Below are 121896 nucleotides of genomic sequence, written 5' to 3'. Positions count from 1 at the left end.
TTAGTATTAGATAAGGTTGAGAAATAATTTGGAAAGTGTGTCGTCTCCTACCCCAGCTGGCGCCATCACAAATCGCCAATCACCCACTGACCCATAGCCCCGACAGCTGAATGTCCTGCTATTTTTCACAAATTAAACTACCAGCGGCGGTATTGATTTAGGCACAAGTGACACACTTACGAGGCCTTCTCCTATTACATTGTAGCTCCAGTGTCTGCTTCAACCAACTCATTAACCGTGTTGTTGATGATGAGGAAGAAACCTAGACTGATTGTATGTATGTGAAGAAAACCTTGAGCCAATATTCATTTTTGAAAGTTCAGAATAATCAATTATCCTTAAAAAGAATGCCGTGCTTGTTGACTTTATAATGTTTCGACAGGCATTTTGCCAGTTATCTTGTTTATTTAAGAATCAAATTATGTTTTAAATGATACCAGTTCATTTAGAATACCATATTCTAATTAGTTGAAAGCAAAATATTAGTGATTTGCTCCAAAAGTGGTATCATATTCCATACTGTTAGCAAGGAAGCGATATTTTCATGTTTTGGCGGCCATCTTGAATATTTCAAAATGCCCAAAGATGACAGTGTCATCAGTCAGTTTCATAATCTAGAGTACATCATTAAACAAATCCAGCAATAAAAAAAACTTTAAAATATTCATTTCTCTGCCGGACTATTTGGCCTGTACCGGCTCTTATATTGAGATATCAGGGACGGGACCCAGCTCTGGCGGCAAGGCAGCTAAACTGGTTCCACTATTGATATGCGCCGTAAGCTTAGCGCTTTTACTACTTTACCTAGACAGGAGCCCAGTCAGAAACGAAGCCGAGCGATTGAAAAGCAGTTCTACTTGATAAACTACTTTGACTGAAAGGTAGTTCAACTCGATAAACCTTCCTAAATACTATTGTTATGTCACCTGTTGGTGTAGCCGGACACAGGAGGATTAACTGTTGATCCATATGTGCTTCTTAAACCAAGAAAAAAATACTTTCTGTGTGGTAAGTACGATAAATGGCAATGGACTGACAAGGAAAATATTTAAGCATTTTGTATCCTGAGTTCATTGTCCATATTTCGTCCACAAGTTGTAAGTTCCACACAAAATAGTGATACCGCGATAACATAACAAGTTGCCCGCCCTTGAGTAGCTAATGTACGTACTTTGTTTACCGAACCCGGCAAAGACAATCAGCACCGATCAATCCTAATTAATGTGTCATAAGTTGGACACAGAACAAGAAACATTCTGCGTATTTTGCGTAATAGGTTAGTAAGCGTTCGCTATTACGTTCCATTATTAATTAACTATCGCGATAATATAACGTACCATGCAACTGTGACAGTCATTGCATGGGCATCAGCTGGGCTCCATGGAGTAGGTCTATATTGCGGCTGTCGATCTACAAATGTTACAAGCTGATTGACCCTACCCCTTCAAACACATCACAATACCCTATGACATAATTTGTGAAGATGTGTTGCCAGATACACCGGCGAAACAATTCCCTGTAACGTCAGGGGTCATTGAGTGGGCATAAGCTCCTCTCAGTGATCTATCATAAGCCCAGTGATTTTGGAAGTTTTCAAGATTTGTTTACTAAATATTTTATAGTAAGAACCAGTTTATGGAAGCATTTTTATTTTCAATTTTTTTTTATTTTGTTTCAACTTAACTTAGCTAACCCAAACCCTACCTAACAACTACCCCTAAGGATGGGAAAGGGGTACCTAACCCTAATGATGATTGTAAAAGGGCGCTTGATGGGAAAGGGGATCCAAGGGCTAAGGATAGAGTTGGGGGTAACCCTGAGGATGGAAGAGGCACAAGATCTGTGACCCCAAAGCCATCGTCGGCTGTCGGTGGCAATTTGCGCTATAGTAAGCTGCACCCAGTAAACTGCATTGTTACCAGGAACCTAAGTTCAACTTCTTAATGCAAAATCTAAACAAAACAACCTCCATAGCAAAACCCATCAGTTCAGCTCTTGCCTGATGTTTTACGAGTTATGCTCTGGAAACAGTCCGTACCCTTGTACCCTGTCAATTTTCTTTTCGAGTTTTTATCGAATGTTTTCAATCGAACTGAGAATCGGCAGTCAGGTGACTGCGAGTAACTATTTTAGGATCTTATGCTGATCTTTTTGCTGAAATTACGGACAAATCGTGTTCAGGGAACACCTAAAGTGGACTGTACACTTTGTACCCATCTAGTGAATGAAACAAGTGCTTTCTGTATGATGAGCCAACACTTCAACCACTACGCTACCCCCCTCTCCCCTCCCCCTTCCCCCTCCAGCTACAGATGACATTATAGTCTTGAAGGTAATTTAAGGTACCGACGTTTACTACAATATCTGAAAAACTATTGGACCTACTCCAGTCAAAGTTGGTGGAACAAGCATTCATTGTAACAGCCATCACGCACACACGAATATGGTGTTAGCGTTGGGCGTCCGAGTTGAGTTGATTGGTTCAACTGTGTCATGTGGCCCTGTGAAGCAGGGGTAGCATTATGCAGATGGCTGTTACAATGAATGCTTGTTCCACCTATGATGAACAGGTCTGGTTGTTGATGAAAGATAGTGATAGCTAAATAGACAGATATTTTATTCATGCACCGATTGTCTTTAAATGTAATATCCAGTTATGTATGACTGTTTAATAATCTCATGCCAACTTTGACTGGAGTAGGTCCGATAGTTTTTCAGATATTGTAGTAAACGTCGGTACCTTAAATTACCTTCCAGACTATATGTATGGCGAGCTATTGTTTGACTCAGGAAGGTCATGTATTTGTTAGACCCTACCAAAGCCAACAGGGTACGATTTCATTGATTTACCACCTGCACCAGGTGCAACCAAGAGAAATAATCTGGTTCACCACCAAACTATTGGCTGTAGCAGGTTATCATCAATTGAAACACTGTATTTTCAGTTATTTTGAATATGAAATAAATTCAAAGAGAAAAAGAACTTGAGAATGTACTCCAGTATATTATTTTGAGGAAATCTGTATTAGGCTTTTAACATCAGGATATCCAGTGAACAACCTTAAACAGAAGTTTCAAAGTGCCCTCATTGTAACCTCATGAGTGACTGTTCTAGTGGTAATTGTAAAGAATTAGTTCTGCAAGTTCGCTGCATTCCACCTTGTGTTTTTCACTATTTTCCTGAATTCTGTTTCCTGGATTCTTACAAGATTTGCAGCCATTCACTTGTGGTGGGAAATGTTACCTGCACTGGGTGCAATCTGGCAATAATAGTTACCTGCACTAGCAATGTTTTACCTGCACTGGTGCAGCTTGGATATAGCGAAACTGATCCCTAGCCACCTACTATACCCCACGTTCCACACACACACACACACCACAACCCACAATGTCCTATTCTCTCCCCTCCCCTCTTGAACAAGTTATTGTCTGAGTGTCAGTAGGTTGTATCAGAGCTCCAGATAAGCTGTGTATCTGCGTAAAATACGCATGAAAAATGCAGAAATACACAGTAAAATAAAATCCAAGCGTATCAATTACGCAACGAACATTACAGATTCGCTACAAAAATAAAACTTGTGCGTATCATCAAAATATTGTGAAGTAACCCTGCGTATTCAGTTAGAAAATCAGCAACTTATTTTGAAATTATAAACGGACATTCCGTCAACCTTGCCCAACTCCACGATGACAGTTACATCATGATCATTTGCCATCACACTTTCTTGTGGAAGTATCGTGGTATTTTTGAGTCCTATAAAGCTCTCGAACCCACACGACACCAGTTTGCAGGGACTAGATGAATAGTGTTTTTAAATATTTAACTTAAATACCCACATGTGTAAAAACTAGTGGGTAACAGAAATTTGAATACCCAGATAGAATTACTGATACCCAATGATTTTAAAATGCATGGGTAAAATACCCACAACACCTTATCTGGAGCTCTGTCTGAGTGTCAGTAGGTTGTATGTAGTTTTTATATCTGCAAAACTGTTCAAGGCACAGATGTGATTCACATCATGAGTGTTTGGTTGGACAGATGGTTTGGTATATTCATCAAGGGACTGATCATTTATTATGGGGGTGATGGGTTTGGGGGGACTCAGACCTAGGGCTCCTCTCCAGTGTGTGATCTGGACTGATTACATATGTCTGTTGTTTAATGCCCCACTCAGCAATATATCACGACTATATGACGTTGGTCTGAAAAAAATCAAATCTGTAACACACATTATTTGATTGACATGAGCATCGATCCATGCAATTGGGATATGATGACATTCATCAACCAAGTCGGCAAGTCCATTTAGTCACCTCAAACGACAAGCATCAGTTGCTGGGGGCCTGTATTCTTTCCCAGAATCATCAGTTTGTGGCACAGACTGTTATTATGGCTGACTTCAAGGAGGATGCAGTTGATAAATGCTCTGCTTTGTCTGTCACTGTTGGCTACAAGAATAAACTATTACTTTCAGACAATGTTGTGTACCTTCCACAACTCCCAGAAGTGAGCCGACATGACCTCTTGCGGACAGTTCCCATGAGCCTCCTCCACAACGATGGTTACCTGCCACTAGGTGTCGCTGTCAACCAGCAGGATGAGGTCAAGGTTGACAGTCTGCTACTGAAGGTAGGGCAGAATATCAGCTTGAACATCAACTAGGGCTGGGACGATACACCAACTGTGCAATCCGATACATATCACGATACATTGTTCACAATCCAATAAGTATCACGATACTTGTATGTGCTTTTATCTGTGGTGCATAAGCCATCTTTTTCAAAGGCAGGATTGCCAAATACCTGACACTGATGTATGGCGCAATGTATTAAAATATTTACTTTTTCACTGCTAAATTGGGGGCACAGGTGGCCCAGTCGTCAAAGGCGCCGCGATTCGCTGTGCAGAGTTGCGTCCCTGGGGCACGCCAGAAACCTATGATTGTGGGTTCGAATCCCGGTTCGCCCCAATTATGTTTCTAGGTTTGTCAGCACCATACCCGTGCTCGTGGGTTTCACCGAAGTGGTAAACGTCGTAGACCTGCATCACTTCGGGCTTTCCTCCCAAATTAAGCTGACATGCTGCAATATAACTGGAATAATGTTAAAAGAGGCGTTAAACCCAACTATTCATAAAGCCCACATACAACTTGAGATTTCTGGTATTTCTTTCCAGGATGAGGACAGTGTGAATGCCATTGACTTCTATGATAGAACACCTATCCAGTACGCAGCCCAGATTGGCAACTGTAACATTGGAAGGAAGCTGATCAATGCAGGTAAACTGTACCCAATGCAGGTAAACTGTACTCAATGCAGGTAAACTCTACACAATGCAGGTAAACTGTACTCAATGCAGGTAAACTGTACACAATGCAGGTAAACTGTACTCAATGCAGGTAGACTGTACTCAATGCAGGTAAACTGTACCCAATGCAGGTAAACTGTACACAATGCAGGTAAACTGTACACAATGCAGGTAAACTGTACTCAATGCAGGTAAACTGTACTCAATGCAGGTAAACTGTACTCAATGTAGGTAAAGCATGCTCAATGCAGGTAAACTGTACACAATGCAGGTAAACTGTACTCAATGCAGGTAAACTGTACTCAATGCAGGTAAACTGTACTCAATGCAGGTAAACTGTACCCAATGCAGGTAAACTGTACTCAAAGCAGGTAAACTGTACACAATGCAGGTAAACTGTACTCAATGCAGGTAAACTGTACTCAATGCAGGTAAACTGTACTCAATGCAGGTAAACCGTTCTCAATGCAGGTAAACTGTACTCAATGCAGGTAAACTGTACACAATGCAGGTAAACCATGCTCAATGCAGGGAGACTGTACTCAATGCAGGTAAACTGTACTCAATGTAGGTAAAGCATGCTCAATGCAGGTAAACTGTACACAATGCAGGTAAACTGTACTCAATGCAAGTAAACTGTACACAATGCAGGTAAACTGTACTCAATGCAGGTAAACTGTACACAATGCAGGTAAACTGTACTCAATGCAGGTAAACTGTACTCAATGCAGGTAAACTGTACACAATGCAGGTAAACTGTACTCAATGCAGGTAAACTGTACTCAATGCAGGTAAACTGTACACAATGCAGGTAAACTGTACTCAATGCAGGTAAACTGTACTCAATGCAGGTAAACTGTACTCAATGTAGGTAAAGCATGCTCAATGCAGGTAAACTGTACACAATGCAGGTAAACTGTACTCAATGCAGGTAAACTGTACACAATGCAGGTAAACTGTACACAATGCAGGTAAACTGTACACAATGCAGGTAAACTGTACTGAATGCAGGTAAACTGTACACAATGCAGGTAAACTGTACCCAATGCAGGTAAACTGTACCCAATGCAGGTAAACTGTACACAATGCAGGTAAACTGTACTCAATGCAGGTAAACTGTACTCAATGCAGGTAAACCATGCTCAATGCAGGTAAACTGTACTCAAAGCAGGTAAACTGTACTCAATGCAGGTAAACCGTACTCAATGCAGGTAAACCATGCTCAATGCAGGTAAACTGTACTCAATGCAGGTAAACTGTACTGAATGCAGGTAAACTGTACTCAATGCAGGTAAACTGTACTCAATGCAGGTAAACCGTACTCAATGCAGGTAAACTGTACTCAATGCAGGTAAACTGTACTCAATGCAGGTAAATCATGCTTAAAGTGTACAGAAAGACCATACTCAAAGCCACACACAAAGCCACACACAAAGTCACTCACATACCCACCCACCCACTCACTCACTCACCCACCCACCCACCCACCCACTCACTCACTCACCCACTCACTCACTCACTCACTCACCCACCCACCCACTCACTCACTCACTCACTCACCCACTCACTCACTCGCTGGCCCACATTGTTGTACATTGCAGGTAGTAACATTGACCGTGTGGATGGCTATGGCGTGTCGGCACTGCACATAGCTGCCTGTAAAGGCCATGATTGGTTCGTGAAGCTGCTCATCAACATGGGGTGTTACAGAGATCCCACATCAAGGTAGGCATCAGCTCCACTGGCATGTAATCAGTTCATAGAGTATATCAGAAGAATTCAAAACTAAATGGACAACTATTTTAATTTATTTAAAAACGGCTGACTGCTTGAGGACTGCTGCATGAAGGCTTGGTGATTGGTGGGTGTCCCAGCTGATGAAGTTAATAATAAATAAGTTTTAACATGACACCAGGAACTAGACAAGAATGACGTGAAGGGTTTACGGGTTGTTACATCACAGTAGGGAGCAGACAACACACCGGGATTCGAACCCACAATCATAGGGTTCTGGCATGCCCAAGGGACGCAACTCTGCACAGCGAATCGCAGCACCTTAAACAACAGGGCCAGCCTTGCCCCCACTACCTTGATGAACAAAAGAGATTCAAGAGACAGCTATTGCTAAGGGCATCTTTACCAGTGTATGCAGAGATGACGCAGTTTTCATTTTAATTACTGGGCAATTATTTTCCCTTTCTACGCTTAGTAGTGGTCGCTTATAAAGATTATAGATTCTTTTGTAAGACCTTGTTCAACACTGTATGAACCTGTATGACTTGGTATGAGTCTGTATGACTTGGTATGAGTCTGTATGACTTGGTATGAAGCTGTATGACTTGGTATGAGTCTGTATGACTTGGTATGAGTCTGTATGACTTGGTATGAAGCTGTATGACTTGGTATGAAGCTGTATGACTTGGTATGAGTCTGTATGACTTGGTATGAAGCTGTATGACTTGGTATGAAGCTGTATGACTTGGTATGAGTCTGTATGACTTGGTATGAGTCTGTATGACATGGTATGAAGCTGTATGACTTGGTATGAGTCTGTATGACTTGGTATGAAGCTGTATGACTTGGTATAAGTCTGTATAACTTGGTATGAAGCTGTATGACTTGGTATGAGTCTCTATGACTTGGTATGAAGCTGTATGACTTGGTATGGGTCTGTATGACTTGGTATGAGTCTGTATGACTTGGTATGAAGCTGTATGACTTGGTATGAGTCTGTACGACTTGGTATGAGTCTGTATGACTTGGTATGAAGCTGTATGACTTGGTATAAGTCTGTATAACTTGGTATGAAGCTGTATGACTTGGTATGAGTCTCTATGACTTGGTATGAAGCTGTATGACTTGGTATGGGTCTGTATGACTTGGTATGAGTCTGTATGACTTGGTATGAAGCTGTATGACTTGGTATGAGTCTGTATGACTTGGTATGAGTCTGTTTGACTTGGTATGAAGCTGTATGACTTGGTATGAGTCTGTATGACTTGGTATGAAGCTGTATGACTTGGTATGAGTCTGTACGACTTGGTATGAGTCTGTATGACTTGGTATGAAGCTGTATGACTTGGTATGAGTCTGTATGACTTTAAAGGGTTTTAGGGATTATTGAATCCTGGAAAAGTCATGGAAGAATAATGTTTTTAGAATAGTAGTTTGTTTTTTCAGGTGATATGTCAGTGACAGGAAAATATATAAAACTGAACCATGTTATTCTGAGATAACCATGCTAACACCTCTCAAAGTTTGGTTTGCTGTGATAGTAGTGTGTGAAGCATGCTTGGTGACTCTGTAAGATCTGTGTTCTGTGTATCAGCGATGGGATCAGCCCTATCCACTGTGCGGCAGGCAATGGACGTACAGACACAGTGAGGACATTGCTAGAAGCTGGAGTGGACGTAGATGTCCGCGGTCCAGGGAACCGGACGCCCCTCTACATGGCTGCAGAGTGTGGCCACCTGGACATAGTGAAGGCACTAGTGGAAGCCAAGGCCAGACTCAATATTGCAAGTGATTATGGTAAGAATGTTATCCACAAATTAACACATGGAGGTTATCACGCGGGTGTTTTTGTGGGATGGTCAATATCCTGTACTAGGAAAAAACATTGTATTTAGCAAGCCTTGGTGAGCTTAATACGATATTTGCCATCCACGAACACACAAGCATGATAACCTCTCTATCATATAATGTCATTCTTCAATTTTGTGCTCAAAAATCTATTCCCATCTCTCACAAACATTACCTAAGCATTGCAGGTTTTCCTTGTGTGCATTAATATTTATTACGTCAGAGGGTAAGTGATGTGTCAATCGGACAGTGACAGAAGCCAATATAGTTCCAACTGAAACCTGGTCCTTAGACTGACATAACTACATATATGCAAAACAACAATTGCCTACACAAATTGTTTTTACTTGCCTTTTGTGGGAATCCATTTGTCTGTCTGATAGAGTAACTGCCCTTTATCAAAGGGAAACTACTCTAACCCTAGTCTATGAGACGTCACGGCCCCAGTCAGACATTGTTGACAGTCTGCCTGTCCTGTTATAATGTAATGAAGTGCAGTCAGATGTACACACAGTAACAAAATGAAACAAGGTAACACTTCGAACATATTTTGGCCAAATCCAACTCTTTTAATTTGTGGAAAAGGTTCCAAGTCGCAAAGGTCTACAAGCACAGATGTGGAAACTGATTCTGTTTGACTAGTGCCCTCGCAGAATTGTTTCCCAATTTAAATCTCCAAAGTGAACAAAACTTGTAAAATGCACTAGCTACATCACAGTTAGACACTGATTTTCAGTATATTAGGCAATTCTTTTGATAATGATAGCAATTATCCCAGTAGTTTCTCCAGATTCCCGATGGTTAATTCTGACTCGATCGCCGTTTGACAAGGGCGATGCCATGTTTGTTTATAAAGACTGAAAGGAGTCCCTACTTGACCTTTCATATTTGCATCTCTATCCGCATTTAACCCCAACGGATATCGTTTTTATCCGTTGGCTTTATCCTGCCGAGGAACCTACCCATTGTATGATAAAGTGGGATATCTGTGACCCAAAGTTTTTTAATAATTTTAAAACCTAACAAGACAGTTGGGCAGGTGACACACAGATTTGGTTTGTCACATGATATATTTTTTAATGACAAAAATTATCTAGAACTCCATGGCGTCACTACGAGTTGCTAATGTTCGCATTTCTTTCTGACTATGCACCCATTCCTTCAAACATTTACAGGTTTGAATAAAGATAAAACTTCAGTCATCTTCAGCGTATGCATGACCAGATCATTTTATACGTGTGTCTAAGTACATTTTGCCCAGGTTACGATCAAACTATTCCCAATCAGACATTTAGTGCCCAACTCTTCAGACCTACAATGGGTACCCGGGTAGGGTCTGGTAATAGCGGGTGGGTACCTGGGTAGTACATTTGGACTCTTCCCAGCCCTACTTCAAGTTATAACATAAGTTAATACGTACGTAGTCTTAAAATCATCTCTCACACAGTCGGGCAGGTGGAGGAAAGTTTCATGCAGCCAGACAGAAAAGTTACCAGCCATTTATTTTGGACACTGGTGACCTTTGACAAATAAGTTCAGATTGGTAACCATGGTAACCATATTCCTACACATAAACAAAAATCAGTTTGTGAAGAATGAGTGAGTTCGGTTTAACACTGCTTTTAACAGTATTCTAGTTATATCACGTGTCAGTTTAATGTGGGAGGAAAGCCCGAAGTGATGCAGGTCTTAGACCTTTACCACTTCGGTGAAACCCACGAGCACGGGTATGGTGCTGACAAACCTAGAAACATAATCGGAGCGAACCGGGATTCGAACGCACAATCATAGGTCATACAGCCTATGTTTGTGAAGAAAATGAATGTTCCGACATACATGTCTATACGGCATGCGACTGTTCTACTGTGTTGAATAACACACACGTCTATATGCAGGCCTGACACCGCTGTGTACTGCGGTGTTGAATAACAAGACTGATGTGGCTATCTGTCTCATCAAGAGCGGGGCGCGGGTCAACAAGAGTGACTCCAAGAATAACCTCCCCTTGCACCATGCTGTCAGGAACGGGAACATCAGCATCGTCCTGGAGCTGCTTAAGTCAGGTGAGCTTCAATTTTACACGCTGAAACACTCGTAAAAACTCAAAAGAAGTAATATAGTAATATGAAAAAATTGGAGAGTCCTAAACTTCTTTTGACCAGTACATGTCAAGTTCTTATAAATAAATTGCAAATGATTCTGGGGCATTTGATTGGCTAACTGAAGCAATTTTGTTTGCGTTTACTTTTCCTGATTGCTGATAATAGACTGGGTGGGGCTTGTGGTGCATATTTATCACTGATTTCATACTGTGGCTACAGATTTTTGCATGAATGATTAAATCTCTGCAGTAGTTCTTGAAGTAGGTATTGTTTTTACGTTTATACCCCCATAAACACCTAAAGTCAGTTTGTAAATACACTCACTAAAGAACTCACTGAAACTGCAATGATAATATTTCAAATGTTAGTGAACATCACTCACTCACTCACTCACTCACTCACTCAATCACTCATGGCTAACACCAGAGTTGTGCATGTAAAGGGGAACTTTATCTCTGGCTTCTTCTCGGCTGTATAACTCTGTATAGCTGTCTTGAGTCAGGTTGCTCGCTAACACAAGTGAGTGTGACAAGAGACAAGTCAAGAGACTGGGCTACCGTCTCTAAGGACAGCATAAAAAACCTCACTCTATTTTGTTCTCTGGCATATATAGAGAATCTCACCAGAGTGTCTTTTGATATCATATATATCAACACGAGTTGATAAAAGTGGAAAAATTCCGAGGCTTGCCGAGGATTTTTGCCACTTTTATCAATGAGTGTTGATATACTTGATATCAAAAGACACGAGGGTGAGATTTTATTTATCATCCAACATCATTCTTCCAACTTTTTCAATTTGTAGACAGTAATTAGCAGTGTCTTCAGTGTAAAAAGTATTGCAAACAGCTTCAGTAGCAGAGCCATTAGTGATGTCATTTGATTGTTACGTCATGGTAACCAGTGACGTCACAATGGTCTGCAAAGCATTGTGATGTAATTTCATTGCAGCGATATCTACAGTGTAGATATCGCTTGATCTCATCCAAGCGATATCTCCTATGGGAACCAGTTTTGGATGATAAATTGTCTTTCAGCATCTACAATCTGTTTTCATGTATTGTCCTTCAGCTTGTATCTTGTCCTTTAGCATCTATAGATGTTGTCTGGCATTACCCGGTAATTGACCTTTTGAACATATCATCATTAGGAACAAGCAGCCAGCGGTGCACCAAGACACATAACTCTATAAGTGAGGTAATCTTGAATGTGACATTAAACCCCACCTCATCTCATTTGAAACTGTCAATTAAGATGTCCATAGCTTCCATCTGTTGCCATCAAAGGATATGACATGTTCTCAAGCTGATGAGGCTAGCTCTCAAATTGCTCTTGTCTACTTTCAGATTGCGATCGAAATATTCTAACAAAGAACTTTGAAAGTCCCATCCACATCGCAGTTCGAATGGGTCATGTAGGTGTGCTCCAAGCCCTCATACAGCAAGGCTGTGACGTGAACCTCTGCGAACCCGTTGGCAACGTCACCCCACTCCATGTGGCCGTCAACGTTCACCAGGACTTTGTCGTCTTCAGTAAAATATTCTGCCAGCTTTTAGAAGGAGGCTGTATATTAAACTGGCGTGCATTTAGCACCCTAGAAACTCCTTTATACAGAGCATTAGAACTGGATAAGAACGATATCGCCATTTTGTTGCTTGCACATGGTGCTGATCCCAATCTTGCCTCCCCCTTTGACATCACAGCGCTGCAGAAAAGTTGCCAGCGACAGAAAATGAACATAGCAGAAATGCTGCTTAATTGCGGAATTCAGTGGAAACGTGAACGATGGTTGAAGCATTTCAATCAACTTCAAGGGGAGATAACTAACGATTCAAAGGTTAATGATTTGTTGCGAGAGTGGAGGTTCACAACGACCACCTTGCAGAAGACCTGTCGGATAGCCCTGCGGCATATTCTTGGAGAGAACTTACAGTGCAAAGTCAGCCAGCTGCCGATTCCAGAAAAAATTCAGGATTTCTTGATGCTGAGTGATTTAATGTGATGCTTCCATGGTGCTGTTGTTGATGCAGTTTTAGACGTTGTTTTGATATGTTGTTGCTTAGTGGAGAGCATATAGTGAACTTCTTCCATTGTTTGTACCTGAAGCAAGCTTAGTGCCATTAGCCATCAGGCAGCAGCCAAAACAATGGTACAATCTATACCTTGTCCGGTTTCAGGTGCTCTTGCGTAACTTCCTTATTAGCGATGCCAAATCTGAAAAGTGAACTTCTCTGCCGATGTTAATTTCTTCAAGATATCATTTACTTCACATAGTCCACTATTTGTTTTCAGAATAGGTAAGTGGGTTGGTGAATTCCAGGATTAGATCTTGTCGTTCATGCCTTGCGGGTGGATGGTTTTGAGATCCAATATCCATTTGAGTTCAATGGACCGGCGCCTGGCCGTGCTGTGAGCTGACTCAGGGTCTGTTTTGAGCTGTTGTATGATTTAATAGTGTAGGCCTCTGGTTGAGTGTCCTACGGAATTGAAGTGTTTGGCGACGGGTTTGTCCCTTTGGTGGTTTATATCTGCAAAGTGTTCTTTAAGTCTGATACAGAAGTGTCGTTTGGTCTCACCTACGTATTGTTTGCCACATTTGGTGCAGTTAAGCAGGTAGATTATGTTTCTGCTTTTGCAAGTGAAATGCGGGTGGCATTTATATTTTTTCCTGTTGTGTGGCTATTGAAAGTGTTGACCGATTTCATATTTGTGCAGATTTTGCTAGCCTGTTTGTGACAGCTATCATCTAAATTGGGCATCGTTCGGCCACTGATTTGTGGTTTGAGTGGAGGATAGGTGATTGCCGCTCTCATGAGGATGTCTCTGAGGGTGCGTTTTTTTCTGTATGCAGTGATGTGTGGGACTTGGAAGGTGGTTTTGCACGTGTCTGATCCTAGGAGTAAGTGCCAGGATTTTTTTTATCATGGAGCTAACCTTGAGTGCAGTGGGGTTGTAATCTGTGATAAAGATCACTGGTTTAGTGTCTTTGGAAGGTGTCTGTTTTTGTGTTAAGAGGGATGTTCTCTCTTTGGCGTTGGCTTTTGTTTCATTGTCCAAGAGAATTTTCTTGGGATAACCTCTGTTGAGGTAATACTTTACTAGATTGTTGGTGTGGAACTCATGTTGTGATTGTGAGCTGCAGATCTTTTTGAGTCGGAGGAATTGACTGTATGGTCCCTTGACTTTGATGTGTCGCGGGTGGCAGGAGGTGTATAGCAGATACGAGTGTGTATCTGTGGGCTTGCAATATAGGTCAAAATCCAATTGATTTGTTTCTTGATTGAATATGACCCATGTGTCTAGGACAGCCACTTTTTCTCTAGAGAATTCGGCAGTGAATTTAATGGTGGGATGTGATTCGTTCATTTCTTTGATGAAAGATTCTAACCTAGTGTAGCCCAGAGTCCAAATAAGGAAGATGTCGTCTATGAATCTGACGTAGAGGTTGGGGCTAGCAGTGGTTTTATTGAGGAGTTTTTCTTCTAATTCTCCCATAAAAATGTTTGCGTATGATGGGGCTAGTTTGGTACCCATAGCTGTGCCTCCGGTTTGTACAAAATGTTCATTGTTGAAAACAAAATTGTTTTTGTATAGAACAAGTCTAAGTAAAGAGAGTAAGCTAGTGGGGCTGATGGACCAATCAGCTACTGCACGGAGGCCCTCCGTGTTGGGTATGTTGGTGTATGTTGGTGTAGAGGGATGTGACGTCCATGGTGACCAGAATGATGTCACTATTGGGTGGTAGGAGGGTGGAACCTACGGTTTGGATAAAGTGGATGCTGTCCCTGATGTAACTGGGATAGTGTTTGACGAACTCTTTTATGTGTTCGTCAACGAAGCTGCTGATCAGTTCAGTTGTAGTGCCGTTTCCGCTTATGATTGGGCGGCCCGGTACTTTGCCAGGTGTTAGGTTTTTGTGAATTTTTGGCAGGAGGTAGAACCGGCCTGGTTTGGGGTCTTTGGGTAACAGTCCATTGAATATTTTGTAAGTAATCTCTTCTTTGGTGAAGATTTTGGTGAGAAGTTGTGTTATCTCATTGGCGAATTCCATGGTTGGGTCATGGTCTGTTTTAAGATAAAAGTTTGTGTCAGAAAGTTGACGTGTGGCCTCTTGTTTGTAATCAGTAGTGTTGAGAATAACGACTGCTGATCCCTTGTCGGCTTTTTTAATGACAATTTCTGGGTTATTTTTTAGACTATTAATGGCCGTTCTCTGTGCACATGTGAGATTGTTGCGTGTGAACGGGATGGTGTTCATTTTGAGAAATTGGTGTTTAACTGATTTGATAAAGGCATCGAGCGTCGGGTCTATACCCGGATTAGGGGTCCAGGTGCTTCGTGGGCCAAACTTACACTCTAGATCGTTGAAGTTGTCAACTGTATCTGTTTTGTTTGTCTCATGGAAGAAGTGAGAGATTCTCATTCTCCGAAAAAAGGCTTTGAGATCTGTGTATATTTTGCTAAGATCCGTATCTAAAGGTGTAGGGCTAAAAGTGAGACCCTTACTAAGGAAACTAAGTTCTGTCTCATTACATTGATAATCAGACAGATTGACTACAAAGGCACTTTTGTAAAGTTCAGGATTTTTATTTGAACTATTATTGTTAAGATTCAAATATGAAAATTCATTGCTAATGTCTGTGTTGTTATTGCCGCTCACATTGAGGGCATTGGCAAGCTGCCATAGGACCTTTTCCAATTGGAAATTGGTTTCGGGTCTTCCTTTTGAAGGTCTGTCTAGATTTGTTTTTGAACCGATTCAGAGGCCTGACGTGTCTGGGCTCCTGGCGACGTGGACCCCCTGTTGAGTTGCGTGGAGTAGTGGTGGGTGCCATGAGGAGTTTGGGATCGTATGGGTTCCTCTCGTTAGACTCAGTTTTGAGTTCATTATCCAGTTTCGTGTGCCAGTTGCTGGACTCCCGGGTGGAGATTGTTTGGCAAGCGGCAAGTATGGTGTCCGACTAGATTGTCGGGTAAGTCCACCGCTTTTGCGATGTTATCAGTTGATTTGGATGTCGTTCCAAATTCAACTCTCTTCCTCTTACTAGATGGTTCGACTTGAACCACCGTAGTAATGGAGCGGCTGTCTAAGCTGCTGAGGGAGGAAGATGGTGTTATTTCAGCCATTACTCTTGGGTATTAGAGAGATGTGTGAAATGATAAAAGGTTTTGGGCTAAAACCCAAGAGCAATCTATGTGACTAGTTTCGAGCGGGTATGCTCTCATCAGACTGTTGTGTATGGGGTGGGGGGGCTCCTTATATACATTTTGTGTTCCAGATGCGGTACCCGGGGTAGTCTACCGGCAGGGGTGTGCCGGTGGACCAGTGGACTGGTGGACCGGTGGAGCTAATTGCCATCGGTGGGTCGTGAGTGGTATAGAATTTATATAAGAATTTATTGAAGCGATCGTAAAATCATGACAATCGATAACCCATCTGTACTCATGCCGCCACCACCGGTCCACCGGTCCACCGGTCTTGACTATACCACTCACGACCCACCGATGGCAATTGGCTCCACCGGTCCACTGGTCCACCGGCACACCCCTGCCGGTAGACTACCCCGGTACTGCATCTGGAACACAAAATGTATATAAGGAGCCCCCCCACCCCATACACAACAGTCTGATGAGAGCATAGCCGCTCGAAACTAGTCACATAGATTGCTCTTGGGTGTTAGCCCCAAACCTTTTATTATTTGTTTTCATTCAGTCCCGAGGACCAATGAATGCTGTATTTAATGACGTCCAATCACAGCCTCCGTCTGTCTACTAAAGTACTCACGGAAATGAAAAAAACCTGTTTTTTCGACCTCAGATCTTAAATAAATGCAGTTAATATACAAAATATGTAAATATTCAAACAACTTAATTAGTACTAATTGGGTCGTGGCACCAGTGCAGCGTATCAAATGTTTTTATGCCTTTTTACACGTAAAAGTGTGTAAAAATGTGAATAAAACCGACTATTGTGAAACAGGGCATAATCAGGAGTAAGTAGATCAAGGTGACCTATGACACCTTGACGACAGGTGAGAACAGGTGCATAATGCCTATAGTCTGTTTCTGCTTTGTCAATTTGGACTTAGTTTTATTTTTGAATGTTGAAAGTGCCGACAAATTACCTCCTGTACAGTACATTTTGTATTGTTCACTGAGATCAAACTAGCAAATCCAGAGTAGTACTTTTCCAGTTGTTTTGTTATTTCATATTTACAGCTACGTAACACTTTGTGTCGATTTTTAAATTGAGAAAAACAGTTTTTGTTCATTTCCGTGAGTACTTTAGTTTAAGTAGACAGGAACCCAGTCTAAACATTTAGCTACTTACAAACTTCTGTTGTATCATACTATTGTATCCTATTGTTTGTTTCAAAAGTAGTCTGAGTACATGTGACTGCCTTTGTTATAAAGTGTCATGCATTCGGAGAGTACTTTGGTAGCAATGACCAAAATTAAGGGGTCCTCGAGGTGTTCTGTAGTATTTAAATCTAGGGACCTCCTAGACTTTTGACGTTTGACATATTGTTTATAACAAGGACCCCTTGACTTTCATGCTTTATTCGGGGCGGTCAGGAAGCCTAGTGGTTAAAGCGTTCGCTCGTCACGCCGAAGACCCAGGTTCGATTCCCGACATGGGTACATGTGTGAAGCCCATTTCTGGTGTCCCCCGCCGTGATATTGCTGGAATATTGCTAAAAGCGGCGTCAAACCATTCTCAGTCAGTCAGTCAGTCAGTCATGCTTTATTCTGAACACCGGCTTGTGTTACTGGGAGGTTATTCGTATGTGTGGCCTTACTACCCATCAGGTAGGCATGGATGGTTTAAGGTGCTGTAGCTTGCTGTGCGGAGTTGTGTACCTTAGCTGTCAGGATCCTCTGTTTGTGGATTGAGATCCCAGATTGGTCAACTGCATAGTATTTTGATATTTTGTTACAAAAGTGATATGCCGGTGATGTTTTAAAGGAGAAACATTTTTTAGATGATTTTTTAGGCTCATCTTGAAAAGGCTTGAATTTTTAGGTTGGTCTTCAAAAGGCTTGAATGTTTAGATATGTTTTGAAAAGACTTGAATTGTTCAGGTTCATATATAACAGCCTTGAATTTTTAAGTTGGTCTTGAAAAGGCTTGAATTGTTATGTTCATTTTGAAAAGGCTTGCATTTTACCGGTTCACATTTAAAGGCCATGAATTTTGAATTTTGTCTTGAAAAGGCTTTGAATTCTGAAGATTCTGAAGAAAGCCTTGAACATTTGGCAACTGGCCATAAGTCTGTATTTTCAGAAAGTGCTTTAGATCAGAACTGTGTTGGGAGTAGGTTTGAGATGTTCTTGCCAATGTGTGAACAGAAGCAGTGGTCACAAGGTCTGAAAGTGACATTGTATTGACCTTATGACATCACATGTTTATGACAGCCAGCCAACCTGATAGCAAGATTGTATTACAATGTAAACTGAAATGGATAAATTTTTGTATAAGTTTCAGGTGTTCTCAACAAACCTAGTCGAGAGAACCTAGTCAACTGACCTTTACAATGTATATGATAATTACAGCTTTAAGAATATATGAAGTTGGGATGCGTTTAGGTTGGCATCCAACGTTATATTTGTGCAGTGCAGGTGCTGTTCAAAAGTTGTACATCAGATAAAAATGTTAATTCCTCAACTGTTTGTATCAGATAAAAATGTTAATTCCTTAACTGTTTGTATCAGATAAAAATGTTAATTCCTTAACTGTTTGTATCAGATAAAAATGTTAATTCCTTAATTGGTTGTATCAGATAAAAATGTTAATTCCCTAACTGTTTGTATCGGATAAAAATGTTAACTCCTTACTTGTTTGTATCAGATAAAAATGTTAATTCCTTACTTGTATGTATCAGATAAAAATGTTAATTCCTTACTTGTTTGTATCAGATAAAAATGTTAATTCCTTACAATTTATTTTGGGGGGGGGGGGCGGGGGGGGGGGGCTGTTAGTAGGCCAGCAATTTGTTTTATCTAACGATTCAGTGATTTTAATGTTAAAGTCAATAAGTAACAGTTGTAATCATCATGTTTTCTCTTTGAAAAGAACAAATTCTCTATGGTAGATAAAACAGGATGACATCCATGAAAGATTGTGCAAGGTCAAATGTCTGGTGTGCTCTGTTTTGATCAACTTTATGTAGTACTACCATGAATTGAGTGTTTTTTCCTGAAAATCTCTTTCTAAATATGGCAACGTTTTCACACTTACTGGTAAGGTACCCAAAACTTTTAGGGTGTGTTTGGATGCTTAGTTCAGCAAGGGTGGAAACTGGACTTTTATGGTCAGTTAACTCCCTTGCCTTGGGAACACTGTCCAACTCTATATAGAGGAAAAGGACTATATGTCTCTATTGCTATGAGTATTGTTATGTGGTCAGGTAACAATGTATTCTGTGAGCACATTCAAATTGTTTGGGTCACAATATGGTTGAATTATTGTTAAAGTGACTTGTCTTGAAAAGGCTTTGAATTCTGAAGATTCTGAAGAAAGCCTTGAACATTTGGCAACTGGCCATAAGTCTGTATTTTCAGAAAGTGCTTTAGATCAGAACTGTTTTGGGAGCAGGTTTGAGATGTTCTTGCCAATGTGTGAACAGAAGCAGTGGTCACAAGGTCTGAAAGTGACATTGTATTGACCTTATGACATCACATCTTTATGACAGCCAGCCAACCTGGTAACAAGATTGTATTACAATGTAAACTGAAATGGATAAATTTTTGTATAAGTTTCAGGTGTTCTCAACAAACCTAGTCGAGAGAACCTAGTCAACTGACCTTTACAATGTATATGATAATTACAGCTTTAAGAATATATGAAGTTGGGATGCGTTTAGGTTGGCATCCAACGTTATATTTGTGCAGTGCAGGTGCTGTTCAAAAGTTGTACATCAGATAAAAATGTTAATTCCTCAACTGTTTGTATCAGATAAAAATGTTAATTCCTTAACTGTTTGTATCAGATAAAAATGTTAATTCCTTAACTGTTTGTATCAGATAAAAATGTTAATTCCTTAATTGGTTGTATCAGATAAAAATGTTAATTCCCTAACTGTTTGTATCGGATAAAAATGTTAATTCCTTAACTGTTTGTATCAGATAAAAATGTTAATTCCTTAACTGTTTGTATCAGATAAAAATGTTAATTCCTTAATTGGTTGTATCAGATAAAAATGTTAATTCCCTAACTGTTTGTATCGGATAAAAATGTTAATTCCTTAACTGTGTGTATCGGATAAAAATGTTAACTCCTTACTTGTTTGTATCAGATAAAAATGTTAATTCCTTACTTGTTTGTATCAGATAAAAATGTTAATTCCTTACATTTTATTTGGTGGGGCGGGGGGGCTGTTAGTAGGCCAGCAATTTGTTTTATCTAACGATTCAGTGATTTTAATGTTAAAGTAAATAAGTAACAGTTGTAATCATCATGTTTTCTCTTTGAAAAGAACAAATTCTCTATGGTAGATAAAACAGGATGACATCCATGAAAGATTGTGCATGGTCAAATGTCTGGTGTGCTGTGTTTTGATCAACTTTATGTAGTACTACCATGAATTGAGTGTTTTTTCCAGAAAATCTCTTTCTAAATATGGCAACATTTTCACACTTACTGGTAAGGTACCCGAAACTTTTAGGGTGTGTTTGGATGCTTAGCTGAGCAAGGTTGGAAGCTGGACTTTTAGGGTCAGTTAACTCCCTTGCCTTGGGAACACTGTCCAACTCTATATAGAGGAAAAGGACTATATGTCTCTATTGCTATGAGTATTGTTATGTGGTCAGGTAATAATGTATTCTGTGTGCGCATTCAAATTGTTTGGGTCACAATATGGTTGAATTATTGCTAAAGTGACTTAGAATTTTAACTCAACCACAAACAATTTGCAAGTTGGCTGCCGTTGAAGAAAGGAGTCCAATGCATGGACAAGCAAGAAGTAGTAGAATGAAATGACTGCGTAAGGATCAGGGTATAAAGTTAGTTCTGGGGTTATCTAATTGCAACCATGTTTCATTCTCAACTCCCTGGGGAGTATACAGAGGCACATTCAAACAAAGACACTTTGTGGGGCGGTCCGGTATCCTAGTGGTTAAAGCGTTCGCTCGTCACGCCAAAGAACCAGGGTTCGATTCTCGACATCTGTACAATGTTGGAAGCCCATTTCTGGTGTCCCCCGCCGTGATATGGCTGGAATATTGCTAAAAGCAGGGTAAAACCATGCTCACTCACTCACTCTTTTACTGTGGAAACTCAACGTAAGAGGAGCCTGTCAATTTCACCCGATTACTGTGCTATTCACAAGACCACATGCCTACTTATAAGTAGTTGTTCACTCATAAGGATATCAAATGATTATAATAACTAATAAAGTCTTAAGTAATATGAGACTGCCTCCATGGTCTTGTGGTAGAGCGTCCTCCCGGAGAGCAAAGGTCCAGGGTTCGATCCCTGGCCGCGTCATACCAAAAGACGTTAAAATATGGTACTTGTTGTTACCCTGTCTGGCGCTCGGCATTAAGGGGCTAAAACAAGGACTGGTCGGCTCGGAGTCAATATACGGTGTCTGAGTGGGGTATTCATGTTAAACTGCGGCATGGTATCTCAGTGAGCTAGCACTATAAATCGGCATCAGTCCGGACTAGTACAAGCAGCCACACAAACACACACACACACATGCATGCACGTCGCTATATAAGTGCAGTAATCTTGGGCGCGACGTTAAACCCAATTTCACCTCACCTCACCTCACCTTAAGTACATATAGTAATATGAGTAATATGAAACAAAAACTGTATTATTAGTAATGGGTGGTAATTAAATACATGCTGTTATATACAAATGTCTGCAATGTCTAATCTGTCTTCAATTCCTTCCTCTGTGGCCTAGTGGTAGAGCCTCCACCCGGAGAGCGGAATTTTGGGGGTTCGATCCCCAGCCACATCATACCAAGAGACGTTAAAAGATGGTACTTGTTGCATTAAGCGGATAAAACAAGGACTGGTCGGCTAGGAGTCAGTATGCTGTGTCTGAATGGGGTATTCAATGCTATTCATGTTAAACTGTGGCATGGTATCTCAGTGTGCTAGCACTTTAAATCGTCATCAGTCCGAGCTAGTACAAGCAGCCACACGCACGTGCATACATGTCGCTATATATCTTGGACGCCTCACCTTAATACCTTGTCAGACATTTCTGTCTTGTTTGTAGCGTATTGGCCTAGGAACTAGGGAGATTGTCTTTTCTCTAGGTAGGGCAAGTCCATGACTGTTAAGCAGACTAGTTCCTCGACTCGGAGGCGGAACAGTTCCTTTAGTTGTGGGAGGAAGAATGTTACTTCATCGGTGGCGTTATTGTTGGATGGTACTTAGATATGGACCACAGCACATTCATTTGACCTGAAATAGTTTATCGCAAAGAGAACACTTCAGCAGATAGAGTCTGTGTTCTTGGTATTGAGTGCCATTTCTGACATGTGGCACACTGACGCTGATGGCGTCGAAACGCTTCTCGTCCCCTCAATATCCAAAATTGTGTCTCAACTCTGCGTGTATACACTCCTGTCCATGGTGTAAGAGCTTCTCATCTTGATCCCGGATGACCAGCTTTGTTATAAAAGGTTGTGGGTCAAGAAGTATTGGATGTTTGATGCCTGTATTTAGAGATTGTGCTCTCTGTAAGTGTCCTCCTACTCTGATCAGGTCTGATTCTGCATCATAGATAGGTTCAAGCTGGAGGAGTCGGCTGTCTGGAGGCAATCGTTTACCTGCATATAGTGCTGTGAATTCCTGGAGGAATGACTGCATTTGCACTAGATAATAGAGAGGTGTTCTCTATTTGTTCAAAACCGTTCAGCAGTCAAGAGTTGAGCGTCTTCCGGGAAGCGTCCCCAACAAGGGACTATTTATCATCAGCCACATACACTTCCCACGAAATGTACAGTTCTGCATCTGGCTGCTGTGGTATATTCACAACAATCGCCACACATAACAGAATTCTTTATCTCTGTATTGTCAGAGTCTATTGTCACTGGGGTAACTGGCCAATGATCATGTGTCTGGTGTAAGAAATCTGGCCCATCTCACCAATGCGATTTCTTGCTGAGATCTCTGAGCAGTTTGCCTGGAGTTATGTCATCGGCAGGATTTCTCTGAGTCAACAAATCGCCGGCTTTGTACATCTGTAAGATTCTAGATTTCTGATACTCGTGTTCCAACGAATACCTTATATCTACATGATTCTGACTTCATCCAACCAAGTACAGTAGTAGAGTCACTCCACAATATCACTCTCTGGATTGGTAAAGTTAATTCCTTGCACAACACATCAGCTAGCTGAGCACCAGTGAGAGCTGCACATAATTCTAGGCGTGGCATAGACAGCTGTTTCTTCAGGGAAACCTTTGATCGTGCCATAAGGAAACTTATGCCCTCATATTGCTTGACATCAGGCCATTATGACGCCCGTTGTTAGGTGACGTCATAGGATAGAGATAGGTGACTTCACGTTGACTAGTGACGTCATCTGGTTTGTTCTATGTAGTTTCAATATTTGCAAAAGTGGGTCAGTGACATTCGTGTCGATTGCAGTAAATGTTTAAAAACTGATATTGTTGTTTCTTTTTATTTGATAATAAATTCCATCCATTTTAGCTATAATAACGGTAAGCCAATTTTCAGGGCATTTTCATTTCCACAAGCCCTCGGTCTTTGCAACTGCCCTCCTTCATCGGGCCGTTAATGGAAGACCTCGGGCTTCTGCAAATGATAATGCCCCGAAGAATAGCGTTACCCTTGTAATATAATTGAAGGAGACATAGGCAATGGGAGTCACACATTGTACCAATGTTGTGAATCGAACCTGGGTCTTCTGCAAGACAAGCAAACTGTTTAACCACTAGGATACCCCACCACCCTCAAAGTGTCACCTTGAACCACTAATCAGTGTCATTAAGTTATATGAAGCAGTGGTGTAGCCCAATCATCTAAGGCGCTGCAATTCACTGTGCAGAGTTGTGTCCCTTTTGGCAAACAAGGAACCTATGATCATTAGTTTGAAACCTGGGTTGCCTGATTTTGTTTCTAGGTTTGTCGTAAACAGTTCAGACATGCATCACTTCGGTGTTTCCCTTCCACGTTAAGCTGACATGCCGTGATAAGACTGGAATAGTGTTGAAAGTGGCATTAAACCATTTCACTAACTCACTTTTATCAAAAACGGCATGTTTTACCTTTGAAGATATTTTTTTTTTATGACATGCTTGTAATCTTAAAATTCTCCTGTCACCGAAATATTGCTAATGCCACATTGCATTTTACCTCTCTTGATATTAAGGGGCACAATAGGCCTAGTAGCCTTATGTCACAGTAACCCACTCTGTAGAGTTGCATCCCCTGGCTGTGCAAGGATCTGCTAATCATGATCCTTCATTTGTCAGGAACATACCCATGCTTGTTGTTTTAACCAAAGTGTTAAATGTCTCTATAATCTAAAACTGGGTAACATATTTTTATGGAAGATGGTTATTTATCTTGGTGTAGCTGTTAGTGTGAATGTGTATTTATTCATGTTAATATTCATGTTCATGCCTGCATGTATACAAGTGTGACAGTGTGTAATAATCTCTATGTTCTGTTGTCCATCCTAATGTAATGCTAGATGCATCGTTTGTTTCATGGAGTTTCTTGGCAATTATTAAAGAGACAGAAGAAAAAGCATAGTTTAATCAAACTACAGAGATGATATTCTAAATTCAAGTTTTTGTACTTCTACAAACTTCTCTGTACACAATTCCATGAAACAAGAAATACATTTTGTCTTACCTATTATAATGGGATTGATATATTTAGGACATAACACATGTTTTCAATGTAGAGCTAGGTTACCTTCAGATTTAACCCCTCTAAATTGAATTTGAAACCTAAGGTGCAGTGTGAGGTTTCAAATGTTAAATTTAGTGAGGTCAGTTTTAATCTTGACTGAAGTGATGGTAAGTGAAAAGGGTAGATGAATTGACCATTCTAACTGCAGTTGAAACAACAGAAACCATGGCCACAAGACCGAACATGGGTGTAAAAGATAGCATTACTGAAAAATTGGTTATTCTTAACCCTGATGGGTTAGTGGGATGTGGCATTCATAGCATTTAGACATTTAAAAACTAGGTCTTATCAGGGTAACATAAATATGCAATGATATTTAATAGATAATGCAATTCTCATGGGATTATGTTGTTTTGGTGGTATTTATGCCATGTCGGGTGGTGTGCGATACAGACAGATCATTCAGTAATTAAACAATGGAGATGCAGTGGTTGTTTTGTTGTTTTTGAAAAACAAGGAAGGCCCAAAGTGATGCAGATCTTGGATGTTTACCACTAGCGTTACAACACAAGGACCAGCGGTCTCACACATGTGGATGACCGATCTCACACAACACGCGTACTGAGTCGCTATATGGCTGAAATAATGCTGATGCGACATTATGTCTTAACTCACTCACTGTGCATATTTCCATTGTGGTACGATCAATACCTGGACCCATTCGCCAGTAATGCTTCGTCTCAGAAGTGATGCCACCATTTCTGTCCCTAACTAACCTAGCACAGAATATCTCTCTCTTGATTGTAATCTGACAACTAACTGTAGTCTAGTGGTAGAGCCTCCGCCTGGAGAGAGGAAGGTCCGGGGTCCGATCACCAGGCGCGTCATACCAACAGACGTTAAAAGATGGCACTGGGTGTTACCCCCGGCTTTCAGCATTAAGGGGGAAACCAAAGAGTGAGTGAGTGAGTTTGGTTTAACGCCTCTTTTAACAGTATTCCAGTCATATCGCGGCGTGTCAGCTTAATGTAGGAGGAAAGCCCGAAGTGATGCAGGTCTCAGACATTTACCACTTCGGTGAAACCCATGAGCACAGGTATTGTGCTGACAAACCTAGAAACATAATCGGGGCGAACCGGAATTCAAACCCACAATCATAGGTTTCTGGCGTGCCCAAGGGACGCAACTCTGCACAGCGAATCGCGGAGCCTTGGACAACTTGGCCATCCTTGCCCCAGGCAAACCAAAGACTGGAGTAAGTACACTGTGTCCAAGTGCGGTATTCATATTAAACTGCAGCGTGGTATCTCAGTGGGCTAGCACTGTCAAATTCACTTCAGTCTGGACTAGAACAAGCAGCCACACACACACACACACACACACACACACACACACACACACACACACATCCATGCATGCACATCGTAATATAAGTGCAATAACGGTGCCACGATGTTAATCCCCATTTCAACTCACCACCTCATCTGATCGTAATCTGATTTGACAGCTATTTTAGCAGTTATTTTTGTCTTTCGATTACAGTTCAAATTGATGCTATGGTAGCAAAGGGTTCAGGGTATTTTTTGTAACATTAGACCATTGAAGATCTGGGGTAGAATAGGTCTTCAGCAACCCATGCTTGCCATAAAAGGCGACTATGCTTGTTGTAAGAGGCGACTAACGGGACTGGTTGGCCAGGCTTTCTGACTTGGTTGATGCATGTCATCGTATCCCATATGTGTGGATCAATGCTCATGATGTCAATCACTGGATTGTCTGGTCCAGACTGGATAATTTACAGACCGCAAAACAAAACGTAACAATGGATTGATGATTACCATGAAATTGTTGTGAGAAGACTTAATCTTTGTCACACAAAACTGAAACATCCTCAGTTGTGGGTCAGGTGAGCTACAAGACTTCTAACACAACTAAATACACAACTTCTTTATTCATCCTGGTGAAGCTAAAACAGAGACTGACCCAAGCAGGGATGAAGCCGTGAGATCAACATCTGACTTCGAGGAAGTCATGGCAACAAGTGACCTAATGTTCAGCTGCTGACTGAGGACCAGTGTGAAGCATCTCTCAACTCTAGGAGCAAGAATTGTCACATCTTGCGGTTGCCTGTGAGTTTGATTTGTGAAATCCTGAGCAGCACACTGATTCTATCCCAGCATTCCTCTCACAGCATCGCCGCATGGCATTGATCACGGACACACACGCTGACTCGACATACTTGTTAGCTGAAGAAAAGACATAGAGTCAACTTGATCATTTGACTTGCACTTCAAGATTTATTAAAAACTAAAACTACACACACAACTCGACTGCCTCTGTAGTTAATGGGACTGCCTCCATGATCTAGTGGTAGATTGTCCGTCCAGAGAACTGATCGGGAGTTCGATCCCCGGCTGCGTCAACCCAAGAGATGTTAAAAGGTGTCACTTGTTGTTACCCTGCCTGGCACTCGACACAAAGGAGCGAAAACAAGGACTGGTCTGTAACAAGTCAGTATGCTGTGTCTGAGTGCGGTATTCATGTTAAACTGTGGCATAGTATCTCAGTGGGCTAGCACTATAATATGAGCATCAGTCCCGACTAGTACACAAGCAGCCCCCCCACACACACACACATGTGCATGCACATCGCTATATATGTGCAATAATCTTGAACGCAACTTTCGCCACACCACACCTGTAGTTAACAGAGTGTCTGTAAGGTGAGTGGAAAGTCAGGGGTTTGATCCCCTGCCTCATTTTACCAAAAGATGTTAAAGATGGTAATTATTGTTTCCCTGCCTGGGGTTAAAACGAGGACTGGACGGCTCGGAGTCCAAAAAGCATATCTTGTAAGAGTTCTTATTGGGAGGCCTTGTTTTAAACTAACCTCATTTTACCAAAAGATGTTAAAGATGGTAATTATTGTTTCCCTGCCTGGGGGTAAAACGAGGACTGGACGGCTTGGAGTCCAAAAAGCAGAGTTCTTATTGGGAGGCCTTGCTACAGACATTCCTTCAAGGAATAAGGGTGTTTTATTAATATCTTCTCTTTTTGTAAGTAATCATAAATATTACTTTCACATATGCAAATTATAAGCAGGCCTAAAAGTTATACGTGTAAGTATTGTAGGACAATAATATTAATACCTTGCAAACATTTTTGTATTTCACAGGCTTCTTTCTGACAAGGGTCCCTCTTCCCGCCGGGCTTAGGCATCAATGTCACCAGCTAACTGGAATGTGAAATTGAGATTATTTGAATATAAGAAACAAAACAAACATAATTACCAACTGAAAATTATAACAACAGAAGAAGTTCATGCATTATTCAATATTCACAGTAATACAAATTCTTATGATTTTAATAACTTACAAAACTGCATATAAAAATCTGTTGACATATATCACTTTTACAAGATCTCGGTTTTACCTGGCGTCGTAAAAATGGGTGTCATCTTAAATTGCCACATATTTTGGGGGTCATTTTCTGAATTTGGGAGTCATTCCGAGTTCCTATTTCAAACAACTAGCCGAGTAGCAGTCAGTATTTTAAAAAAGTTCTGTTTCAAAAATTGTAGGACCTCAATCTAGAAATCTATGTCATTTTATGTAATAGGATGAATAGTGCATAAGAGTGACTGAGCGAATATAGTTTTACGCCGCTTTGAGCAATATTCCAGTAATATCACGGAGGGGGACACCAGAAAAGGACTTCAGACATTGGGAACAAGACGATATGCCTACATGTAAAAACGAAAAGAATATTTAATATCGGCAAAGTTACAATCAAATAAATAAAAATGGTTTAAGCGTAATACTCCCATATTCTCATCATTTTTATAACTGGCACATAAAAGCTGTCGTGATGAATCATTTAAATTTTATGTCATATTTATCCCCAACTGTTTTTTGTAAATTAATTTTGTTCGATAGCGTGATTTTATTGCGCTTTGATAAGTTTTTATCACCTTCACCGCTAGTGAAAACGATGACTTAAGGTCAGTGATAATGCCGTTCATTGGATGGATAGTAAGTATTCTACTTGTTTTCCTAGTTTCGAACAGAATATCATCATACAACTGTAAATCGAAGTACCTTTTCTGAGCACAGCACATATGACGTACAGAGTACACTCCCTTGTTGTGTAATATTGTCCTAACCACGTATCATTGCTCAGTAACTTTTATGCAGACCTCAGTCGGCAGAGTCAAAAACAGAATAGGGAAATGGAAAGAGATAGTTTTGAACAACATATTCCTGCAAAGTGCAGCTTTAGCTAGGACAAGGTTAAGTTTTCCCCGTTTACTTTAGTAAAAACTATTTAAAAAATTAAATAAGCCGTCATGTTGTACGAATTACATTTTGAGGTGTCGGTCGGTCATACGACTCTTGATCAAAATTTGTTTGATCAAGGTTACAAAATTCAAGACTTCAGTAAAACTTTCAAAAAGTTTTATGGTAGACACGCGGAGGACATTTCCCAATTAGACGCATCATCGACAAGAATGATGTCCGATGCAATTCCCTAATTTAACTAGAAGCACTTGTTGTGTGTTTTTTTCAGGCGAACAATTGACTTGCCCTTGCGGACACCTGGTATCATTACTATTTGGTAGTGATTTATAAACAAATGTTCATGATATAGTCGGAATCGTACAATCGGCTCTGCTTTATGTAGATATTTTGTGAATCATCCAACATCTCTTTCTTATTGCTTCCCGAGGTTTAATGCAGGAACCGGAATAAGCCGAGTTGGCCCGAACGTTGGGAAAGATCACGTAGAAACACATTCGTGACCGACTCGTGTTATTCCGGGACAAGCCGAATAGCGACTCGTGCCCCTCTCGTGGAAATTTTTGTGACCGGGCTCCGTCTTAGCGCAAACGGGCATACCTAAAACAATTGTCAACTCTTTGCGTAATGGTTCACATATATTTCTACATATATTATATATATTTCAGATGCAATTTAAAGCACATCGGAACATGCGGAATTACGGAAAGGAGCGAGTGGTGACGAATGGTAGAAACAGAGTGCTGCGGGTCACAGTTGCGCCCCTTTGTCCTGCCAGGCACCGATGCATGCTTTCATATATTTGTTTCTTAGAATTGTCATAGTCTTCCTCAATGTAACAAACTAATACGGCAGCCTCACTGCTCCTTCCATAATAGTCTAAAACGCCGACACACACATGAAATAGTGTCAAAAGCGGCGTAAAACGTAACTCAATCACTAACAATATAGAAAACACTTGGCAACTCGTCGACTTAAAATATTAGAGTTGGAATCATCATTAAGCACATTTTCCCATTTTCCACCATCCTTGATAAAGTACTAAGTAGTAGAATGCATGAAGATACAATATACTGGAATGATTTGAAAGCACCCCCCACTACATCTTGGTGGATTGTCTTTTTTCCGCAAATTCTCCCCACCTTGTGTTTCGGATGTCGATGGTATATTTTTCCCCGCATCACTTGTTTGTTGACGTCACAACGTGATAACACGAGTTTCTTTTATTATTCTCTGGCTACGTATGAATGTAAAGAATGTATTGACGCATGAAAGAGCCCCCCAAAAAATAAATTTTAAAAATAAAATAAAATAAAAATGAATGCTGCATTTCCTTTCTTAGGTTCAATATCATTTAAAGGGTCCCTTCATCCTGGAAGATATCTACTTTTAGGTAGATGTTTCCTTCAGCTTCAATCTTGCACTTTTCATTCTTTTTAATAGCCGTTGTCCATTTTTCCAGTTTCATAAATGCATCCACCAGTCAAGAAGATCTGATCGATGATCAAGATATATATTGTAATAAAACGGGTCTTACCTCGCGGGGTGCATCAAATCACGTGAGCACCTTAAAAATATGAAAAAATAGAAAATATCTTTCGCCGCCTAGCAGTCGGTACACATCTTTGGCAGATCATGCAGTCGACGGAAATCTGCACGTTGAAATCCATGTTTTCGAACTTGATGTCTAGTTCGTTACGTGATTTTGATTGGACTATGTATAGTGAGTGTGAGAGAGTGAGATACAATTTAACGTCACGTCGGCAATATTTCAAAGTAACTTTGAGATTGAGTCCAAGGCCTTTAGAAATTTATTCTTTAAATATTTAATGTGAAGCAGAAAGGTCAAATGGTGGTCGAAAATAATACCCAGGAACTTGGTCTCTTTCATTATTTAAATATGAGTATCCGGGTCTTTGTGCGGTTTATATTTTCACCAAAATGAATTCAGTTTGTCTTAGATTTTGAGAATTTGAATCCGTTTTCTAAAAACCATTTCTGGATCTTGCCTTTCAATAGCAATAATGTACTTGCCACGACAGGGAATATTAAAATCATCCACAAAAAGCGATCCATCAATTGAATCATTTAAAACTTTTGATAAAGTGTTGATTTTTATGCTAAATAATGTGACAGACTTATACTGGACACCCTGATCCTGATTATAATTATCAGACAGGGTAGAACCCACTTGGATATGAATTGAGGTAAATGGCCTCTCAATCCAAAATAAATGTAAATCTTTTGAAAGACCTTGTTTCCAGGTAGTGTCATATGCTTTCTCTAGATCGAAAAAGATAGACACTGCATGCTTGGTTTTATTTTTCACAAATGGCTCTGACCGAACTTTTTTTTTGGCTAACGTTCACCCAGTTTATGTGCAATATCCGATTTTTTAGTTAATAGTCCATCTCCATTCTTAATATGGTGGATACTAGATTTAAATCCCTTACCTTTAATTTTCTGAATCATGTTCCATACGTTGGACATGTGTGTTCGTGAATTTAAGTTTGAAAAATTATTTTGCCAAGATTGGCGTTTAGTTTTTTAAAATGTACGTCTGGTATTTAAATTTTGAAAATGTTCAAATTATGGACCATAGGATGGTGACAGAAATAGTGTTCAGCCTTTTTCCTTACCTTCCTAGCTTGTTTCCAGCCATTGTTAAACCATGGTTTACGGATGTGTGGATTTGAAAAGGACTTAGGAATACATCCGTCAGCTATTTTATTTAATTCTTCAGAAAATAACTGTACAGGACCAGTAACGTCAATAAACAGACCAGGCTTTAATTTATTGGATTTAACTATTTCCAGTTGGCTTTATCAAAATTCCATCTTATTGAAGGAGGAACATCAGAAGGTGTCACAGGTTTTTAAATGGTAGGTTGTTGGTTGGTTTGTTGTTTTACGCCGAACTCAGAAATAATTCAGCTGTATGACGGCGGTCTGTAAATAATCGAGTCTGGACCCGACAGTCCAGTGATTGATATCACGAGCATCGATCCACGCAATTGGGATACGACGACATACTTCAACCAAGTAAGCGAGCCTGACCACCCGAACCCGTTAGTCGCCTCTTCCGACAAGCATAGTCACCTTTTATGGTAAGCATGGGTTGCTGAAGGCCTATTCTACCCCGGATCTTCACCGATCTTATTATGGCATCACTGTATATTCACATATGTCCACATGTATGTATGAGGTATATATTCCATGTTGCATGTTTAGACGTTTACCAATTACTATAACACTTTCTATAATTACTGCGCAGGTCAAATAATATATAATACGTAACTCCTTTTTCGAGCAAATGTTATGATTCAAATTCAGCATTTCCATACTGAGTAATACTTACTCTTTTCTCATTAAAACGGCCTTAAGGCCATCGGCCTAATTTATACCATGTTTTTTCATGAGCAATGTAGTTGTGTACAGAAACACAATGAATACACTTCAACATATTTTAGAAATGAGATCAATGATCATGAATTCACCAATGTAAATTGGTCAAAGTAGTTTGTTATATATGAACAAAACTCCCGTTCTTCTCATTATATAACACAAACATACATGATAACATTTGTTTCAGTCAGCACAAAAAAAACCAAGAAACATGTTTTGGTCGTATTTTGTTACTTTACCAACATCATTCATGCATTGTTCGACCTTTTTGTTCTTTTTTTTAATACTTTAAGCTAATCCTTGAATCACCTCGTAACAGTAGGTCTTAACTGTTTGAGTAAAGGTTTCTCTTAAATAGTAATTATCATTTCATACAAACCCGATTCATATAGATTATGTTATTAAATAGCTTCAGTTCTATTGACTTTCTGTTATAAATATATCACTTGCTTAATGGCCGTATACACAAGCTGTGAACCGATAACACTAATCTTTCCAGACCTATACATGATCCAAGATCACGGTTACTACACATGTCCCGCGTGTAACAGATGGTGCCATCACTGCTTACCAGTCATCCATTTATATATTTTTGTCTGCTATTATGCCTTTTACGCCCAATGGAATCTGTTTCGGCGGATAATCGAGACTGGTTACTCTCTGGCGTTGACGTTTTATAGTTATAGAATATAGTTAAAACTAATGAGTTCGTTGGTTAGGGACGTTTTGAACAGTAATTCAGTTATACCATGACGTGTCAACATAATGTCGGATGACAGCCCTAAATGACACAGCCCGTATAGGGTTTTCCAGTTTGTTGAGGTGAGGTGAGGTGAGGTGAGGTGAGGTGAGGTGAGGTGAAATAGGATTTAACTTCGCGTTCAAGATTATTGCACTTATATAGCGACGTGCATGTATACGTGTGTGTGTTTGTGTGGCTGCTTGTACTAGTAGGGACTGATGCCAATTTATAGTGCTAGCTCACTTGAGAAACCATGCCGCAGTTTAACATGAATACTTAACTCAGACACAGTATACAGACTCCGAGCCGACCAGTCCTTGGTTTAGCCCCTTAATGCCGAGCGCCAGACAGGGTAACAACAAGTACCAGCTTTTAATGTGTTTTGGTATGACGCGGCCAGGAATCGAACCCCGGACCTCCCGCTCTCCTGGCGGACGCTCTACCACTAGACCACGGAGGCGGTCATCAGTTTGTTGAAGTTCACGAGTAAGGACATTGTTACAACCAGGGAATTATAATCAGGAATTCCTACCCACGACCATTTGAATCTCTGCATAGAAATTTACGGCGCCTGAGGCGAGTGAGCCGCTCATGCAACCTCCATCCTTGGAACAAAGAATGTATCAAATAAAGACAAACACGAGATGTACATAGCAAGTCGTTCTGTATTTTCAACCACAGAAAACTAAAATACTACATTCCATATTCTCTAAATACTGCAATAAAGCGACAAAACCCTTTCCATATCAAACAGAAATCTCTGCATAAAGCAGAGTAGATTAACGATTCCGACTATATCATGAGCATGTGTTTAGGAATCACTGTCGCATAGTAATGATACCAGGTGTTCGCGAAAAGGTCAGCGTATCCTGCTCCACCGGTGTCACCCGACACAAACACATGCAAAGGCAAGTTGATTGTTCACCTGAAAAAAACACGGGAACATATGGTACAACACAAAATACCGAAATCCGAAATCATCCATCATTGTTAAACGGCGTGGTACAGAGGTTGCCATCAGTTTGAATTCCCATGTACAGATCCAGATAGCATTCTGAATATGTTTCCTCGGTTGTTCCTTTGATTTCCAAATTTGGTGGATAGAGGATGTGAAATAGGTCATCTATATATCTGTAACGTAGTTTGAACTTCTTGTCAACGTGTTCTTTCTCTGATTTGATAAAATAGTAAATGATCCCTATCGTATTCAAAGACAAACAGGTCTACTACTTGTCTAAATGTTCATACCGCCAGATTTCACAATCAGGAAGTCCAGCAACTCACATGGTATGGTTTGTGAACATTTCTGATCACCTTACCACTCCTCTGCCCCCCACCCAAAAAAACCCAACAACAAAAAACAAACAAACAACAACAACAAAAAACAAACAAACAAACCCAAAACAACAACAAACAAAAACACAAAACAAACCTCAACAACAACAAAACAAAAACCAAACCAAACAAAAACAACAACAAAACAACAACAAACAAACCAAACAAAAACACAACAAAACCAAACAAACAAAAACAAAACAAAAACAACTACAAACAAACATTGAACAGCAACAAAAAACACACAAAACCAAACAGGAGAAACAAAACCAAAAAAACCCACCAAAACAGGTATCATTTATGCAGGGAGTGATAAACTTCGTATAAATTATATCATCTTTGAGCATGAGGCATTTAGAAGCTGGAGTACTAAGTAAGGATACGATTTAAGGATGAACAACTTCTTTATTGCGATTTTAAAGCGAGACGTCCATCAACTCATCAAAGACCCCATTCAGCCATAAACCTTTTGTTTATATCACTGGCTTCACCCCTTGTTTATGTTACTGACTTCACCGATACACCGATACTACCCTTGTGTGTACATAACAGGCTTCTCCACTCCAGTATTACTACATCTGATACCTACTCTACCGTATAAACACTGCCTCCTACCTGTATACTTGTCAACCATACTCTGTACATCACTTGCTTGATAACTGTTAGAGCCTACACCGAAACGTCGCGTTTAATTCTAATAAAGAAGTTGTTTCATCCATAAATTCTTATCCTTACTTACGTAAGTCATTTCTTCAGTCTTTCCCACACGTATGTGCGGTTTAAACTTTTAATTTCGCCATCTATACAATACATCTAGTGTCTGGTTACTCCAAAGCCGCTTTAGGTGTTATGCAAACACCGCTGGGCACCTGTTGCGCGTAAGTGTAACCAGCTGTAAGGGTAATAGCATTTTTGTGAACGAGAACTGGGCGAGATTGTGATATAGCTGTTCAAAAATTTTGGCGGAAGGAAAACATTATGTGAATGTTTACGGAAATAATCGCAGAACGGGCCCTCTGATCATGCGGGATCATGTCAAGTCCCCGAAAAACTCGACGAAAAGTAGAATTAGATGATGCTGTTGAACTTATTTCAAAGTGTAAGTTGAATGCGCACTCATTACACCGGTTGTCATTTGTCAACAAATATGCAAAATGTCTGCTTATGAAATTGATTAATCTTATCCAGATCTGTCTGGCCATATTTACCAGGCCTCAAGACAGGCATTTTAGATGAGAATGATTCTCCTGGTAGTCTTAACACTAAACTTTCATCAGATCTACACGAGATGATATTTCGGTAGACAATGCATGCCATGTCTTGATTGATGTTATGAGATGATATGACTCATAATCACTGCATGATTACCGAATTCATAGTCAGACTCTTCGTGACTAAATATGAGACTGTGAATTGTTTTTGGTTTATTTGATGACATCATGGTAACACCATTTGTGATATTTACACCCATATTTCATGTAAATGCAGCTAATATTGTGGGAATGATCCGCTGATCATGTTGGATCATCAGAGACCAAATATACACTATGATGGTGTCCTGACGTTGTCTTCAGACATGTGAGACTGCACTATGGACAAAACATATCAATAAACAGTAGTCATGTTTGATGACCAAAAGCATTTTTTACTATGAATCGTATTTTTCAAATTACAGATGTTTATTGCTATAGTATGTAGGCTCGTCTGGTAGAAACGTAGAAAAGTCAACCATGCTTGTCGTAAGAGTCGACTAATGGGATTGGGTGGTCTGGGGTAGAATAGGTCTTCAACAACCCATGCTTGCCGTAAAAGGCGACTATGCTTGTCGTAAAAGGCGACTAATGGGACCGGGTGGTCAGGTTCGCAGACTTGGTTTGAAGCATGTCATCGATCCCAATTGCGTGGATCGATGCTCATGATATCAATCGCTGGATTGTCTGGTCCAGACTCGATTATTTACAGACTGCCGTCATATAGCTGGAATATTGCTTAGTGCAGCGTTAAACAACAAACCAACCAAATAATAATATCCAACCCAAAATTGGCGACAGCAAGAGAAACATGTCAACAAACATGGTCAACTGGATTCAATCAGTAAGGAATGCTACGATCTCATATTATTGATCAGTATATGTATCAAAATCTATGACCCCCTGTTTATACATACACCATTAATCATGATCATAATACACTAAGATACAGTGCCTCCAAATGCCTCGGATATAAATCACAGATTCCATGTTAGTGCTCTTTGCTCATCTTGCAAGCAAGATGGGAAAAAATCATTATTTTGTTAAAAATGGGGATTATTTCAAAGTTTTTGTTTTCAAAGGTAATTTGATGTTGCATCGAATGCAATAATGTAAAACTAAGCAAGAAAGCTCCTCCTTTTTTCATGCTGATGTTAGTGAAAAGGAAATACAAGTCACCTCATCAACATGGACGAACTGCTCAGAAACCAATATTTGGCCCCAAGTCAACAGCAAAATCATATTTTTTTTGGCAAAATGATTTTTCCCCAAATTGTCTGCCAAGAGCACTTTGATATTCTTGACAAATTCCTGCATTGTATTGAAAAGATATGAACTAATACAGTCGACAGTTGTTACTCATGACCATATTCTTCAACCCTTGATTTATCCAATAAATTTGTAATGGCAGTGTTCATGAAAGTGTTCAGAGTGCTATATTTTAAGATGATTACTGCAGGGATTTAGCTAGGATTCCAAATTAGGAGAAAATCGTTATTTTGTTGAAATTGGGATTTTTATGTCTGTTTCTTAAGATATTTTATTCTAATTTGGGAAGTTGTATTGACATTTACTGCAAAAGGTATATCAGGTATGTTGGCAAAATAATTATTGCGATATATTGGGAGCTTAAGTGTTTGACAGTGATTGACAGCTGCAAGTTAGTCCTGTTATCAGTAGAGGACGTAACATGTACGCGAGACAGCTCTCCCGTCTCGCGTACAAGTGACCACCTGAGAGGGGGTCAATCGTATGCGTGACGGCCTGTCAGTGGACCATGGATTTCTGCATGTTGCACAAAAATGTCTCTACAAGTGTTATTTGTGAAAATAATAAAACAAAATTAAGTACAGTTATTGATCATTATACTAGTTATCGAATGACATGAAAAAAATGTCATAAGAAAAATATTAAACGGTCAAAATTGGAGAAAAATGTGCAAAAATCGAGCAAAATGTTCTGTTTTTGACAGCGATTTTGTCCTATGTACATATTTTTCAGAAACTAACGTAGTATTTTCTAAAAGCTTCTAAAAGTTACAAAATATATGAATTATTTCACGCACACCAACGCACACCTGTTTTCCATCGCGTTGAAACATGTGTACTTTCTTCAAAACTGCGCGAACAGTTTCGCGTACAAGTGACTGGTTGACAAGCCGATAAAGGGAGGTAACCGATGCCTGACTAAAATGTTCAATCGGAACATCCGTCTTGTTACACTACACTGGTTATTACAATATCTAGCATCTTCCAGCTACAAAAGTGTTCATTGTGTATCTTAACTTTTGTTTGTAATCCATTATGTTACTTTTATCCAAGATTTTATTCAATTTTGTTTTCATTAATTTTGACGAAATCGTGTGTGAACTGATCAGAAAATCACATCAGCATGATCAGCTCACCATGAACTCGCCTTGAAACGAACATTAGTTGTTAGAGAAACAAAATCTTCAGTCTTCCCATCAGTTTACTGAAATTTCGTTTTAGGTATGATATTGGCCATGACATTAAGTATTTTTGAAACTATATCCCCCATCGATAAGGGAGAAAATGTGTGAACAGCTATATCCGTCTTATTTTACGAGACAAATACACATGTAATCTTAATCTTTGAACTTGAAACATTGTCTGCCCTACAGTACACAAAAATCAATGAATTTATAAATTATCGTGTCTAGTGATGTTTTATCATAAATTTTATTTTTTATTCACCAAATTTGCAAACGGCAAAACAAAGACACAAACTCCTATTACTGCCATGACCATAACACGAGATGTGCAGTAAGCAGTTTGCATGTAAGGGGAAGTAACTGCACGCTATATTGGATAACATTTTTTTTAAAGTACTGTAGCATTTCACTGCCAGGGTTGTTTTCAAGACGCGGAATATTGAAGGATTTAATTGAGGGGAAAATGGAAATATAAACGAAACATGCAGCTGACGTTATCATGATGTGAACCAAGACTATTATTTTTTAAGCCCGAATGACAAAACTTGGAATTTCTTTCTTACACAATATATCGGACCCCAGAAACAATATTGCAATATGGTTTGTTTGAAAACCATATAGCAGTATACTTGTAATACCATGCTGTCCTCGTCAGCTGATAGTAAAAATGCATCTCCTAGGTTAATGTTAAGGTACCGTATCAGGGTTAGAAACTAACAGTTTCCATCAACTAGTCCTTATAATGATAACATATAGCAAAACCCTTAAAAATGGCAAATTTCTACTAGTCCTTATGATACCTTTACCATTGGGCACTTGGCAAGGACTATAGGACTAGTGCCAATTTCTAACGCTGGCCATATTCATGTTGATTCATTGTTCCTTGGTCTCAGTTTGTGATGGTTTGTCTGCAGGCGACTCCAGCACCAAGGTCCGAGGTAACCTTCAGCTTCAGCTGGCTCTGGATACCATCCAAGATGTGGCAGAAACAGAAGGCCTGCAGCCTGCACAGATCACCACACTGCTGGACAAGGCAGCCAGTAGTGTCTTAGGTGAGTCTGTAGGGTCCTTGGTATGTCACAGGGTCCCAGGTGAGTCTGTAGGGTCCTTGGTATGTCACAGGGTCCTAGGTGAGTCTGAAGGGTCCTTGGTATGTCACAGGGTCCTAGGTGAGTCTGTAGGGTCCTTGGTATGTCACAGGGTTCTAGGTGAGTCTGTAGGGTCCTTGGTATGTCACAGGGTCCTAGGTGAGTCTGAAGGGTCCTTGGTATGTCACAGGGTCCTAGGTGAGTCTGTAGGGTCCTTGGTATGTCACAGGGTCCTAGGTGAGTCTGAAGGGTCCTTGGTATGTCACAGGGTCCTAGGTGAGTCAGTAGGGTCCCTGGTGAATCAATAGGGTGCTAGATGAGTCAGCAGGGTCCTTGGTGAGTCAGTAGGGTCCTTGGTGAGTCAGTAGGGTCCCTGGTGAATCAATAGGGTGCTAGATGAGTCAGCAGGGTCCTTGGTGAGTCAGTAGGGTCCTAGGTGAGTCAGTAGGGTCCTAGGTGAGTCAGTAGGGTCCTTGGTGAGTCAGTAGGGTCCCTGGTGAATCAATAGGGTGCTAGATGAGTCAGCAGGGTCCTTGGTGAGTCAGTAGGGTCCTCAGTGAGTCAGTAGTGTCCTAGGTGAGTCAGTAGGGTCCTTGGTGAGTCAGTAGGGTCCTAGGTGAGTCAGTAGTGTGCTAGGTGAGTCAGTAGGGTCCTTGGTGAGTCAGTAGGGTCCTCAGTGAGTCAGTAGGGTCCTTGGTGAGTCAGTAGGGTCCTTGGTGAGTCAGTAGTGTGCTAGGTGAGTCAGTAGGGTCCTTGGTGAGTCAGTAGGGTCCTTGGTGAGTCAGTAGGGTCCTAGGTGAGTCAGTAGGGTCCTAGGTGAGTCAGTAGGGTCCTTGGTGAGTCAGTAGGGTCCTAGGTGAGTCAGTAGGGTCCCTGGTGAATCAATAGGGTGCTAGATGAGTCAGCAGGGTCCTTGGTGAGTCAGTAGGGTCCTAGGTGAGTCAGTAGGGTCCTCAGTGAGTCAGTAGGGTCCCTGGTGAATCAATAGGGTGCTAGGTGAGTCAGTAGGGTCCTCAGTGAGTCAGTAGGGTCCTTGGTGAGTCAGTAGGGTCCTAGGTGAGTCAGTAGGGTCCTAGGTGAGTCAGTAGGGTCCTAGGTGAGTCAGTAGGGTCCTTGGTGAGTCAGTAGGGTCCTCAGTGAGTCAGTAGGGTCCCTCGTGAATCAATCGGGTGCTAGATGAGTCAGCGAGGTCCTAGGTGAGTCAGTAGGGTCCTCAGTGAGTCAGTAGTGTCCTAGGTGAGTCAGTAGGGTCCTTGGTGAGTCAGTAGGGTCCTAGGTGAGTCAGTAGGGTCCTAGGTGAGTCAGTAGGGTCCCTCGTGAATCAATAGGGTGCTAGATGAGTCAGCAGGGTCCTTGGTGAGTCAGTAGGGTCCTAGGTGAGTCAGTAGGGCCCTCAGTGAGTCAGTAGGGTCCCTCGTGAATCAATAGGGTGCTAGATGAGTCAGCAGGGTCCTAGGTGAGTCAGTAGGGTCCTCAGTGAGTCAGTAGTGTCCTAGGTGAGTCAGTAGGGTCCTTGGTGAGTCATTAGTGCCCTGGGTATGTCTGTAGGGTCCATGGTGAGTCAGTAGGGTCCTCAGTGAGTCAGTGAGGTCCTAGGTGAGTCAGTAGGGTCCTCAGTGAGTCAGTAGTGTCCTAGGTGAGTCAGTAGGGTCCTTGGTGAGTCAGTAGGGTCCTAGGTGAGTCAGTAGAGTCTTCAATGAGTCAGTAGTGTCCTCAGTGAGTCAGTAGTGTCCTCAGTGAGTCAGTAGGGTCCTCAGTGAGTCAGTAGGGTCCTCAGTGAGTCAGTAGGGTCCTCGGTGAGTCAGTAGGGTCCCTCGTGAATCAATAGGGTGCTAGATGAGTCAGCAGGGTCCTAGGTGAGTCAGTAGGGTCCTCAGTGAGTCAGTAGTGTCCTAGGTGAGTCAGTAGGGTCCTTGGTGAGTCATTAGTGCCCTGGGTATGTCTGTAGGGTCCATGGTGAGTCAGTAGGGTCCTCAGTGAGTCAGTGAGGTCCTAGGTGAGTCATTAGGGTGCTAGACGAGTCAGGTTGGGTCCTTGGTGAGTCAGTAGAGTCTTCAATGAGTCAGTAGTGTCCTCAGTGAGTCAGTAGTGTCCTCAGTGAGTCAGTAGGGTCCTCAGTGAGTCAGTAGGGTCCTCAGTGAGTCAGTAGGGTCCTCGGTGAGTCAGTAGGTGTCTTAGGTATGTCAATAGGGTCCTATGCAAGTATATAGGGCCCTATGTGGGTCTTTGAGTCAGTCATGGTCTTTGTGACTTAATCAATAGAGACCTAGGTGAGTCAATAGTGCCCTTATCGCACATGCTTAAAATTTTATACCCCATTTCAGTTAATTTCCCTTGCAGGATGTGTTTGTTTGTTGTGCAAATTAATTACGTCCACTCTCAGTTTCTTGCCATAAGGACAATATTTTTTAACTGGTAAAACCCTGAACATTAAACACTTGCAAGAACCAGTATCAGCAATTATCAGAGAGGCATGTACAGTTGCTGATCCACACCTGAATGATTCCTGTTACAGTACAAACGGTGAGCTCTCGGCTGATTCGATGTCTGATCCCGAGAGTGTTTATCCCGGAGAAGGCGGTGGTGAAGGCAGTGTCATGGATGTGCACCAACAAACCCTCCACTACAATACAGGTTTGTTTGTTCACAACACAATGCAATTTGTTTCTACTATACTGGTACATCATTTGGATACAAGGGTCACAGTGGTGACATCCAGGTTGAAAACTCCTCCAAATATATTGCTGGGCCAAGACTAACCTTGGGGGGATGATGATGATGATGATGATGATGATGATGATGATGAAATTAATCAGGGAACAGGATATATAGAATATACATCGATTCCAGTTACAACAAGCTGACAGTAGGTTTGTTTGTTTGTTTGTTTGTTCTTTAATGCTGCACTCAACAATATTCCAGCTATATGATGGTGGTCTGTAAATAATCAAGTCTGGACTAGACAATCCAGTGATTGACGTTATGAGCACTGATCCACACAATTGTGATACGATGACATGCATCAACCAAGACGTGTTTAAATAGATGCTGAGGTAAATTCACAGATTTCTGTGTTCTAACACTTGTGATTTGCCACAGAGTCTGCTGGTGAGATGGGTGCTGCTGATCTACGACCACATGGACACCCACAACAAGCTGCACAACCTGTACGGCATCCTCTTCTACTTCCTGGAGAACCAGACCCTGGTAGGCACAGTTACCTCCCTTCAACAGATCAAGCACAATAAATAGACCAAGACAAATTCGTTTTTTGTTTTCATGCTGAGATAGAATCCATTTTTTAATTAATATTTTTGCTAACCATCTATTCATTGCTATTCAAACATGAATGTTTGAATGAGTTCATTTGGTGAACTTCAACAAAGAAGTACATACATAGTGATTTTATTTTTTTTTTCTTTTCATCTGTAAAATAAAATGTCCTTATTGTCCCCAGCCATGAAGTATGGCCGGGGATATAGGAACAGAGTTTGTCCGTCTGCTTCTCAATGGAGACAAATTTGCTCAATAACTATTGAAGTTAGGTAAGGTTGGTGAAATGGGTTTTAACGTGTGTGTGTTTGTGTGACTGCTTGAACTAGTCCAGCCTGATGCCGATTTATGGTGCTAGCACACTGAGATACAATGCCGCAGTTTAACATGAATACCCCACTCAGACACAGTATACTGACTCCAAGCCGACCAGTCCTTGTTTTAGCTCCTTAATGCCAAGCACCAGACAGGGTAACAACAAGTACCATCTTTAAACGTCTTTTGGTATGACGCGGCTGGGGATCGAACCCCGGACCTTTGCTCTCCGGGCGGACGTTCTACCACTAGACCACAGACGCGGTCAATTGAAGTTAGAGAAATGAACTTTTACACACTGATACTACTGATCACTGTCTCAAATGAGTTCCAAAAGTGGTGTCTTAACTTCATGTTTTGCAGAGTTAAGGCCCTTGCTCCTTGCTTTTGAGCTTTGTTCACATACTGTGTGAAATGGGAACAATGTTTCTCAAAAACTGCATGAAAGTCTCCATGCTCATAAGAGATACTCATGTTTTAGTTAACAGTAAATTCCATATTATTCACTCCTTTATCAACAAACAAAATTTTAGGTGCCTTCGGGCGGGGCATTATGTTAACTGTTTTCTTGTTCTGGACTGTGTAGCCATGGTAACTGTCATCCGAGCTGACCAATGATCTCTTTGAAGCCAGGGATCTCTGATCATGCTGATCAGCAGTTTCTGGTCTTAATTGATATGTTTACATTGTTTACATTTAGTTACTCACAGAATACTTTGGTTTGAGTAACTGTTCAGGGATGTATGAAGACCTGCTGTTTGTCCCCAAGTCTGCAGCAAGCCTAGAAACAGTTCCCAATTTGAATTTATATTTTCCCTTTTCCTTAGAATTTATGAAAATAAGAAAATTAAAAACATCCAATGTCGAACAATATCACAACCTTTTCCCAAGCTGCCTGCCAAGAGCACTTAGTCAGGAGTCCTAAAAAATCCCTGCTGTTAAAGCATTTCACCGTCTCTAAAATGAATGTCTTGATTCAAGACACCAGAATTAATTTGAAGGCATCCAGAACAGTGGTGGAAAGTGAGGGGTTCCCGGGGTCCTTGTTGGCTGCTGTGAATGTTCAGTTTGTAACATCAGTATATGCTGGTTATGGCAATGACTAGCCTAGTCTGCTAGTCTACTACCGCATAATTGTTTCTTGGCATCATTTTCAACGGATGTTTGTGTTTATGTATGGACTATTGCTATAAGTTTGTTTGTTGTTTAACGCCGCACTCAGCAATATTCTAGCTATATGACGGCGGTATGTAAATAATCGAGGCTGGACAAGACAATCCAGTGATTGACATCATGAGCATCGATCCACGCAATTAGGATACGATGACATGCATCAACCAAGTCAGCAAGCCTGACCACCCTATCCCATTAGTCGCCTCTTACGACAAGCATAGTTGCCTTTTATGGCAAGCATGGGTTGCTGAAGACCTATTCTACCCTGGATCTTTAGGGTTGACTATTACTAAGTGAGCGTACCAGAATTTGCTAGACTCGGGTTTCGTTGCTGATGGTTTAGACTAATGTCACCATACATTGTTTGACTGTATGATTGTTACAGTTCCCCTACATCTGCCATCTGCTGTACCAGCTGACGAGGAAAGAGGATGTAAAGATGTTCCGTGTGCGGAGACTCCTCTTTCTGCAGAATAAATATGTAAGATATATAGTTTACATAGCCTTGAAAAGCGCTTGAATTTCAGAATGGTCTTGAAAAGTTCAAGTTGTACTATCATGTGTCAATGTTCCTTGTATTCCAGGGATCTCAACCGTACATCGTAGGTCTACTGTTGCTGTACAAGTTGTACTATCATGTGTCAATGTTTCTTGTATTCCAGGGATCTCAGCCGTACAACATAGGTCTACTGTCGCTGTACAAGTTGTACTATCATGTGTCAATGTTCCTTGTATTCCAGGGATCTCAGCCGTACATCGTGGGTCTACTTTCGCTGTACAAGTTGTACTATCATGTGTCAATGTTCCTTGTATTCCAGGGATCGCAGCCGTACATTGTGGGTCTACTGTCGCTGTACAAGTTGTACTATCCGAACCTGGTGTCGGTCCCTGTTTCAGCAACCAGAAAAGTAAGATTAGCATCTTTATAATTACCAGACGTCACGTCAAGGGTACTTAGTAGGTGCAGGGTTTTGACTTGACCAACAAACCTGGAGGACACCCAATAATTAATTTCAAAGGTCCTGTAAAGTAGTGAAGAGGATTAATATACTTTACTGTAGGATTTGATACTTTATTTACAGGACCTTTATACTTTTGATGAAGAGTGTGGTACAATGAATATATTTTTGCTTCACTGGGGATGCATCCATTCTATACATTTGTGTATTCTGGACACACATTTCTGCATTGTGTAAAACCCTGTGGGTGTATTGTTTCATTCCACTGATTGTAGAAGTGAGATAGTCTTGTGGTTTACAAAATCCTTTGCTTGTCATACCAAAGACGCATATTTGATTTGAATTCTTATTCACTTGTAATCACCATTTCTTGCGAGGACTTTACCATTTGTATTTTTCCTGAAGTATACCTAACTTGAAGAGACAAGTGGGTAACCATGGTAACCATTAAGAACAGATAATATCAATGATACCTGTAATCATGGTAATCAGATGCACCTCCTACAACTCGCCAGCAAGGCGATAGTGTTTTAATTATTGCAACACTACTTAACCCTCAGCAGTAATAGGTGACTGTAGCGCATGTTTAGTAAAGTAATATTTAGGATAAAAAAAGGGTTTACTAGGTTAACACTGCAAATCCTTGGTTTCAGTTTTATAATTTGAATATGGTTGATGATGAGTTTCACGTGAACTTAAAATGTCCATTGTATGCTTATCTAAGAAAGCTATATATATCCCCCAAATCTAGAGAAAAATGTAATTTTGAACAATTCTGTTTTTTTATGATGGATACTAATAATATAATTGTTACAAATTTGTCCAAATTCTGTAAAAGAGCTATTTTGATCCTAATAAATTCTAGTTAGCGTCATATACACTGAACATCCATTACTCACCTTAACATTATGTAACCTATATATGTGGGCCATGGTCTTGTATCCAATAAACTGGATTGAATTTGTCTGAACAGAATGACTTGTAAAACAAGGTACCTAAATCATTGTATACACTTGTACAAAACGGTGAAAAACTGATCTATTTCACCACATGTTGTCTATTGTTGTTTAACGCCACACTCAGCAATATTCCAGCTACATGACGGCGGTCTGTGAATAATTGAGACTGGACCAGACATTCCAGTGATTAATATTATGAGCATCGATCCACGCAATTGGGATATGACAATCATCAACAAAGTCAGCGAGCCTGACCACCTGATCCCATTAGTCGCCTCTTACGACAAGCATAGTAGCCTTTTTCGGCAAGCGTGGGTTGCTGAAGACCTATTCTACCCTGGATCTTCACAGGTCTCATACAATAAAGGATGGTGTTTTGGATGATGTTTTTGTGTTGATTAAGGTGTCCTGAGGTGTAAAAGTTAAACATTGTTGATATTCTCTACGTTACAGATTTTCTTCAAGAGCCATGACCGGAAGTGGGCGGAGGTGATCAAGAGAGTGCAGGAGAAGGCGCTGTCAGAGCAGGGGCTGAGTATCACGGTTCAGGAATCCCAGCTCAGCAAGGCAGGAGCTGGCCCTGGAGGAGGAGCTGCTAAAAGGATCAATACCAGCGCAGTGATGTCGGTAAGATAACATGGCATCTCATTCTGACCTACAGGCAATGACCCAGTCTCCTGTATCTGGTTGTCTAAGGCACAGCTTTCACTTCCACACGTGCATCCCTTAGGTGTGCCAGAAGCCTTTGATCATGGGTTTGAATGGCAGATTTGTCCAGTGGTATTGCCATACTGAGCAGGGTTAAACCAAACTCACTCACTCACTCACTCACTCACTCACTCACTCACTCACTCACTCACTCACACACACACACACTCACTCACTCACTCACTCACTCACTCACTCACTCACTCACTCACTCACTCACTCACTCACTCACTCACTCACGTGACCCGTGAAAATCCGGGGAAGAATAGGTCTTTAGCAACCCATGCTAGTCGTAAGAGGCAACTAACAGGATCGGGTGGTCAGGCACGCTGACTTGGTTGATGCATGTCAACTCCCTCACTCTCTATTTACTAAGGCTGTTACGAATCACTCACGTATTCGGTGAATCAAACCCTATCCCGTCGTGAACTGAACTTTTAATCGTGGTCACTAGAATCGAATATTTACAACAACAAAATTCCAAAGAGTGTTTTGAACTTGAAGTTGGCTGTTATTCATCAAAGCAAACATGCAAAATGGAATATATACAAGCCATACAGCAGTCTGTCGTGTGGGTCATCTTTAACTCCGACTCCGGCTGATTGTTCATAACGCTCATCAGTTATTTGAACCCCAAAGGTAGCGTTGTAGAAGCGATCACTGTATTTGTTTGCAGCCATGGTTATGCAGTTATGCAGTGTGTGCACATACATACCCTGTACCTAAAAATATCCATAAGAACTGTTTGTAGGCATACGTAGATTTCTTCAAACATGTCAAAGACTGCGTTCTTATGTATTAAATTTGACAGTAATGTGGTCACTGGCCATTTAGATTTCTTCAAACATGTCAAAGACTGCGTTCTTATGTATTAAATTTGACAGTAATGTGGTCACTGGCCATTTTCGCATTTGAGCAGATACTAGTACCTGGATAAATACAGTTTATAAATGTATAATATAATAATCAACTGCTGACTTGTTCTATATATTCATATTCGCTACCCTATATTCGTGATCCGTATTGTATCGCTTTATAGTGTATTCGTTGCAGCCTACTATTTACTCATCTATCTTTGACAGAGGTCCAAGCGGAGACGTATAATCACTCCAGCTGTGCATTCGTCATCTCTGGATGACAACAAGCAGAGTGACAACGTCCAGCTCATGATTGACCACATCACTGTGCCCTTCGTCAGGGTGAACTCCTTCAAGGAAATGCTCAACCAAATTGACAGAATTGAGGTAAAAAGCATGAATATTGTGTTCCAATTCCAATGTCAGTGACTGTAAGACAATTTTTAATTTGCATGGCCTTGACTTTTGGTCAAAGAGCTTTGAATAGGCCTTGAATATTTTACTGAAACTCTGAAACATCTTCCTGAGGCAAGGGAGTTAACTGACAATAAAAGTCCAGTTTCCACCCTTGGGTGGAATTTCTGGGCTTGATCGTAGCACCACCAGTGGTAATTATGAATTATGTCCCTTCTAAGCCTCTCCTATGGACCAATCAGATTCCATCTCTTGTATCACTTGCATTTGCTTCAAACAAAATCGCGGCACCCAGTCAAGACGGTCTGATGAATAATCAAGATCTATATTGTGACAAAACAGGTCTTACATCGCAAAGAGCATGAAATCATGTGAGCACCTTGATTACAAACATAAAACATTTGGAAAATATCTGCTGAGGCCAAGTTGGGGGTGCACATCCTTCGCAAATCTTGCAATCGACCGAAATCTGCACAACAGTTTACAAACCAGATTGCGAATTTGTTACGCGATTTTGATTGGACTATGCATAGACTCGTTAGTCCAGCCAAAATGTAACTCCATAATACCAGCCTAGTTCGGCAAGGGTGGAAACAGGACTTTTATAGCCAGTTAATTCACTTGCCTCGGGAAGATGGTCAGCTAGTTGTAGACCTAAAACCAGTGTTAAAATCACCACACATTGAATAGTCAGCACCGGTAACATCCACAAGTCTGAGGACACATAATGTTTAATTGACATTGTACAATACAAAGGTAATTAGTAATTTTCCATAGCATTCTCTCTTCCCCTGAACTCTCTCAGTTGTGAGACAGACCTCTTGTCACTCTACAGTTATATCAACATTCAGTGTTTGCAGGTTTGTGTGTTAGTAACTGTTATTGAGTATTCAGTGCCCAGAACTTTCTCTTGGACGTTTCAAATATTAAAGACCTGTGAAGGTCCAGGGTAGAATAGGTCTTCAACAACCCATGCATGCCGTAAAAGGCGACTATGCTTGTCGTTAGAGGCGACTAACGGGATCGGGTGGTCAGACTCGCTGACTTGGTTGATGCATGTCATCGATCCCAATGACGTGGATCGATGCTCATGATATTAATCACTGGATTGTCTGGTCCAGACTCGATTATTTACAGACCGCCGTCATATAGCTGGAATATTGCTGAGTGCGGCGTTAAACAACAAACCACCCACCCACCTCAAATATTAAAATTTCCAAATGGTGTGGTATTTTTTTTTTTTAAATTTTGGGACGAGAGAAAAAGATTGTTATCAAGAAAAGAATAAGTACTTATTAAAAAAAGTCCAGCAGATTTCTGGGATCCAATCCCTTTCAGAAACGTTTTTTATCCCTTCAGATAGTTGCCATGGTAACACATTCATATTCATGCCTTATTTTACAGTTCCCGAGCCAGATAGCGGCGGCCCTCCAGGACCCGATACTGCAACACGTGGTGGCATACTCAGCCGACCAGATAGTTGCCCTGCGGTTCAGCTACTGGCTGCAGCATACCCTCATTGAAGGTCAGACACACATATTTCTTGTGCAACCTCCAGGACAGAAATATAAGTTTTTGAACTCACAACGATGTTTAGGCATGGCCTTTGGAATTTAAGTATGTCAACATTAAGAAACAAACAAATATATGGCTGTAACAAGTTTTATTTGATGTTTCATCCTTCATTTGTCCATGGGGTTTCTGGATAAATAGAAAGGCAGTAAGAATAAGTGATAATGTGAAATTTAGATAAATATTGGCAAATTATGATGTATTTTTAAAGAAATGTGAATAAGTTTTCTCATTTTTTTTTGTGGTCAAGTCGTTGTGTATTTGTGGTTATTGAAATCATTTAGGTGTTGGGTAACATTACACAGACCTATTCAGGCTTCATCCTGTTCATCGAGGGAAATGTTGGCATCAGCTGTCTGTCACTCATTGTTTATTTTTGAAGGATTTTAGTCCTGTTAATTGTGTATGTTGTGTTATTTTCAGAATTTTTTGATCTGCCGAGAGAGAATCGTGATGAAAAACAGAAGTTTCTTGACCTGCTCATTAATTTCACCGACTTCCTTCAGGTGAGTGGATCCGAGAAGCTAGCTAGTTGCCATTTGCAGAATTGTAAACATTATACAACCAGGTGTCAGATAACTTTTGTAGCCATTGAGTATGTACTCACATAGTCACAAGTATTCATTCACATTGGGTATTGACATGTTTTTGGGGGTATTCCATATATTTTTACTCCCATGTGTCCAGTCAATGGGTATATTTTACCAGTGAGTAGACTTTTAAAAAAAGATCTGCTTGAAATACTGTTTGAGGTGACTTCGAACATGTTGCAGAAATCTCATCAACGATATACATGTCAACAAAAAGCGAGACGTAGCATGTATGTGGTGTGTCTGTATTCAGTCAGTTTATAAAGATCAGAAAAGAAATTCAGGTACTCAAGTTGAAAAGGATACTTTGAGTGTTTAGATACCTTTGGCTTTTTGGATGTTTTCATGTCTAGTTGTACACAAGCAACTCAAAATTAATTGGGTTTGGTGATTTATTGTGTATGTTTTACACCAATGCGCAGGTTATCTGGACCTCTGACAACGCTGTCACTAACAAATTTGTTGAGAACACTACCAACCGCAAGTTGCTATTCAGATTCTATGTCATTCCCTAGTGCTTGTATGTTACCTTGTGATCACTAAAGGCATTATCACAACATACCGTGCTTGCTGACACACTGTCATGTAGCTGAAGTACTGCTCTAAGTAATGTAAAACACAACGCACTCACAAAAAGCAGCCCTCCTTTTCAAAGAACCTCTATCTCCATCAATCACTTGGATAATAGTATTTAGTGCATTCCTCCTTGTCCAACAGCTGGCCAACAGTTAATCCCTAGCGTGTTTGTTTAAGTGGGCATCTCAAAAAGTGTTTGGGATTAATGGGGTTGGCTGTAACAGAAATTAGAGACACAGGTTTTTATCAATTGATATAGAGAATATCACCCGAGTGTCTTTTGATATCCAATATATCAACACGAGTTGATAAAAGTGGAAAAATTCCGAGACTTGCCTAGGACTTTTGCCCTTTTTATCAACGAGTGTTGATATATTGGATATCAAAAGACATGAGGATGAGATTTTATATATCATCCAACATCATTCACAGCTTCAGTAGCAGAGCCATTAGTGATGTGATTTGATTGTGACGTCATGGTAACCAGTGATGTCACAATGGTCTGCAAAGCATTGTGATGTAATTTCATTGCAGCGATATCTACAGTGTAGATATCGCTTGATCTCATCCAAGCGATATCTCCTGTGGGAGCCAGTTTTGGATGATAAATCTGATTCTACCATGAATTTGGAAATTACTTGATTCTGATTGGTCTATCAGAGGATATTAAATCACAATAAACCCACTCAGATTGAAACAGCTGGCTTGACGGCCGCATCACCGCAGAAGCTATTATTCATAGAATAGCATGTTTTTCAGTCATTGAAGGCATATTTAAAAAATTATATCTACAATTACAGGTTACAAAATTCAAATTTACCGTTTCAAAGGATGAGTGGCAATACATTTCATGCCAAAAATCAATGTAGAAATCTTCAAAGAGAATGTATTTTAAGTTTTGGGCGACAACAGAGTGCTTGGAATTTGGCATTTCTCGTTATACAACTGTGACATCATATCTTTTGCGTCCCAATGAACGATATGACGTTTTAATGGTCACGTGCGGTGTAGAACGAAAACTTAGTTTTCTTTAGGCGTGCCCACCTCATGTTAGCTGACCAAGTAGCTGTGCTTGCCCGTTAAATGCTTTCGGTTCTTAACACAGATAGCCCCAGTAACTCGTGTGTGTTATGTTTACAGGAGGGTATCCCGGTGGTGGACATGTTTCTGCAGAGATTCCTGCTGACGTGGAACGGCTCAGACTACAGGCAGCATATACTCAGACTCATCTCCAGATGTCGGATATACCCCTATGGTGGTATGTGTCAGAAAGTCCTATGTTGTGGGTGGGGATATAACTGACAGCATAATATCTATCCACTGCGGATTCTTGATCTTTTACCATTTATTATGCATATATATAGAGAATCTCCCCCGAGTGTCTTTTGATATCAAATATAGCAACACGAGTTGATAAAAGTTGAAAAACTCCGAGGTTTGCCAAGGGTGAGATTTTATTTATCATCCAACATCATTCTTCCAACTTTTTCAGTTTGTAGACAGTAATAAACAGTGTCTTAAGTGTTTCTGTATGCAAGTTAATTGAAAGTATTTGGGTTTCGAATGTTTTTTTGGGGTATTTTATGCAAATATGCTGCTTATCTGTAGCTCGGAGACATGCATGCTTTCTACTCGCTCCCAGATCAGAATTGTTATCTGCTTTATCATGGTGATTGTGACAGCTTTAAGATGATTCAAGCTTCATTTCCTGTTTCAGTGTTAAATGACTATATCTTAGAACCTCTGAGAAAACTCTACTTCAGCTCAACAGTCTACTTCAAGGTGGGTATCATTGTGTTACCATGGTGACACCTGTCCATATTTCGACCATATTTTCTAGTGGTCCTCAAGTTATCTCCCTTGCATTCCACACACTAAAGTACTCATGGAAATGAAAATAAACCTGTTTTTTCGACCGTAGATCTTAAATAAATGCAGTTAATATACAAAATATGTAAATATTCAAACAACTAAATTAGTACTTATTGGGCCGTGGCACAAATACAGCGTATCAAATGTTTTTATGCCTTTTTACACGTAAAAGTGTGTAAAAATGTGAATAAAACCGACTATTGTGAAACAGGGCATAACCAGGTGTAAGTAGATCAAGGTGACCTATGACACCTTGACAACAGGTGAGAACAGGTGCATAATGCCTATAGTCTGTTTCTGCTATGTCAATTGGACTTAGTTTTATTTTTGAATGTTGAAAGTGCCGACAAATTACCTCCTGTAAAGTACATTTTGTATTGTTCACTGAGATCAAACTAGCAAATCCAGACTAGTACTTTTCGAGTTGTTTTGTTATTTCGTATTTACAGCTACGTAACAATTTGTGTCGATTTTTAAATTGAGAAAAACAGGTTTTTTTCATTTCCGTGAGTACTTTATTACTTCTAGTTTCCTTACACACTTGAGGTTGGATACCATGTTGTGTCTGTGTGTAGATTCCATGAGATTGTGATGTAATTGTGTCATGTAGTGGGGCAGTGTTGGGATACGTTTGCGAGACAGATGGCGTGTTACAGAGGGCTGATCCAGTTGTCTCTGTCTGTATGGTGTTGGAAGATGGATCTGTTGATTGCAATGTAGGCCTATATATAAATTTAATAAATGTACAGATTATTCTTACAAAGTGGAAGGGGATATTGAAATGGGTGCTGTCTGTTCGTTCGTCATGTTTCGTTTCCGGAGCAGAACTAAAAAACCATGAGAGATTATTAACCAAACTTGGTACATAGATAGGACTTTTTGTGAACTAGTGCCTTTTGATAGTGCACAGACTTGAAAAATCAATGAATTTGACAGTCCGACCTTGAAATGGTCCCTAATTTGAATTTGCCTTCAACAGGTCTTAACATTCGATGAATTGCCATGGTTACCCTGCTGTTATATGAATATGTTGCAATACCTTTTTCGCTAACAAAAACTTGATTGATAAATATTGAAATTCTGGTGTGTCAATGTGAATATTTAAATGCAATATTTAGAAATATGGCTATTCTGAAGTAAAAAATTTAACTAACTTAAAATTAAATTAAACTTACAAATCTGTTTGAAAGCATGCCCAGGCCTTAGCCTTAAAACTGGTGTCCTTGCCTTGTAAAGGCCTTGACTGTGATAGCGTGTATTTCGTTGGGAGACCCATGATGGTGTAGTGTGTCCGTGTTGTCTGTTCTCTAGTGCCAAGTGATACTCACCCTGGTGGAGATGATCAAGAATTATACAGCATTTGAGTGGCCGCGCTACAAGGATCTGATGGAGAATGAGTCATCTGTCAAGGGCCCTACATCTTCGTGGTATGTTGTACATCAGTGGGCACGCCCAGGGAACCCTGTCCCACTATCTCATGCTTGTTGTTGGATACATTGATAGGCGTTGAGGTCACCAGCTTGTGACTTGGCAGATCATACGTGGTTCATTGCTCAGGCTTTCAGTCACTGGTTGGCCTGGTCCAGACTTGCTGATTGACAAGCCGCATTGGTAGAACTTAAGTACCGTATTCGACATAATAAGCGCCCCGCTCTAATAAGCGCCCATGGCGATATTTGCTAATATATTGGCTAATGAACAATCCCAATCAGCACCACTTCCGATTTATCAATGTACACAAGACTTATTTATTCGTGTATAATACGCACTCGTGTGTTATACCACCCTTAATTATGGGCAATTAAATTCTTGAAAAATATATCTGTCGTATGTAAACATTTCAGGCTGTTAGCATAAATCGTGAAATTTACGATCTTTCAACTCAAAATAATATTCTAATAAGCGCCCCTTATTTCTAATTTTGAGAGCGCCCTGGGCGCTTATTACGTTGAATACAGTATTGATGCCCGCAGTGTAAAACAACAATCACTCACAGGGATTGGTTTCTCTATATCCAAGCTGCACCAGTGCAGGTTAAACATTGCTAGTGCAGGTAACTTTTATTGCCAGGTTGCACCCAGTGCAGGTAACATTTCCCACCACAAGTGAATGGCAGCAGTTATATTTGATAACAGTGGCTAAAATGAATTCCTTTAAAACTGCCTGTAATCTTTTTGAGTCCAGGAAATAAAAGTTCATGAAAATCGTGAAATACACAGGTGGTCAGAATGCAATTAACTAACAGAACTCATTCTTCACAAATACCACTTGAACAGTCACTATGAGGTTACAATCACAACAAACAGATGCTTTGAAACTTCTGTTTAAGTTTGTTGACTGGATATCAACATGGGAAAAGCCATATACAGATTTCCCAATGATAAAATACTGGAGCACATTCTATGTTTTTGTTTTGAATTTTTTTAATATTCAAAATTACTGAAAATACAGTGTTTTAATTTATGATAACATGGTGCAGCCAGTATTTTGGTGGGGCAACATGCCTAATTCTCTTGGTTGCACCTGGTGCAGGTGGTAAAACAGAATGAAATCGAACTGACTCACTCGATCAGACTTGTTGTATTTCATTGTCTAGGTGGGGGCTGTCGGGTAGCCTAGTGGTTAAAGAGTTCGCTCGTCAGGCCGAAGACCCGGGTTCGATTCCCGACATGGGTACAATGTGTGAAGCCCATTTCTGGTGTCCCCCGCTGTGATATTGCTTGAATATTGCTAAAAGCGGCGTAAAACCATACTCACTCACTCACTCATTGGCTAGGTTAGCAGGTCCACTGTGCTTTTATGTGCTTGTTCATTTCCACTCACTGCATCTGGCATCCTGCTTCTTCCCACACTCTTCTTCCCTGTACATGTGGGGACCAGGGTTGGAATACGTCCACAGCTTGTCGTAAGAGGCGGCTAACTTGACCTGTGTGGTGAGGTTAGTGATCTGGTTGACAGCTGGAACACTTCTACAGTCTGGACTTTAGCCACAAGTTTGAAGCTCGAGTTATCTTTGGTCCAGTAAAATTAGCTAAATGATAGTTCACACATCAACACGAAAATCTCCTGAAAGTGGTGCTGAGAGCAATTTCCAGGGTTGGTAGATTCAACACTCTTCTTCAGGACCCAAGAAGATCCTGGGTAGAATAGATCTTCGGCAACCCATGCTTGCCGTAACAGGCGACTATGCTTGTCGTAAGAGGCGACTAACAGGATCAGGTGGTCAGGCTCACTGACTTGGTTGATGCATGTCATCATATCCCAATTGTGTGGAACGATGCTCATGATATTAATCACTGGATTGTCTGGCCCAGACTCGATTATTTACAGACCGCTGGCGTATAGCTGGAACATTAGCTGAGTATGGCGTTAAACAATAAACCAACCAACCAACCAACTTCTTCTTCAGCATGTCAATCTTCCAAGAGCATGGAGGGAAGTTCCGTCCTCTCCAAACCCTCCAGGACCTGATCTACTTCACGGACAGCCTAGCCACGCTGGGGCTGCAGCTGGAGGAGGACAACACCCTGCTGGCCAACTGCGTCCTCGACTATGTGCAGCTGGTGAGTGGCCATGGAGGACAAGTCAGGCGTGTACTTGCCTCTGTGTGGTCAAGTCCTGGGGACTCTGTAATAGGTTTGGGGGTGCCAGGTATGAACATGGGAGTGTCAGGCTGGTGATGCGCTCCACTTGTTTCCAAGAATTTTACTGATGTCATATGATTGCACATAGCCAAAAGCTTTAAATCTACCAGAAATGGGGATTTTAATGTTAGATTGAAGAAAATCAACCTTTCCCATACTGAAATTTGAGTGTTTTTCTTACCAGAAAAGAAATATTGGTGATAACTAACCCTGAATCTGCAATTTTCATTAATTTCATTATTCAATTGGAAAATCTATTTTGCATCCCACACGACTTTCAATGTTATTTATTTGTACGCATTCTTAATTTGAAAACAATATGGGATGCATTTCTTGCATTGGTAAATACCTCGAGTGAACTGTCAATGTACCGCAGCTGTCAATGCCAGAAATTTGGTGGCAAGTTAAAATATCAATAACATTGGTACCATGCTACACTATGCATAGTCTTGATCAATGATTTAATTAATTAAACACTACTATTAATCATTTACTTTTCCATTAGCCAAATCTAAGTTTGCAACATTTTCCCAATGGGTCTGTTGACTGATGTTTTACATTAAAAACTTTAAAATGGGTAGGGAAACTTGTACTTAGCTTGGCCTTACGCTTGATAATTTCCTAATGTAAACCTGTAGAAAGTGTGTTCTGTGTTGTGATTGGCTAATTTGGGTCACTTGACCAAATTTTAAAGGGTGAAAATATGATTTGCATTCCCTGAAGCAAGCAATAGGTTTACAATATCGATAAATACTATGTGTGTTTCTTTCCGGGATTTTATCGAGTATTTTCATCTTGGAAATTTTCATTCGAGCCCCACAAGCTAATGCTTTCGGGTCTTGAGATGAATTTCCAAGATGCAAATACTCGATAAAATCCTGGAAATAGACACACACATAATATTTATCTTCTAAATGTAATATGTTATTTATATATGAAATATATATTCTTCAGAACTGTTTATTTTGGGCACTGATACAGTGTGTTAGGAAACATGATCTGTGTAAAAAGAAATAAAAAGTTATAGTCACAGGCAGCAGTTCTATCCTGGAAAGCACATCATTGTGTTCTAATGAACCGTTGCTCATGCCATCAACCACAGGTTTGGCTGTCCAGACTGAATTATCAACATGTTGCTGATACGGCAGTTAATGCTCATCCCTCCCACCCCAGCTATATCATTGTATGTCTGTGTAACATAGGGGCGGTTGGGTAGCCTAGTGGTTAAAGCGTTCGCTCGTCAGGCCGACGACCCGGGTTCGATTCCCAACATGGGTACAATGTGTGAAGCCCATTTCCTGTGTCCCCCGCCGTGATATTGTTTGAATATTGCTAAAAGCGGTGTAAAACCATACTCACTCACTCACTCACTGTGTAACATACCGCCTTCTGTTGCAGTTGTCTTCCCTGTGTCAGACGTACGGTGTCCCGTTCGTTGCGCTGTCTCCGCCGTCACTGCTGGGGAGGTTCCTGGTGGACGACTCAGTTCTGAGTGTAACCCGCCTCTGCTCCATCATGTGCAAGTAAGCATGACTGCCTGCCTCTTTGTCTATCTCTTAAACCGTAAGAATGATAGGATCTTTTAAAAAGTAGAAATGTTTGTTACGTTTATTAATATTTTCATATTTTCTTGAGTATAGTGCACGCTTAAAAACACAGCTCTGTAGAGGAGTGTGGGTATTAATTAAACACGCCATAATGAGTTTTGATAGTTTTTTTTTCTGAACTCAAAGACCACAATCAAGTTATTACACTGTCTGGTTATAACAAGTGTTCATTGTGAGTCTGTACTTATGTTTGTATTCTATTTTATTAATTTTATTCAAAATTTCTTCACTGTTTACAAATTGTTACATACGTGAAAAATATCAGGCAATAGCAATCAGCTGTACCTAAGTGCTGCGCTTATAGTAACAATAATTTCATATGTATATTGAAAGCTGCTACTAAAATAACATTTTAATGGAATAAATTAATCCTGAGAAAGTAATAGTTTCAGATACAGTTCTTCTGATCACTGCATCTTAACTCTTTAAAGTCATGTTATTGGTATTTTTTCACCGAAATCACCAGTAGATTTGCAGACAACATGTGTACAGCTGATTGCTATTTCCTGCTTAGTTTACGCAAATATATACATGGTAATCTTAATCTCTGCATATAAGACAATGCCCAGCAGAACAGGAAATACAATTTAATTTACCTGAATTTGCTGAAGGGATATGATGTCGTTTTTTTTCTAAGCATTTCCTTACCCCCCCCCCCCCCCGCCCCTCCAAATGCTGAATCCCCTAGAGCAGTATGCATGGGTGTGCACTATACTCATGAAAATATGGTAGTTGATTTAAATATTTAGATTATTTTTTTCAAATAAAATCTTACATATACTTCAGACATTTCTTTCAAATTAAAAAAATATATAATATTTTTCAATTTGCATCTTTATGTTTAAAACAAATAAGGAAAAAGAAGTGAACTGTTTTGGGGATACATTTCCTTCTGTATCAGCGGGGCCCAGGGTTTTTCACTTGTCCAAGTTGCTGCAGTTTGCTGTGAAAGATTTTTTTTCTTAATCATGCCACATTTAAAAACTTTAAATGCTATCTGGCCTTCCATAGTGGTTGGTTTGTCCGGACCATATCTCTAAAACTAATAGATATTCTTTCATAAAACTTTTCACACACAACAGAGACCAGGTTGTCAACTGGTTCCCTTTGCTATTTAGGGATTTGTAGATTTTTAAATTTTTCTGTTCCCATGGCAACATGCTTGACATTGACTCTGATCTGACCTTAAGATTGTCTTGATAGCTATTCACGGTGAAGGTGACCAAATTAACATAAGGGACATGTTGAGTGTAGTAAGCTGCAATGTATAAGGTTTCATAAGTTTAATGTGAAAGGTGTGCCTCGGTAACTATTGATAGCTACAGTTGGTAATGCAACAGATTACACTATAAGCCATGTACCAACTGCGTGACATCCACTTACTCATATCTTTTCGAAAAAGGACCTGCCTTATGTATACAAATTCCTGAATTCCAATTCCATGGTATTGTTTTGATATACTGTTGTATACGGACGGACAGAGTAGATAGGAATACTGTCATCAAGTTAGACAGATCCCTCTCATAGGACTTGGTGTAACAATCACATGATTTGTCCTTTTGAGTTTGTGGGGGTCGGGGGGATTTGTCATCTTCTGATGACTCTTGCTATACCATGTTGGTATAACCATAAGTAAGGGTAAGGCAATTGCCATCATTGAATCACCATTCTATTATACTGATGATAAGTACCCTGGACCCATTTATTTGGGAAGTGATGTCACCAACCACATCACTAATATCAGCCTTCCACAGTAAATTGGGGTAGCCCCGTGATTAAAGCGTTCACCTGTCACACCACAGGCCCATGTTCGATTCCCTACTTGGGTGTCCCCTGCCGTGATATTGCTGGAAAATATGCCAAAACAAAATTGGCGTAAAACCATATTCACTCACTCACTCCACAGTATATTATCTCAAAAGATCTGATCTCGGAATTGTTAAAAATAAAACCTTTTCAGTATGGTTGTGTCAGAAATTATAAATTTGTTTTAGGTCACTCTGACCTATGTCGATATATTTATAAATATCCAGTATTGTAGGGGGCACTGGTGGCCTAGTCTCTGTGAAGAGTTGCCTCCCTTGGGCACGCCAGAAACCTATGATTGTGGGTTCGAATCCCGGTTCGCCCCAATTATGTTTCTAGGTTTGACAGCACCATACCCGTGCTTGTGGGTTTCACCGAAGTGGTAAACGTCTGAGACCTGCATCACTTAGGGCTTTCCTCCCACATTAAGCTGACACGCCGTGATATAACTGGAATATTGTTAAGAGCGGCGTTAAACCCAACTCACTCACTCAAGTATTGTATCATAGACAAAACCTTCACTGTTCTTATATGTCAAAACATATTACTACAGAATATATGTCCATCATCAGTGATCATTATAAGGACTAGTGATCGTGAGGTAGATAAGTCTACTGATTGCTGTACAGCAATAAATCAACCCACGTTTTCTGCATTCTTGTATTTTCTACCCAGTTACAAAGGTGCCTTTGAAGCTCTCAAGTCTAGACAGACCCCAGCGGACCTTGACCAGATCGACCGTGATGGCACAGAGGACATCCAGAGCTTTAACAGACTGCTCCTCGACATCTGTAATGGGTTGTGGCGGAACAGAGCATTCGAGGCCACCGGCAGCCTGGTCTTCGACTTCAACCCCTCAGAGTTTGTGTCGTCCGTTCCACGACCAAATGAAAACTTCTCCATCTACCTTCACCATGCCTTCCTGGGGTGCAGTCTGGCCTTCCTTAGCGAGGTACTTCTATACACTGACAAAGTCTAACCTTCCTGAGCGAGGTACTTCTATACATTGACAAAGTCTAACCTTCCTGAGCGAGGTACTTCTATACATTGACAAAGTCTAACCTTCATGAGCGAGGTACTTCTATACATTGACAAAGTCTAACCTTCCTGAGCGAGGTACTTCTATACATTGACAAAGTCTAACCTTCCTGAGTGAGGTACTTCTATACACTGACAAAGTCTAACCTTCCTTAGCGAGGTACTTCTATACATTGACAAAGTCTAACCTTCCTGAGCGAGGTACTTCTATACATTGACAAAGTCTAACCTTCCTGAGCGAGGTACTTCTGTACATTGACAAAGTCTAACCTTCCTTAGCGAGGTACTTCTATACATTGACAAAGTCTAACCTTCCTGAGTGAGGTACTTCTATACACTGACAAAGTCTAACCTTCCTGAGCGAGGTACTTCTATACATTGACAAAGTCTAACCTTCCTTAGCGAGGTACTTCTATATATTGACAAAGTCTAACCTTCCTGAGCGAGGTTCTTTTATGCAATAACTACAGTCTAGCCTTCCTTAGCGATAACTAGATAATGTAGATATGGTCAAAAGGTGAATATTTCGACTTCAAATACAACCCGCAAAGTTATTTAAACTCACAATAAATAGTTTGGCTTAATGGTGTGTAAACAATGAATTAATCTTTACAAGATTTCAGTAGCATTTGTATTAAGTCTGTTCAGGTACCATAAATTGCACTGGGAGTTACCAGTTGGTCATGGATATTTTAAATTGAAATCACAACAGAACGGCCTGACTCAAATTTATATCGGTAAGGAGACCAGATAACAGTAGAATAGTTTGTCAATAAGAATAATGTTGAATACTTACGATAAATGTACCGGGATGGTTAAATTGTCACAGTTTGTCCCGATTGCGTGCCTTGTTGACATCTCCATGTGTTTCATGTGCTATCCAGCCTTCACCTTCTGCTCTCCAAGCCTCGCTTTCAAACCGGAAGTAGCGAAGTGTGAAAAAGGTCAATACACTGACAAAGTCTAACCTTCCTGAGCGAGGTTCTTTTATGCAATAACTACAGTCTAGCCTTCCTTAGCGATAACTAGATAATGTAGATATGGTCAAAAGGTGAAAATTTCGACTTCAAATACAACCCGCAAAGTTATTTAAACTCACAATAAATAGTTTGGCTTAATGGTGTGTAAACAATGAATTAATCTTTACAAGATTTCAGTAGCATTTGTATTAAGTCTGTTCAGGTACCATAAATTGCACTGGGAGTTACCAGTTGGTCATGGATATTTTAAATTGAAATCACAACAGAACGGCCTGACTCAAATTTATATCGGTAAGGAGACCAGATAACAGTAGAATAGTTTGTCAATAAGAATAATGTTGAATACTTACGATAAATGTACCGGGATGGTTAAATTGTCACAGTTTGTCCCGATTGCGTGCCTTGTTGACATCTCCATGTGTTTCATGTGCTATCCAGCCTTCACCTTCTGCTCTCCAAGCCTCGCTTTCAAACCGGAAGTAGCGAAGTGTGAAAAAGGTCAATACACTGACAAAGTCTAACCTTCCTGAGCGAGGTTCTTTTATGCAATAACTACAGTCTAGCCTTCCTGAGCGAGGTACTTCTATACAGACAAAGTCTAACCTTCCTGAGCAAGGTACTTCTATACACTGACAAAGTCTAACCTTCCTGAGCGAGGTACTTCTATACACTGACAAAGTCTAACCTTCCTGAGCGAGGTACTTCTATACACTGACAAAGTCTAACCTTCCTGAGCCAGGTACTTCTATACACTGACAAAGTCTAACCTTCCTGAGCGAGATACTTCTATACATTGACAAAGTCTAACCTTCCTGAGCCAGGTACTTCTATACATTGACAAAGTCTAACCTTCCTGAGTGAGGTACTTCTATACACTGACAAAGTCTAACCTTCCTGAGCGAGGTACTTCTATACATTGACAAAGTCTAACCTTCCTGAGCGAGGTACTTCTATACACTGACAAAGTCTAACCTTCCTGAGCGAGGTACTTCTATACACTGACAAAGTCTAACCTTCCTGAGCGAGGTACTTCTATACACTGACAAAGTCTAACCTTCCTGAGCCAGGTACTTCTATACACTGACAAAGTCTAACCTTCCTGAGCCAGGTACTTCTATACACTGACAAAGTCTAACCTTCCTGAGCGAGATACTTCTATACATTGACAAAGTCTAACCTTCCTGAGCCAGGTACTTCTATACATTGACAAAGTCTAACCTTCCTGAGTGAGGTACTTCTATACACTGACAAAGTCTAACCTTCCTGAGCGAGGTACTTCTATACATTGACAAAGTCTAACCTTCCTTAGCGAGGTACTTCTATACACTGACAAAGTCTACCCTTCCTGAGCGAGGTACTTCTATACACTGACAAAGTCTAACCTTCCTGAGCCAGGTACTTCTATACACTGACAAAGTCTACCCTTCCTGAGCGAGGTACTTCTATACACTGACAAAGTCTAACCTTCCTGAGCGAGGTACTTCTATACACTGACAAAGTCTAACCTTCCTGAGCGAGGTACTTCTATACATTGACAAAGTCTAACCTTCCTGAGCAAGGTACTTCTATACACTGACAAAGTCTAACCTTCCTGAGCGAGGTACTTCTATACATTGACAAAGTCTAACCTTCCTGAGCGAGGTACTTCTATACACTGACAAAGTCTAACCTTCCTGAGCCAGGTACTTCTATACACTGACAAAGTCTAACCTTCCTGAGCGAGATACTTCTATACATTGACAAAGTCTAACCTTCCTGAGCCAGGTACTTCTATACATTGACAAAGTCTAACCTTCCTGAGTGAGGTACTTCTATACACTGACAAAGTCTAACCTTCCTGAGCGAGGTACTTCTATACATTGACAAAGTCTAACCTTCCTTAGCGAGGTACTTCTATACACTGACAAAGTCTACCCTTCCTGAGCGAGGTACTTCTATACACTGACAAAGTCTAACCTTCCTGAGCGAGGTACTTCTATACACTGACAAAGTCTACCCTTCCTGAGCGAGGTACTTCTATACACTGACAAAGTCTAACCTTCCTGAGCGAGGTACTTCTATACACTGACAAAGTCTAACCTTCCTGAGCGAGGTACTTCTATACATTGACAAAGTCTAACCTTCCTGAGCGAGGTACTTCTATACACTGACAAAGTCTAACCTTCCTGAGCGAGGTACTTCTATACACTGACAAAGTCTAACCTTCCTGAGCGAGGTACTTCTATACACTGACAAAGTCTAACCTTCCTTAGCGAGGTACTTCTATACATTGACAAAGTCTAACCTTCCTGAGCGAGGTACTTCTATACACTGACAAAGTCTAACCTTCCTGAGCCAGGTACTTCTATACACTGACAAAGTCTAACCTTCCTGAGCGAGGTACTTCTATACACTGACAAAGTCTAACCTTCCTGAGCAAGGTACTTCTATACATTGACAAAGTCTAACCTTCCTGAGCGAGGTACTTCTATACATTGACAAAGTCTAACCTTCCTGAGCAAGGTACTTCTATACACTGACAAAGTCTAACCTTCCTGAGCAAGGTACTTCTATACACTGACAAAGTCTAACCTTCCTGAGCCAGGTACTTCTATACACTGACAAAGTCTAACCTTCCTGAGCCAGGTACTTCTATACACTGACAAAGTCTAACCTTCCTGAGCAAGGTACTTCTATACATTGACAAAGTCTAACCTTCCTGAGCGAGGTACTTCTATACATTGACAAAGTCTAACCTTCCTGAGCGAGGTACTTCTATACACTGACAAAGTCTAACCTTCCTGAGCGAGGTTCTTTTATGCAATAACTACAGTCTGGCCTTCCTGAGCGAGGTACTTCTATACACTGACAAAGTCTAACCTTCCTGAGCGAGGTTCTTTTATGCAATAACTACAGTCTGGCCTTCCTGAGCGAGGTACTTCTATACACTGACAAAGTCTAACCTTCCTGAGCAAGGTACTTCTATACACTGACAAAGTCTAACCTTCCTGAGCCAGGTACTTCTATACACTGACAAAGTCTAACCTTCCTGAGCGAGGTACTTCTATACACTGACAAAGTCTAACCTTCCTGAGCCAGGTACTTCTATACATTGACAAAGTCTAACCTTCCTGAGCCAGGTACTTCTATACATTGACAAAGTCTAACCTTCCTGAGCCAGGTACTTCTATACACTGACAAAGTCTAACCTTCCTGAGCGAGGTACTTCTATACACTGACAAAGTCTAACCTTCCTGAGCCAGGTACTTCTATACACTGACAAAGTCTAACCTTCCTGAGCGAGGTTCTTTTATGCAATAACTGCAGCCTGGCCTTCCTGAGCGAGGTACTTCTATACATTGACAAAGTCTAACCTTCCTGAGCCAGGTACTTCTATACACTGACAAAGTCTAACCTTCCTGAGCGAGGTTCTTTTATGCAATAACTGCAGCCTGGCCTTCCTGAGCGAGGTACTTCTAAACACTGACAAAGTCTAACCTTCCTGAGCGAGGTACTTCTATACAATAACTAGAGTCTGGCCTTCCTTAGCAAGGTACTTCTATACACTGACAAAGTCTAACCTTCCTGAGCGAGGTTCTTTTATGCAATAACTACAGTCTGGCCTTCCTGAGCAAGGTACTTCTATACACTGACAAAGTCTAACCTTCCTGAGCGAGGTACTTCTGTACAATAACTACTGTCTGGCATTCCTGAGCGAGGTACTTCTTGAATGAGGTACTTCTATACACTAAAAGTCTAGCTGTCCTGAGCAAGGTAATTTTGTACAAAGATACAGTCTAGCTTTCCTGAGTGAGGCACTTCTATAAAAAACAAACCATCTACCTTTCCCGAGTGAGGTACTTTTATACAATGATTCAGTCTAGAACAAGGAACCAGACATGAAACCATGGATCCCAGATCTTTCCTTGGCATTTAACTCTGTCATAAGAGATCTGACTTCCATAATAACGTAATTTCAACATTTCACTGAACTTTTTATGTGTGTTCACTTGTTCCTTTCTTGTTTCAGACACAACCTGCTGGGAAGAAGGTTCACCCGGGCCAGATCAAGGTATGTAGGTCATCACAAGGATGTATTCATGATTCTAGACTAAGTGCACGCACATTGGGGGAAAAAGTCATTATTTTGTTCAAAACTGGGATTTTAGGCTTAAAAGGATAAAATAATTGGTTCTCAGGCAATAGCTTTTGAAAATGTAGTGCGGGCAGGCAGTTTCTTTTCATTTTTTTGGGAGTTTGTTCAAAATCAATCTCATTAAAATAAGATCTTAGCTCTCGCTATGCTAAACAAAAATCTGAGGACATCCCATTAAGGGTCACGTCAGAACGACCTTTCATCCAACCAATCAGAGCGTCGCTTACCAGATCATGAAAGTGACAGTCGGAATGTGTTTTCTAATCATGCAATCACGAAATGTTTAACGGGGGGTATTCCGAATGACAGTTACAGGTTTTATTATCCCCCGCCCCAACGAAGTTAGCAGGGGATATAGAAATGGGTTCCGTCCGTGTGTGTGTGTGTCCCGAATCCGTTTCCGGAGCATAACTCAGAAACCGTTAAATATTTCTCTACGAAACTTTGCATGTCTATCAGACTCATGCTGAACTGGTGCCTTTTGCTATTTAAGAATTTTAGAAAATAATTTTTTACGTTTCCATGGCAACAAGTTGGACTTAGGTTCTATAAGGTTGGTATTAGTTTCCGGAGCGTAACTCAAAAACCATTAAATACTTTCTTACAAAACTTTGCATGTCTACAAGGCACATACTGTACTGGTGCCTTTTGATATATAGCACTTTTAGAAATTTTATTGTTTATGTTTCCATGACAAGTTGGATTTAAGTTTTAATATAGGATTGGTTTACTAAAGGAGTATAACAAATAAACGGTTAAATATTTCCTTGCCAAACATTGCATGTCTGTATATAAAGCGCATACTGAACTAGTGCCATTTGATATTAAGGAGTTTTAGAAATGTTTATTTTAGAATTTCCATTGCAGCTATTTTGACAAGGGCTAAGAGAAATGTTGGGTCAGTTACCTGGTTTGGGACCATAACGTGTTAAAATGCTTTAACTATACGCTTGTTATTATATCCATACAATCTAGGCCATCTATAAGCCATTCCAGAATGTTCTTCTAAACAGTTTTCATTTTTGTAATGGAGAATATGTCAAAATATGTTTCCAAGCGCAGTCGCCAGTTTGAAACTTTTGTCATAAAGCTAGAGAAAGCTGCTTTCTGATTGGCTAATGTCGATTTCTTGTCAGTCATTTCATTGGTCAGTCAAAATTTGCGAAAGGTCATTCTGACGTGACCCGTAATGGGATGTCCTCAGATCTTTGTTTAGCATAGTGAGAACTAAGATCTGATTTTAATGAGATTTTATGTCTTGAACAACTGAATCACTCAGATGATAAACGACACGTGAAGATCCGGGGTAGAAAAGGTCTACTGCAACCCAGGCTTGCTGTAAAAAGCGACTCTGCTTTCGTAAGAGGCGACTAACAGGATCGGGTGGTCAGGCTCGCTGACATGGTTGATGCATATCATCATATACCAAATGCGTGGATCAATGCTCATGATATTAATCACTGGCTTGTCTGGTCCAGACTCGATTATTTTCAGACCGCCGTCATATAGCTGGAATATTGCTGAGTGCGGCATTAAACAACAAACAAACAAAACAAACAAAATCAGATGATAAACAATGTGGTCTGCTATGATGATTTCCTCTAGTGTGGGGGTGGCCTAGTGGTTAAAGTGAAGGCCCGGGTTCGACTCCTCACATGGGTACACTACAGTACATGAGGCCCATTTCTTGCGTCCCACACTGTGATATTGCTGGAATATTACTAAAGCAGTGTAAAACCATACTCACTCACTCACTCACTCCACAATTGTGACATTGCACATAGTTAATTTGTGACATTTGTGTCTGTGGTTGATTAAAAATCAGTTTGCTGTATCTGTTAGTTCACTGAGTGACACAGAGTGAGGTTTCTTTAGCTATACACGTAACTAATTCGTGACATTTGTGTCTTTGGTGGATTAACATTCAGTTTGCTGTATCTGTTAGTTCACTGAGTGACACTGAGTGAGGTTTCTTTAGCTATACACGTAACTAATTCGTGACATTTGTGTCTTTGGTGGATTAACATTCAGTTCGCTGTATCTGTTAGTTCACTGAGTGACACTGAGTGACACTGAGTGACACTGAGTGAGGTTTCTTTAGCTATACACGTAACTAATTCATGACATTTGTGTCTTTGGTGGATTAACATTCAGTTCGCTGTATCTGTTAGTTCACTGAGTGACACTGAGTGATTTTTTCTGACTCATACACGTAATTAATTTGTGACATTTTTGTCAGTGTTTGTGATAAAAATTCTGTTCGCTGTATCTGTTAGTTCCCTATACCATGTATAGAGTTTGTGACATACATGATTTTTACATGATAATATATTGCGCTGCAGGGGGGATGTTTTAAATAGTTTCTTATCTCTGTTCGTTTGCCATACTACGCAAAAATCTGTTATTGTGTTCTACAGTCAAGTTGCAAATAATCCATGGAAAATGGCTGTACTCTCTGGTAAATATATATATCTACAATTAAATCAGGCTGACATCTACATATAGGACGTTACACTGTGCAGGTAGTGTTTGATAAAATATTCCTGCCATAATTATGTCCGTAAGTACTCTTTGGCACGAATGTCTGACCACAGAGGCGGTCAAGTTGAAAAGGAACCAGTGGGTAGTGACACAGAGTGCTGTAACACCATTGGGGTTTTGACATCATGCATGTCTATTTGTATGCAAGCAACAGAAAAATTCATTAGCTGATGGTGATTTATTGTGCATTTTCTGCACAAATAAGGGGCTTATTTGTGCTCTGGTTTGGTCACGTATACCAACACTCAATTTTATAACTGATGTCATAGCTACCTGTATAATGTTATGTGTTACGTATGCGTATGTATATCTTTCAAGATTTCAGAGCTCCAGATAAGCTGCGTATCTGCGTAAAATACACATCAGAAATGCAGAAATATGCAGTAAAATAAAATCCAAGTGTATCAAATACGCAACGAACATTACAGATATGCTACAAAAATAAAACTTGTGCGTATCATCAAAATATTGTGAAGTAACCCTGCATATTCGATTAGCAAATCAGCAACTTTTTTTGAAATTATAAACGGGCATTCCGTCAATCTTGCCAAACTCCACGATGACAGTAACATCATGATCATTTGCCATCACACTTTCTTGTGGAAGTCTCATGGTATTTTTGAGTCCTATAAAGCTCTCGAACACACATGACACCAGTTTGCAGGGACTAGATGAATAGTGTTTTTAAATAGTTAACTTAAATACCCACATGTGTAAAAACTACTGGGTAACGGAAATATGAATACCCAGATAGAATTACTTCTACCCAATGATTTTAAAATGCATGCGTAAAATACCCACAACGCCAAAAGCTTATCTGGAGCTGTGAGACTTTCCTTATTTTGCTGTCTGCGGTATCATGAAGTGGGTTTAAATGACAGATTACCCAGGGATACAATTTATCATGTAGAAGTGTTTCATTATGAACAATTCTGAACAGGGTTAAACTAAATCTAAATTGATTTGGAACAGAGCCAAACAGGAAAAGTACACTGTGTTTTGTCAATACCAGGGTCACGTGGTGGTATGAACTGTGCTTTAGATGTGAAGTCTGCCTGTCAGGGCTTGATTTGGCTCAGTGCATTCTATAATTGATTGATATTCAGCAGGCGATTAACAATCTCTATAATCTATATCGATAGCCAGCCCTTAATTTGTGTCTGACTATACCTTACTTTTCCGCACAACAGCAATCTTTCAACACACTCAATACCTCTAAGCTTTATGTAATTTACCACACAATTAATTCCTGGGTTATGTGTAATTTGTAATTTGACGTCATCGAACTGACATTAACTGGGATTACTTCAAAACTATGTGCACATCTTTTATGTTTTACAACAATATTTATGTAAAATCATGACACAGTCTTCCTATTCAGTTTGTAAATACATCTGTGTTTTATCTTTGATAAATTTATGAGACAAGAGCATGGACGATTTCACTGTATCCAAGCTGCACCAGTGCATGTAAACAATTGCTTGTGCAGTAATTGTACTGCCAGGTTGCACCCAGTGCAGGTAACAATTTCCCACCACAAGTGAATGGCAGTAGTTTTGTTTCATAAAAGTGGAAAACTGAATTCTTTAAGAACTGGCTGCCAATCTTTTCGAATGCAGGAAACAAAAGTTCATGCAAATAGTGAAATACACAGGTCTGCATACAGTGAACCAGCAGAACTCATTCTTCACAATTACCACTAGAACAGTCACTCATGAGGTTACAATCACAACAAACAGACACTTTGAAACTTCCGTTTAAGTTGTTTATAGGATATCAAGATGTGAGAAGTCATATACAGATTTCCCCATGATAAAATACTGGAGCACATTCTAAGAATTTATTTCATATTTAAAATACCGGTAGCTGAAAAAACAGTGTTCAATTTATGATAAAATGGTGCAGCCAATATTTTGGTAGTGCAACCTGATTAATTCACTAGGTTGCACCTGGTGCAGGTGATAAAACAGAATGAAATCGTACCCTAAAGCGTGCAACCTTTTTTGTCTGGTGCAACTAGGTTTTCATGTCAACATGCACCTAGTGCAAGTGAAATGATCTTCCTTAAATCAAACCCTGTCTGTGCACAGCATACTGATATCGAAGCTGGTGGGTTAAATCGATCATATCACATGACATTCTTGACATACTTTCTACAGAGCTGTACAAACAGGGACAGATAAGTGTTAATCATTGTTTATCTCTAGATAATAAACAGCACATCCAAGTAATGCTGTCGGGAACGTGGGGGGTGGTAGACTGGCCTATCAATACAATATCTTTGTCAGGCTAAGATTTGGTTTAATACCCCATATGAGTACAATGTTAACCTGCAATCTTGTCCATGTATCCTGTTGACATATAGCTGGGATATAAATGTGGAATATTTCTATATCCACTCCTTGACTCCTGAACAGCACACTGCATGACATTTAACAATGAACAATGCTCCCTCTGACTTTTTAAACTTACCAGTTCCCACTAATTTTTGTCAGTCCAAACTTCAGCAAATATAAAAACGTTTGAAAATGAGTAAATTACCTGGTTTTAATTCTTTCAGCATCAGGTTCAGTGTAATGACATCATCTCTGAAGTAACTTAGTTAGATCTACATGTCATTCACACGCATGCACGCACGCACGCACGCACGCACGCACGTAACATTAAACCCCATTTCACCCCATTTCACCCCACCTCACTATTCATTTATAACCGAGGCTAAAAAAACCCATTTCACCACACCTGACTATTCAAACCAAGGCAAAAAACGAGAGGGGGGATGCTCCAATCCCCATCAAAAAGGGTTCAAATGATACTCCACCAATAAATATAAATTTGAGTGAATATTGGGACACGAATCCAATATGTTATTTTATTGCTCATTTAGTTGGAAATCGGGAACATAGAAATAAACACTACTCGGTCATGAGATTTTTATCATTTCCATATGCCCAATCCACCTATATGGCCTGTTGCTTTTAGAACATTACAGTTAGTTATTCATTCAAATAACCTATAGATGTACCGTACAATGCCCCCTTCACATACACAGATTTTTCTTAGGAGTCCTTACGGATCGCACAAATTCACGGATGCTTACGATTTGGCCACGTTTATGACCGATTTAAGAGTTGTTACGAGTTATTACGAGCTATTTACGGATTATTACGATGTATTTACCTCATAATTCCACGATTTGTTACGAGTTGTCCAGATAACTACGGGCAACTTACGGGCATTTTACGAACTTTTTACAGATTGTGACGAATATAATACGGAAAGTTACTATTCATCGAAGCTTTTACATGTTAGTTACGACCTGTTTATGTGTTGTTACGAATAGTTACGAGTTAGTAACGAGTATTTACTAGTCCTTACGATTTTTTGTCAAAAAATATATAAATCCTGCAAATTTCAATGTATCATCATTCGACAACTGACATCCAGAGAGCCAATTTCAGTGTCTTCAGGGTCTACAGTGTCTACAGTGTCTACAGTGTCTTCTACATCAACATGGTCTAGCTGCGATGGTGGTTCAGGGAAAGGCGAGCGTGTCCTCTTTTCTTCCACGGATATTTTTTAAAGCAGGAGACTTCTTGTTGACTGCCTTCTTCTTTGGAGCCATGCTTGTAGATATTGTAGAGTAGATATGCAGAAATGTGACTTCTATGACTTCTTAATAACAACTGAAAATGAAGTGTTCAATTTTGTAGCTTTTATACCTTTTCCCAAATCGTAAACAATACGTAAGACTACAGAAAGTATACGTTTCTATTCGTAAAGAACTCGCAACTACACGTAAAGTGCTCGTAATAACTCGTAACAATCCGTAAAGCCATCGTAACACCCGAATGAAATCGTAAACAACAAGTAAGCACTCGTAATAATCCGTAAACAAATCCTAAAGTCATTTATTACATCTGTTTACAATCGTAAGATGACTTTTGACATGTCAAAAAATTTGCCTCTCCTACGGATCCTTAAGAGTGTCTGCGAGTTGTTGTGAGTTATCACGTTATCACACTGTCTGGTTACAAAAAGAGTTCATTATATATCTGAACTTATGTTTGTAATCTATTTTATTAATTTTATTCAAAATATCATTCAACAATGTTTATATTCATTTCGGCGAAAATCGTTTGGGATGGTGATCGCACAACTCACTGTTGTTTACAGCAGCCACGGTCATATTACTGCTATTGATGCCTTGAAACGAACTTTAGTGGATAGAGAATAAATATACATATGCCATACTTTGACTCACTGTAAGTGATATTTGTTGTGACTATTATACGTCAACATAAAGTTTTCGCTATCGTGAGCGCGGGAGCATGGATCTGATGATGGTGAGGTCCTGAATTGGGAAATGGCTGGCTATACCAAAACATGCCGTTTGAAATACGTCACTGACAACTCTAGCAAAATGATTATGCATAAATTTAGGTATGGAAGGTAATGGTAGACACAAATTGAGTTTTTTGTAGGGGAATAATTGTACTCAACAGATCGCCAGTGCATAGTTGGTGTTTATGAATAAATTTGTTTGACTGATAATGGTTTTCATCTGATGCAAATGCTTCCCGTAATCCCATGCATGAAAATCAGAATTAGAACGGGTCTTCAGCAACCCATGCTTGTCGTTAACGGGATCGTGTTGTCAGCCTCGCTGACTTTGTGGATGCATATCATTGTATCCCAGTTGCTTAGATTGATGCTCATGATATTAATCACGGGATTGTCGGGTCCAGACCTTGGTATCTGGAATAGTGCTGTTACCAAGGTTATTTATTTGGGGGATCCATGGAACTCGCAGCCTTTAGTTGTAGAACTCCCAGGTTAAAAAATGGCGTCCCCAGGCTGTGCAAGTAGTCATGATGCCTAACTTGTTTTTGTTCAGTTTTTTACGCATTAAATTGTATATGATACATCCCATCATAAACAATGGGACTTTATAGACAAGTATGAGCATGTGACACCAGTAATTTCATTAAAGTGTGTTGTGTGCTGTAGTGAGGTCAATAGTGCTCAAAAACTGTTTATGTTAAATTTGATGTTCACCTGCTAACAAAGAACATATTAAGAGATGACAATAATTACTAACTTGTACTTTTGAATGTGGACATTAAAGTTTATAGATGGGGGTTCGAAGCTACAAATTGGAATGGAGAAATGTCAAACACTGAACTGCAAGAAGGTTGATTTTGGGCCCTGCACTGTGACATAATGACACAAAGTGACATACTAGTATACAGGTAATGCAGTAATTTCTCTGTTTCAGGCTGTGAAGGACTATTTCCTCAAGTTCCTGGAGCGAGAACACATCAAATCCATCCCTCAGTTCATCCGAACTTTCATACGCAAGTCACAGAAAAATGCAAACTCCATTACAGAGTCCACTCAAGGCTAATCACAAGGACACAATCTATGCACGTGTGTTGTGTTATTGTGGTTATCATCATCATCATCATCATCATCCTCATCATCATCGTTATGCACTGCCAGTGTGTTCTTAACATGTGTCTGTAGCGATACACTTCATCGAGATGTGATACATATCTCGATAGTCAGGTTATGATGGCATAAAGGTTACGATACTTGTTACATTGTAACAGAACACTTTTGACTCAAGTAAAGCATATTTATGAAACCAGGTTAGTTATACTAACAATGGCCGGGGTACTTACATACCATTGCAAAAAGACTTATAGTATTTTATTATTTATTTTCATTCCAAATAAAACTAGTAATTTTGTTCTAAATAATGATAACATAATCATACTTTGTACATGGGTAAGGATGTTTCAGGTGAGTAGCTAATGTGTTCCCTGAAATAATCTGGGGTCCTTTATTCCCTGAAATAATCTGGGGTCCTTTATTCCCTGAAATAATCTAGTATCCTTTATTTCCTGAAATAATCTAGTAACCTTTATTTCCTGAAATAATCTAGTATCCTTTGTTCCCAGAAATCATCTGGTATCCTTTTTTCCTGAAATAATATGGTATCCTTTTATTCCTTGAAATAATATGGTATCCTGTATTTCCGGAAATAACATGGTATCCTTTTATTTCCAGAAAATAATATGGAATCCTTTTATTCATTTAACTACTTTGGTGTCCTTTTATTCCATGAAATAATATATACAGTCGTGCCTCGTTTATACGGACACTTGTGTCATTTCACAATTCATCCGTATAAACAAATTTCCGTACAACTGAAACCAGCTTCTTACTGGAAGAGTTACTTCCCTTCAATTATGCAACTCATGACAGATGACAGAGCAAACAGATACATCCACTCAATCTTTATTCATACACGTTTCAAAAAGTCTGTCATGGAACTTTACCACATTTTGAGGTTTGAATTTTAAACAATAATTCCAAATTGTCCAGATCGCCTGTGTTCTTGTAATAGGTAATCAAGGTCTCTATACAAGCACGAGCCTCCTTGTGAGTTGACAGGCCATACTTACACAACTTTGACCTCTGACCTCCACAGACGCCATATTTATCGAATGGGATTACATGTACAATAAACAAGCTCGTCTCAAACGTAACTCAGTGTCACTTGGTTTATTGACTTCTCGCGAATCAAAGGATTACCACCAGCGGAAGTGTATTGTCCGGGTAAGTGAGACAATTTTGTGTGCATTTCAGTGTTTTGTGTATGAAAATGACCGTCCGGTTCCGGAAACTGAATTTCCGGATATACGGGTAAATTTATATAGTAATTATTTCGTTTTGAATGAAAATCGTCCGGGAACCGAGGTTTCCGGATATCTGAAGTCCGTATAAGCGGGGCATGACTGTATTTCACAACATTTTACGTGTGAATTATAACAGCCCTTTTAGAATAAAGCAATGTGTGTTAATCATCATATTTGACTAGGTGTATGATATATATTGGCCTTGTTTTAATTCTTTCAAACATTGAAGTATGGCACCTTTGTACACGTGGAAACATAGAAGTGTGTCATGTGAAAATATTGAAGTATTGCACCATTGCACATGTGGAAACAGTGATGTATGGCACCATTGCACATGTGGAAACAGTGAAGTATGGCACAGTTGCACATGTGGAAACATTGAAGTATTGCACTATTGCACATGTGGAAACAGTGAAGTATGGCACCATTGCACATGTGGAAACATTGAAGTATGGCACCATTGCACATGTGGAAACAGTGATGTATGGCACCATTGTCATGTGGAAATACAGAGAAGTCATGTGGAAACAGTGTTATATGAAAATGTTAAGATATTTCATGTGGACATTTTCCAATATGTCATGTTGAAAATTGCATTGTGTAATGAAAACTTTTACATGTGGAATCATTGCACATGTTGTGGAAACTAGATTATGTGGACATGTGGCATCATTGATGTGTGTCATACAGGATGGCTGGTCAGTGTGTCATATACTTTGCTTTATATACAGAACAAACAAGTTAGGATCATGAACATTTTGGGGGATGTTTTTTTTTTTTTTTAGTGAAAACTGAGCACACAATTTCATAAAAATATCCCCCAAGATCATGAAGATATTCATGATCTCTAACTTTTTTGTTCAGTATATTACGCATTTAATTGTATATAATATATCCTATGTTAAACATTGGGACTTTATAGATGAGTATGAGCATGTTATGCCTGTAATTTCATTAAAGTGTGTTGTGTGCTGTAGTGTGGTCAATAGTGCTCAAAAACTGTTAATGTTCAATTTGATGTTCACCTGCTAACAAAATACATATTAAGAGACAATAAGTAATAACTTTTGCATGTGGTTTTACATGACTTCCGAATGTATGAACGTATATGGACATTAGAGTATACGAACATGGAAGTATATGGTCATTAAGGTATATCGACATGGAAGTATATAGGCATTAAGGTATATGGACATGGAAGTATATGGACATGGAAGTATATGAACATGGAAGTATATGGAAGAGACGTGTATGGACATTAAGGTATATGGACATGGAAGTATATAGACATGGAAATATATGAACATGAAAGTATATGGAAGAGACGTGTATGGACATGGAAGTATATAGACATGCAAGTATATAGACATGCAAGTATATAGACATGGAAGTATATGGACATGGAAGTGTATGGACATTAAGGTATATGGACAAGAAGTGTATGGACATGGAAGTATATAGACATGGAAGTATATGGACATGGAAGTATATGGACAAGAAGTGTTTGGACATGGAAGTATATAGACATGGAAATATATGAACATGAAAGTATATGGAAGAGACGTGTATGGACATAGAAGTATATGGACATTAAGGTATATGGACATGGAAGTATATAGACATGGAAATATATGAACATGAAAGTATATGGAAGAGACGTGTATGGACATGGAAGTATATAGACATGCAAGTATATAGACATGCAAGTATATGGACATGGAAGTGTATGGACATTAGGGTATATGGACATGCAAGTGTATGGACATGGAAGTGTATGGACATGGAAGTGTATGGACACGGAGGAATATGGACATGGAAGTGTATGGACATTAGGGTATATGGACATGGAAGTGTATGGACATTAAGGTATATGGACATGGAAGTGTATGGACATTAGGGTATATGGACATGGAAGTGTATGGACATTAAGGTATATGGACAAGAAGTGTATGGACATGGAAGTATATAGACATGGAAGTATATGGACATGGAAGTATATGGACAAGAAGTGTTTGGACATGGAAGTATATAGACATGGAAATATATGAACATGAAAGTATATGGAAGAGATATGTATGGACATAGAAGTATATGGACATTAAGGTATATGGACATGGAAGTATATAGACATTAAGGTATATGGCCATGGAAGTATATGGAAGTATATGGAAGAGACGTGTATGGATATGGAAGTATATAGACATGGAAGAGACGTGTATGGACATGGAAGTATATGAACATGGAAGTGTATGGACATGGAAGTATATAGACATGGAAGTATATGGACATGGAAGTATATGGACAAGGAAGTATATGGACATGGAAGTGTATGGACATGGAAGTATATAGACATGGAAGTGTATGGACATGGAAGTATATAGACATGGAAGTATATGGACATGGAAGTATATGGACAAGGAAGTATATGAACATGGAAGTGTATGGACATGGAAGTATATAGACATGGAAGTGTATGGACATGGAAGTATATAGACATGGAAGTATATGGACATGGAAGTATATGGACAAGGAAGTATATGGACATGGACATATGGAAATTAAAGTATATGGACAAGGAAGTATACGGACATGAGACATTTTGAAGAATATATGAATATCTGAATTTTCTTTATTTTACGAATTGACCCCCCAGCATGACTGGCATGAGATTTCATAAACAAATCTGTAGACTGAGATGTAACAAAGGTCTTGCCTTGGTTGGGTCTGTCACATAATCAGCTCCAGGAGGAACACTGGGAGATCATATGCCTCTCAAAGGAAATGTTGAAGTAACCACTTATAAAACTCAAATATGTTGACAGAAATATTCGCTCTCTGACTTGTGTTTTTACTCTTTCTGTGGGGGCAGTTTTGTGTGTGCTTTTAATCAGTGAAATAGTTGCGTAAATGTATGTCAAAATTAAATCAAGAAATTATGATTTTATTTTGACATTCCATCAAAAACATATTTTTAAGATTATGAAATTATTTTCAAAGATTTTTGTGGATGTTTGTTCCCCATTGTGTCAGTAATTGATTATTCATGTGCCATTTAAATGCATCAATAATCACCATATTTTTATCTGTTCGGAATGTGTTGATTTTAGAATAGGGTTTAAGTACAAAAAGTGTAAAAATCTCTCATTGTATCACGGTCAACTGAGGGTTGCTGTAGCAGATATAGGTTCCACATGCATCTTCATAAATCATTGTATCGGTACACACCAACCTTATTTTAATATGGGGGGCACGGGTGGCCCAGTTAGTGGTTTATAGATGTGGGTAGAGAATAGGTCTTCAGCACCCCATGCAATCCGTAAGAGGCAACTAATGGGATCGGGTGGTCAGGCTTGCTGACTTGTTTGATGCATGTCATCATTTCCCAATTGCATTGATCGATACTCATGATGTCAATCACTGGATTGTCTGGTCCAAACTCGATTATTTACAGACCACAGTCATAGAGCTGGAATATTGCTGAGTGCTGTGTTAAACAACAAACAAACAAACAAAAATAGTTAGTATTAATAATATACTGTATTTGACGTAATAAGCGCCCAGGGCGCTCTCAAAATTAGAAATAGTGGGCTCTTATTACAATATATAATTTTGGTGAGAAAAAAAACAGTTGAAAGATTGTAAATTTCGTGGTTTATGCCGACAGCCTGAAATGATATATGTGTATTATAAACGAAAGAGATATTATTCAAGAATTTAATTGCCCATAATTAAGGGTGCATATAACACACGAGTGTGTATTAAACATGAATAAATAGGTCTTGTGTAACAGTTGGTACCTATGATGCCTAATATTTTGTAGTATAGTGGGAGAAGTTTTAAGGCATGGACATTTATGAGAGACACTAGTACTTGATAGTTGTTGTGAATGCAAATGCATTTCATTTTGTATATTTTGAAGCATTTAATTCATTTGACATTGATTCAATGACATCACAGTTTTACTATAAAGTTGATTTTATCATCATTTCCAGCTTTATTAAGAATCATTTTTGTCCATTTATGTGTGTCACCATTACCAATTTGTTGTTTGTGCTATGATTTTGCAATATAATGGAATATTTTGTTCACTTCAGTAATGCTGATTGTTGGTGGAAACAACCACTGTGTCCCTGCTTGTGTAATGATCCCTGGTTTGATGTGTTGTGGCAATGTGTGAAGTCTCAAGGTGAATAACATGGATTGTAATAATCAAAATAATACTAACAGTGCAGGTGGTGTACTTGAGATTTATGTTAATCAAAGATAATTCTGTAACCAAGACTTGTAATGAGCATAATCTGTATTAATCAAATTTATTATGTATTTACTTTTAACTGACAGAAAGTAAGGAAGGTCAGTTGTACATAAATATTAATAGGACGTTTCTTTAAATAAATCATTAAAAAATATTTAGTACTGCTTTGATACTTTTAAGTTGAGATAGTGTCTCCTCACTCCTGTCCAAGTCAGAGCAAGATGTGGAAGGAGATTTTACTATCAAACTTTATTGCTTTAGAGGTTGACCATTGTATCTTTCAGGGAGGGTTGCTTGATCGCAGTATCTTCCAGGGGCTGGAATCAATATTCAAACCAGAACAAAAATGGAAATAAGTGAAAAAATACGTTATCAGAAGTACATATTAAAAAAAATAATTTGTGTGAAATAAAGTGAACTAACAACAAATCCTTTTGTGCAATGTAATAATGATTAGTTCTGTTCTATTGCATGTTAACAAGGGATCTTTTTAGATCCAGTGGGTAGTCATCTTCATCAATACCAGGACCTGCTGGAAATGGGTTTGAATCCCAGATTCTCCCCAAGGATAATTCTGGGTCCTGGAATTCATTGTACAGAGTTGTGCCCCTTTGCTATGCTAGCATCTGCTGATCATGGTTTGAAACCCAGGTATGTCCTGATCATGATTCTTGGTCTGTGGACACAATGCTTGTAGTTTCACCAAGGGAGTAAATGTCTACAGCCTGTATTATTTTGGGTTTTCTTCCACATAGGAGGACAATACCGTTCCAGTATATCCCAGTTAAAATTCTGGGATAAGATAAGTTTCCAGCATCACATCCAGACGACATGGGTAGGTGCTCATAATATCAATCACTGGTTTTACTGGACTCATACAGGCCTCCACTAATATAGCTGGACTGGTGCTCAGTGCGGTGTTAAACAACAACAAAACAAAAACACAAAACTCATTCCAGCTTCCTCTTCTAAGGGTAAAATGGTCAATCTCAAAGCTCATAGAATTTAGGTGTAATTTGTGCTGATAAAATAAAGAAGAGGTATCTAATGTGTGGTTAGGATCTTGAACTAACAAGGTGTCAGAACATATATTTTACTACAAATACTACTTTTGCCATAAAAATAAGTCAGAACAACAAAGATGTTAATGACAAATTTAATGTGCGATTTTATTGTTGTCATGATGGAAGGAATATTTATTTAAATTGATTAAAATTCTTCAATCTGTGATGTATGGTTGCGTCTTCTTTCAACATGTAGCATCCCACAGAGTGGGGTAGAACTGGTCACAGGAGCCGATGCAGGTGAGAGGCAACACAATAGATTAGCCTCAGTGACTTGGCTGATTAATGTCATCATACCCACACTAATGCGACATTGCTCTTTGTGAACACCTGGTGCTATCATTGATTTCCAGTGATCCATTTATATCATTTTCACCTCTCTTTTGCCTTTGATGCCCAATGGAATCTATTTTGGCAGATAATCGAGACTGATTATTCACTGGATGTCACATTTTATCATAATATCAATCACTTGTTTGTCTGGTCCAGACTCGGTTGACCCGGGGTAGAATAGGTCTTCAGCAACCCATGCTTGCCGTAAAAGACAACTATGCTTGTCATAAGAGGCGACTAACGGGATCGGGTGGTCAGGCTCGCTGACTTGGTTGATGCATATGATATATCCCAATTAGGTGGATCGATGCTCATAATATCAATCACTAGTTTGTCTGATCCAAACTTGGTTATGTAGACTGCTAGAATGCTGTTGACAGCATGATAAACAACAAACTGAATAGGACCGTGCATGACACAGTTTCATTCTGTAGAGGTTGCTTTAATTTTATAGCAATTATTTCGCCATTTTGGTTTATTGAAAAGTAAAACCATGTAGATTCTAGTTACAGAAAAGAAACAAAAAAATCACGCACATGAAATGTTAATGCTATTTTTTCCAGCATTTAGAGTTACTTCAAAATCATCTTTATATAGCTAATTGTTGGATCTGACTTTCCAGTAATTAACTGCCATTATTATTAAAACCGTTAAAATAATCCTATGTCGTTTATGGCTGTGCGAGAATTGCGGTCGCACCGCAACTGGGTCAACCTTCTCGAAAAGGGTGTTGGAATTGTATTAAAAGTACTTGAAAAGTTTTAGTTCCTTTAAAAGCAAACAGTGGGCATTGTATTAACTGTTCTCGAAAAGGATGTTGGAATTGTATTAAAAGTACTACATAACCGCTGGAATCCTGGTTGCCGAGTTAATTTTCAGACGCACAGTTTTGAAAAGAAATTATGGCTGTGCGAGAATTGCGGTCGCACCGCAACTGGGTCAACCTCGAACTTAACAATTTAACGTACTTATGTATTATTGAATTTTCTCGAAAAGGGTGTTGGAATTGTATTAAAAGTACTTGAAAAGTTTTAGTTCCTTTAAAAGCAAACAGTGGGCATTGTATTAACTGTTCTCGAAAAGGGTGTTGGAATTGTATTAAAAGTACTTGAAAAGTTTTAGTTCCTTTAAAAGGAAAAGTAAAACCATGTAGATTCTAGTTACAGAAAAGAAACAAAAAAATCACGCACATGAAATGTTAATGCTATTTTTTCCAGCATTTAGAGTTACTTCAAAATCATCTTTATATAGCTAATTGTTGGATCTGACTTTCCAGTAATTAACTGCCATTATTATTAAAACCGTTAAAATAATCCTATGTCGTTTTTTCCTCAAGGGCTAATTTGCTGACTGACACAATCTGTACTAAGGAATTATAATCCCGGAAATCGTCTTCAGCAACATAAAATATTACTCAGTAATCAAATTTGATTTATTTTTAATGAATGATGAACCATGAGAACCACTTAGATTACATGTAATCTCAATTCCACATGCTACATACCACATTGTTCATTGTTAGAATGCACATGTTCACTGAAAACATTGGAATTGTTTCGTTTTTTTTGTATATTATAAATTGACCTTGTTCCCCCGTGGTTGTGTTGTAATTAGGTGTACAAACGAAAGTTAATTAGTTGTACAAACGAAAGTTGTGTACAGTTGGCATCCATACAGCACCGAGTTGCACATACAACTTTGATCTGTGACCAAAAACTTGTGATTCACTACATAACCGCTGGAATCCTGGTTGCCGAGTTAATTTTCAGACGCACAGTTTTGAAAAGAAATTATGGCTGTGCGAGAATTGCGGTCGCACGGCAACTGGGTCAACCTCGGACTTAACAATTTAACGTACGTATGTATTATTGAATTTTGTACCCCATGGTTTTGAAAAGCAAACAGTGGGCATTGTATTAACTGTTCTCGAAAAGGGTGTTGGAATTGTATTCAAAGTACTTGAAAAGTAATAGTTCCTTTAAAAGTGTGGGAATAGTATTAAGTGTCCCCAAAACGTGTGGTAATTGCATTAACTGTCCTTGTATTATTTGTTTGTTTGTTGTTTAACGCCGCACTCAGGAGTATTCCATTTATATGACGGCGGTCTGTAAATAATCGAGTCTGGACCAGACAATCCAGTGATTGACTTCATGAGCATCGTATTACGCAATCAGGATACGATGAAATGCATCAACCAAGTCAGCGAGCCTGACCTTCCGTTCCCGTTCGTTGCCTCTTACGGCAAGCATGGACTTTTATCAAAAAAATATATTGTCCCTGAAAATTCTTGAAAAATATAATTATGCTCCAGACCTTTCATTTGCCAGCCACAACAAGTACATTGTTGCAAGTTGTTTTTCTTGAAAAATAATTCAGGCTCATAGTTTTAAATAAAAAAAAACATGAAGCTGAAATAAATATATAAATATCGCCACACACCCTCACCCCTCACCGCAAATATCAAATGGTCGGTCCCTAAGCAATGCATTGGAGCTTTACTGGTACCGTATCTGTTGAACCATCACCATGGCCTAGCCTGTCCAGACAAGCTGGTTTGTGTTTAGGGTATTGGACTTGGTTTGGTTTGTAGTTTAACGCCGCACTCAGCAATATTCCAGCTTTATGACGGCGGTCTGTAAATAATCGAGTCTGGACCAGACAATCCAGTGATTGATATCATGGGCATCGATCCACGCAATTGGGATCGATGACATGCATCAACCAAGTCAGCGAGCCTGACCACCCGATCCCGTTAGTCGCCTTTTACGACAAGCATAGTCACCTTTTACGGCAAGCATGGGTTGATGAAGACCTATTCTACCCCGGAATCTTCACGGGTCTAGTGTATTGGAAGTAGCATTGATAAAATGCAGCCGTTTAAGATTTTGCATAATCATAATGTTGAACTTTCGAAAAACGCACTTCAAGTTCAAATTTGATTTTGATTTTCAATCCCGACCTGTTATCGGTATGATGTAGTGTAGACTGCAGTGGACATAGGGTGAGTTTAAATAAGCCAAAGGATTCAGAGGCCTTCGTGAAAAAATGTGTAAAGATCACAGATGAAAATAGTTAATAAAGTAATAAAGCATGTTCACGGGTGTTTTGTTTGTTTGTGTGTTTGTTGTTTAACGCCGCACTCAACAATATTTCAGCTATATGCCTGACGGCGGTCTGTATATGAAAAATCGAGTTTGGACCAGACAATCCAGTGATTGACATCATGAGGATTAATCTAAGCAGTTGGGATACGATGACATGCATCAACCAAGTCAGCGAGCCTGATTATTAATAATAAATGCAGCAAAAATGGTTTCACCTTCCGATACCGTTATAGTCTCCTCTTACAAGCATTGTCTCCTGTTGTGACAAGCATGGGTCACTGAAGACCAATTGTAACCCGGATCTTCATGGGTCTAAGGCGATCAAAAAAATAAATGTTGACACCCCACTGGTATTAGAAATATATAAATACATTTCATGTGCTCCATATTAGGTAGTTAACGCTTTTAAAAATACAGTATAATTCTCTCTAATTATTTGTTTAAAGCATTTTCGGGAAAATATCTCAGACTCACTGTTGTCCCCCCAAATTGAAATACACCCCCCTCTCCAGAATACTAAATTGTCGGCCTTTGAACGGACCAGGGCCCCGTTCCACAAAGCGATCTTAAGGGCTAAGTTGATTGTAACTCACTAAGTATGTGATCTTAAATTTTTGTTACGATCAGCCGCCCGTTCCACAAAGCAATCTTAACTAAGAGAGTTGTAAGTTAAGATCAAAATGCTAAGTTGCTCCGGAACAACTTAGGATTGCTAAAATCGATCTTAAATAGTGTACCATAACAACAAAGATGGCGACTTTTATTATGGTGTGCAAGGAAATGCGTCGTCTGCTAAACATGACCAAGGGAGGCCACTCTAAGGGAAATTTTCGTATCTTCATGACTGAAGATTCCGATCTTTGTTAAGATCGGCTACTTGTAAAGTTACAATCGCCCTAAGATCGCTTTCTGGAACGGTTGTAAACTTTAGCTAAGACAATTTTAAAATCGACGTAAGTCTCTAAGATTGATTACCGCCGTCATATAGATGGAATATTGCTGAGTGCGGCGTTGAACATTCAGCCATTCAACACAGCGTATTGTTTCCTTATAGCGGTAGTTCCTGTTTAAAGCTTATGATTAAATACAAAGAGGAGGAAATATAGCTGCTTTGAGCAAAACTATTCATGAGGAAATAACCGACAATTGTTGTGAACAGAAATGTTTGGTCAATCATACTATGCAGCATAAATTCAATGGATCTGCAAACGTTTTCTTCGTGTTATGATAAACGACGACATTGTTAACATGAACCTACCTGGACATACAGTATTTTCCTGTTTTAGAACTATCACCTAGGACAACAATCTGTTACCTGTTTCATTTCTTGCCAACAAAACCCGTGAAGATTCGGGGTAAAATAGGTCTTCAGCAACCCATGCTTGTCGTAAAAGACGACTATGCTTGTCGTAAAAGGCGACTATGCTTGTCGTAAGAGGCGACTAACGGGATCGGGTGGTCAGGCTCGGTCACTTGGTTGATGCATGTCATCGTATCCAAATGGCGTACATCGGTGCTTATGATGTCAATCACTGGATTGTCTGGTCCGGATTCAATCATTTACAGACTGTCATTATACAGCTGGAATATTGCTGAGTGCGGCGATAAACAACAAACAAACAAATATCTGCTTTTTACTTATCGACAGGATTCCCCACATGGGTACAATGTGTGAAGCCCATTTGTGGTTTTCCCCCGCCGTGATATTGCTGGAATATTGCTAAAAGCGGCGTAAAACCATACTGACTGACTCACTCACTTATCGACATTCCAAATATTAGAACGGACTATAGATGAGTCTTTACTCCACCACCGCGAGTGACACGAGGATGGTCACGTGATATCGACGGAAGAAGCCGGATGTAGCGGTTCTTGGAAAGCCTTGTTTGACAAGGTCACGTGGGATCCTCCTCTCGCTTTGGACTGACAGGGATTTGAGACAAAGTATTCAGAGGTGAGATTAATGAATAATTACTGTTTGTTTTACCTGATTTATTGTTAACTGTAACTCTTTTGTTTGTTTGTTTGTTTGTTTACATAAAACGAAATAGTTTACATAGGATCACTTTTATTAAAAGAACTCATTCACAATGAATTGCATTGTAACTTATTGAAGTATTTGTGGACAAACAAACACACACACATTTGAGGAATGCAAGTTGTGATATGCTATCGGTGTCAAGGTAGTTTGCTAAATCTTTTTTTTGATTTGGGCATAAAAAGAGGGTATACAGTTTTTGAAATTGTAAGTTTAAAGCTTAAGGTAATACATTCAGAAAACCTCGGGGCAATTCCCTCGGTACAGACCCAATAGAGATTCCGGGCCTCGAGCAACGTATGTTGGTCGTCAGAGGCAATGTAATGGAGGGAGGCACGGGTGGCCTAGTCGTCTAAGGCGCCGCTGTTCGTTGTGCAGATTTGCGTCCCTTGGGTACGCCAGGAACCTAAGATCGTGGGTTCCAATACCGGTTGATCCCTATTACGTTTCTAGGTTTGTCAGCACCATACCCGTGCTCGTGGGTTTCACCAAAGCGGTAAACGTCTGAGACCTGCATCATTTCGGGCTGACACGCCGACAAGCCGACACGCCGCGATATAACTGGAATACTGTTCAAAGTGGCGTCAAACCCAACTCACTCACTCACTTAATGTGGTCAGGCTCGGTGATTTGGTTGCTTGCGTGACATCGTACCCCGGCAGAGTAGGTCGTTGTTCACAATATCAATCACTGGTTTATCTACTCTGATTGTCCAGATTCGGTTATTTACAGACCACCGTCATATAACGCGATTGCTGCGTTAAACAACAAACAAACAAACAAAGAGACTGATGTCTATGTTAAAGTGAGACCAGGTTCCACGGTCTACTTAGACTGGACTGGTCTCCTTTATGTTATACTATCATGTAAATAATGTAAAAAGTAATCTTAAATACGTAAACCAAAAAAAATGCACGAGAAAACCTCAACAATTTTATAATATTGTTACCAGAGGTTTTCAAGCATTCGGAACACAAAATGTAAGAGTAAAACATATAACTCTGATTTTTATTTCGTTATTTTTAATTTCATATCGGAACTGCGTCTAGTCTACTGTTGGGTCAAAAGGTGTTTTGTCCACTGTTTTGAGCTGATATATTGTCTATGTGTGTATAGGAAAAGCAAGTAACAGATTTATACGCTTCGTAAAGTTTGAGGAAGAAAAACAAAGTTGATCCTAAATTACGCGAATCACTTTCCAAGACTGCCATTCGGTCCGAATTTAGCGCTCGTTGAATACAACGTTATCTACATTTCCCCACCTGTTATCTACTTTTTAAATAGACAGGACTTGTGCATGGCAACGTGTATTCGTTGATCAAACAAAACCAGTTAAATTAATCTTTGACGTGCAAATACAAACATACATTGTACGCCAGTTACCCGGATATTATAGACTGTTTAGGAATGTGGAAATCTACACGAACATTTGCTGTGGGCGATAAAGATATGAAAACATGATCCGGTTATGTTTATTTTGACGAGAGCAGAACTCCACATCACCCTCTATTTACGTCACTCAATACCGAGGACCAATGATGGCTGTGTGTAGTATCGTCCGGTTGCAGGTTACGAAAATCGGCCTCCGTCTGTCTACCCCTGATGGTAGACAGGAGCCCAGTCAACGTCTTGCCGTGCGGTCCTCCACCTGCGTTATCCATACTGTGCAGCCATTGTCGCAGGAGTATGTAGACAGGAGCCCGGTCAACGTCTTGCCATGCGGTCCTCCATCTGCGTTATCCATACTGTGCAGCCATTGTCGCAGGGGTATGTAGACAGGAGCCCAGTCAACGTCTTGCCATGCGGTCCTCCACCTGCGTTATCCATACTGTGCAGCCATTGTCGCAGGAGTATGTAGACAGGAGCCCAGTCAACGTCTTGCCATGCGGTCCTCCACCTGCGTTATCCATACTGTGCAGCCATTGTCGCAGGAGTATGTAGACAGGAGCCCGGTCAACGTCTTGCCATGCGGTCCTCCACCTGCGTTATCCATACTGTGCAGCCATTGTCGCAGGAGTATGTAGACAGGAGCCCAGTCAACGTCTTGCCATGCGGTCCTCCACCTGCGTTATCCATACTGTGCAGCCATTGTCGCAGGAGTATGTAGACAGGAGCCCAGTCAACGTCTTGCCGTGCGGTCCTCCACATGCGTCATCCATACTGTGCAGCTATTGTCGCAGGGGTATGTAGACAGGAGCCCAGTCAACGTCTTGCCGTGCGGTCCACCACCTGCGTTATCCATACTGTGCAGCCATTGTCGCAGGGGTATGTAGACAGGAGCCCAGTCAACGTCTTGCCATGCGGTCTTCCACCTGCGTTATCCATACTGTGCAGCCATTGTCGCAGGAGTATGTAGACAGGAGCCCGGTCAACGTCTTGCCGTGCGGTCATTCTTGAGTTGTTATCCATACTCTGTAGACGCTCTGCCTGACCCCAGATCCTGATCCAACTTGTGTAGACAGAAGCCCAGCCTACGTCTTGCCGTGTGGTCCTTAAACAGTATTATCCATACTCTGTAGCCACTATGGCCGTCAGATGCTTACCCAACTATTGTCGCTGGAGTGTGTAGACAGAAGCCCAGTCAACGTCTTACCGTGCGGTCCTTCACCAGCGTTATCCATACTCTGTAGCCATTCTGGCCGTCAGATATTTCCCCAACAATTGTTGTGGGAATTAGTTCAGCAATGAGTGTCATCGTGGCTTTGTTGCTCAACCATTTCTTTAGCCTGCCCCGTCTTGGTTGTTATACAGTTGTAATGCAGCAGGATTAATATTGATCGCGGCATAAGACAACGTTCACTGACGCGGTACTATTGAGGAGACACGTGGCTCAGTGGGTTCAGGTGCTGGAATTCGCTGTACAGAGTTGCGTCCCTTTTTCGAGCAAGGATAAGTTGGTCGTGGGTTCAAATTTCGCATTCGAACCGTTTCTGGTCCTTGATCCGTCAGCACCGTACCAGACTGATGAACGTCTCGGACCTGCATCACTTCGGGCTTTCCTCTCACATGCACCAGACACGCCGTGACATAACTAGAATACTGTCCAAAGGGGCGTTAACCCCATCTCACTCACTACACCCTGGAATGTGCGCGTTGATCTCAGCATCACTACACTACGACCGCTTGCGTTGACATGTGGCGTAATAATAACAGTTAATGAAGCCTTGTTTCTGTGTACTTGTCTTTCCTTACAGCGATATGGAGTAGCTTATTGTTTATTATCATTGACTTTAGATGTAAGTGATGCCCTAAACACGCACAAATAGTTGTCTGGGGATCATCTGGCAACATGGCTACAAACTGTTCGCATGCGGGAAAAGAGTGAGTGAGTTGGGTTTATCGCCGCTGTTCACATTATTGCAGTTACATCACGAGATGCAGGTCTCAGACGTTTACCACTTCGGTGAAACCCACGAGCACGGGTATGGTGCTGACAAACCTAGAAACATAATCGGGGCGAACCGGGAATCGAACCCACAATCATAGGTTTCTGGCATGCCCAAGGGACGCAACTCTGGACAGCGAATGGCGGCGCCTTAGACAACTTGGCCCCCCGTGCCCCCCGCGAGAGAAAAGAAAAGCCGTTTGTTTTCAATTTGTGAGATACAGCAGTGATAGATTACAAATATTAGAAAACAAGACCCTAATCTAAGTATTTAAGGTATTTCTTAAGCTCACGGGGACCTTGGATATAATAAAAGTGCAACGCATGCAATTAACAGAGGAACCTAATTATCAGATAGTTAAAGGGGGTCTAGGTCTATGCAAACTGGCAGTCCCAACAAGTTACGTTCAGTCACCCAAACCTAGCTTTATTTGTCATATCATTCTCTTTAAGTTTGAATAAAGTCATCTAAAACTCAATTTCAGTATTTTCAAGTTGAAGTTGTATTGTGTATATAAATAGATCAGCTAATTATTACCTCGACGGTGTTCCGGGCTATAATATGTCCCCAGCATCCCATGCTGGTCGTAAGAGGCGACCAAATGGATCGGATGGTTGGTTGATCGGTGGCTTGGTTGATTGTGTGTTATCGTACCCGACAGCGTGGATCGTTGCTCACACTATCGATCACTGGTTTGTTTGCTCCAGACTCCCTTATTATTTTTTTATTACAGACTGACATCATGTAGTTGGAATATTGCTAAGTGCGGCGTTAAAAAACCCAAATATTTTTACCCTAAATGAGCAGAGAAAATGTCCTATTTTCATACTTAACACTAAATATGGCGACTAGAAATATACTCGAGTTGAGTTCCGAAAAAATGAAGTCTAGATCGAGAAAGACTCTTGGTCCCATGACTCAGTCTATTCATGAACGGTTCAAGGAGCAACAGGTCTTAATTATCAGTGACCCGGTGTATCTATGAAAGCTGTCACTCGACAAGGAAATCCAGAGTAATATCGCAGATAGCAGTATAGACATGCAGAAGCCAAGAATAGATAAGGGCGGCCATAGTTCGAAACGGGGCCGAATGCTAGATCGCAGATATAAAAATATTTAAGCCAAAAAGCTAGATCGCAAATATCAGTAGACGATATCAATAATACTAGTATTGAGCTGCTTGCTTACAAATGCGCTTGAAACTTAAAAAAAAAACCAAAACAGAATACTTACACAATGCGTAATTACACAATGTATTTTTTCAGATAGCGTACCTGTATTTACAGAGCTTGGTTTACTGGTCGAGTGTGGGCATCACATACATCTACTGCAGTGAATAATGCACAAAGTTGCCGTCCCTCGCTTGTTATACATTTTAACGAAATATCTCACGGTTGTGACCTTATGCAACACGCTGGGGACAGCACGGATGCAAGTTGTAAATCACACGAAACAGCATTTCAAGCACAGTTATTAAAAACGGTCCAGGCATTAGTTGCACAATAGGTCGGAACAAAGGTAGTAATACTATTTTGTATGTTAAAAATATATAGGATATTTCATGTGTCGAGTGAAATATCATGTTTCTCTCATCCCCCGCCACTCGTAAAAATTTCTCCTTTTCCCCGTCACGAGATGAGAGATACATGGTATTTCACACGACACATGAAATATTCTATTTATCACATACTTTTTGTGTAGTTGTCTACCAGAAAATTAAATCATTTCATTACAAATGTGAAACCTTAAAACGTAAATTCTCCCTACCTAACACGCAGGGACGGTTCACCACCCCTCGTACTTGCGACTTAAAAAGTAGTTTCGTGTTTGCAAAATCTTAAAAAATATAAACAAAAGTATCAAAAAATATTTAGGGTCACGAAAATTCTTTATCATACATTTAGATATGATTATATACAAAATCAACTTTAACAAAAAATATTCTTGAAAACTAGGAGGACGCTGTTGGAAGCGAAAGAATACACGCTGACAAGTAACAAAAATGGCACTTTGCCGAACGAAGAGTCTCGATTGACGAGTTAAATGAGAAATTTACAGTTTATAAGAAAACATTTTCGAGAGAAAAACAAACGGCAAGAAGTGATATTAACTCCATAAACGTCCATCTGTCATTATTTGGCTTTGTCAACGTGGACCTAACGTAAAAAGAACGTCAACAGTTTGTGTACGGGCAAGTCACTTACGACAAAGGGAGACAATTTAAGGGGAGGTAACTCTTTTATTAAAAAGTTCCGTCACACTTTTATGTTCACTGCAGTGAAAATATCACTTTTCTCAACTTCGGAAAATTCAGTCTTTCACTCTGATGTATATAATAAAAATATGAGAAAACTGTAAATGCCCAATGATTATTTCAAACGCCGGTTGTAATGGCCACACGTATTACTTACATTGCATGCTAGTTGTTTTGTACTGGCATGCTATCAATGCCAGTCTGGGTATTATGTCGCAAATTGCTACTACTACTACTACTACTACTACTACTACTACTACTATGGAGAGAGCGTCACGGGAAATGATAATATTATATTTCTTTAGAATAGGCCCGTATACAGCCTCGGACCTATCTAAGCCAACAAACCTGACCTTGTCCTTTTTTTATAAATCCAATGAAATCATTTATATCATTGTATTATCTGTCCCTTTTGAGACCAATGTGATTGACAAGATTCAGGAAAAACGTGTCACGCTTGCATCCCAAGTACCAAGTCGTCCGACTCCCCATTGTTCTCGGTGCCTCATGTTTGGTAACTCCCAATCTGTTGACTGACATTGTGAGAATACCCAGGTTTGCTACCAGGAATACAGCCCTTCTGACAATCTGGGTAATGCAGAAGGCTGCAGTGTTGGGGAGTCCTCCCTTTCTCCGGGTTCTGGGTGGGTTTGACTAGACAGCGCTTCCTGGGAGAAGTCCCATTCGCTGTCTGGGCTGCGTGTAGAGGGGACAAGGACCCTGAGCTGATGATCCTAACCAGCCCGACTGTACCGATCACCCGAACCCTCTTTGCTGCATTATAATAATAATAATAATGATAATGATGATGATGATGATGATGATAATAATAATAATAATAATAATGAAGAAACGTATTCAAGTATTATTATTTTTGAAAATGAATGAAATATTATGACCCACTTGCACCCAAGCTGTTCTGTGTTACACGTCCTTGCATACAGCCTACACAATCACTGAGACCTTTGTGGCCTTCACATCAAATTATGAAGTTAATCCACTGGAAAGAGGATGACCATTGACCCGATTGAATTGAAAAGTATCCGCTGAAGGGATACAACTCCACTTGAGCGTTACTATAATAACGAGGTGTAGGTTACCACAATGACTGCAGCATGATGCATCACGTTCTTTCATAGCCACGTCATGCACTGTGGCAAACAAAGACCTATGAACTTATCATGTAACTGAAGCTCTCCATTAACTCATGTTATCATGTAGAAGATATGACCTCTCTGGCTAAGTGGAGTCTGTGTCATCGCCTAATATTCGTCTTGTTAGTTTGTTGTTTAACGCCGCACTCAGCAATATTCCAGTTACAAGACGACGGTCTGTAAATAATCGTGTCTGGACCAGACAACCCAGTGATTGATATCATACGCATCGATCTACGCAATTTGAGTACGATGACATGCATCAATCAAGTCAGCAAGCCTGACCACCCAATCCCGTTAGACGCCTCTTACGACAAGCATGGGTTGCTGAAGATCACTTCTATAACCCTAATATTGGCATTCGCGTGAGTGAATGTTGCGTTTAGCATTCAGAAAAAATCCAGCTTCACCACGATGGGAATGTATTTTCGAGACAGGCCCGAGGGAGCAGGGCGTCCAGTGGGGCCAGTGCGTCCAGTGGGTCCTAATTATTATTTTTTTATCACTAAAGAGCGACAAGGAGTAGTTTGCTCCAATCCACTTCGCCAATTGGTCAACATCTACCACATCCTACAACAGTGGAATTAATGTACCGTATTTCCTCTATTAGACGCCCGGGCTTCTATTTATTTCGGACAAGCCTTTGACCCGGCGTCAATTAGAGGCCCTGGGTCTATTAGAGGCCCGGCTTCTATTAATACCCCCATTTCACTATGACCACGAATGTCCCGAATCGTCACGAAATGGAAATATTTTGTGTTCGTAGATATCCGTATATATATCTCAATCAATTGTATCAATTGTATCAATTGATTGACCCAGCGTCTATTAGAGGCCCGGCTTCTATTTTTTGCACTGAACAATTGACCCGGCTTCTATTAGATCTCCGGCTTCTATTAGATCTCCGGCGTCTAATAGAGGAAATACGGTAAATATATATATTTTTTTCTCGCTACGGCTTATACTTGTATGTCCTTTGGACTTTGACTTTCATTGTATTTGTGTAGGTGTGATCATGAGCCGCGTGTTTGTGAACTTTTGAAATGGTAATTGTTATATTCTTTGTCGGACATAGTGTAGTACTGTAACCGTCACCTCCCACAGTGAGGTTGAATCCCGTGTGTCGGGACATGGTGTAGTACTGTCACATCCCACAGTGAGGTTGAATCCCGTGTGTCGGGACGTGGTTGTTCGGCACGTGGTGTGTCAGTGAAGGTCACGTGACATGTATACGGGTTTCCACGACACAATGATCACACGCATGTACTCCTCGTACATATCTGCCCAGTCCCTCCATATCTCATTCATTGCAGAACTAATCAACTATGGATGTATCAAAGTGTCACACAGCCAATGCGCAGCTATTACCTCCATAGCCAGTGGACAGCTAATACAATATCACACATAGCCATTTGTCAGCTATTACCAAATCCTCGATAGCCAGTGGACAGCTAATACAATATCACACATAGCCATTTGTCAGCTATTACCAAGTCCTCCATAGCCAGTGGACAGCTAATACAATATCACACATAGCCATTTGTCAGCTATTACCAAATCCTCCATAGCCAGTGGACAGCTAATACAATATCACACATAGCCATTTGTCAGCTATTACCAAGTCCTCCATAGCCAGTGGACAGCTAATACAATATCACACATAGCCATTTGTCAGCTATTACCAAATCCTCCATAGCCAGTGGACAGCTAATACAATATCACACATAGCCATTTGTCAGCTATTACCAAGTCCTCCATAGCCAGTGGACAGCTAATACAATATCACACATAGCCATTTGTCAGCTATTACCAAGTCCTCCATAGCCAGTGGACAGCTAATACAATATCAGACATAGCCATTTGTCAGCTATTACAAAGTCCTCCATAGCCAGTGGACAGCTAATACAATATCACACATAGCCATTTGTCAGCTATTACAAAGTCCTCCATAGCCAGTGGACAGCTAATACAATATCACACATAGCCATTTGTCAGCTATTACCAAGTCCTCCATAGCCAGTGGACAGCTAATACAATATCACACATAGCCATTTGTCAGCTATTACCAAGTCCTCCATAGCCAGTGGACAGCTAATACAATATCAGACATAGCCATTTGTCAGCTATTACAAAGTCCTCCATAGCCAGTGGACAGCTAATACAATATCAGACATAGCCATTTGCAGCTATTACCAAGTCACACATAGCAAATAGCAAGCTATAACCAAGATTCTTACAGCCGATAATTAGGTATTACCAAGCCAGTGAAATAGTTTTTTTTAGTAAGTGATTCTACGCCACATTTAGCAATATTCCGGCAATACCACAGCGGGGGACACAAAAAATGGGCTTCACACATTGTACCCATGTTGGGAATCGAACCCGGGTCTTCGGCGTGACGAGCGCTTTAACCACTCAGCTACCCCACAGCCCAAAATAGTTCAACAGTGCTAAAAACAAATAGGAGGTGCGGGGTGATGTAGCAACAAATACATGTATAGTATTTCAAAAAGTCAAGGACTCTTTCTTTAAAGCGATTTTAGCGCTCCAATTGTTGTAAGCACATTTTAAAATATGGGAGTTAAGACCGCCTTAGCGCTAAGATCGATTTGTGTAACGGGGCCCTGAACTAAAATCCTTTCGCAGATAAACAGTTGAGCATATGCACATCCTGCACTCATCGCCGGGGTCTGATAAGGATGTTATTTAAGCAGCTATGCCTGGGACTATCCTCATTCCTGGAGCTCTACACTGCCTCCCCTGACATCCGGCCGTTCTATTAGCACAGCCAACCCGGGTGCATTTCTATATCAGTGAAGGGACCGATCAGTGAATATTCTGACAGGTCTGAGTGGGTCAGAGATTGTCCGTTGTTTGATTGTTTGTTTGTTGTTTAACTCGGCACTAAGCAATACACCTGCGTCCAGTGATTGACACTCTGAGCACTGATCCTGGCAATGACAATTGGGATACGACGACGTGCAATCAACCGAGTCACCAAGCCTGGTATAAGAAAAGCTAAAACAAACAACCCCAAAACCCAGAATTTTTTTTTTTTATACTATGAACCTGAATCTTTTTAAGTAAAACACCTTAAAACAACGTAATTTTTTAAGCATTATTTATTATTTTTTAAGAAATTTCCGGGACAATATATTCGTTTCGATAAAATCCCATATCATGAGCCTGAATGTATTAAAGAGAAACACCTGTAAACAGTGTAATTTTTGAAGCATAGTTATTTTTTTCAAGCAATTTCGGGGACAATACATGTTTTTTCGATAAAAGCCCGTATGCAATGGTCGGTTCCTTAGTTCGGTCTTACGACAAGGATAGGTTGCTGGGATCTATATTCTGCCGCAGACACCTCACGGGCGTGGGTGTAAAGACACGCTTGCTTGACCCATAACATCTCTTTCTGATTTCAACACAACAGTGTATAACGAAGTGTAAGGCTACGTAGATAAATAAGCGTTTCTCCGACACATTTTTCTCATCATTTTCGAGAGAGCTAGAACTTTATATATATTTTTATTGAAAACAAAACGATGAGGGAGGAACTCTGTATTTATATTTTTCACCCAAAATACCAAGAAACAATTGGACAATTCTTTTTATACAATCTGAAAATGTTTAAAGTAGACTTAATTTATGGATAAATGATAAATAATTTATGAAAATGTTTGTGTTCATTTCATGGATAACCGAGTCTGCTTCATATGAAGCGCGAAAATTTGATTTGTATTTTGTTTTTGACAATAATTATGACGAGCAGGATTTATAGTGACTCGTTAAAGCCCGGGAAACATTTATATTTTTGACTTTGTGTTATCTGGAAGAGTAGAGATACGTCCAGGGTATCAGCTGTTGATTTCAGAACATGTGTGCGGCATATGAATCACACCAGGAGGCGGTGTCAGGCAAACACGTACCGATTACACAATATTAAATGGGTAACGACATAAAGTTAAAGTTCTCAGTCTAACAACATCGGATGAGTCATGCACTGTAAGAAAGGCAGAACGAAAACCGATTTTCTAATAGACACACAGGCACCCTACCCCATCCCTCAACCACCACCCCACCCCAGTAACGCTGATGTGACTCACTTATTGTGCCTCCAGGGTAATCACCACGCGCAACACAACGCCATCCGCCCCTTTGACACACATCTGGCGTTCCAACGTCGTTGTACGTATCTTTGACAACATAACGTTCGGTTGGTTAATTGTTTACATTTAGTTACTCTTGACACACACACACACACACACACACACACACACACACACACACACACACACACACTCCTCAGTCATCTTCAACATCTGCCTCAAGAAATATAAAAAGATATGGTTGCAAGACTTGTTAAAAAAAATATATACTTCATGGTCAGCCCCTAAGTCAATCGGTTTGGACAATTTGCAATTTCAGAAATATATTTTCTGGTTAATACGGAGCCTCCTTCAAGTATTACTGACTTGCTAAATCCTGACCCGCAACAGTATCTCCAAGTTATGATACCGAGCTCGTGACGATCCAGTGTAGCTGTTTATCACACGAACGTGCACGTCACAATCATACGGGACCGGGTTTAAAGTCGAAGATACTCCCAGCTGATATTACAACACAACACCACCCTATTGCGATATACCCTATACCTATACGATATCATATACCCCGGTTTTATTGTCCAGACACACATTACTTGGAGACTGTAAAGGTAGGTACTTTATTGTAAAAGAGAAAATCAAGGCCGTAGTCAATTTGTTGTGTTCGTGCGCTGTGTTCAGAAAATGATAAGTACGATGCTTTTATTGTTCTGGATTAAAACCATTGTCGTTAAAACCGGAGTAGTCGCGGTAATGTGTCATAAGGGAAAACAGTAGATTTGCTTATGCCATTGCTCAAGGCGTTGAACGGTCGATAGTTTTACTTGAAGTTAAGATCTTAATTATTTTATTTGTACAAGGAGTTCGCTATCTGCTGAAGTATTATATACTTAACGTTCGGAAACAAGCAAGCTATTCATTAGTAAAGACACGAGAATTCCATTTTCGTTTTTGTTTCGCGTCTACTGAGATCTACATTTAATCCCCTTGGGATTGGTGTTGGGTCTGTTTTTTCCCCCGAAAGATATATTCTGAGAAAAACTTGCAATTAACATTTTTTTCTAACGAAATTAACTAACATATATAAATTGCCACATGTAATCAGGGATTTTTAATATTTATGTGCGCAAAATGTAGTTGTCATTTAGAGAAAGACATAATAGTTTATCTCGAACGAACGTTCCAGCCTTGTTTACACGCATTGGAATGCTTGTCGTAAAAGGCGACTAACGGGATCGGGTGGTCAGGCTCGCTGACTTGGTTGATGCATGTCATCGATCCCAATTGCGTGGATCGATGCTCATGCTGTCAATCACTGGATTGTCTGGTCCAGACTCGATTATTTTACAGACCGCCGTCATATAGCTGGAATATTGCTGAGTGCGGCGTTAAACAACAAACAAACAAACAAACAAACAAACACGCGTTGGAGCACATTAAAAATAAATAGATTTGCTCATGCTATTTCTGAAGGTGTTGTACAACCCATAGTTTGATTGACTTGGGCGTGTTTTATCTGATCTGAGTGGTAAGGCCTTGATGAAATATTATTATATCATACATTTAAAAAATATGATTAAGAACGTCTACAAATTTTTCAATTGTGTTGTTGATTTTTTTTTTCAAATGAAAAAAACCACACCAAATGATTATTTTGTGGCAGACTGATTGACAAGGACAAAAGTTGACAGTCAATTTGGCCCGTGTTACTAGTGCCCTGTGACAGATAACGATAAGACTCAAGCCGTGACAGTTTTGTCGCAACAGCTTTAGCGTGCAGGGTCTTGACATTTCATACCATCAGAACCTTTAACCTTAGACTATAGTCTTTATCAAATTCTTGGTCTTGTTTGCATGTTTGTTGTTTAACGTCGTACTCAATATTCCTGCTTTCTGACGGCGGTTGTAAAAAATCGAGTCTTGACCAAACATTCCAGTGACTGACATCATGAGCATCGATCTACGCCATTCGGATGATGTGATGAACAGAGTCAGCGAGCCTGACCACTCGATCCCGTTAGTCTCATCTTACGACAAGCATGGTTTGCTGTTGTTTGTTGTTTAACGCCGCACTCAGCAATATTCCAGATATATGACGGCGGTCTGTAAATAATCGAGTCTGGACCAGACAATCCAGTGATTGACATCATGAGCATCGATCCACGTTATTGGGATACGCTGACATTCATCAACCAAGTCAGCGAGCCTGACCACCCGATCCCATTTGTCGCCTCTTACGACAAGCATAGTCGCCTTTCACGGCAAGCATGGGTTGCTGAAGACCTATTTTAACCCGGATCTTCACGGGTCGCACGGTTTGCTGAAGACCAATTCTGACCAATGCATGTAAGAGGCGACTAACGGGATCGACACGGCTAAGGGAAGTAACTCTGTACGATCTTGTACCACTGAGTCACTCCTGCCCGGTGAGGGCGTTAAGTTGCTCAGAAAGGTAACTCATTTTGAGAGAGATTATCCTTAATTTCAAAATGCGATATTTTATTAAAATATTTATTGCAGATGGCACAACCTCCCCCCTACGGCGACAAGGGTAATTTTGGTAACCCTGGGTATGGACCGCAACAGTACCCCCCACCCCAGGCCGGCTACCCCCCACAGCCACAGTATGCGCCACAGCCAGTCGGGTATGCGCCACAGCCAGCCGGGTATGCCCCACAGGTAGGATGAAAGTTCTGACAGTGATTGCTTAGCATGCGCTAATCAGAGGTATCAAATCACGACCGTGTCAATTACATGACAAACAGACTAGGTCATCCTATTGCTGACACACTGCCCACGTGACATGTATATACAAGCTACGTAAACGTGACTACATATAATTCTAACAAAATACATTTGAAAAGGTCAGTTACGTCTGTAAATGTAACTTTTGAAACGGGGATTTAAAATTAATTCTTCAATTTGAAACCTTGACTGCGTTTGTGAATCCAATTGGTACACTATCTGACTATATTAGGACTCGTACTGTAGGAGTGTTTGTTTGTTAGTTGTTTAACGCCCGCACTGTAAACACTATTCCAGCTATAGGGCGGCGGTGTGTAAATAACCGAGTCTAGATCAGACAATCCAGTGATTGACATCATGAGCATCAATTTACGCATTTGGGATACGATGACATACATCAACCAAGTCAGCGAGCCTGACCACCCGATCCCGTTAGTCGCTTCTTGAAAACTGAAGAACAATTCTTACCCGGATGTACACGGGGCACTGTAGGGGTGAGCGAGTTAAGTTTCTGAAGCTGCATGTAGCAATACTCCAGCCATTACGGCGGCCTGAAAACCCCTAGATCAGATAAACAAGCGACAAACAGCATGAGCAATAGGCGTGTAACGATATATCGAACTATCAATTGTTTGCTCTACGGCTGTACTATACCTATAGAAATTTAATAACTTCATATTAGAGATATTTGCCTTTTGATAGAGAGGCGACAGGGGGCAAAAGGATAACTTTGACAGTGTCAGCAATATTTTATACATTCATATTACATTGATTAATACCTTGATCAAGCCTTAAATTGTTTTAATACTATTGCATTTAATACTGGCGTGAGTCCTATTGCAATATAATCGCAATGAGAAACTAGTCCAATCTCCACAGGGACACATGTCTGCTAGTTAATGAGGAGCACTACCAAACTACGATCTCACAGGTGCTCCCTGGAGTGAATCCTATTAAAGCTGTGTGGCTATACATATGTAAAGTAGACACAATTGATGGATAACAACTTCTTTAATACTGTCAAGGCGACGTTTCGGTATAGATCCTTATACCGTTGTAAAGCTTGACAACGGTATAAGGATCTATTCCGAAACGTCGCCTTTACAGTATTGATGAAGTTGTTATCCAGAAAATTGTGTTCACTTTGTCATCCTTCAACTTTTAAGTAATGCCTATCAAGTAATTTATACATGTGTAGTTTGTGAGATATTTGTTTGTAGACATTATGCAATCATAACCAAATTACCAAAGCAGTAACAGCAGTAATAATAATAATAATAATAATAATAATAATAATAATAATAATAATAATCCTTTCCAGCCGCAGATGATGGGACAACAGTCTTCTACCAACGTGGTTGTTGTTGGCGGTCAGCCCCAGCAGACAGTTATTGTAGAACGGTGAGAGTTATCCCCCGTAGTTACTCTGCATCTAATAGATAGCCGATCGGTCTTGGGGCTTTTAGAACCAATCTTATCATTCACATATTAATCATCTAATGACTGTTTATCTACTTCGTAAACAAACGGAAAATCCTCTACGGTGTGTTTTTGTCTACCTTGTTATGCCTTGTTTGAATACCAGAATACCTGAAATGAATTATTATTCCTGCGGAATCACAACTGTTAGTCTCGAAAAAAAATGAAGGGATTTCTGACCATGAAACGAAACTAGTATACACTGATGGGGGTATTTCTCTAAATTGTGTGCTCAGTCTTCGCGACAAAACATCTACACACAAGATATTTATGATCCGTAACTTCTTTGTTCAGTATACATATCTGTATTCATATAATTACATGCCTACCAGACCCGTGAAGATCCGGGGTAGAATAAGTCTTCAGCAACCCATGCTTGCCGTAAAAGGCGACTAACGGGATCGAGTAGTCAGGCTCGCTGACACACAGTCCAACATGCCTACCATGTAACAATCCTTTGTCACCATGCATGTAGGTTTGGCAGGACAGGACAGGGCCTTGTCTGTTTAAACTCGGAATCTGACACCGGATTGGCTCAAACGTTAATATTCGTTGTTCCGGGCAGCTTCTAGTGTAACTGGGGCGGTTTGGTAGCCTAGTGGTTAAAGTGTTCGCTCGTCACGCCGAAGATCCGGGTTCGATTCCCGAGATGGGTACAATGTGTGAAGCCCATTGCTGGTGTTCCCCGCTGTGATATTGCTGGAATATTGCTTAAAGCGGCGTAAAACCATACTCACTCACTCACTCTAGTGTAACTGTCCCAAGGTCCTACTGATCGAGGGTTCGAATCTCAGGTTTCGACCCGATTATTTTTATTAAGGCGGTCACCGTGCTCAGGGGTTTTACTAAAGGGGTATACGACCTGTATCACTCGAGGCTTCCCTCGACACACCCCAAATAACTGACATGCTGTTCTGAGCGGCGTTAAACCTATCTCACTCACTCATCCTCTGTAGTGTTCAAACGGAAGCGGGGCACGGGTGGCCCAGTCGTTTAAGGCGCCGCGATTCGCTTTGCAGAGTTGCGTCCCTTGGGCATTCCAGAAACCTATGATTGTGGGTTCGAATCCCAGTTCGCCCCGATTATGTTTCTAGGTTTGTCAGCACCATACCCGTGCTCGGGGGTAAGCGGTAAACGTCTGAGACCTGCATCACTTCGGGCTTTCCTCCCACATTAAGCTGACACGCCGCGATCTAACTGGAATACTGTTAAAAAGCGGCGTTAAACCCAACTCACTCACTCACTCACTCAAACGACAGGATTGGTTTAGTCCCTGTGAACTAACACGTGTCCCACTGTCTGGGTAACGCATATTATGTGTCTGTTTCAGCCAAGGGGTGAACCACGTGCTTCACTGCATAATATCCCTCTTCTTCTGGCCCTGGGTGATTGTCTGGATCATTCTGGTTAGTTGACCTCCACTGTTATTCATGGGAATCTACTCCTTTTAAACAACCCGACGTCTTCTTTCCCAATAGTTTACAATACCCTTGGAGTGACAGGACCTGTATTGATTTGATAAGTCATCGTTGGACGGTACATGTTCGGTACTTTGTGGGAATAAGAATTAAAATCAACTTCGACGGGTTGGTAGATTAACAATATTTTGTTACACCTTTATACAAACTGAGTAATTTTGACACACAAATTAAATTTAAATCTACTACATTGAATAAATGCAACGACGTGTAGTGTTTTTTAGACCAATTATAGACCAATTTCAGACACCACCCCACCCTACACACTCTCACACCCACACACTCTCACACCCACACACACAAAACACCCTGTTCTCCTCTGTGTTTTACCCTATTAATTTCTAGTATCCGAAGTATTATATTTCCGGAATTCACATATTTTCCTCGTTGACATTTGGCGTTCTTATTTTCTTTTCTCTTTTTGTTGACTTTCAACCAAACTTGTTTAAAGTTCAGGGTTTATCAACCGGGACAACACAATACATCAAGACATGACCATAAATACTCACCTTTTCCCCATGGTTTAAAACGCATCAACTCATTTAATCCACCGCATCACGCTCGATGCATTCATAGTTTGAATGAAAGGTTGCTTTTCATAATTCAACAATTCGTCGGTTTTAATATAGTTCCTATTCAAGAAAAGTTCCTATTCATTTATATCGTTAAAATATTATCGGGCATATTGTTCCCCTCTAACATTTTCTAGTATCCGAAATATGATATTTCCTGAATTCACATATTTTCCTCGTTTACAGTGTATTCATAATATGACATTTGACGTCCTGTTTTTCAGTGCATTACGGATAACTGAGCACCGTCACAACGCCAGCAACGATTAAGATATCAGAAGAAGAAACTGACCTTTAATAACATATGACAAATCTATGTTTTGTAAACCATTCATCCTTCATTGAACACTGGTGAATTGAAGCTGAGCGGGAATACGTTCCACTTCCCTAATAAAGATCGTTAGTCAGTGGGCAGTGTAATACGATTCAAATATCTTACCAACATTTCGTTTCAGCTGTTATAGTAACTGTTGGTCAAACAATTCCCCAATCGTGTAAGGTATCACCGAAAAAACACTCAGCAAACGTTTTCGGACAACAATAGAACACTGAATTGCAAATTAGTAGGGAAACGGTTCATAACATATATATATATATATATATATATATAAAAGCAACTTATTGAACATATCAATAATCATCGTTGCGTGATTTTCTATATTTTTTTTCTCGATTAAACGGCCGGGCGTTTGTTTCTTTCAGACCCTTTTTAACAGACGGTGATAATAATGGGGAGCATTCCGAGCATAAAAACTATCTGTTTAATTGAGATGCCGGCGTTTATTATGTACGGTAACTCTCGTGTAGTCAATGAACAGCACCTGTTGTCATGAGACTCAGCATGTATTAGTAGTTTTACACTTTAAATTTGAAGAGATATCATCTGCATCTTCATCAACTACGAATCATATCGATGTTATTATTTTTAGTTTTATTTTTTATACGGATATATCATTATCATACGTGACTTACAATCTTGCAATATGATGACATATGTCAAGCATTTTAAAAAAACCCTTCCAAGTCGTTTGATTGATTTGTTGATGTAAAGATATTTCTGAATGAATAAAGAGATTTTGTTAAATTTGTATTTTGCGTTTTTTATGTTGGATGGTAGTGTGGCGTGTTATTTTGCTGTTGTTAGCGGTATCAATGCATTATATGTTTAGAATTATCTCCCTTGAATACACGAAGGGAGACCACCCAAAGTTACAAGTTTTATGTTGGAGCCTGCAAGTAGAAGTGGATGCATTTGATACCACTGAATTGTATGTTCGAACATTATTTATCTATCATCAGTTGTATTTTGTTATCAATAATTATTTATAAAACTGGCTAAGTAACACCACCGTTGAAATATTTGAAATTGAAAGAGGAGACGTTACGACGTCACCTGGGCCTAGATTTTCGAAACGATCGTAGCCCTAAAATTATCGTAAATTTGTCGTATGGAAATCGTAGGCTATCGTAGCATATTTTCGAACCTATCGTAGCCCTAAGATATCTTAAGATTGTCGTAAATGTAAGATAGCCCATACCTGTCGTAAGTTTATTTTATCTTCATCCAAGATGGCGGCGTACTTTTCCATAGATATTTTGACAAACCATTAGGCCTAGTCTGCTTTACGTTCAAACGTTGAAATTTCATTTTGTAAAGCTGTGTGATTCAAATTGACACTTCGAAAACACGAAGAACGCATCAAGGATTACACGTCAAAAATGTTCTTAATAGCGACAGTGATCCACATAACTGTGGAGTCGATAGCTTACAATATATTTCTATCCGAGTCTATGCTGAAGAAGTGTGACACAACATACATTTTGGATATTTTGGGAAGGATAAAAACGGAAGGTGTCGGCAGGCTACAGTAATGACCGTGACCTCATTGATAACTCAGGGGAAGCTAATCTTAGTTCAAACTCTAGTTGAGAGTGGTTTCCCTTTGTAACCGCCCGGGACACCTTGCTCAAAGTTACAGTTTTCATAAAACGCAGATCATATAGAGTTCCGCTGTTATATTTTCTGGATCGCATATGTGTCAATGCTTTAGTCTTAATTTTCGCATTTTATAAAATTATATCAATCTACATATGTTAAAAAAATCCTTAAAGGTTTCGCATAAGTTTTTACATCTAAAATCATGTAGGACGGGTGGTTTTAATAATTGAATTTTAACTATACAATGTCCTATGTTTACACTATATAACTAAGATGTCCAATGTTTACACTATATAACTACAATGTCCTATGTTTACACTGTATAACTACGATGTCCTATGTTTACACTATAACTACAATGTCCTATGTTTACACTGTATAACTACAATGTCCTATGTTTGCACTATATAACTACGATGTCCTATGTTACACTTTACAACTACAATGTCCTATGTTCAACAGACAGTTTTTAATCATTTTTTTTTATCAAATATCTGTCTTTCAAGATGATATAGGTAACATAGGTATTGAATTTAAAACGAAACAAATTACAATTACTTTTGCAAGAAAAATATTAGATATTGTATACAAATATTTGATCACATGTATTTCTTTGTATAAAAGGCGACTATGCTTGTCGTAAAAGGCGACTAACGGGATCGGGTTGTCAGGCTCTCTGACTTGGTTGATGCATCGATGCTCATGATATTAATCACTGGATTGTCTGGTCCAGACTCGATTATTTACAGACCGGCGTCATATGGTTGGAATATTGCTGAGTGTGGCGTTAACCCCCTGGATGCCAGAGGGACATATATGTCCTTCCTCTACAACCCTCACTTTGATTTCGAATAAAATTCAAAATACATCACCCACACAAATAAACTTCACAGTTTTGAATAAGGTGGGAAATTCCCTGTTCTGTGATATCATCCACTGGCATTTTAGGCCAAGCAAAATTACTGACAATGACCTCTGAAAATTAGGTACATCGTAAATGTCGCCATTTTTTACACATTATTAAATCACCACTCACGGCGTTATTTACAGCATGTTTTGAAATCTAAATTTAGGATATTTACTCGGAGAAATGAATTTCGAAAATAGCATATTAGTGATCACGGGTATCTGTCTTTTAAGAAATCACCAATGATCATTCCAAAACGTCTCCGATAACCCGAGAATCGTTTCGAATGTTTTGAAAAATACGCAAACACGAACGCCGAAGTGAACTTACCACCATATTGGATAATGTTTACAATATCGCGTTTCAGGAACACTTCAAACTTAGCTGCCAAACACACATCCTTGAATTCCTCATACATTTTAGAATCAAATGACCAATGGTCTTTGCCACCAATACAAAGTGGCTGGATGAAATCAAGCAAAATATGTCAGGTGTGAAAACGAACACTGTGCTCGAAAAACTGCACTTGTTTGAAATGTAAACAAAGCAAAATACAAATTTTACACAGTGTAGCATTTTCTCCTATTTTGAGCTATTCATTCGTCTATTCTTTCAAGACATTGGCTCAACATTTTCAGAATATGCATGGGAAGAGAATAGTAGGAAAAATTAGGGAATTTAAAATAGATACATTGCAATGATTTGATATTTTCAACAGAAATTGTCAAAGTTACCGTCCTGTGTGACGCCATGACTGACGCAAAATCACGCACAACGACAACGGTATTTATCGGAATTTCTGCCTATTTCGGTTCTTTTCAATGAAAATTATAACAACAAATAACAGTACATAGATTGTCAGAATGTTTCTGATTACTTACATGTCACATTTATGTATATGCGATCCCTGAATCAACGAAAGTCCCCTCGTAAAATCCCGCGTACTGTTGACAGTGAACACGCCATTTAGTAAAAGTCGGTCACAGGTAGTGATGTCATACGTCAACATTGTTGTACATATTTGGTAATTTCTTTGAGGTGAAGGTCCTTGAACAGAGTGCACACGATCATTGTATCATGCTGTTTACAGTTTCAGTTATGATGTAGATTTTGCATATGTTTTATACATTTTTTTACACAATTAATTTCCCTTTGGATATTTGTCAATGTTCAAAATGATATCATACGCAAATATAAACCACAACATGTATAAACGAACCTTGGATAATCTCCTGTTTGTTAGAACATTGTTTACATAACAATTGATAGGTTTGTAGTGTCGAATACGATATTTCTTTCCTTTGGACAAGTGTTACAAGATGAAGAGTAAAGGTAACTGCAGCATGTACGTATTTTTTGGGATGTGTAATAGTCAATATCATAAGTTCATATAACCAATGTCTTTGAATAGCTGTTTCATTTTATTTTATAACTAAAAGTGAATAGATCTATATTACTTTAACAAAACTGATAATATTTTTCGTAAAAAGATATGCACACATTTCTGAAAGAATTGTCTTGGTCTTGGAATTATATTTTTTTTGTCGTTTTATACACAGAGCCGTGATATCTAAAGATTCGCCAGGTGCGTGTTAGCCACAAACAATTTACGAATTATTCCTCTCGTTTTGCATTATGTAATCAATGGGTTCATTCTTTTTTTAATATTGTGATCACAGGATATTAAACTGTTCTTTTTATTTCTCCAGGAACTGTAAAATGTATAAAATATAACCCATGCCAAGTACCCTAGCTGTTGGTTCAACCGTATACGATTATCCTGACAATTCTATACCTATAGAGCTTTCTTCGCATCTTTAAGTGTGTAATTGTGTAAACATAGGACATCGTAGTTATACATTGTAAACATAGGACATTGTAGTTATATAATGTAAACATAGGACATTGTAGTTAAATAGTGTAAACATAGGACATCGTAGTTATACATTGTAAACATAGGACAGCATAGTTAAACAGTGTAAACATAGGACATCTTAGTTATACAGTGTAAACATAGGACATTGTAGTTATACAGTGTAAACATAGCTCATTGTAGTTATACAGTGTAAACATAGGACATTGTAGTTATACAGTGCAAACATAGGACATTGTAGTTATATAGTGTAAACATAAAACATTGTAGTTATACAGTGTAAACATAGGACAGCATAGTTAAACAGTGTAAACATAGGACATCTTAGTTATACAGTGTAAACATAGGACATCTTAGTTATACAGTGTAAACATAGGACATCTTAGTTATATAGTGTAAACATAGGACAGCATAGTTAAACAGTGTAAACATAGGACATCTTAGTTTTATAGTGTAAACATAGGACATCTTAGTTATACAGTGTAAACATAGGACATTGTAGTTATACAGTGTCAACATAGGACATCGTAGTTATACACTGTAAACATAGGACATTGTAGTTATACAGTGTAAACAAAGGACATTATAGTTATACAGTGTAAACATAGGACATCTTAGTTATATAGTGTAAACATAGGACATTGTAGTTATACAGTGTAAACATAGCTCATTGTAGTTATACAGTGTAAACATAGGACATTGTAGTTATACAGTGCAAACATAGGACATTGTAGTTATATAGTGTAAACATAAAACATTGTAGTTATACAGTGTAAACATAGGACATCATAGTTATACAGTGTAAACATAGGACATCTTAGTTATACAGTGTAAACATAGGACATCGTAGTTATACAGTGCAAACATAGGACATCTTAGTTATACAGTGTAAACATAGGACATCGTAGTTATACAGTGTAAACATAGGACATCGTAGTTATACAGTGCAAACATAGGACATCTTAGTTATACAGTGTAAACATAGGACATCGTAGTTATACAGTGTAAACATAGGACATCGTAGTTATACAGTGTAAACATAAGACATTATAGTTATACAGTGTAAACATAGGACATCGTAGTTATACAGTGTAAACATAGGACATCTTAGTTATACAGTGTAAACATAGGACATCTTAGTTATACAGTGTAAACATAGGACATTGTAGTTATAGAGTGTAAACATAGGACCTTGTAGTTATACAGTGTAAACATAGGACATCGTAGTTATACAGTGTAAACATAGGACATTGTAGTTATACAGTGTAAACATAGGACATCCTAGTTTAATAGTGTAAACATAGGTCATTGTAGTTATACAGTGTAAACATAGCTCATTGTAGTTATACAGTGTAAACATAGGACATCGTAGTTATACAGTGTAAACATAGGACATCGTAGTTATACAGTGTAAACATAGGACATCGTAGTTATACAGTGTAAACATAGGACATCGTAGTTATACAGTGTAAACACAAGACATTGTAGTTATACAGTGTAAACATAGGACATCGTAGTTATACAGTGTAAACATAGGACATCTTAGTTATACAGTGTAAACATAGGACATCTTAGTTATACAGTGTAAACATAGGACATCATAGTTATACAGTGTAAACATAGGACATCTTAGTTATACGGTGTAAACATAGGACATCGTAGTTATACAGTGCAAACATAGGACATCTTAGTTATTCAGTGTAAACATAGGACATCGTAGTTATACAGTGTAAACATAGGACATCTTAGTTATACAGTGCAAACATAGGACATCTAAGTTATACAGTGTAAACATAGGACATCGTAGTTATACAGTGTAAACATAGGACATCGTAGTTATACAGTGTAAACATAGGACATCATAGTTATACAGTGTAAACATAGGACATCTTAGTTATACAGTGTAAACATAGGACATCGTAGTTATACAGTGCAAACATAGGACATCTTAGTTATTCAGTGTAAACATAGGACATCGTAGTTATACAGTATAAACATAGGACATCGTAGTTATACAGTGCAAACATTGGACATCTTAGTTATACAGTGTAAACATAGGACATCGTAGTTATACAGTGTAAACATAGGACATCGTAGTTATACAGTGTAAACATAGGACATCGTAGTTATACAGTGTAAACATAGGACATCTTAGTTATACAGTGTAAACATAGGACATCGTAGTTATACAGTGTAAACATAAGACATTATAGTTATACAGTGTAAACATAGGACATTGTAGTTATACAGTGTAAACATAGGACATCTTAGTTATACAGTGTAAACATAGGACATCTTAGTTATACAGTGTAAACATAGGACATTGTAGTTATAGAGTGTAAACATAGGACCTTGTAGTTATACAGTGTAAACATAGGACATCGTAGTTATACAGTGTAAACATAGGACATCTTAGTTATACAGTGTAAACATAGGACATCGTAGTTATACAGTGTAAACATAGGACATTGTAGTTATAGAGTGTAAACATAGGACCTTGTAGTTATACAGTGTAAACATAGGACATCTTAGTTATACAGTGTAAACATAGGACATCGTAGTTATACAGTGTAAACATAGGACATTGTAGTTATATAATGTAAACATGGGACATTGTAGTTATACAGTGTAAACATAGGACATTGTAGTTATACAGTGTAAACATAGGACATCCTAGTTTTATAGTGTAAACATAGGACATTGTGGTTATACAGTGTAAACATAGGACATCCTAGTTTTATAGTGTAAACATAGGTCATTGTAGTTATACAGTGCAAACATAGGACATTGTAGTTATACAGTGTAAACATAGGACATTGTAGTTATACAGTGTAAACATAGGACATCATAGTTATACAGTGTAAACATAGGACATTGTATTATATAGCGTAAACATAGGACATCATAGTTATACAGTGTAAACAAAGGACATTGTAGTTATATAGTGTAAACATGGGACATCTTAGTTATACAGTGCAAACATAGGACATTGTAGTAATATAGTGTAAACATAGGACATTGTAGTTATACAGTGTAAACATAGGACATTGTAGTTATATAGTGTAAACAGAGGACATCATTGTTATACAGTGTAAACATAGGACATCTTAGTTATACAGTGTAAACATAGGACTTTGTAGTTATACAGTGTAAACATAGGACATTGTAGTTATACAGTGTAAACATAGCACATCTTAGTTATATAGTGTAAACATAAGACATTGTAGTTATACAGTGTAAACATAGGACATCTTAGTTATATAGTGTAAACATAGGACATCATTGTTATACAGTGTAAACATAGGACATTGTAGTTATATAGTGTAAACATAGGACATCACTGTTATACAGTGTAAACATAGGACATCTTAGTTCTATAGTGTAAACATGGGACATCTTAGTTATATAGTGTAAACATAAGACATTATAGTTATACAGTGTAAACATAGGACATCATAGTTATACAGTGTAAACATAGGACATCTTAGTTATATAGTGTAAACATAGGACATCTTAGTTATACACTGTAAACATAGGACATCTTAGTTATACAGTGTAAACATAAGACATTGTAGTTATACAGTGTAAACATAGGACATTGTATTTATATAGTGTAAACATAGCTCATTGTAGTTATACAGTGTAAACATAGGACATTGTATGTATATAGTGTAAACATAGGACATCTTAGTTTTATAGTGTAAACATAGGTCATTGTAGTTATACAGTGTAAACATAGGACATTGTAGTAATTTAGTGTAAACATAGGACATTGTAGTTATACAGTGTAAACATAGGACATTGTAGTTATATAGTGTAAACATAGGACATTGTGGTTATATAGTGTAAACATAGGACATTGTAGTTATATAGTGTAAACATAGGACATTGTAGTTATATAGTGTAAACATAGGACTTCATAGTTATACAGTGTAAACATAAGACATTGTAGTTATATAGTGTAAAAATAGGACATTGTAGTTATACATTGTAAACATAGGATATTGTAGTTATACACTGTAAACATAGGATATTGTAGTTATATAGCGTAAACATAGGACATCTTAGTGATACAGTGTAAACATAGGACATTGTAGTTATACACTGTAAACATAGGATATTGTAGTTATATAGCGTAAACATAGGACATCTTAGATAGTGTAAACATAGGACATCGTAGTTATATAGTGTAAACATAGGACATCGTAGTTATATAGTGTAAACATAGGACATCGTAGTTATATAGTGTAAACATAGGACATCTTATTTATATAGTGTAAACATAGGACATGGGGGGCGGAGTGGATCATTTAGTGCATTGACAGTTCAATGAATCGTTACACCATAGAGCCGCAATCATGAAACAACACTTTTTTACACAAACATATGTGAATGCATTACTGTACTGTCTCGTAGGTTTAGGTTGTGAGATGACGTGGACTCCATGACGTCCAACGGGTCAACACATGCAGATGACGGTCCGATGCAGGAGGTCGTTCCGGGTGGCGGTCAGCAGTTGGATGTGCACTTTGTTGCAGGTGGGTAGCTTGCATATAGTGGTTTGTGAGGTGGACATTCTGCAGTTACTGTTGTGCATTTACTGTTCATTGTCTGCAATGTAGTGGGGGCACGGGTGGCTCAGTCGTCTAAGGGGGGCACGGATGGCCTAGTCGTCTGAGACGCCGCGATTCGCTGTGCAGAGTTGTGTCCCTTGGGCACGCCAGAAACCTATGATTTTGGGTTCGAATCCCGGTTCGTCCCGATTATGTTTCTAGGTTTGTCAGCACCATACCCATGCTCGTGGGTTTCACCGAAAAGGTAAACGTCCGAGACCTACATCGCTTCGGGATTGCCTCCCACATTAAACTGACACGCCGTGATATAAATGGAAATACTGTTAAAAGCGGCGTTAAACCCAACTCACTAACTCTTTCGGTTTGCCCCCGATTGTTTCGTATTGGAGAAAACACGCTCACGAGGTTTTGGTAGACAGAGCATGCCCTGGGGAGAGGGAAAAACCAAGGGGGCGAAACCGAGGGAAAGTGTTTTTCCATGCTTATAAACCGAAAAAAGAAACTTAAAACAACATTTATCAACAGTTTTATGTTTCGAACATACTTTCCATGAACCTTAGGAAACGCGCGTAAAATATCTGTTGCTGGCGTACGGATCTTGAAAAGGACATTCTAAAATCCAGTGAAGCTTATCAACACCTCTGTAGCCTCGTGGTACACTCACGGGGCTACAAATAAAAAGGTTGCGAGTTCGATCCTCGGGAATATAAAGAAGACATTTGTCATTTGATTTTACATTTCATTACATGTTACAATCTGAACTGAAGTTGTATTATTAAAATACCCAGGACATTATATAAAATCCCTGGGATATTACAACGTCCCTGTTTATGAGATTTAACCCGACTGGAAAGTAAAACCTCACAATAGGTTTTAATGCCTACAGAAGGAAGTCTCTTACTTAATGGCGATCCCAATGAATAGGTTTATAATAGGTTTGCCAGGCCATACCCGTGCTCCTGGCTGTGTCACGTCTCATACCTGCATCACCTGTGGGCTTTCTCCAACATCAACTGACACCACGTGGTATTACTGGTAGAGTGTTTAAAGCGGCGTTAAACCTAACTTACTCCCTCAATCACTGACTGCAATGACGTAAACAACAAAATCTCACTCTTATGTAAGCATTCTTTGATGAATAGGTTCTCCACAATAACATTACGTTAGGTATTTTGTGAGGAGTTGTGGTATTTCATGTTTTGATAGTTATCATATCTGGTAATTGTTAAAAACATTTTGATCGCCAGATATATTTATGAATTGATTTAGGAAAGTCATGAAGGCAACGTCACAACCTCTTCATGTAAGACTCTTCAAACGATACAATAATGTTATTATTTTTCAACATGACTTTAACTATCTTTTCCCAAATTATGTTTCACAAGAAACTCGTAATGGTGAGATAAATGCCAGGGGTGGCTGACAGAACACTCCACTGTTTCAGCACACCCCCAGCCCGACATACACATTCTCTTCCCTTCATGTCCGACAGAAGTGGCGGAGATGTCACAGGGCTCCCATTCAGGTAGGAAAAAATAAATTAAGACTTGGTCAGCCCCGCTCCACTGGGCATTACCTTGCGTTGTCCTCTGTGCCACAGTTTCAGTATTCAGAGAGACAAGGTTTATACAGGTATGAAAAGGTCTTATCATCACCAAAATAGCCTGAAAAGCCTTGAATTTAAAAAATGATATAAACTTTATAAAACTTTTAAAATTCATGATAGGCATGATTTATTATAGTTGTTTGGTGTGAAAATATATGTTGTTGGAAAATTGGGGGTGTTCCTGGTGCTTCTTAGGTCTTACGACTAATGTATTGTATGTATTAAAGAAATATGGGCAGACCAAGGCTAATAACCCAACAGTAAAGCCTTATAAATGACTTTTGAAAAAGCCTTGATTTTTTCCCATATCTGTATGAACCTTGAGAGAGTCGAATAATTTTAGACAGGCAATTGTAAAGCAGTCCTACTTTTGCACCAGATCCTGAATCGACAACGACGGAGACAGCGCATCATCATCTACCTCCATACCCCACCAACATCCCCATCATAATGCCTCTGGATTCAGAGGACGTCCCAGAGAGTGACCAGCAATACAACCGGTTACCCCCATACCCACTGAACCTACCGCTCATCATGCCGACTCACTCCGACCCAACGCTAGACATGTCGGAATCTTCTGACAGACATTGGAGTCTGCCTCTGTTTGAAGGTGATGATGACCTTGGACAGATGCCTTCAGCCAATGGAGGACATCCTATGCCACTGCCACCCGTCTATCCAGTAACTCCATTGCAGGTGCTCGTCGAGCCAGCTACCTCGGACGTAGGTCACTTTTAGAAGTCCATAGAAATGATTATTACGATAAAACGTTTATTAGTCTCTGTTAGCACAGCTATAGATAAACTTTTGGCTATTTGGGTATTTTAACCAGGGGTTTGATTTTGAAATGGTATCCACAATTTGTAGAGGGTATTCAAATATTTTCTACCTACCTGTTTCTTAAGATTTGGGTATTTTGACTTGAAAACCTATTTCGTGACAATCCTTGTAAATCATTTTAAACTATATGAATATTAGTATACCCTTCTGCATCTGTACATTGACTAGGCAGACAGCCTCCGTGGTCTAGTGGTAGAGCGTCCGCCCGGAGAGCGAAAGGTCCGGGGTTCGATCCCCGGTCATGTCATACGAAAAGACGTTAAAACATGGTTACCCTGTCTAGCGCTCGGCATTAAGTGGCTTAAACAAGGACTGGTCGGCTCGGAGTCAGTATACTGTGTCTGAGTGGGGTATTCATGTTAAACTGCGGCATGGTATCTCAGTGGGCTAGCACTATAAATCGGCATCAGTCCAGACTAGTACAAGCAGCCACATACACACACACACGTGCATGCACGTCGCTATGTAAGTGCAATAATCTTGGACGCGACGTTAAACCCCATTTCACCTCACCATTGACTAGGCAGGATGTGCTTATCAATTGACATCTATGGTTGTCCCACAAGCTTTTTCCGAATGTAACTGTCGTTAAGGGAATTTCGCGATCGACTGATACACAATCGTTTTATCTAATGGTTATAATATACGCATTAATTTATTTTAATTGCATATTTATAGTGTTTGTTACGTATCTGATATGTTAGGATTTGATTTGTCTGCGTATTTCAGTATACGTAATGCGTATTAGACGCAAATACGCAGCTTATCTCGATATCTGGTTAGTTTAAATTTTGTGGTTTACGAATTCGACCGACTGGAGTCAAAAACATCAGTGATAAATAACATGGGAATGTTAAACTTTATTATTTTTTGACCGATCGTAATATTTTTGTTGGATACACAAGTCTAACATTATACGTTGTCAATCGATACGGAGGGTATATGGTGTAATGTACTGTGTGTTAGTCTATGTACCCGAGCCGTCAGGCTCACACACAGGGTACATCACACCATATACCCCGAGGGATCGGTTGACAACGACTTTATCTTTCCGACATTCATTTATACAGGACAGGAATATATGTCGGCAGTTTCACAGAGTAAGCAGGGGGCACGGGTAGCCCAGTCGTCTAAGGCGCCGCCATTCGCTGTGCGGAGTTGCGTCCCTTGGGCACGCAAGAAACCTATGATTGTGGGTTCGAATCCCGGTTCGCTCCGATTATGTTTCTAGGTTTGTCAGCACCATACCCGTGCTCGTGGGTTTCACCGATGTGGTAAACGTCTGAGACTTGCATTACTTCGGGATTTCCTCCCACATTAAGCTTTAATAACTGGAATACTGTTCAAAGTGGCGTTAAATCAAACTCATTCTCTTGGTAGTTGGTTCTATAAGAATCTAAGCAATCTTTTCACAACGGAGAATGGGTTTCACAAACCTGTTAAGCAACTGCGATCGGAATACCTCGGGAATTCCCCTCAAATACTGTTGACATTCGTAATGTAACTGAAACATTTTTCCAAGCCGTGTAAAATCCACCATACTACCATTATAGATATGAGGCTATTCACTAAATATAGTAGCGTTTTTTAATTCTCTAGTGTAAGTTTACATACAGATATGCGAGCCCGCGGGTCTCATAACAACTTATAAGTTTGTATACTGAATCACAATGAAAACTTGAACCATGACGCAATGAATGCATCTTCCCGAGGCAAGAGAGTTAACTGACTTTAAAAGTCCAGTTTCCACACTTGTCGAACTAGGCTGGAATTACTGGACTCGATCGTAGCGACACTAGTGGCTATTACCAGTTATGTCCCTTTTAAGCCTCTCCTATGGACCAATCAGATTCCACCTCTCGTATCACTTGCGTTTGCTTCACACAAAATGGTGGCGCCCAGTCAGGACGATCCGATCGATAATCAAGATCTATATTGTGATAGATTGGGTCTTACATCACGAAATGCATCAAATCACGTGAGCACCTTGATTAAAAACATTTAAAGATTTGAAACATATCTGCTGACAACGAGTTGGCGGTGCACAGGTTTTGCAAAACCTGCAATCGACCGAAACCTGCACGACAGTTTACGAACCGGATTTCGATTTCGGTGCGCGATTTTGATTGGACTATACATAGACTCGTTAGTCCAGCCAAAATGTAACTCCATAATACCAGCCTAGTTCGGCAAGGGTGGAATCTGGACTTTTATAGTCAGTCAACTCTCTTGCCTCGGGAAGATGCAATGAATGTGGGTGTGATTATTATTTATTCATAGACACTTGAAATTAAACAGTGGCATTTTGTGTCCGACAGGATCCCCGTGTCTTTATAGTACCTTTTTTAAAAAATAATTTGACATCTTAGTTATTCTATTGAATGAACGAATGAATTTGTTTTTGTAATGAGGCCAAATGTCCATCAAACATTTCAAGTCACAATGTTAGTTAATGCCAGGTTAAGCCACACATGAAAATATGTTTTTCATCACGTCTGATTTTAAACAAGGCAAGGTGACGAGGATTCTTTATTTGACCACATTTTTTGTGAACATGGTCTTATTTTCATATAGCGAATGAATGAAGACAGTCAGAGACACTAAAATAAGAGTGTTACATTTTCCGATACATAATCAAGACCAAATAGCCGAATTACTTGGCTACTTAACAAGCATCGTCACGAATATGGCGGCCACACAGTGATGGAAAGATAACTGTAATTGAAGACTGAAATCAAGAATACGGAAAATTGGGAATGGCTGAATTATTTTGTAGAAAAAAAGTAAATATATTTATTTTCAATGATAAGATGTCTAAGATAGCCAACAGGAGTTACAATTTGTTTTTAATTTTAAAAAGTTGTAAATCAAATTATTTAAAAAAATCTTGTAGAAGTATTCTTTGAGTGCTGACTAAGCGCCGTTACTGTTATGTTTTTAAATATAATATCGCTAACTTATATTTTCAATTGAAAGTCCAACATACGATAAAGACAACTAAGAGGAATGGTTTCTTTTGCACCCCAATTTGCATACTCTTCCGGTCAGGCCAGACTTCCGGTTTGTGAGAAGTTATCTCTCTTTAAACAATTCCAGCAAACTTCGACCACCGTTTGGACAAAGTACTTTTTTCAGGTAAAAGAAAATGTATAACCTTGCAGACTTGATTGTCTAAAGCATGGTATTTGATATTTAACAGACTTCCACTGACGACACCCATCAGCTGCATCGGAAATTGACGCTACCACAGTTTGTCTTCACACGGTATAGTCACATGCTTTTAGTGTCAACAACGTCTCTATAAGGCGTGAAATTTGGACGAACAGCGGACTAATGTCACGTCATTGAGATTGAATTAATTTAGTACTGAAAAGAGATAATATTCACCAGAACAATATTGACATAATCAGTTACATCAATCGTTTGTCCCGTGAAGATGCAGGGTTATAACTGGCGTTCAGCAACCTATGCTTGTCGCAAAATACGACTAACGGGATCGGGTGGGAAGGCTTGCTGACTTGGTTGGTGTATGTCATCGTATCCCATTGCGAAGATCGATAATCACTGGATTGACTGGCCCGGACTCGAAAATGTACATACCGGCGTCATAGAGCTGGAACATTGCTGACTGTGGCGTTAAACAACAAAAAACAAACAACATACATCACTCGTTTAGTCATCATTTTTGCGAGGAGTAAAATTGCATATTTGGAATTTGTTTGTTTATTGTTTAACGCCGCACTCAGCAATGTTCCAGCTATATGACGGCGGTCTGTAAATAACAGTCTAAACTAGACAATCCAGTGATTGACATCATGAGCATCGATCCACGCAATTGTGATACGATGACATTCATCAACCTAGTCAGTGAGCCTGACCACCCGATCCCGTTAGTAGCCTCTTACGACAAGCAAAGTCGTCTTTTACGACAAGTATGGGTTGCTGAGTACCCCTTCTACCCCGGGTCTTTACGGGTCTATTTGGAATTTATCGTCATTTGAACAAGGAATGTAGTGAACACTGTTACCCTCCTTTTTCGTTGCCATGATTTCTTTTCCTTCAGTTATTAGTGTTATGGCCGATACACCTTTTCTTTTCACTTACCCCGTGGGATAACTGGTATAAGAATATTAGCCAACAGCAAAGTTTTGATTGTTGTAAGAGGCGTCTAAATGGATCGGATGGCCAGGAACCATGACTTGGTCGATTGCATGTATGGATCCCAGTTACGTAGATCGATGTTCATGATGCAAATCACTAAAATGTCTTGTCCTGATTATTTACAGACCGCCGTTATATAGCTGGCATATTGCTGGGTGCGATGTTAAACAACAACAACAAACTCCCAGTATAGGTGCACAATACAACCACACATTGTCAAGTTGAAATTCTAAGATTTATTCGAGTAAATCAATGAGTGAGTGAGTATGGTTTTACGTCGCTTTTAGCAATATTCCAGCAATATTACGGCGGGGGACACCAGCATTGGGCTTCACACATTGTACCCATGTCGGGATTCGAACCCGGGTCTTCGGCGTGACGAGCGAGCGCTTTAACCACTAGGCTACCCGACCACCCCTCGAGTAAATGAATGAGTTTGAGGTATAAGTTAGGTCAGCCCAAACGTTCCTCGTCCATACGTTTCATATTGGCCGATACAAGTTTTGGTAGAACTCTTGCAGTTATTCTTTAAATGTATTTTTTTGTACGTACACAGTGTACTATATAATCATGTACTTACACAAATAGGGACGGTCGGGTAGCCTAGTGGTTAAAGAGTTCGAAGACCCGGATTCGATTCCCGACATGGGTACAAAGTATGAAGCCCATTTCTGGTGGCCCCCCCCCCCCCCCCCCCCCCCCCCCGCCGTGATATTCCTGGAATATTGCTAAAAGCGGCGTAAATTCAAACTCACTCACTCACACAAATACTAAAAGTACCAAGGTCTCAATGATGGTTCAAGTAACAGTACAGTCAGAGGTGGCAATTTTCTTCAGACCCTGACGTCCTATCATACATTTGAATCAGAGGATTCGTGTGTGTGAGCTATGATTAATCAGTAAGACTTCTGTAATTTCTAACTTCGGTAGAATGATATGAACAAATGCTTTGAATACAGGTTAAATATTTGTGATTTTATCGGTTTCCCAGACACCATGAGGGAGTCAACCACCTGTTGCATCTCCTCGTGAGCATCCTGTTCTGCCCCTGGTTCATCTTCTGGATGATGTTGGTGAGTACTGGCAGCTGCCGCACCTCCTATTATGATACTATACTCTCATCGACCTGTCTTGGTGAGTACTCAGTAGCTACCTCATCTGAGTACACAGCAGCTGCCGCATCTCCCGTAGGCGTCTTTATGTCCTTTTTATTGTCGACAAATCTAGGCATTTCAGTTTTATAACTATGGGAACAAAATGGTAGTATAACCTACTGGGTTTAGGTGGATATTTGTGCAATACAAAATATCTTCAACATCGGCTTTAAAACACTTATTTCCCTCATGAGTTTGGACAAGCCAACAGCACCAATGGCCTTCTCAATCTCGGCAACGGATGACGTCAGTTTTTCACAAGGATTTGTGACTGAATTTCACCATATCGATGATATCTCCTGGGAGAAATCGTTTGATCTCACAAAAGTGATATCTCCTGTGGAAGCCAGTTTTGAATGATAAATCCCCACCCTACTGTGATAAATACCATTCGCTAGCGTACCATCAAAACCTCAAGTAACCCCCGTATGTTCATGATATTTTCAGTGCCTTCATGAACGTTCCTCCAGACGGAGGCCCAGACACAGGGGGGTCAAACAATGGTTATAAACACCACCAGGGCAGCATAGGCAGGAGAAAGTGGATTTTTATTTTTTGACATTGAGAAATTCATATGGTGTGTTGTGGGTAATGCATCTTTTCATATTAAGTACACAATGCCTCTTTGTACAGATTGTTTTTAATAAACCATGTTATCTGACTTTGTTACATATATTTGGAGTGAGTGAGCATATACCAATATTACAGTCACATCACCTTAGGGGTGATCAATTACGGGCTTGAGACTTACAGCTTATCGACGGCTCCACCATGCGATGGGACCCGTGAAGATCCGGGTAAGAATAGATCTTCAGCAATCCATGCTTGCCGTAAAACGCGACTATGCTTGTTGTAAAAGGGTGGTCAGGCTCGCTGACTTGGTTGATGCATGTCATCGTTCCCAATTGCTCATGATATCAATCACTGGACTGTCTGGTCCATTATCGATTATTTACAGACCGATGTCATATAGCTGGAATATTGCTGAGTGCGGCGTTACACAACAAATCAACCAACCAACCATGCGATGGTGTTTCTTCCTTACTTCAAGCATTTATAAAAAGGCCCATGGTAATACATGGCTCATCTTCCCGAGCCAAAGAGAGTTAACTGACTATAGAAGTCCAGTTTTCACCCTAGCCGAACTAGGCTGGTATCATGGAGTTATGATTTGGATGGACTGACGAGTCTATGCATAGTCCAATCAAAATCGCGCAACGAAATTGAAGTCCGGTTCGTCAACTGCCATGCAGATTTCGGTCGATTGCGGGATTTGCAAAACATGTGCACCGCCAACTCGTTGTCAGCAGATATTTTCCATATCTTTTCATGTTTTTAATCAAGGTGCTCACGTGATTTGATGCACTTCACGATGTAAGACCAGTTTTGTCTTGATTATCGATCACATCTTCTTGACTGGGCGCCGCCGTTTTGTTTGAAGCAAATGCATGTGATACGAGAGATGGAATCTGATTGGTCCAAAGGAGAGGCTTAGAAGGGACATAACTCGTAATAGCTACTGGCGACGCTACGGTCGAACCCAGGAATTCCAGCCTAGTTCGGCAAGAGTGGAAACTGGACTTTTAAAATCAGTTAACTCTCTTGCCTCGGGAAGATGTACATGGCGGTGTAGTGGTCTATTTTGGTGCTCCTATGATCTGTATCCCTGAAATGAAAATATGAAAGTCCCCGAAGCGTATTTATTTTTTAGTGAATGAATATTTAATGCCACATTCAGCAATAT

General features: G+C 39.8%; 4 protein-coding genes across 5 annotated transcripts; all 4 read left to right on the top strand.

The window, feature by feature from the left end:
- The first annotated feature begins 941 nt into the window (after positions 1 to 941).
- On the top strand, positions 942 to 14599 carry LOC139447862 (ankyrin-1-like). Its single transcript, XM_071229339.1, has 7 exons — positions 942 to 1008; positions 4479 to 4633; positions 5180 to 5282; positions 6913 to 7036; positions 8640 to 8842; positions 10789 to 10956; positions 12341 to 14599. Exons 2-7 carry the CDS (start codon positions 4544 to 4546, stop codon positions 12994 to 12996), a joined length of 1344 nt encoding a protein of 447 aa, XP_071085440.1. The 5' UTR covers positions 942 to 1008; positions 4479 to 4543; the 3' UTR covers positions 12997 to 14599.
- A 20956-nt stretch (positions 14600 to 35555) lies between these two features.
- On the top strand, positions 35556 to 77460 carry LOC139447422 (centromere protein I-like). Its single transcript, XM_071228760.1, has 18 exons — positions 35556 to 35713; positions 39231 to 39368; positions 41920 to 42038; positions 42504 to 42611; positions 44551 to 44646; positions 44984 to 45073; positions 46537 to 46710; positions 47874 to 48035; positions 49467 to 49587; positions 50058 to 50140; positions 51941 to 52058; positions 52518 to 52582; positions 53984 to 54099; positions 56082 to 56235; positions 57715 to 57839; positions 60405 to 60681; positions 65757 to 65798; positions 73702 to 77460. Exons 1-18 carry the CDS (start codon positions 35647 to 35649, stop codon positions 73828 to 73830), a joined length of 2184 nt encoding a protein of 727 aa, XP_071084861.1. The 5' UTR covers positions 35556 to 35646; the 3' UTR covers positions 73831 to 77460.
- Positions 77461 to 85724: 8264 nt separating this feature from the next.
- On the top strand, positions 85725 to 104182 carry LOC139447398 (uncharacterized). 2 transcript variants are annotated; one of them, XM_071228726.1, is made up of 5 exons: positions 85725 to 85837; positions 99345 to 99503; positions 100891 to 100970; positions 102379 to 102454; positions 103323 to 104182. In XM_071228726.1, exons 2-5 carry the CDS (start codon positions 99345 to 99347, stop codon positions 103338 to 103340), a joined length of 333 nt encoding a protein of 110 aa, XP_071084827.1. In that variant the 5' UTR covers positions 85725 to 85837; the 3' UTR covers positions 103341 to 104182. The 2 variants fall into 2 exon arrangements, with proteins under 2 accessions (XP_071084827.1, XP_071084828.1); XM_071228727.1 differs by lacking the exon at positions 85725 to 85837 and adding an exon at positions 97287 to 97435.
- Positions 104183 to 112261: 8079 nt separating this feature from the next.
- On the top strand, positions 112262 to 120662 carry LOC139447114 (uncharacterized). The gene is made up of 6 exons (XM_071228281.1): positions 112262 to 112355; positions 113836 to 113916; positions 114377 to 114720; positions 118037 to 118101; positions 119990 to 120071; positions 120600 to 120662. Exons 1-6 carry the CDS (start codon positions 112262 to 112264, stop codon positions 120660 to 120662), a joined length of 729 nt encoding a protein of 242 aa, XP_071084382.1.
- The last annotated feature ends 1234 nt before the right edge of the window (positions 120663 to 121896 follow it).

Source organism: Haliotis cracherodii, unplaced genomic scaffold (assembly GCF_022045235.1).
Source record: "Haliotis cracherodii isolate W230 unplaced genomic scaffold, xgHalCrac1.p SCAF_7, whole genome shotgun sequence".
NCBI lineage: Eukaryota > Metazoa > Mollusca > Gastropoda > Lepetellida > Haliotidae > Haliotis > Haliotis cracherodii.
This window is presented reverse-complemented; position numbering and strand designations above follow the sequence as displayed.

Bases quoted from the DNA above. Each gene is read 5' to 3' on its own strand.
- LOC139447862 (XM_071229339.1), top strand. From the start codon at position 4,544: ATGAGCCTCCTCCACAACGATGGTTACCTGCCACTAGGTGTCGCTGTC. The intron at 5,283-6,912 runs GTAAACTGTACC...TGTACATTGCAG, and splicing joins AAGGAAGCTGATCAATGCAG to GTAGTAACATTGACCGTGTG. The intron at 8,843-10,788 runs GTAAGAATGTTA...GTCTATATGCAG, and splicing joins CAATATTGCAAGTGATTATG to GCCTGACACCGCTGTGTACT.
- LOC139447422 (XM_071228760.1), top strand. From the start codon at position 35,647: ATGTCAAGTCCCCGAAAAACTCGACGAAAAGTAGAATTAGATGATGCT. The intron at 52,583-53,983 runs GTGGGTATCATT...TCTGTTCTCTAG, and splicing joins GCTCAACAGTCTACTTCAAG to TGCCAAGTGATACTCACCCT. The intron at 60,682-65,756 runs GTACTTCTATAC...TTCTTGTTTCAG, and splicing joins GTCTGGCCTTCCTTAGCGAG to ACACAACCTGCTGGGAAGAA.
- LOC139447398 (XM_071228726.1), top strand. From the start codon at position 99,345: ATGGCACAACCTCCCCCCTACGGCGACAAGGGTAATTTTGGTAACCCT. The intron at 99,504-100,890 runs GTAGGATGAAAG...AATCCTTTCCAG, and splicing joins CAGCCGGGTATGCCCCACAG to CCGCAGATGATGGGACAACA. The intron at 100,971-102,378 runs GTGAGAGTTATC...TGTCTGTTTCAG, and splicing joins CAGACAGTTATTGTAGAACG to CCAAGGGGTGAACCACGTGC.
- LOC139447114 (XM_071228281.1), top strand. From the start codon at position 112,262: ATGACGTCCAACGGGTCAACACATGCAGATGACGGTCCGATGCAGGAG. The intron at 112,356-113,835 runs GTGGGTAGCTTG...CCACTGTTTCAG, and splicing joins GGATGTGCACTTTGTTGCAG to CACACCCCCAGCCCGACATA. The intron at 118,102-119,989 runs GTATAGTCACAT...TCGGTTTCCCAG, and splicing joins CCACAGTTTGTCTTCACACG to ACACCATGAGGGAGTCAACC.